Genomic DNA, 144,179 nt, shown 5'->3' on the forward strand with positions numbered 1-144,179 from the left:
AACCCCCACAGAGGACACGTGTATACAGAAGACCGCCGTGCAATTCCCACGGGTGCACACACAGCGCCACACAACGTAGCACGCTCCCCGCCCTACTCCTAGCGGGGCGAGGAATGGGATGGAGGAGGGGACGCTGATTGGTCCCACCCCCTCTCAAGTCCCGGCTGAGGCCGCCGCTGGAGTCACGTGCGGGTTTGTCATCCCCGCCCTGCCTCTAGCTGATTGGCTGAGTGTTTCCTCTATGCTCTCAGCTCATTGGTGAGTGGCGCCCTCAGTCCCCGCCGGGTCCTCCCGGCGTTAGATTTCCGGGGGGAGCGAAGGGGAAGTGTTGATCTTGGAGCGGAAGTCGTCCTCGCTCGCGCCCCGGCCGTTGCGCTCCGTGTCCGTTGCTGCCATGGCCGAGTTCGATCTGTTCGGCGCGCCGCCCGCCCAGCCGCCGGCGGGAGACAGCCCGGGCGTGGGCAACGGGGCGCTGAGCGGCGGCGAGGAGGACCCGGCCGCCGCCTTCCTGGCCCAGCAGGAGAGCGAGATCGCGGGCATCGAGAACGACGAGGGCTTCAGCATCCTGGAGAGCGGCGAGGTGCCGGCGGGGCTGCAGGGCCACGGCGGGCCCTCGCCGGGTAGGGCCCCTCTTCCAGCGCCGCGGGGGGAGGCCGCTCTGCGCTCGGGCCCGCGGGCGATTCCCGCGGGCCAGGGCCTTGCCCTGTGGGCCTCGGTGCTGGGCGGCTCGTGGGGCTCCGGCGAGGCTGGGCCGAGCCCGGCGGCCGGGCCAGGGGCGCCCTGTCTGGCAAGGCGCAGCGGCTCCGCTGCAGTCGGTTTGTTCTCACTCCCCGGCTGTCACTCGGGCCGCTCCCGAGCTGCTCTGTAGCAACGCTTGAGACGTGGCCCGTCCGGAGCCACCGCTGTCGCCCCGGGAGTCGGGACCAACCCACGGGCCAGGTGACCGTGGCGCAGTACATGTGGCTGTGGCTGTGGCTTCTCCTGGGGCCGGGGCTCTGTCTGACCTCGCGAGTCCTTTGGGCCTTTTGATCTCTTCTGTGGTAGCACCCGACTGCCGTTGCGCTTGAGTAGCTGTGTACAGAAGCGGGGGTAACCATTGTTCAGTCTTTCTAGCTCCTGCCTGAGCTTCCTGATTCTCCCTAGAATCCTGTAGATGAACGGATAAAACTGGTTTTGGCCAATAACATCACTCCCCTTATGAGAGTGGCAGCAGTTGCAACACGTCTGGCTTTGGGTCCTGGCTGTACACTACATGAATAGGCATCTTTTCTAAAGCAGAATTCCCCAGGCAGAAGTATTCTGTAGGCAGATGCGCTGTCCTGAAAAGTCTGTTTAGCCCTTCGCTTCAGTGTGTTACACTGTTTAAGCCTCCCATATCAGTGCATGATATTATCATTTCTCCCTCAAGTGTTTGAAAATAGTTCCTTTTAAAAATTACTAAATCAATGAAATCTAGCAATTTCAAATCATAGAATCTCAGGGTTGGAAGGGACCTCAGGAGGTCATCTAGTCCAACCCCCTGCTCAAAGCAGGACCAATCCCCAACTAAATTAAACTTAATATTGTAAATTGTAGAATTTCTGGTTTGCTAGTATTAATATTGCTTTAAAATGAATAGTGAATTCTGTTCAATATTTTAAGAACATCTTACTTTCCTTGCATCTTGCAAAACAGATTCTTCAGTACTATAGACCTATAGCTTAGTAACAGTACTTTCCCCATCTATTTGTGATTGGTTTGAAAGAACCATTATTAGCCTCAGTTTATGGACTTGCAAACCAAAATAGTGCTGCTTAAAACAGCACGATGGTCCTGTACTGAATTTAACACTTCAGTCTTAATTTTGTGAATCTTTAGCTTTACTCTGAACTGGTCAGGATTCCTGAGACAAAAATAGACCAATGTACCATGGATATTGGAACACTGAGCTTAGCTGAAGGATGCTAGAAGCACAGACTTGATGTCACTAAATTAGTACATTCTATAAAGTTGAAAAGATTTAATGGAGGAAGCTTTGATATAGTGACAAGCTCCAGTATTGCCCCGAGTACTGAAGTTGCATCCTCCAGGTTTAGTTGAACATTCTTCTTTAGATGAGAAGTGGAGGCTTGGAACCAGATGTAGAAAAGAGCAGTTCCTATTGAGAATGTTGAGCACTTATGAAAATCTGGCCATTTCATTTAGGTCTACAAACAGAAGCTGATGTTCAGCTTGTCTGAAAAATGTAGATGAGACTGACCCAGTATATACTATAGCTTATATTATTTCCACCAAGGACAAGCTAAGCTCTGAAGCATTTGTGATCGCCTCTTTCAGTATAGTGTTTTTTTAGCCACTGGGCTAATGTTTAATTTATGTAGCCTTCAGTCATTGTTTCTTAGTAACCTTTGTACCTCTTTCTAACTTAGAAAAATTGCCTTTGCATAATACATGCTGCTTTTTCTTCAAAGGAAAGGTGCTCTTTGTATTTCTCAGCAAGCTAAAATTTGTTGACTTATTAGTTATATTGAGTATGTTGGTCTTGCATTCTTCCCCATGTATGTATACAGTGTAGCAATGTCAGAATATTAGAGACACTGGGTGAGGTGATATCTTTTATTGGACTAACATCTGTTGGTGAGAGAGACAAGCTTTTGAGCTACACAGTTCTTCAGGTGACCTCTTTCTCACCAACAGATGTTAGTCCAATAAAAGATATTACCTTATCCACCTTGTGTCTGTTTTTCTCCATTACACTTTTATGGATACTCAAACTATGCTAGACTTGCTACTTGTTTCCATATTTTAAGTTGAATAATGTAATTTTTTTAAGTACGTGATGGATTACAACATCTCAAATATAAAAAATCCTCTTTCTGTATAGCTTTGAAGTTGGAGATTTACTGGATGATTGAGTTTGCTTTTTTCCTATCTCGTATAGTCCCTTAACTGAACACTTCTACTCTGTAGAGTCTAGCTGGGATGACTAGGTGGACCGGAAGAGCATGAGACTTCCAGACGTAAAGCTTCCATGGTGCTTACTATTCCATTAAGGGCTACTTCTAAACTAGTCACGGATGCAGCCCTTCTTTGTCGGTGTTCATAATGGAGCCTAAAACCTTCTGTGCAGCGTATTCTAACAACTTTCTACTAGGGATGTTTACATTAAGTCATTTCCTGAGCTCTGGTGTTTGGTCCTGTTTTCTATTTCCTGCCCCAAGTCCATCCTGCTCTGATAGCAATTAGTGCCTGTATAGATGAGCGACTTCACAGAGCACTCAGACTTCAACCAAGAATGAGCAGCAGATGAATTTATAAGGAGCAAGCACCTTGTTTTTTATCATGAAGTCTTTGGTAACCTAACTGATGTAAGCATAGATTTTAATGTCTTAGAATGAGTAGGTCTCTAAATGACATACAGCTGTAACTTTTTTCCAGCCTAAGTGACTGTTTAAAAAGCAAGAAATAATTTCTTCATTTTCACAGAGAAGTACTCCCCTATGGGGCGCTTCCTCATGTCCCCTGCAATCTTTCCTTTCTCCAGTGGAGCAACTCTGAAATAAATTGGTCTAAAGTCAGCCTTTGCTCCACATCCATAGTGTGGCTATCTCACTGTTATGAATCCTTCTCTAATACAGAGAACCCTGGTGAACCTTCCAAAACTAATTTGGCTTGACATGAAAAACTCTAACTTTTTAGTAAGCTTCTCTTTTAAATGACAGTCACACTTCTGACATCCCTATAGAAAAGACAAAATCCTGTTTCTAATAGATTCTAGAACAAATGAGTAGGAGAGGATTATAAAATAGAACTTGATATTTTAGTTGGGAAAATCGGTCATTCAGTTCCACTTGAATTAAAATTTAATGGGTGTTCTTTCCCTAAAATCCAGTACAGAAGGCTGACTTTCAGTTTGAGCTGCTGTAATTAGTTCTCATGACTCCAAGAATTTGAACCTTCCTACTGATCTGCTTCTCTGGGAGGTGAGGTTACTCAGAATCCTTAGTTCCACCTCTGACTATAAAACTGCATAAAGGTTACAACAAAAGTGTATCAGGACAGCTGTCCAACTCTTCTTGGTGAGATGTAATAGTTTTGCACAATACTAGTAATTGGCTGACTGCAAGCAAACTGCTTTTTGCACCCTGTTAACTTTAAATACTTAAGCGCAGCAGCAGGGGATTTGTGGATTTACTTTTTTTAACTTTAACCATTTAACTGCCTTATTTACAAACAATACCAAATAGGTTGAGTTATATGTAAGGCACTGTATTGCCAGAGTAAAACATGACTTTATACAGTAGTCATGAAATGAGATTATAGGTACCTCCACAGGAAATAACTAATTACAATGTAAAAAATGAAATTATGCAGTGAAAAGTAATCACCAGCTTCAGCTTGGGTGTTTGTGAAAGGGTATGCTGGAGGAGCTTGTATATATGCTTTTTAAATAAAAAAAATAGCGCAGTGTTCAGCTGGCTGCTTGGGCATGTAAAAGAACTTCCACTTGCTCAGTTAAAAATCAAAGGAAAGGTGGAACTTTACAAGATTTCTCAAGACACGGGACAAGTGTAAAAATGGAGCCATATCAAACTTCTGACCAATTTTGATCCTCACTATGTCTCTCGTTAGGCACCCATTCCCCAGTGATGGGCCTGTGCCTATTTTTCTGTGTGGAATCCCACAATCCACACCACTCTCTCCTTGGTTCCCCAGATCACCGCATCCCCATCTACTAGTTGTTCCCACAGCTGAGCCAACTGGGTGTTGGTCCCTGCTTTAGACTTTCTCTGCCATAGGAACATAACACGGAAAGGGTTAAAACAACAAAAGGATTCACTGCTCTCCATTTGAGCACTGGCAGCTGAACTGCAGTAACTGCCTAGTTATCTGGAGCGCTCCAGCTAGAATTAACCTTTAGTTTTCCATAGAGCAAGCTACTATTCAGAAGTAGATATCTCCTGTCTTCCAAGGTTGCAAAGATCTTCTGGTCGAACAAAGCGTAAAGAACTGTTGCGTGTGGTGGGTGTGTGGGGCTTTTTTTTGTGTGTTGCAGTTCAGGTTATGAAAATAAACTGCCTGGGTATTGATTTTAACTTCTATAGCAAGAAAACTGTGTCAGCATGCCTTTTCTTTCCATAAGAAGCACTGTGGAAACCAACACCACACTAAGCTATATTGGTGGCTCACGCATAAGGCTGCGATTTAGTCCTAGAATCCATGACTTCCAAAGCCCTCTGTGACTTCAGCCAGCCTCAGCTGGGAGCTGCAGGGTCCCCTGCTGCCTGTGGAGGCAGGGAGCTGTGGGGTACCCCAGTCACCTCAGGTGGGGGGGCCCCTGCAGCTGGGAGCTGCTGTAGGAGGGGGACCCTGTAGTTCTGGTCCCTCATGTGTGGTGGGGTCCCCTGTAGCTCCCAGCCCATGGCAGATGCCCAGGCTCCACATTCTGTCATGGATATATTTAGTAAAAGTCAGGGCAGGTCACGGGCTTCTGTGAATTTTTCATTATTGCCCATGACCTGTCCATCACTTTTACTAAAAATATTTGTGACAGAATCTTAGCCGTATTCATGTATAGTGTGTTCCAAAACAGTTGCTACTCAATTAATGGGAGAATAGTAAATATAACATGATTACTAGCAGAGATGGGCAAACTGCTTACTGGTGTCCCTACTGTGGATGTCAGTGGTGTCTAAAGAAGACTATGTGGGCACTCTTCGGTTGCTAATTTTCTTTCCAGTCACTTTCCCAGTTTTCACAGGGAGTCTGACTACCTCATTATTGTTCTTTTAGTGTGAAGTGACTATTCTGGGAGTGTTGCATTTTTGGTCTGCAGTTGCTTCTGCAAATGCTTTAGACTGGGTTTTTCTGAACTCAGACCTATCTTTTGCAGTTGTACATGCTGTAGTTTAAGGGCTTGTCTAAACTGGCACTTTACAGCACTGAAACTTACTGCATTCGGGGGGCGGGGGTGTTTTTTCACACCCCGAGCAAGAAAGTTGCAGCACTGTAAAGTGCCAGTGTAGACAGTGCACCAGTGCTGGATGTGGGTTTTTGTTTGGGGGGACACGGTGTGTGGTTTTTTTAAGAGTGCTGGGAGAGCTGTCTCCCAGCACTCTGCCGCGACCACACAAGCCACGTTAAAGCGCTGATGTGACAGCACTTTAGCATTGCCAGCGTAGACTAGCCCTAACTTTAATATACTACTGTAGGAGCCCCCATACATATGTTTTTTTTGGGAGTGTCTGTGTAACCTCGCTCCAAAGCCTCTGCAAACATCTGGAAGAGAAGGGGGGCAGCAGTAGACTTCCAGCTGCCCTCTTATGAGATAGGGATTGTATTGAAAACCTGGTAAGAGTTAATGGGTGCTGAAGGGTAACTCACTGTTCTCTGGGGAGAGAGAGCAGGGTCTGGCATCTACTTTGTAGACCCTCTGCTTGTGGTTCTCTTTAGCAGCAGGACAAAAAGGCATAATAGAAATTGGAGGTTTGTGGGGTTGGAGAAAGCAGAAGGTTTCAGGTGGGCTCCCTCCTAAATAACTGACTGGCTGGGATACTTGAGTCTTCTCTTCGTTACCTCTTCCACAGGAGAGAATCTTGTGGGTATTAAGTTGGATCCTTCCAAGTAATGGAGGAGGTAGTGGAAGCTTTTATGGGGGTAAGGTGGGATAGTCTTGATTGCTCTTCTGCTACTGCACCCCATCAATGCTGACTGAAATGAAGAAAGCTGGGAGAGAGGAGTGGAATAAAACAAAAATCAAGTCTTCCTAAGGGCATATTTTTCAAGTGCATTTACTAATTTTTTTTCCCCTGTGATGATGAAGGTGATGATGATCCCTCATCTGGGGTTAATGCAAAGGTGTCACAGTTAGGATGCAAGATGCTCGGGGTATTTGCTGAGCTGACTTTTTCTAGAATACCTGTTTAAAACTTAGTGTTTGCAGGTTTACTGGGCATTGGGTTACAGCTTAATGTCCATCACACTTGAGTAAGCTTGTATGTTCTATTAACTAGTGTAATTTGCAAGGAAGGAAAAACAGTTCAACCATGTTAATTAGATAATATTTTTAAATGGGACATTGACAAGGTAGAAAGGCCTGTCTCCAAAAGTTCAGTGTTCTGTGTCCTTTGACTAGTCAGCCCTTGCTTTGACTTGCTGTAGTGGGGATAACCTCTTAACTGCAGATCGTTTACCCAGCAATGCGCATTCCTGGGAGCCAGCCAGTTAATAGACAGAGTAGTCTGACAGTATGACTGCAAAGAGAACTAACACAGGGGTCGGCAACCTATGGCATGCGAGCTGATTTTAATGGCACACTGCTGCCTGCCGGGTCCCAGCCACCAGCCCCGGTAGGGGCAGGGTAAAGAAGCTTGGTCCTGGCAGCTGCAGGGTAGGGAAGCTCTGCTGCCTCTTTCCCCCAGTGTGCTGGGTTCCTCTTCTCTTCCCCCCCCCCCCCGCCTCCCCCACCGCCCATCAGCTGGTGGCCCTTGTGAGGAAGGGGAGAAGCAGTGCGCTCTCTGCTCTGGGGAGGAGGCAGAGTCAGAGAAGAGGTGGGGATGGGGCCTTGGGAAAGGGGGGTGGAATCGAGGCATATCCCCTCCAGCCCCCTGCCGTGAGCTACTCTGGGCAGGAGGCTAGGAGCACCCCCACGACCCTAGCCCACACCCCCAGCCCTCTTCCCTGACCCCTGCACCCCCCCCCACAACCCCAGCCCTGACTCTAGCATCCCCCACATATTCCCAGCCCCCCATGCCCTAACTCTTGCACACCCCACGTTCCCACCCTGAGCACACCAAACAGGAGCTCCTGCACCCCCCCCCACATTCCCACCTGCACCCCTCACACCAAATGGGAGCTGCCCAGGTAAGCACTCCACACCCAAATCTCCTGCCCCAACCCTGAGCCCTCTCCCTCATTCTGGCTCCTGGCCAGACCTTACACCCCAGCCTGCACCTTCACCCCCAGTCCTGTGCTCAGTGCACTCCCACCTTCAGCTCAGTGCAGAGAGATAGGAAGAGAATGGGCTAGAACTAGGGAGAAGGTAGGTAGCCATTCTGTGGGCGGGGCCAGAATCCCAGACCGGCAGTGGGCTGGGCAGGACTGCCACCAGGACCTGGGCTGTCAGTCTGGGGCCGGCCTAGGTGAACAGAACCCCAGGCTGGCAGCGGGCTGAGCGGGACGGCAGCATAAGATCAGCATTTTCATTTAAAAAAAAAATTAAGCTGCTTAAACATTTTGAAAACCTTGTTTGTTTTACATACAGCAATAGCTTAGTTATATAATCTGTAGGCTTATAGAGACCTTCTAAAAAACATTAAAATGTATTACTGGCATGTGAAACCTTAAATTAGAGCGAATAAATGAAGACTTGGCACACCACTTCTGAAAGGTTGCTGACCCCGGTCTAATATTAGGTATATGTTCCATTATAGCCCTTTAAAGAAATTCTGGTCCTATAAATAGTGTCAAGTTTCACAATCAAACTAATACATCTCAGAAGGGGAAATATGTTGTCATTAAATGGAGCTTCTTAGCTGGCTATGTAGGGGAGATGAGCTCTAGCTCTCTCATACAGCTTGAGTAGGAAAGCAGGCCTCATGTATTCCTAACACAGTTGCTTATTCTGCCAGTTACACTTAGGGTAACAGGGTGGTGACTTCTCTTTGTTCCACTAGAAAGGAAGGCTCAGGTAACTGTAAAATGTTCTACTCAGAAAAATAGGGTAGAAGACTAACCTGTTTAAAGGACAGGAAACGTGAAGTTGCCGCCTAGTCTCCTCACCTGCCCCTTTCTTGAGTGGGCTGCCTCCATACAGGTGGGGTTTCAAATCCCTAAATTTGTAGAAATCTTGGGTTCTATGCAAATCTTGTGAACACCTGTTAGAAGCCATGGCCATCTACAGAACTACTGTATGTTGTCCTGGGTTCCTGGCTGCACTGTCATGGTCCCTGCAGGGACTGGTTTCCTAAATTGGCAGAAAGCCCGGGGAGGGGGGGAATAGGACAGCTTGCTGATGTAGGTAACCACTGTCCCCTTATTCAGGACTGTGGGTGGCTGTAGTACCCTCCCCTTCCTGAATGTGTAGAGACCTAGTTGAGCAGCTTTCATATGAAAGGCCTTCATCATGCTCTTGCTAGGAGAGTATGCCACAGAATCACTTCCACATGCCATGGGGCTTTTCTGTGTAATGAAGGGGAAAACTTGGTTTAATAGATTGGAATGGGGATTAGAACACACATTCAAAAGAGTAAACCCTCAAGGAAAGGAGTATTCAAGGTGGCTGCAACTAGGAGTAATGGAACAAGTTGGAAAAATGCTGAATCTGAGCTGTATGTGTGAAGTCTTGAGTATAATGTCTGACACATTGGAAAATGAACTGAAAAACCACATTGGACAGTGCTGTGGAAAACCACTCTGATTAGTAAGGGATGGACTAAATTAAGAGCACTGCACTGAACACTTAGTATTTAATCCAATTACTTCCAAATGGTCACTAGGGCATGACAAGGCTGAGTGGGAGTTGATAGCAATAACTGGCATGGCCTTTCATGTTAACAGTATGTGGTTTTGTGTTGGTAACTGAGCAGCATGTCATACTAAAGAGGAACATGATGAAATTGGTTCTGAACTGTTATCCATGAAGAGATCCTTGATCTACCAATTGGGCCTTGCCTTGAGTATCTGGTGCCCTAGATAAAGAGCCTTTGGCTCTTTTAAACTGCTCCATGTGAAGACATAGCCTTAGCTCACAAATCTGATTTGTACATTTGAGTTACCCCAGCCTGGCCTTTGGGGCATCAAACATTAGACACATTTCCTTGCTTTTCTTTTGCTCTTCTAGGTGTCTCTTTATTGCAATCTGAATTAAAATATTTTCTCACTAAGTCCTCTTTCAGGACGTGTTTTTCCTCCCCTCTTTAAGCTAGCCCTATATTTTCCTTTGGCCTTTGTCTCCCTCCTAGCTTATGCTGCAGACCTCTGAAATGTGCAGAGGAAATTCTTCATGGCTCTTAAGACTAATTTTTCCCCCACTCTTTCCCCTCCTTTCTCCCCCCCAACATACACACAGTGGGACATCTAAGAAAGTTCTCTACCTTCCTAACTCCAGCCTCTCAGAGCTTCAGCTTCAAGTGTTTTTCTTCAGGCTTTGCCACTGTCTTCTGCAGCCCAGATCCACTAACATTTAATTGACTCTGGGGTTCATTTGTTACATCTCAAAATGCATTGCATACCAGAGTGTCAGATCTCCTCTCCCTGCAGCTCCAAGCTGAGACTGTTACAGCAAGGCGATTAGGTCCCTCAAAGTGCCAGCATGCACAACAGGATTGGTTGCTGGTGGGACTTCAGGATGCAATGGCACAGGCAGTTCTTGTAGCCTCTGTCTAAATCTGCCACTGGCTCCAAAGCCATGCGGAGCAGCTTTGGTATTGTTGGCTGATGGAAAGGCTCCCAGGCAGGCTATATTTAAGTTTTTCTCCTAAGGAAAGCAGACGGACGCTCCATGTTTCCAGAGCAAAGGCTGGCTGCTGCACAACTCGGCATTATTTGTACTGGGCCCAAGGCCTGCAAGCAGCCGGTTATTCCAGACCGCTGTTACTGAATTATGCAAACACTGTACCTGAATAAAGTTGCAATAAGAGAATGCTTGGCTTCTAGTACTGCTTCTATTTTCGTGCTTTTGTGTTGGCTTGTGGTGAATATTGGTACTGTATACAGAAGAGGTAATGGTGGTATGCCTGGATGAGGTGGGATCAGTATGCTGACTTTGTATTCAGTTGCAAATTTTGAGACACTCAAAGAACTAACATGCAGAAAGGAACTTACCACCATTTTCACTGCTTTCTTCTGTCTTTACTGCTTTCTAATACTAAGAGAACTGCTTTGCATTTTAGTACTACTTCTGTGTTTAGACATTGTAAAGGTGCATGTACATCCTCCTCCTTAGACATCCCATTCATACTTCTAGTCAGCAATATTAACTAATGTATAGTACTGAAATTCATCTGCAGAGGCCATGTCTCTACAGCGGTGTAATTATACAAGAAAACTGAACTTTGCTAGAATTGTGAAGTTGAGCATTCAAAAGTTAAACTCCAGATTTAAGGTTGCTTGCGCAACCTCAATTGGCTCTCTCATGCATATGTAATTACATGATCACATGTTTCATACAACCCTGCCTCGTTAGCTCACTGAATGGTAGCTATTGAGAACAGAAATTCCTTGTGAAACTTGCATAGGATTGTATGAATCACTGCACACATTTCAACACTATACCAAAACTTTAAGCAACTCCTCATCTGCTTTATAATCTCTAAGAACATAAGAGTGGCTGTGCTGGGTCTCCCCCATTGTCCATCTAGCCCAGTATACTGTCTTCAACCAGTGGTTGGTGCCAGATGCTTGAGAAGGAATGGACAGGGCAATTTATCAACTGATCCATTTTCTGTCCTCCAGTTCCAGTGTCTGGCAGTCAGAGGTTTAGGGACAACCAGAGCATGGGGTTGTGTCCCTGACCATCTTGGCTAATGGCCATTGATTGGACCTATCTTCCATGAATTATTTAGTTATATGTTTTGGTTTTCAAACTATCCCCTGGCACAGAGTTCCACAGGTTGACTGTTGTGTGAAGAAATACTTCCTCTTGTTTGTTTTTAAACCTGCCTGTTAATTCCATTGGAATTAATTCCTGGAATTAATTATTGTTCTGTGAAGAGATAAGTAACACTTCCTTATTCAATTTCTCCACACCAGTCATGATTTTATAGACCTCTCTCATATCCCTCTCACTAGTCTTTTCTTCTAAACTGAACAGCCCCAGTCTTTTTAATCTCTCCTCATCTGGAAGCTGTTCCATACCCCTCATCATTTTTGTTTATCCTTGGTACCTTTTCCAATTCTAATATCTTTTTGGAGCTGAGGCTACAAGGACTGCACACCGCATTCAAGGTGTGGATGTACCATAGATTGATCTAGAGGCAATATATTTTTCTGTCTTATCTATCCCTTTCCTGATGGTTCCTAACATTGTTAGCTTTTTCGACTGAGCAGATGTTTACAGGGAACTATCCACAATGACTCCAACATGTCTTTCCTGAGTGACAACCGCTAATTTAGACCGCATCATTTTGTATGTATAGTTGGGAGTACATTTTGCAATGTACATTACTTTGAATTTATCACACTGAATTTCATCTGCCGTTTTGTTGCCATCACCCAGTTTTGTGAGATCCCTTTGTAACTCATAGTGAAGTCCAAAGCTGACTACAATCTCTTGAGTAATTTTGTATTGTCTGCAAATGTTACAATTAATACGCCTAATCATATTAAGGCTTTGGCATTGTGATTTTTAACGTTTTCTCCAAGACCTGTCTAACTACAGTCACCATTACCTTACAGATGCTGTTGATGGGGTGATGAATGGAGAGCTCTATCAGGTAAACTGAAAGGAGATCTCGCTCAAACAATTAAAACCTGTTGGGTGAAATTAACATTTAGGAGGTATTCTAAGTGACTTCTCAAAAGCAGTTTCTAGCCTTAAACTAAAGCTTAAACTAGCTTTCTTAATCTAAATAGAAATGTTCCCCACTGTTTGCCTTTTCATTACACTTAAATCTCCTGACTTATTAATGAAGGGGAAAAAACTAATCCAGTCTCAAATCTTGTAATATTCTGAGATTCCATAGCTGCCGGGCAATTTGAGTACACTCCATCTTCAGGTGGAAGACAAATTACAGCAAAAATCCATGTTGACATCCTATTTGAATTGGTAACGTGCCCTCCTCTGGGAGGACTGCCATGTACTCAGGTCCCACGTTAGGACTCGAGTTGGTACCTAGGGCTGGCACTACATTACTAGAGGTGTTATGCTTTGACTAACAAGTTTAATCACAGTCAGCATTGACTAAGCACAATCTAAAGATTCTGTGGCCTTCCATAAAGAGCAGGGGAGAACTCATTTTGGCAGAACTCAGTGTTTGTTTTATAACTTAAATGCTTAAGCAATCATGTTGAATTTTTATAAATTTTCACAGCTGTGGGGCTTACAGGGGGTGTCATGACAATTTAATGACAGTAGATGTTGAGTTTCAGAGTAGCAGCCGTGTTGGTCTGTATCCTCAAAAAGAAAAGGAGGACTTGTGGGACCTTGGAGACTAGTGCCACAAGTACTCCTTTTCTTTTTTTTAGTAGACGTTGAGATTTAAAATCAAAGGTTTATCACTGTTAAAACACTGACATCACACATCCAAATATGCAAAGTAACTAAGTTCTCAAGTAACATTTTCTTTCTTTGTCCATCTATTAACTTCAGTTATCAATGGAAAAATTTGTCAGTTTGTGTATATCATGCCTGTTTACCAATGTTTGCTTATTAAAAATCCCGTCCTTCTAAGCCTAGAGAGAACACTTGACTAAGACAAGTATCCTAACATTAAACAGTTCCTTTTAACATAAAACCCAGTCTGTATCCTATGCTCACTGCATTATCAGATCCAAACTCACTGTGTTTACTATTCTTTAAAATAGCTTGGGTGAAAGCTGTGATCAGAGTTCTGAACCACTAGCCAAATAGGCCATTACTGTCCAGTATGACAGAATTATAGTGGATACTGCTTTATCAAGTGGCAAAGCAGAACAGATATTGCTAAGACTCTCTCCTAAATAGGGACAGTAGTGTATATGGCTGGCTAAACCACTCCACAGACCCCTTTAAAAAGTCTGTCATAGGTTTGATAAGAATGTTCTAAGTATACTTAAACTTCATTGTAACCTAAAATTGTCTTGGTGGTTATTTCAAATGTCCAAGTTGATGCTGTTACTTCCTGGGGCAAAGGATTCATTAGATGACCCTGTTCAGATGAGTGGTTGGCCTTTGGTCTAGCCACTTCAATTTCTGCTACTTACACCCTAAGTGAACATTTCATTTCTCAATCTCGCTTGAGGCTCCAAAGCGAATGTAGAACTGATCTCTGTGGACTCTTTATTGTGACTGGCAGTGGGAAAGCTAAAATACTAACAGGCCTTTTTGTGCAACGTGGCTGAGATGCAAAATGAGATCTCTTAGTTCTAATTCCAGCACTCTCACTCACTGTACCCTTGGAAGGAACTCCTCCCCCCCCCCCCCCCCCCCCCACAATAGGAACAACACCCACCTATAGAGGATGAATGGTATTTGCAGTGCTTTGAACATGTTAATTAACTCCTCTTAGTGAAATTTCCTGGCTGCTTTTTTCTTTCTAATTGCTCATTTTATCCTCTTTAGTCCCCCCCTGCCCAAACACAACCTCTTGTCCAAACTCCATTTTTATCAAAGCAGTCAGTAGACCTTGTCCACCATAATTTTGCAACTGTCTGTACAAATCTGCTCCCTAGCCTAAGATTCTAGCTGCTTTCTCCAGTAAAGCACTAATCCTACTGCAAGCCTCTCCTTGCTAGTTACCCTTGTTCATAATCCACTATAAGCATCTGTTGCTGGCATGCCCTGTTAACACTTGAGAAGGCTATTGGGCGTTTCTAAGGAACACATTCCATTTGTGTTTAGGGTATTTAAAAGTGTTTGTTCTTGTATGAGACTTTCCAATTGTTTTCCATTTTTAAGGAGAGCAATGGGCCAACAGACTGCTATGCCGCTATTTCACATGTGGATCGACTGCAGTCAGAACCAGAAAGTATCCGTAAATGGAGAGAGGAGCAAAAGGAACGCCTAGAAGTCCTTGGTAAGGAAAAGCATGAAGTTTCTGTCTCTCTTTGTAGGGCTTGCTGTTCAAATTCCATCTTGATTCCTTCATACAAGAGTTGAATTTTTAACTTTCACTTGCCTATCTGCTATCTTAAATTCTTAACCCTCAGTTCTTGCTGACCAACACACTACCCAATCAGACTCCCTGTTAATGGGGAGCTGGCTTGATGCTGCCCACTGGAGGGGGAAATCTCCTAGTTGCTTGAGCATCTGAGATTTCCAGCTTTAAAAAACAGAACTGGAACTCTCAGGCCATTTCAAAATTGCTGCTCCTTAACCAATAGCGACCTTCATATTGGCGTCTGGAGACTTGAACGGTGTCTTGCACACAGCAGCACCCTTCTGCCTGAAACCTGTCATGGAGAGAGCCCTACTAAAAGGAAAATACAAAGCAGAGGGTACCTCTACTCAGCCTCTTTCTGCAGCGTGACTGGAAGGGGTTTTAGCACTGCTATGTGCCAGAACCTCTGGGGTGACAGGATCTGCTTTAAGACTTCAGCCCTGTCCAGCAGCAATGGGAAGACAAAGGCCTCGCCTCTAAATACCGAGTATGGTGTAAGTGTGGCTTATACAAGTTAGCTAAACATGGACCATCCCCTTGCTGTCTCTTCTGGGGTCTGTTGCTACTGGATCAAATTTCATAAGGCATTCAACTGAAGGTAACACATCTGAGTGACCTGCCTCGTGTTTTAATGGGTGTCAAAAGGAAAATAGCCTCCCTTCTGCCAGCAAGAAATGGAGGGGAGCATAGTGCCGGTTCATGTGTAAGCCTGTTGCCTCTCATTACAATTTTACTGCATTTGCACAGTCTTTACTAGGGCATTGAAGTCCTTTATTACCAAAAGGATCTCTTAGCACAGGGGTGGGCAAACTTTTTGGCCCAAGGCCACATCTGGGTATGGAAATCGTATGGCAGGCCATGAATGCTCACGAAATTGGGGGTTGGGGTGTGGGAGGGTGCTCCAGGCTGGGACTGAGGAGTTGGGAGGGAGATCGGGCTGGGCCAGAGGTTTGTGGCACAAGGGAGGGTCAAGGGAGCAGGCTCCAGGCAGCGCTTACCTCAAGCAGCTCCCAGAATCATAGAATATCAGGCTTGGAAGGGACCCCAGAAGGTCATCTAGTCCAACCCCCTGCTCGAAGCAGGACCAATTCCCAGTTAAATCATCCCAGCCAGGGCTTTGTCAAGCCTGACCTTAAAAACCTCTAAGGAAGGAGATTCTACCACCTCCCTAGGTAACGCATTCCAGTGTTTCACCACCCTCTTAGTGAAAAAGTTTTTCCTAATATCCAATCTAAACCTCCCCCACTGCAACTTGAGACCATTACTCCTCGTTCTGTCATCTGCTACCATTGAGAACAGTCTAGAGCCATCCTCTTTGGAACCCCCTTTCAGGTAGTTGAAAGCAGCTATCAAATCCCACCTCATTCTTCTCTTCTGCAGGCTAAACAATCCCAGCTCCCTCAGCCTCTCCTCATAAGTCATGTGTTCCAGACCCGTAATCATTTTTGTTGCCCTTCGCTGGACTCTCTCCAATTTGTCCACATCCTTGAAGTGTGGGGCCCAAAACTGGACACAGTACTCCAGATGAGGCCTCACCAATGTCGAATAGAGGGGAACGATCACGTCCCTCGATCTGCTCGCTATGCCCCTACTTATACATCCCAAAATGCCATTGGCCTTCTTGGCAACAAGGGCACACTGCTGACTCATATCCAGCTTCTCGTCCACTGTCACCCCTAGGTCCTTTTCCGCAGAACTGCTGCCTAGCCATTCGGTCCCTAGTCTGTAGCTGTGCATTGGGTTCTTCCGTCCTAAGTGCAGGACCCTGCACTTATCCTTATTGAACCTCATCAGATTTCTTTTGGCCCAATCCTCCTCCAATTTGTCTAGGTCCTTCTGTATCCTATCCCTCCCCTCCAGCGTATCTACCACTCCTCCCAGTTTAGTATCATCTGCAAATTTGCTGAGTGCAATCCACACCATCCTCCAGATCATTTATGAAGATATTGAACAAAACCGGCCCCAGGACCAACCCTTGGGGCACTCCACTTGATACCGGCTGCCAACTAGACATGGAGCCATTGATCACTACCCGTTGAGCCCGACAATTTAGCCAGCTTTCTACCCACCTTATAGTGCATTCATCCAGCCCATACTTCCTTAACTTGCTGACAAGAATACTGTGGGAGACCGTGTCAAAAGCTTTGCTAAAGTCAAGAAACAATACATCCACTGCTTTCCCTTCATCCACAGAACCAGTAATCTCATCATAAAAGGCGATTAGATTAGTCAGGCATGACCTTCCCTTGGTGAATCCATGCTGGCTGTTCCTGATCACTTTCCTCTCATGCAAGTGCTTCAGGATTGATTCTTTGAGGACCTGCTCCATGATTTTTCCAGGGACTGAGGTGAGGCTGACTGGCCTGTAGTTCCCAGGATCCTCCTCCTTCCCTTTTTTAAAGATTGGCACTACATTAGCCTTTTTCCAGTCATCCGGGACTTCCCCGGTTCGCCACGAGTTTTCAAAGATAATGGCCAAACAAACAGCAGCATGTCCCCTCTCTGGCTTCTATGAGGAGGCACAGCCAGGTGGCTCTGTACGCTGCCCTGTCAGCAGGCGTTGCCCCTGTGGCTCCGGTTGGCTGTGGTTCCTGGCCAATGGGAGCTGCGGGGGAGGTACTTGAGGTGGGGACAGCATGCAGAACCCCCGGCTGTCCCTGCGCATAGGAGCCGGAGAGGGGACATGCTGCTGCTGCTGCTGCTGGGAGCTGTGCGTAGTGGGGCAAGACCCCGACCCCACTCTCTGGCTGGAGCAGGGTAAGCCCCAGACCCTGCTTCCTGGTGGGAGCTTGAGGTCCAGATTAAAATGTCTGGAGGGCCAGATGTGACCCCCGGGCCATAGTTTGCCCACCTCCATCTTAGCGGTTGGTTTAAAACTTTGTTTAAAACTAGTGACCTGTCAATTGACTGAGGAATTCCTTCCAAGCAATGTGAATGCTATCACCTAGAGTCTACCAGCAGGTCAACCTGGCCAGCTTCTCGCTTCAAGCAGGGGAGAATGTGTTGTACTTCAATAGCTCTCCTGGTATATCACGAAATTGCAGTGTTGTAGCAACCCCTGCCTTCAGTGGGATAACATCCTTGCTTTTTCTGCCCTACTTGTTGGAGTGGGTGGAGTTGGCCTTATCTGAAAGATAAGTGTGCATGCCTCTCTTAGGCTTCCTGCAACCAGGCCCCCACAGTTTGCTTCACAAGGCACTGAAGAGGTATTTGACTTAAGGAACGCTGTTAGCAGCACAGAGCTGTCCAAGACAATCACCCCCTTACTGCCTGGCTGGCACTGTTCTCCTCCTTTGCCTTGGTTGCTAGTCCTACTTCTGGCAAGCAGCCAGGTTTTTGAGAACCTAGTTGAGGAAAGCAACAAGTACCATCTTGTTTTGAAAGTGGCCTGCTAATGGGATTGCTCTCCAGTAGACACCGACCAGATGAAAGCTCCTGGCATGTTAACTGAACTTGTTCTCCTAAATTCAAAGTCCCACAAAGATCTGTCTTCCTCTGCTTCACTGGTGCCCAATAAGTACCATTCTGGTGCTGGTACAGCTGCTGTAAGAGAAGTTAGGGAAATACATTAGGCTAAGCAAGACAACTGCATCACTTTATACCCTTTGGGGAAATAAGGGATTAAAAAAAAATAAATGCAGTAATTAGCCAAACTGCATCCAGCTTCAGATTGGCTCTGTAGTAGCTATGTATGAGTAGACTTGTTGGGAGCATGGGGAATAGTTTAGCTAGTCTGCAAATAGGATTAACATAAGGCTATCGCATGTGGCCACTTTTGCAGCAAGCCTTCACCAGCCAGGCTCAGTAGCACATTTAGCCTATCCTCAAAGAAGAGGTAACCTTGAAGTGGCTACATTTTGCCTCTTGTATGAGGAAAACTTCAGCAGGAAATAAATGTCTTCAGCATAAAGCGATAGTTGCTGGTACCCCTTCCTTGAAGGGTTCTGTGGTGTGGAGATGTCAAGGCACCTGCCTAAACTCTTTTTACACTTCCCTTGTCTGATCAGTTTGGGTCACAGTACCGCTTAACTTGTGCATCATTTTAATCATGACATGGGGTTCCTGTCTGAAGTTTCAAACACTGCAAGAGCCCCAAAATGCATGGCGTTGGCTTACAAGCCATGTTACGGTCTCTCTTAAATCTGCAGATGCTAACTCTCGAAAGCAGGAAGCAGAATGGAAAGAGAAGGCTATAAAGGAGTTGGAAGAATGGTATTCAAGGCAAGATGAACAGCTACAGAAAACAAAAGCCAACAACAGGTAAGGATTTTCTGCAGCTCATTGGAATGTTTGGTTGTGGAAGGAATGAAATGTAGCCAGAGTGCCGTTGGCATCTTGTATACTTGTCTCTATCTGTTGTCGGAATAAAGATACACTAGTGCTTTTGGACCTCCAGGGGAACTGTCAGTAAGATTTCAATTGGTGAAGGGGGTTCTTAGTTGTAAATGGGTGTCTTCATCTTATCAGAGATCTTGTGGTCTGTTCCATGAGGATGTTCTTGGCACCTGGAGATGTGACCTTGCTTAATGTGGCCTAGCATGTCAGTGTAGTTAGAGCCAGCACAAAGGTAAGATTTTTAATTTGTGCTGACTGGATGATTTAGTGGGGGATTGGTCCTGCTTTGAGCAGGGGGTTGGACTAGATGACCTCCTGCGGTCCCTTCCAACTCTGATATTCTGTGACTGGCCTGCTCAGCCTAGCTGGCAAGAACATATTTTTTGGCTTTCCCACAATAACCTCTCAATACTTCAGCACCCCCACGGGGTAAGTTTAAATAAATCCTCTTGTTCTGCCAGCTGGGTGGGTAGAGACTTGATTGATTGGAAGGTATCAATACCCCAGCGAGGGGTGACCTCCTATACTAATAAAATTCTAGTGACAGGATGCATGGTGGTGTGGCAGACTTTGACCCAAAGTCTGACTCTCTGATTATAATTCTGACCTCCTTGAATTTGTAGCCGTGTTCTAATGGCTCGAGCAGGGAGATGAGTCTTGGGTTCTGCTCCCAGCTCTAGCACTGGCTTGCTGTAAACCTGGCCAATAATTCTTAACCTCTGTTTCTCTCTGCGTATGCACAGCGTGCCTCAGGTGGCACGTGACCAGGATTCATCACTGAGTCTGGTCCATTGATTGGATCACTAGCTTCCCTGGCTTGGGCCAGGTACTGACAGGGAATGCGACATGAACGCGGATCCATACCTCCTTCTCAGCTGCTGAACAATGCTATATAAAGTCGTTACTATAGTCTTAATTTTTAAAATGGATATAGAAGTCGGGCTCTTAAGAATAAACCCCTCATACCAGTCAATGGTTTGCCCACTAGATAGGAAAACTGAGTTGGAAGTACAGAGATTTGTCAAATGGTCCACTTGATCTCTTTAAACGAGTTTCGTGGGGCAACTCCCTCATTGGAAGGGGGTCAGTCTAACTCCTTATCTCTCCCTCACCTAACCATTGCTCCCAGGTGAGAAGCCTCTGCATGATGGGAGCAAGAGAGGCAGGCCTGGTTCTTTGGTGAGGTGGAAGAGGAGCTGAAGCTCCCATGGGGTTGGAAAGAGTAATATTTTGTAATAATCAAATGGAGGGCTTCCCCTCTGAACTCTAGCACACACCCCTTACTCTTTATTTCTCATGCAAATAAAATTTCCACACTGCTCACATCTTCCTGCTGACGGTCTGAGTAACACATTGCTGGGTAGACTGACAGTGAAGTTCAAAATGTCATCAAAGCCTGTCCTTTAGCTCAGTCCTGGAGTTCAGGTACTGTAAACCCTGAGATAACTGATGTGAACTTGTAACTGGGGGATGAGCTCAGAGTGTAGAAAGAGGGGTTCATTCCCCTCCTCCATTGTGGTAATGGTGAACTTGGAAGAGCATAGGCCCAAATGGGTGTGATTGACCATCTTTACAGCCCTTCGGATGGCTCTTCTGTAAGACTTCCAGATGGAAAAGTGGGATCATCCAAAGTTACTAAATAGGTCTCCAATACAGTGGACATACACGCTGAAGTGTGGAGTGGTTAAAAATCTGATTTAAAATTTTTTTAAATTACAGGTTTATTAAAAATAAATAAACAAACAAAGCATAGACCCTAACATAGATCTCTTTAATTTTTATACAGAAATCTAGAACATTTTTTCCAGGTTTAGAGAGTCAAATCACTGAGCTGGTGGAAGTCACTGGCTGAATCTGTTGAAGTGCTGCATCAGCAGTTGTCCCTTGCAGGTGCAGAGAATGTTTTTGACTAGAATAAACTGAAATGATTCAGTGCAATGACTAGTTCATTCAAAGTTAAGAAACCAAGCTTTCCTGCTTTTTCAACTCTCAACTGTTTTCATCTTCTGATCTATGAATTCAAAACTAGATATGCGAGAATCTACTAGCTCTAAAATCTCAAAGGGCATGGTAACTAGAAATCAGTTAACAAACTACAAATAATACCATGTTGTCCAAAAGTAGGACAAAAAGTAATACGTTTAATCAGCTGCAACGGAGATTTAAGTTAACTATCCTTACAGTTCAAAAGTAGTTAAGTATTGGAATTGGCTCCAAGGGAATTCTCATCCCCATATTGGAGGTTTTAAGAACAGATTGGACAAACATCTGTCAGGAATGGTCAATGTTTACTTGGTCTTTCCTCAGTGCAGGGAGTTAGACTAGATGACCCCTCAAGGTCACTTCCAGCCCTACATTTCTATGATTCTATGAAAATAAATAAAAAGTACAAATGAAAACAAATTCATTTAAATCAAGGTTTCCTCCTTGCTGTAAAATCAGTGATTTTACACAGCTTTGGTTTAAATCAGTATATCCTGATCTGTCTCCCTGAACTAGTCCAGAGTCTCCAGTCTACAGCTAGGTATCTCAAAGTTTGTCGAGCTGTTCCTCCATGGGGAAAACTTGATGCAGAACATGCAACTGAATATTAGTCACTTTCCAGCTCAGCATATTGACTCCAACTACAGATTCACTCTGATTTGGTATCTAGTTTAATACAGTTCTCTTGTTTTACCTAACCTGTCTTCTGCTATATTCTCTGCTTCTCATTCTTCTCTCTTTTCTCCTGCCTGCTTGCCTTCCTCTTGGACTACTTGCTGCCCAGGGTGGCAGATGAAGCTTTCTACAAACAACCCTTCGCTGACGTGATTGGTTATGTGTATGTTGCCTAACTACTAATTATCTGTCTGATCCTCTTCGTTATCCTTCAGAGACAGTTAATATATCTGGTGACTACATTACACTGTGTATTTGGAGTCCAGCATCAGAGGCTGATGGGTGTATATATAGCAGTTCTTCACACAATACAGCATGGTATTTGAGCTGCAATACTGAAGAGTGAAATGTCCCCTTGATCTCTAGAGGGTCATCTGAGACGTACTGGATATCACTTGTACTAACCCATGCAGCACGCGTACCACCAATAATACACTGCTAAATGACAGCAAGACTAAACTCCTGCTTCCAGGCCCATGGAAGCTTGGTTGCACACTAAGGTGTATTATGAGCATGGAGGTAACAAACCTCTCCTGTGTTGGTACTTTCTCACCCAGATGCTGCTTTTTGGCCCTAGCCACCTCTACAGACAAGATCTTCAATAGAAAAGCAACACTTTCCTACAAACAAACACTTGAGGCTGGAGGGCTTGATTTGAGGGAGGTCTAAAAGGATTTAACTTGACTGTCAGAGGTACTGAGCACTTAAAGCTTGTGTTGAAGTCAGTGAGAATGTCCAGTGCTCAGTACCTCTGAAAATCAAGCCAGTTATTTAGCACTTAACTCTGTGCAGTCAATTGTGGGAAAAGTAGGCCTTAATATGCAATCGGGGTGGTGGAGAGGAAGTTAGGATTGTTCGCCCAGTTTCATCTGAGTATTTACCCATATGGGAATGTCTCCCAAAGGATAGAGTGGTGAAAGCACCATTACATGCAGCATATGAAACCAGACAGCCAGAACATTGGAGAACAATGCTGTGTGTGCAGACAGACAAGCCAGCCCATGGGCCTTTCAGTCTAGCTCTACTTTTTTCTAAGTAAAAGCCCTGGTTTCCAACCCCCAAAGAATGATGGGCATTTTCACTAATGGGTTTAAGGATTACAATGTGGCTTTTTTTGGCTTGTTCATATGCTTTAATTTCTTCCCTTACATTTATAGACTTGAATTCAAAGATGACCATTTCAGATACTAAAGCACCTTTTAAAGGTGTACTGGTGAGAACAGTAGTATGGCTTTGTCTGAGTGAATTGAGATTGAAGTTGCACTGTGGAATTGATGGCCTAACTGTAGGTGGATGTAAGCCAAGACTTGTGAAATGCTGGATTTACAGGTGGTGTTTGATCTTGTTCTGAAGTCTCGAAGTTTCCACTGAAAGACGTGGTATTAAAACACTTGTTTCCTGTACCAGTCTCCATGTAGCCAATGCAAAAGGCAATGTGCCGTGTAACGGCTGCAGACTAAAACTGGCAGCATGTTTCCTGAATGTAGACTGAGCTGCTAGTGCATGTCCAGCTAGCTTATCATCTGCATTAAGCTCATTTTCATTTTCTATATCTGACTTAAACTTTCTCTCCTTGTTTCTTTTCTTCTCTTCACCTTTAAGCACAAACATAAACCATCCTTGCTACAGCCTAGAACAGTTAAGTAAAAATCTTCACTGCCCCCCTTAAGTGTCTTGTCACATGAAGTAGCAGTGTTTGTAGTGACCCTTGTCTTCAGTGGTGTTTGTACTCGAATCGTCCCTGTGCCCAGTGCTGCCCCTTCCCTTCCATAGGATGATCACTGTCATTGCTTTCTCTGTACTGCTTGTTGGAGTAGATGGATTTGGTTTGATTTCTCTCAAAGTGCTTACTGCTTTAGCCCTTATGCGGCTACCAGGGCCCCACAATTTGCTTAACCTAGGCACCAAAGGGTTACATGTTCCTTGGAGCAACGCTGCTAGCAGCACGGGGATGCCAAAAGGATAACACTGCTTATTGTTTGCTAACCTACCCGTTGAAAAGACTTCACTGAGTACATCTGGGATAAAAGAAGGGGAAATGTTATCCTTTTAGCTGAACTCAGTGTAACCCTCCCCTTTGCCAAAACATGCCTCGTAAGTCTATAGCAGATGCAAGCATGGGAGCTATGACTTAAATTCCTCTTCAATCCACGCTGCTTCTCTACACCATTGGGAACCATCAGCACACAGTTTTACGGTGGCCTGCACGCCTTGGAGTATCTGTAAACCAAATGGAAGTTATTCCTCAGTCTTGCACTTCAGTAGATGGTAAACTTCCAGTTGGCAAATGTCCAAAGCAAACTGATAAAAGTTGAAGGCTTAAACAATAAATGTACCAAGGCATTGCTTTAAATTGTCTGTCAGTGTCTTAAACTTTGTGTGCATACTTAAGCGAAGATTGCATAACTGCTCTTAAACCAAACACCTGTATTCCAACATTTTACACAGCAATTTTCTGCACTGCTTGTGCATAGCAGATTACTGCAACCTGTTCATCTCCAAGGTTGGGGTCGGGGAGCTTAACAAGCCTTAATGTTCTCAAGCAGCTGTCAGGTTACATTTTTCTTATGACATGTGTAAAACTGAACTGTATTCTATGGAGGGAAAGGAGTGGCTTCCAGGAGGCATACAGATCCACCATTAACATGTAATATTGGATTGCTTCTAGGGCAGCTGAAGAAGCCTTTGTGAATGATGTGGAAGAAACTTCCCCAGGCACCGAGTGGGAACGTGTGGCTCGGCTCTGTGACTTTAATCCCAAGTCTAGTAAGCAGGCAAAAGATGTGTCCCGCATGCGCTCCATCCTTATTTCACTCAAGCAGGCTCCACTGGTTCGCTGAAGGAAAAGCACAATGGAAACACTACAAATGCAATATCTTAACCTTACTCAGAGAAGCTGTGTTTGCAGTAATTGGATTAATTATGTTTAAATGTTTTTTTGGACCAAACCTCATGAAGTATCTAGAGTTGATCATTGTTTGTGATTGCATGTTCTTCCTCATGTTTCCTTCCTCTGTCCCAAATAGGAGGAGAGAACCTCCAGAACTGTAGTCTCTCTGTACTCTTGTGCACTGAGATGTCACTCTCAACTGTACTGGTATTAAAGGTCTGTTAAAGAGTTACATCTCTGTCCTCTTTTTTTTCATAGACAGAGGTAGCTTCCCCATCTCCCCTTCTAAAGGGGAAATGATCAATTCGGATAGTGTCCAGGAGCAAACTTCTAGCCTTGTTATAGTGGCAGTTTAACTTTCCCAAAGAAGATCTAAAGCACTGGCCTCACCCACTGTGTGTGGCATTACAATGAGGTGACAGACCAGTGGGTAGGAGGACATCTACCTTGCTGCATGATGGCAATGACCACACCTTTAAAGCCCCCTGTGGCTCTAATCTCAAGCAGTTAAGCACCTCTCTGCAACAACCAGTTGAAACTGACTTGGGAACATTAGCTCCATCCTGGCTATCTTAGCTAACTAGCATGCCAGATGGAAGCTCTAGGGGAAAGGAGCAGCTATAGAGCCATGCTGCCCACAGCCAATCTGCTGGTCTAATGTATTGAAGGCCCCTGCTTATTTTCCCTTCCTGCTGATTCAGAGACAGCTGCTGGTCAGCAATAGGAAAGGGGCAGGCTGGTAGGCTTGCTCCATGTGCTTCTATGTCCTGTAAGCCCAGCTGGGGTGACTGAGAGGAAAGGGAGTGACATCACAGGGGAGTGGTAGGATAAAGGTATTAAAGTGGTCAGGTACTGTGGGGGTGGGAAGAATAACAATCTATGTGAAAGCACTTTATCAATCTTGAATCTGCCACTTATAAGTTTTGTTGAGTGCCTCTACTTTGTGTGAGAAAGGTAGAGCAAGATCTCATAACTGCATCAAGTCCCCTCTTTGTCTTTTGGAGACAAATTCCCAATATTTTCAATTGCTCCCCAAGAGTGTCCAAATGTAGATCAAATGGGAAACATGTAGATCAAATGGGAAGGGTGAAGAATCTGTCATTCACCTTAAGCATATACACTTCTTTTGCAGCAAGGAGGTATGGATATACTGCAACTGCCAGCCATGTTAGTTGCCTTATGTATGAGCAATTACTGAGAGCTAGTTCTTTCCACTACCTCGTATAATAGCTGGAAGGCAAGGCAAGTGAACTAGGTGGTGGTAGTTGAGTACCCGTGCATTCAACCAACTCTATTATGTTAGGAGAAGGGAAGTTCTTGGGGCAAACAGGAAAAAGTGAGATACAAGAAAGGGATAATACTTAATCTCTTCATTAAGCAATTTAAAAAAACACTGAAGTCCATGTGTTTAAAACTTCATGTTGAATATCCCATCAGTCTGTCTGTTACAAAGTACAGTTCATGCAACATTACAATTAAAATGAGTGAACTATCCAGATAACTGAAAGTTTAACAAATACCCAGAAACCGTAAATAGTAGGAAGATAACTGGTATGAATGAGAGTAAATCCACTCATCTTGCTCAGTATGAGTGAGCAATCCTCCTAAACCATTTTCAACTGACTTTCTATATAGAAACAGTGTAGTAAAAGTACCAAAATCTGCAAGGACAAGTACATGCTCCTACCATTAGATTCTCATTACCAATTAAGTTACAGATGGCTTACCTGTCTAAAACAGCTCTAAATAGACAAGGACCTTGTTTGTCTTCAGTGTTTTCACTGAAGCTTCTAACATTTTTACTACATAATGCTGGTTCTTGCCTAAAAAAGGAACATTCCTCCTATAAGTTCAGTGTAGCATCAATAGTACTACAGAACATTGTTGACCAAGGATTTTTTTCAAGCAGTTGCATGTGTTCCCTGAAGATATGCAATCAATACATGCAGATAGTCTGCCCCTGTCACAAACAATGCACAGACGACTCCACAGCATCCCACACAACAGACAGGACATGCAGCTCTCATGTCACAACAGAACAAAGATCAAATGTCCCCATGTTACTTTCCCAGCATTGTGAACTTTACACCTTTTTTTGTGTTTTTTATTCAAGTGCAACAATGCCCTCTACTTTGCTGTAAGTCAGACACACTAGATTGGCAATTCATTGGAAAGTGCTTTAAGCCCCTTGAAAAGCTGAACCATCTTGTTCTCGCAAAGCCCCACCCAGTTACTTAATTGAAGAGACGCCTTTGTGCACCATCACTGATTTCTAAAGGGGAAATCCCGGGAGAACGGTTGTAGCAGCTGCACTGACATATAGCTCCTGCCCGGTGCTAGGGACCCAATTAACACAGAGTGCGTTTCTAAGTCCCATTTCTGAACATACCCAAGTCACCTGGGGCCAGATTTTTAAAGGTATTTAGGTGCTTAAAGAGCCAGATAGACAGCAGGTGAAATTTTCTAAAGCCCCTAGGCCCCCTCACTAGTATTGAAATCAATGGGATTTGGGCACTTTTGAGATGTTGGGCCTTTACTAGCAGGCCCTGTGTGTATCCCCTAGTGCTGCACCACAGTACCCCTCCCATAAGTTCACCAAAAGAGAAGAAAGTTGCAGGGGCAGGGGTGGTCATAAAATCCCAGGTCTGATCAAACTTTCCCCCAGACCTTATTTCCCCCGCCCATTTATGAAAAGCTGCTACTCCTGGCCCAGCAGCCAGTGGCACTATGGAGCACCACTGGTCTCTTTCCTTCATTCATGGGGATACCAACACTGCAGCCTAGTATATTACAACTGGCCCCAGAACTTACACAAAGGGCCCCACTGAATGCTTAACGCAGCCTTGCAATGCCTACCTTCCACACCCCTGAGAGTCACCAGTTGGACAAGAGGGTACAGTCCTGGCCACTTCCCCATTCCTAAGCATTGAGCAGAGGGTAGGTAAGGCCACTTTGTGCCTTGGACCATGTTTGCAGGGCTGGTTTAAGGATGATAGGGTGGACTGTGCTCCAGGTTAACCTGTATGGCTAGTGCAGGGCCAGTCTTCCATTAAGTGCTGTCTTTCCACCTGCCCAGGTCATAAATCAGCAGCTCCTTCTTGGAGCCATGAGGCCAGACATGGCACTGGTGTGGCTCACTGAGGCCAAACACTGCTCCTCCTGCTGAGGTTTTGGCTGCACTTCTCCCCACCTCTCCTTACCAGTGCACACCATGTTACAGGCACAAGGCCTCCTTGTCACCTTCCTGCCACTGGCCCAGCTGCCCACCCCCCACCGTAGGAAGAGGGAGCTCACTGGGGATGTTCTCTGTGAAGCCAGTCTATCCCATACCTCAGCCCAGTGTCCCCTGGCACTTTGGACTCCTTTGCAGAGTGGTGGGCCTCTACATGGCTCTCTGCTCAGTGTCCCGCACCTATCATCCACCCTCCCTCTCCCCCATTCCCATTTTCTCTTTTTCAGTCCCATACAATCACTCAACTCCGTGGCCTCTTCCTTGGCATTAGTTCTGGTGTGCTCTACTCCCTGCCTTACTCAGGCTTGCTGCACATCTAGCTGGGTAACGGAAGCGAGCAGCAGTGAAACCACCCATTCAGAGGGACCTTACTCTGAACAAGTTCTTCACTGAGGTTCTGATCTGCAACAGCCTGGGCTACCCCTGCTGCAAGGGAAGCCAAGCCCTCTCGCTTGTTTAGTACAGGTGTGTACCTTGGACCACATAGCTCTGAATGCCCATAAAGCTGCAGCCAAGAGGGGACTTTGCTGAAGAGCAGGCAGGATCTCACATGCAGCCATTCCGACCCTGTTCAGACCACCGCTGTGCGTCAAAGGGATGCTCCTAGGGAATTGTTCAGCACATCCCCCATCCTCTGCTATGTGTCCTCTTTCTCTTAAAAAAAAAGGGGGGGGGACAAACCCCATCAGGTTTGGAGGGCACACTGGGCCCTGCAAGTAGAATCTTGATTGTTTCCTTGACAGAGAACAGCGACCATCCCTGGTGCAGTCGGTGTCATTCTGGGATAGATACTGGTGGTCTGAGAGAGAAGAGAATGCAGCACCTCTGCAAAGTACCTGAGCATTGGGGAACGTGGGTTGGAGTCTAAGGTCTCAGTGCTGTATTCTTGCGTTGCTAACTGGAATGTTTAACTGGGCACAGACTGTTCTCTTTGCTCTGGTGTTCAGCGCCCACTTCACATGCCTGGCTCCTAGGGGCCTGACTATGCCCTCTGCCCATGCACGGGGGCAGTGTCCTCTGCTGCAGCAAAGTGCTGGTGGTTCAAATCTGCTACTCCACGCCACACACCTTATTTATAGATTTCCAGGAAGGCTGATTGCACGGCTGGCACCCCAGTAAGTCTGGCTGCCCTTCTCCCCTGTTTGACTGTCCTTCGCAAGAGTGCCTTTCTGACTTCCACTGGCAGGGAAGCCCCACTGGCCCTATTCCCTGCAGGATGAACTCCCAAACGGCCTTGAGGAAGTCTGGGCCATGCGTGCACATCCATTCATGATGCCATCATGTTGGACTGCCTCTTCTGAGGTCTGTCCTCAGCCCTGGTATGGTGTAAGTGAGCACCCTGGAGATGTTTTTCAGACCTCTCCTAGGGATGCAGAGGCTTGGGCTTACATTTATTGTCCAGTTTATACTGAGCACAAGGGGCAGGTTCTCCAAGGGCACCTGAAATAATATTTAACCCCCGTCTGCCAAAGAGCACTCTCCATTTAACATGTTAGCGTGACAAAAGAAAACTAGCCCCTCCACCCTTTCAGGGCCCTGCAGGGCAGCAAAGTCTCAGGGAGCTGGGTAAAGCCAATTCCATAACTGAGGGCCCTGCATGGAGGGCACCGTGGCCCCAACGATCTAGGGCCTAGCTGCTTGAGAGTTCCAGCTCTCAGGATTAAGCACAGAGACGCTGCTCAGAGCCCCAGAGCTCTCTGGTGTGTTTAAGGTTCTGAGCTAGTAGAGTAGGAGGGAAGGGGCCCTGTCACTTCCTTGAATATTTCTTGAGTCCTAGCTAGAGTGTTTCTGGCTTTTTCAATGTCTGGAGAAACAGAAGATTTCAGGAGGGATCAAGGAAGGACACACTGCGAGGTCCCCACAAGGGAAGTTTTCCTGAGGCAAGAGAAGCCTTTGTCTGAGATGATTAAAAACTTCTCATGGGGCTGGGAAATGGGCTAGTTCTTGGTGCTGGCTTTGAGCAACGTCATTCCATTGAGAGCTGCAGCAGCATCCTTGCAGACTAGAATGGAGGAGGGATCCCGTCCATTTGCAGGCAGTTTTGGTGGCTGAAGATAACAGAGAGGACGCAGGATTGCTCATTCAGGAGCAAGCTGGAGGGGAGATTATATGTTATCCTCATAACAGGACAGAACCATACAGGGAGCTGAAAGCTCTCCACCCTGGATGAGGAGCTACAGTCTCGTCAGCTAGCCTGTTCTATATGGGCGCTCAGCTCCATAGTATCTGTGCACCTTCCAGCAGCGCATTAAGCAATGGGACGAACCTCTGTCACATGGCGGTTTGCTCATCCCCCTCGATGCGGAGAAGTGTGTTTTGTTCTGGAAGTTTTATACTAGCATACACACAGATATACTGGAAAGGGGGGGAGGTGCATGTGTATGCTAGAGAAGACATGGTCCAAGAAATACCTCTGATGCTTGGAGCGGAAGGTGGGGAGGTTTGTGATAGTTTCATTTCTTGGAGAGTCTGTTCCAGACTCAGGCCGGCTCATGAGAAGGCTGTCTCTCCTGCTCAGATAAGCTCGACATGTAGGGTAGAAAGTTTCATTGTGCCAGAGGAGCGCAGTTGTCAATCATGATCTTCATACCAGAACTTTAGGCAGTCTTTTAGATACCTTGGGCTCAAGCCACAGAGCACCTTGAAGATAAGAGCCACGACCTTGAACGTGATTGAGTAGTCCATACCGGGAAGCTGGTTTAGGGAGCAGAGGGCAGGTCTGATGTGCTTGTGGTAGCCTGGGTTTCCAAGGAGATGTGCTGCAGTATTCTGTACCAGCTGGAGTTTCCTGAGTGCTGATGGCTTCATGCTCAGGGCTCTTGCACTGCAGTAGTCCAGCCGACAGGCAACGAAGGCGTGAATAATCCTGGCATGTTAACATGGGACAGACTCATGCTGTGGCAGACCAGCAACTCGGAGAAACTGAAATCCTCCCTAACCTACATCCAAATTAGTGGAACAGGTCAAATTCAAAAAACTCACTGCTGGTCATTGCCAATTGCTGAGGAGGCACAGATGACACTCTGCTACCTTGTTCCCACACTCCCCAGTTTGTCTGGCCACATGTTGCATCTTGTAAGCTTATGTGGACAGGGACAGTCTTTCCTTTTTCACAAACAGGGCCCCGATCCCTGACTGGGACCCCTAGGCATCAACAATACAAATAAATAACAACAAAAAGAATCCTTCTCCGAGAGGAGCTCTGGCTGCCACAGTTGCCTCCTGAGAGGCAACCTCTGTGTTCTTTCCACCCAGCGGGATGACGCCCTATGGGTTAGGATTGCAGCACATCCACTTGTGCGTGAGGGCGAGGAAATTCAAAGCTGAGTCAAACCAAACCAGTACTTGTCTGCAGGCTTTTCTAGTTTTACATAGTTACGAGACAGGACCAGGGTCCCCAAGTGTTGTCTAGAACTTGGCACACCTCACCAAATATATCCCGGGAGAACACTGGAATGTGCTTATGGATAAGTCTTTCTAGCATTGCTTAAGCAACACCTGAGCTCCCAAGCTACAGAGGTGAACAACAAAATGGAAATGCACATTACTTCATCTGAACTTGGCTAAAATGTAGAAAAAAATACAAAGAGGTATTACTACAATAAGGAAATACTGAAGTAGTAACTAACTACCTAAAACACTAGTCTGCTTTACTACAGAAGATAAAGCTGATGGTCAGCAGGAAATACTTTGGGCACAGTATTTTTCCCCCTCAGAACAGTTATACAGCTGGACTGTCCATTTCGGTAATTTCCCCAGGTACCTAGTATATTCGGCGTGTACTGTAGTCTAGCACCAGACTAGCAGCTCCAAGCAGAGCAGGGTCCGCCAGATTTGAGACAACCACATCCACTGTCTCAGCAGAGAACAAAGCCTGCCGACGGATCACGTCTTTGACAATGTTAATGTAATGGCCTGCTAAAACTCCCGAAAGGATCACCAGAGAGGGGTTCATGGTGTGCAGGATATTCACCACTCCAAGGCCTAGAGCTGTGCCAGCTGTGAAAACAAAGGAAAGAGACATTACAGCAAAAAGACAATATCACAGAAGAATCTGAACATCAGGGTCTGACCTAATGTCTCTAAACACATTAATTACTTCTGGGAGAATTCCGTGCCACTGCATGCGCACAGCATTCATGTCCCCCACAGATTTCTTTGCTTCCCCGCAGAAAAATGACTTTCTGATAGGGAAGCAAAGGGAAACTGCAGGAACAGTCATGCACCCCTCTCCAGCAGTGCAGGCATGTTGTTTTGGGTGTCTGTGGGGAGGGAGTGGGGGCAGAAGCAGGGCTACGGTAACCTCGGCTGGGGGCTCCTATGCTGGGCCAGTCTCAACTTCTCTTTCTCTGCAAGGACCCACACCCAGAAACCTCCCCAGGCTGCAGGAAGATCCACACCCCCTGCCCCTGCTTCCCGCCCCCATCACTTCTCAGCCACAGTGGGAGGGGTCACTGTATGGGGAGCTGCTCCCTGGTCCACCCAACCCTGGTGCATCCAGAGCCCCCATACCCAGACCTCCCTGATGAGTATCACCCCCTCTGCACCAAGACACGCCCCCATGAGTCCCCTACATAAGGTGACCAGATGTCCCAATTTTATATGGACAGTCCCGGGATTCGGAGCTTTTTCTTATTGGCACCTATTACCCCTCACCCCGTCCCGATTTTTCACACTTGCTATCTGGTCACCCTACCCCTACACCTGAACCCCTATCCCGCCAAGCCTCACCCCCTGCATCAGGACCCCCACCCCTTCACCCAGACCACCCCACACCCTGATGAGTCCTCTGCATCCAAACCCACACCACACTGAGCCCCAAACAGCGGTACCTGGACCCAAATCCCACTAAGCCCTACTCCCCCAGCACCCAACCCCCCCCACTGAGCCCCTTAGACCCAGACCCCACCTTCTGAGCCCCATCCCCCCACACTTAGACCAAACCTGCTGAGTCCCAATCACCTTTACCTGGATCCCACTGCAGAGTCCCACTGCCCCTGCACCCAGGGGGAGGGATAGCTCAGTGGTTTGAGCATTGGCCTGCTAAACCCAGGGTTGTGAGGTCAATCCTCGAGGGGGCCATGTAGGGATCTGGGGCAAAAATTGGGGACTGGTCCTGCTTTGAGCAGGGGGTTGGACTAGATGACCTCCTGAGGTCTCTTCCAAACCTGATATTCTATGAAAGTGAAAGTAACACCCCAATGAGCCCCTGTTCATTGAGATTGGGCCACACAGAAACCTGGATCCCCCCTCCACACTTGGATCCTAGTGTGCCAGGCATGGAGGGGCAGGGCCCCGGGGTGTTTCTGGGCCAGCCCCAGCCCTTGTGCTGTCTCAGAGTCAGGTGCAGTCTCACTGCCAAGTCCATGCCCCAAGGAGGTGGGGGTGGGGGTGGGAGGGCCCTGCAGGGTGATCTCCCACTGCCACGCTGGAGCCTCCACATTTATTTATTGACAAATGAAATTTGAAGAATTTAAAAATATTGTGAGCAGAATTTTTAACTTTTTTCTGTAGAATTCCCTCAGGAGTAATTTATAATTTTTCTATCCAGAACACCAGAATTACAACAGAATGTATTCCTTTTCTTGAGAGAAAGTGTTAGTGTAGAATACTGGGACAGCTAGCTGGGACACTTGTGCTCATCATCCTCTTTTCTTTCAAGAGTAAAAGAAAAATTCAATTGTTTATAGCTGGGTAATGTTATACCATGATATAGATGAGAGAGGAAGTCAACACGTATTGCCGTGCTAGGGAGAACAAAGGAAAGAAAATACCTCCGTCGGCTATATTGGTTACACATAAGGAAACTGGTTACATTTAATGCTTGTTTTGAAAACTCAGAAAAACTGTGCATTGTAAAGTATTGTATAAACTGGAACAACGCTTCATAGAAACGGTTTCATTTTGGTTGCCTAGCATATATATTTATTGGCCCATCACTGAAGTGTCCCATAATTTCCCATACCAATACTGAATGATCAGAACCTGTCCTTTTTTTCCAGTGTGAAGCCAGAGCTATTTTGCTTGCCACAAGAAAAGGAAAAGCATGATGTGTTAATATTCTAATCCCCTGGAGCAGGAAATCCCAAAAGAAATAGCGAAGGGTCCCATGACCATGCAATTTGTAATCTGTTTAACCAAATCTCTAACACTGTCCCAGATAACAGTCTGTTGGAGACAGGACAGGATCACTAGCCCATTCTCTTCACAATTCCCCACTAGCCATTGGTACCACTCCTATCCATGACGCCACGCCTAAAGGGCCAGATCCCTCACTCAAGTGTAATTCTGTAGAAACATCACAGCTGTACTGAGGATTTGGCCTGCTGTGGTGAAATACCAATTCTACAGCTTTGAGAATTTCTCTCTCATTCTAAGCCTTGGACTACACTAGGAGTTGAAGTCGAATTTAGCAGCGTTAAATCAATTTAACCCTGCACCCATCCACACGACAAAGCCCTTTTTTTCGACTTAAAGGGCTCTTAAAATCAATTTCCTTACTCTACCCCCAACAAGGGGATTAGCGCTGAAATCGGCCTTGCTGGGTCGAATTTGGGGTACTGTGGACACAATTAGACGGTATTGGCCTCCGGGAGCTATCCCAGAGTGCTCCATTGTGACCGCTCTGGACAGAACTCTTAACTCAGATGTACTGGCCAGGTAGACAGGAAAAGGCCCGCGATCTTTTGAATTTCAATTTCCTGTTTGGCCAGTGTGGCAAGCTGCAGGTGACCATGCAGAGCTCATCAGCAGAGGTGACCATGATGGAGTCCCAGAATCGCAAAAGAGCTCCAGCATGGACCAAACGGGAGGTACGGGATCTGATCGCTGTATGGGGAGAGGAATCCGTGCTATCAGAAGTACGTTCCAGTTTTCGAAATGCCAAAACATTTGTCAAAATCTCCCAGGGCATGAAGGACAGAGGCCATAACAGGGACCCAAAGCAGTGCCGCGTGAAACTTAAGGAGCTGAGGCAAGCCTACCAGAAAACCAGAGAGGCGAACGGCCGTTCCGGGTCAGAGCCCAAAACATGCCGCTTCTATGATGAGCTGCATGCCATTTTAGGGGGTTCAGCCACCACCACCCCAGCCGTGTTGTTTGACTCCTTCAATGGAGATGGAGGCAACACGGAAGCAGGTTTTGGGGACGAGGAAGATGATGATGATGAGGTTGTAGATAACTCATAGCAAGCAAGCGGAGAAACCGGTTTTCCCAACAGCCAGGAACTGTTTCTCACCCTGGACCTGGAGCCAGTATCCCCTGAACCCACCCAAGGTTGCCTCCCGGACCCGCCAGGCGGAGAAGGGACCTCTGGTGAGTGTACCTTTTAAAATACTATACATGGTTTAAAAGCAAGCATATTTAATGATTAATTTGCCCTGGCATTCGTGGCTCTCCTGGATATACTCCCAAAGCCTTTGCAAAAGGTTTCCGAGGAGGGCAGCCTTATTCCATCCACCATGGTAGGACACTTTACCACTCCAGGCCAGTAGCACATACTTGGGAATCACTGTAGAACAAAGCATTGCTGTGTATGTTTGCTGGCGTTCAAATAACATCCGTTCTTTATCTCTCTGTGTTATCCTCAGGAGAGTGATATCATTCATGGTCAGCTGGTTGAAATAGGGTGCTTTTCTTAAGGGGACACTCAGAAGTGCCCGTTCCTGCTGGGCTGTTTGGCTGTGGCTGAACAGAAATGTTCCCCGCTGTTAGCCACAGGGAGGGGGGAGGGGCTAGCCATGCACTGTGGGGAGGCAAAATGCCACCTTGGAACGAAAGCACATGTGCTATGTATGTAATGTTAACAGCAAGCTTTACCATGAAAGAGTGTACCCCTTGTTCTATAAAATGTGTCTTTTTAAATACCACTGTCCCTTTTTTTTTCTCCACCAGCTGCATGTGTTTCAAGGATCACAGGATTTTCTCCTTCCCAGAGGCTAGCAAAGATTAGAAGGTGAAAAAAAACACACTCGTGATGAAATGTTCTCTGAGTTCATGCTGTCCTCCCACACTGACAGAGCCCAGATGAATGCGTGGAGGCAGATAATGTCAGAGTTCAGGAAAGCACAAAATGACCGGGAGGAGAGGTGGCGGGCTGAAGAGAGTAAGTGGCGGGCTGAAGAGAGGGCTAAAGCTGAAAGGTGGTGGCAGTGTGATGAGAGGAGGCAGGATTCAATGCTGAGGCTGCTGGAGGATCAAACCAGTATGCTCCAGCATATGGTTGAGCTGCAGGAAAGGCAGCAGGAGCACAGACCGCCGCTACAGCCCCAGTGTAACCAACCGCCCTCCTCCCCAAGTTCCATAGCCTCCTCACCCAGACGCCCAAGAACGCAGTGGGGGGGCCTCCGGCCACCCAGCCACTCCACCCCAGAGGATTGGCCAAGCAACAGAAGGCTGGCATTCAATAAGTTTTAAACTTTTAAAGTGCTGTGTGGCCTTGTCTTTCCCTCCTCCACCACCCCTCCTGGGCTACCGTGGTAGTTATCCCCCTATTTGTGTGATGAATTAATAAAGAATGCATGAATGTGAAGCAACAATGACTTTATTACCTCTGCAAGCGGTGATCAAAGGGAAGTGCGGAGGGTGGTTAGCTTACAGGGAAGTAGAGTGAACCAAGGGGCGGGGGGTTTCATCAGGGAGAAACAAACAGAACTTTCACACCGTAGCCTGGCCAGTCATGAAACTGGTTTTCAAAGCTTTTCTGATGTGCACTGCGCCCTCCTGTGCTCTTCTAACCTCCCTGGTGTCCGGCTGTGCGTAACCAGCAGCCAAGCGATTTGCCTCAACCTCCCACCCCACCATAAATGTCTCCCCATTACTCTCACAGATATTGTGTAGTGCACAGCAAGCAGTAATAACAGTAGGAAGATTGGTTTCGCTGAGGTCTAACCGAGTCAGTAAACTGCGCCAGCGCGCCTTTAAACGTCCAAATGCACATTCTACCACCATTCTGCACTTGCTCAGCCTGTAGTTGAACAGCTCCTGACTACTGTCCAGGCTGCCTGTGTACGGCTTCATGAGCCATGGCATTAAGGGGTAGGCTGGGTCCCCAAGGATACATATAGGCATTTCAACATCCCCAAAGGTTATTTTCTGGTCTGGGAATAAAGTCCCTTCCTGCAGCTTTTGAAACAGACCAGAGTTCCTGAAGATGCGAGCGTCATGTACCTTTCCCAGCCATCCCATGTTGATGTTGGCGAAACGTCCCTTGTGATCCACCAGTGCTTGCAGCACTATCGAAAAGTACCCCTTGCGGTTTATGTACTCACCGGCTTGGTGCTGCAGTGCCAAGATAGGGATATGGGTTCCGTCTATGGCCCCACCACAGTTAGGGAATCCCATTGCAGCAAAGCCATCCACTATGACCTGCACATTTCCCAGGGTCACTACCCTTGATATCAGCAGATCTTTGATTGCGTTGGCTACTTGCATCACAGCAACCCCCACAGTAGATCTGCCCACTCCAAATTGATTCCCAACTGACAGGTAGCTGTCTGGCGTTGCAAGCTTCCACAGGGCTATTGCCACTCACTTCTCAACTGTGAAGGCTGCTCTCATCTTGGTATTCTTGCGCCTCAGGGCAGGGGAAAGCAAGTCACAAAGTTCCATGAAAGTGCCTTTACGCATACGAAAGTTTCGCAACCACTAGGAATCGTCCCAGACCTGCAACACTATGCTGTCCTACCAGTCTGTGCTTGTTTCCCGAACCCAGAATTGGTGCTCCACAGCATGAACCTGCCCCATTAGCACCATGATGCCCACATTGCCAGGGCCCGTGCTTTGAGAGAAGTCTGTGTCCACGTCCTCATCACTCACGTCGCCTACTTGCCCAGTATCGCTTTGCCAGGTTCTGGTGCTGCATATACTGCTGGATAATGCATGTGGTGTTTAATGTGCTCCTAATTGCCAAAGTGATCTGAGCGCGCTCCATGCTTGCTGTGGTATGGCGTCTGCACAGAAAAAAGGCGCAGAACGATTGTCTGTCGTTGCCCTGACGGAGGGAGGGGCGACTGACGACATGGCTTACAGGGAATTAAAATCAACAAAGGCGGTGGCTTTGCGAGAAACTGAATGGCCCCCTCAAGGATAGAACTCAAAACTGGGTTTAGCAGGCCATTGATTTCACAGAGGGATGGAGGGAGGAGAAAATGAATACAAAACAAATCTGGTCTATTTCTTGTTTTGAGCCACTTCATCTATATACATCTTGCTGGCAGCAGACTGTGCAGTACGACTGCTAGCCATCGTCAACACCTGGATGCTCGGCAGAAGACAGCGTAGTATGACTACTGGCCATCATCTTCTGCTAGCTGCAGATTAAAAGACAGTGCGGGACTGAATCGCCACGAGACGAAACAAGGGAAATGACCTCGCTGAGTCACTCCCACGTTTACCCAGGCTCCTGGTTAAAAGAGCACCCAGGACTACGTTGATGACGGCTACCAGTCATACTACACTGTCTGCTGCCAAAAGGCAATGAACTGCTGCTGTGTAGCAATGCAGTACCATGTCTGCCAGCACCCAGGAGACATACGGTGACGGTTAGCTGAGCGGGCTCCATGCTTGCCATGGTATGGCGTCTGCACAGGTAACTCAAGAAAAAAGGCGCAAAACAATTGTCTGCCCTTGCTTTCACGGATGGAGGGAGGGAACAGGGACCTGACGATATGTACCCAGAACCACCCGCGACAATGTTTTAGCCCCATCAGGCACTGGGATTTCTACCCAGAATTCAAATGGGCGGTGGAAACTGCAGGAACTGTGGGATAGCCACCCTCAGTGCAACGCTCCAGAAGTCGAGAATTGCCTCGGTATTGTGGACACACTCCGCCGACTACATGCACTTAGAGCATTTGTGTGGGGACACACAAAATCAACTGTATAAAAACGCTTTCTACAAAACCGTCTTCTATACATTCGACCTAATTTCGTAGTGTAGACATACCCTAAGAGGGTTTCCCACCCTAGGTCTAGCTTCTTACCTGTTCTGAGAATGCTCTCAGCCTTTGCATTCCCAAGTTTAGCTGCCTGAATGAGATGCACAGCACTAATGGTCTCTTCCGTCTTCACTGACATTCCGCCCACTAACAACAGGTCCTCTATTTGGGGTGAAGAGAAAGCCCAGAGGGAAACATTAATAACAAATCTGCAGTTGGAATAACAGGGCGTTTGTATCTATGTTATTCATCTGTAAAAAGGAAGGTAACTTTTAGAAAGACAGACCTTATTTACACACTTAGGCCCTGATGCTGCAAACATACATGTGAGTGGTGCCACTGAACTCAGCGGGGCTAGTCAGGTGCCTCGTTATTCATGTGAGTAGCTGTTTGATGGATCAGGGCCTTAATTATGACAGTTCCATTGTGATAGCAAACTGGTTTGTTTTACAAATCAATCACTCCAAATATAGATGTAAAATATAATTAAGAGCAGAAACTGTCCACATTGTATTCAAGACTGGGGAGCTGTTGATGAGAGGTTCCAATTCCACAAGGAACAAACAACTGAGCTCATCAACAGGACATAGCGAAACAGCCAAGTGGCTAGTAAGAAGGTTAACTATTTGCAGTAGTAGAAATAACATGCCACATGCCACTGAGAGATCTAAAATCCAAGATGTACAAAGGTGTGTTAGTCCAGAGAAATATAATTTTCCAAAGCTCACATGTAACATTGCCTTTAAAAGTATCACAATATATTACTTTAGTGCTCTTGCTGCTGTAAGCATTAATTGCTGGGGGGAGGAGGGGAGTTACTAACCCTGAAACTAGGAAAAAAAAAATTCTAAGGAATATTTTGAATTCAACACAATACATATGAGTTAAAGCTAGGTTATGACTTCATTGGGAGCAGAATTAGGCCAGTGCAGCACTTTCCAAAATCCCACCCTACATGCTCTCTCTCTCTACTGAGGTTCACACTTATTAAACCTATGATCCAATTTTACCATCGCTGAAGCTCCTTCAGAAGCAGCATCACAGAAGATTGAACAACTATGTTAAAAAGAGGGTAGAAAATACACCTACCATCATGTAGTTTTTTAGCTTCTCTCTGCAAGGCTATTCCAGAGGCATATGCTTCTATACATCCATGGCTCCCACACAGGCACTCTGGTCCTTCTAAAGACACCACAATGTGTCCAAGTTCAGCAGCACAAAAGGAACTTCCATGGATCAACTCATGTTGATGAATGATTCCACCTCCAATTCCTATAAGCATATACAAATTTCTGACAGTAAAAGAATAGTCATGTAATGGCCTGGATTCAGCAGGGAACTTATATATCCTTATCTTAAAAGGGAAGGGGTTAAATATATGTATCTGTGCATCGCTGTATTAGGACCAAATAAAGGAGTAGTCATTACAAATCTCTTCTCTGCTTAATGCACTTGGTTCAATTAAATACATAAGTCTCCCCTGCCCCTGGATGGCAAGATGAACTTACACCTATAATGCATAGTTCATTGGCCATGTCATGGTATAATTTGTTTATGAGTTATTTAGCCAAAGAGGGTTATTGAGGGGCACATGTAGACATTATGTCACAGCCTGTGAGTTCATAACTCCTGTCATAGTAGTTGTCATAAATATAAAGGTAAGGGTAAACATCTTTACAGGTGAAAGGGTTTTTCCTCTGGCCAGGAGGGATTTAAAGGGTTAAGAAGCTAAGATAACCTCGCTGGCACCTGACCAAAATGACCAATGAGGAGACAAGATATTTTCAAAGCTGGAGTTGGGGGGAACAAAGGGTTCTCTCTGTCTGTGTGATGCTTTTGCCGGGACCAGAGCAGGAATGCAGGTCAGAACTCCTGGAAAAAGTCAGTAACCAATCTAGTTAGATAGGCGTTAGATTCTGTTTTGTTTAAATGGCTGATAAAATAAGTTGTGCTGGATGGAATGTATATTCCTGTTTTTGTGTCTTTTTGTAACTTAAGGTTTTGCCTAGAGGGATTCTCTAGGTTTTGAATCTGATTACTCTGTAAGGTATTTACCATTCTGATTTTACAGAGGTGATTCTTTTACTTTTTCTTTAATTAAAATTCTTCTTTTAAGAACCTGATTGCTTTTCATTGTTCTTAAGATCCAAGGGTTTGGGTCTGTGTTCACCTATGCAAATTGGTGAGGATGTTTATCAAGCCTTCCCCAGGAAGTAATGCTTCAGGGGATTTGGGGGGGGAACATTTCCAAGTGGGCACTTCCCCTGTTCTTTGTGTAACACTCTGGTGGTGGCAGCATTTAACCTAAGCTGGTAAGAATAAACTTAAGGGGTCTTTCATGCAGGTCCCCACATCTGTACCCTAGAGTTCAGAGTGGGGAAGGAACCTTGATAGTAGTCCTAAATTCTTTATGCATGAAACAAATATTTAAATCACCCTTAAGAAGCAAAATCTTATCAAAACTTGTAAATACTAAAGTAGAAGTCAATCACATCCTTCAGATGTGGTGCATCTAGAATTCTTGTCCTAGAGCTAGTATGAAAGTGTGATTTGCATTACAAAGGATTGTTTATTGTTCATTAGCATTCTTCCCTCACTAATTCGGGTGGCAGTGGGCAGGCCTGGGTGGCGCAATGCAGCGGTGGTGATATTGAATGTGCGAAGTCAGGATCCTTAGCTCAAGGTCAGCCCAGATTACATCTGTTAACATCTAGTCTACACTAGTAGAGACATAACTAGCCATGCATATGCAAGACTGGTTTGGGCTGGCTTTTTTGTTTTTTAACAAGTGAGGATTCTTCAGCGGAGGTGACTGACACCCGTGTAAATGGTCCGTATCTTTTTAATCAAATAAGTGTGTCAGACCCACCATCCAAGTGCCACAATGTGCTACTAGGATGATGTGTCAAGCTGAGCTCCTCATTCAGCTACTCCATATGGCTCCAGATCGGACCTACATTTTCTGCAGCTGGAAGGGAATTATATTACAATGTTGGAACTGGAGGAAGGCCCTCACTAATGCAGCTGTTCTGTGACATAAAGACAGCAGGAATTCAGTGCTTTCATTTCCGGGAGTTCACACTTACCTGTACCAGTGATTAGTGTTGCAAAATTTTCCACTCCTTTTCCATGCCCAAATTTCCTCTCTGCCAGAGCAGCACAGTTGCCATCATTGTCCACCCAGACTGGCAAGTGCAGAGCATCAGATATCGGGGTTCTCAGATCAACAGAACTCCACTCCTGAATAAGCTTTGTGGAATGAAGCACAATTCCTTCTCGGGGATTCACCCGTCCACCTGTAGAAATACCTGAGCCCCAAAACACATAAGAGAAAAATCAAGGCTAAGGCTAAATAACTCTGGAACAACTATCTATTTGCTCCTTGGGAGGAAAAGGATTTTTATTTTTAAACACTAAATGATATATTTCTGAATCTAAACAAAAACAGTCCTAAGCCTCACTTGCAATACATTACATCAGTTATGATATGAAACGAGAACTAACGGAATTCTACCATCCTTATCAATATGTGCTCAGCTGGGAGGTGTTATCATTAGCAGCTGAAAATTCAATTTCTTATTTTAGACGGTGTTGGGTAAGTTGCTTAACCCTTCTGTGCCTCTCGTTAGCCACATATAAAAAAACCTGTATAATACCAAGGAGTTGTCCATCTTAAAGAAGTGTCAAGCACCCCAGACTTGTTGAAACTCTCTGGGTAAGGATAAAAGGGGTAAAAAGCAAGGGTGATGTCATTTTAGGGGGCCTACTACAGACCACCAAACCAGGAAGAAGAGGTGGATGAGTCTTTTTTTAAACGACTAACAAAATAATCCAAAGCACAGGACTTGGTGATGACGGGGGACTTCAACTACTCAGACATTTGTTGGAAACACAACAATGCAGGGCACAGATTATCCAACAAGTTCTTGGAATGTATTGTAGACAATTTTTTATGTCAGAAGGTGGAGAAAGCTACTAGGGGAGAGGCTGTTCTAGATTTAATTTTGACAAACAGGAAGGAAATGGCTGAGAATTTGGAAGTGGAAGGCAGCTTAGGTGAAAGACTACGAAATGGAAGAGTTCATGATTCTAACGAATGGTAGGAGGGAAAACAGCAAAATAAAGATAATGGATTTCAAGAAGGCAGACTTTAGCAAACTCAGGGAGTTGGTAGGTAAGATCCCATCGGAAGCATGTCTAGGGGCAAAAACAATTCAAGAGAGTCGGCAGTTTTTCAAAGAGACGTTATTAAGGGCACATGAGGAAACTATCCCACTGCGAAGGAAAGATAGGCAGTATGGCAAGAGATCGCCCTGGCTTAACCAGGAGATCATCAATAATCTGAAACTAAAGAGAGTCCTACAAAAAGTGGAACCGAGGTCAAATTACAAAGGATGAATATCAACAAATAATACAAGTATGCAGAGACAAAATTAGAAAGGCCAAGGCACAAAACAAGATTCAACTAGCTAGAGACATAAAGGTAACAAGAAAACATTCTACAAATACATGAGAAGCAAGAGGAAGACCAAGGAGAGGGAAGACCCTTTACTCAATGATGGGGAGAAACAATAATAGAAAATGTGGAATGGCAGAAGTGCTAAATGATTTTTTTTGTTTCAGTTTTCACCAGAAAGGTTAGTAGCGACTGGACATCTAACGTAGTGAATGCCAGTGAAAATGAGGTAGAATCAGAGACTAAAATAGGGCAAGAACACGTTAAAAATTATTTAGGCTATGTGTATATTACGGACCTTGCAGCAGCACCGCTTTATCGCTACAGCTAGGCCGCTGTTAAGGTCTCCCGTGTGAGAGCTCTCCTGCCAGCATAATTAAATCACCCCCACTGACCGGTGCTAGCTACGTCAGCAGGAAAGCCTCTCCTGCAGACATAACACTGTCCACACCAGCACTTGTGCTGGTGAAACTTATATGAGTCAGGGGTGTGTTTTTTTCACAATCCTGACAGAAGTTTTACCGACAAAAGTGGTAATGTAGACAAAGCCTTAGACAAGTTAGATGTCTTCAAGTCACCAGGGCCTGATGAAATACCTCCTTGAATATTCAAGGAGGTGACTGTGGAGGTATCTGAGCCATTAGCAATTATCTTCGAAAAGTCATGGAAGACAGGAGAGATTCCAGAGGACCGGAAAAGGGCAAACAGAGTGCCAATCTATAAAGAGGGAAATAAGGACAACCCGGGGAATTACAGATCAGTCAGCTTAACTTCAGTACCCACAAGGATAATGAAGCAAATAATTAAGCAATCAATTTGCAAACACCTAGAAGATAATATGGTGATAAGCAACAGTCAGCATGGATTTGTCAAGAACAAATCGTGTCAAACCAACCTGATAGCTTTCTTTGACAGGATAACAAGCCTTGTGGATAGGGGAGAAGTGGTAGCTATGGTATATCTTGACTTTAGTAAGACTTTTGATACGGTCTCACATGAGCTTCTCATAAACAAACTAGAGAAATACAACCTAGATGGAGCTACTATAAGGTGGGTGCAAAACTGGTTGGAAAAACCATTCCCAGAGAGTAGTTATTAGTGGTTCATAGTCAAGCTGGAAAGACATAACAAGTGGGGTCCTGTAAGGATCAGTTCTGGTTCTGTTCAATATCTTCATCAATGATTTAAATAATGGCATAGAGAGTACACTTATAAAGTGTACAGACGATACCAAACTGGGAGGGATTGCAAGTACTTTGGACTATAGGATTAAAATTCAAAATGATGTGGACAAACTGGAGAACTGGTCTGAAGTCAATAGGATGAAATTCAATAAGGACAAATGCAAAGTACTCCATCCAGGAAGGAACAATCAGTTGCACATATACAAAATTGGAAATGACTGCCTAGGAAGGAGTATTGCAGAAAGCGATCTGGGGGTCTTAGTGGATCACAAGCTAAATATGAGTCAAGAGTATAAAACTACTGCAAAAAAAAAGCAAACATCGTTTTGGGATGTATCATCGAGAGTGTTGTAAGCAAGAAATGAGAAAAAATTATTTTACTCTACTCTGTGCTGATTAGGCCTCAACTGGAGTATTAAGTCCAGTTCTGGCCACTACATTTCAGGAAAGATGTGGACAAAATGGAGAAAGTCCAGAGAAGAGCAAAAAAAATTATTAGAAGTCTAGAAAACATGACCTATGAGGGAAGACTGAAAAAATTAGTTTTGTTTAGTCTGGAGACAAGAAGACAGAGAGGATGTGATAACAGTTTTCAAGAATATAAAAGGCTGTTACAAGGAGGAGGGAGAAAAATCGTTCTCCTTAACCTCTGAGGATAGGACCAGAAATAATGGGTTTAAATTGCAGCAAAGATGTTTTAGGGTGGACATTAGGAAAAACTTCCTAACTGTCAGGGTGGTTAAGCACTGGAATAAATTCCCTAGGGAGGTTGTGGTATCTCCATCATAGGAGACTTTTAAGAGCAGGTTTGACAAACCCCTGTCAGGGGTGGTCTAGATAATACTTAGTCCTGCCATGAGTGCAGGGGACTGGACTACATAACCTCTTGAGGTCCTTTCCAGTCCTACGATTCTATGATCAGTAAAATCTGCTGAAATTGGCAACACTTAAATAAACATTTAGGATGAAAGAAAGAGAAACAGTGGAACTTGGATAATAAAGTATCAAAGTAAGCGTCTGAATGGGACTTGTCCTGGAGAACAATACACAAAGTAAAGAGTTATTAGTCAAGTTTATATTGAGAAGACAATGGTTATCATCAGATGAAAACTCCTGAAGTCAGTGGAACGTGAGTGCAAAGCACCTCTAAAAGTGGGACCACTTACTGAGGTGTCTAAATAAATGCTAGGGTGCCTAGCTTAAGATACCCAAGTATAAACATTTTGGTCACTGCTTTTAAACAGAGAACACATGATGGTGTGGCATGATATAAAGGTGTTACCAGCATGAGTTTGGAATAGCTGCATTCCTCATGAGTGGCAATGACAAGAATGAGTTATACAGGTCAGCCTTAACAAGTGCAAATAAACGTTTATACCACTAATCGTGGGTTTGGAATATGCCACGTTAGGAAAAATGATTTTAGAAGTGCTTGAGGCTTAATTTTTTTTAAATTATTCCTCTTATTTCACACCCCTTACCTGTACATTGTACAGACTTTGGATGGACTGGATAATTATAATTAAGACAGAAACCTCTAAAATTACTTAAATTTGCATTTTTACTTCTATAGATCATAGCATCTGGATTTCAACATCTGACATCTTACTGGAAAATGGAGATTTTTAAAAAAAAAATCTTCCTAATGGAATAAAGCTCCCACTGTTCACTCTGATACCTTACAAAGTACTGGATCATGAACCTAACACTGGTGCACAGCTGAATACTTCCTGATGACCCCAGTCCTTAGACTAGTGTAACTGAGGGAAAAATTCAACATTTCTGTCAAGGGAAGGAGGAAACATTTCTCTGCAAAGGTATTCTGTTATACTAAAAAAAAAAAAAGCTGCTTGGAGCTGCTCAAGGTTTGGAAGGTATGGCACCTCGTTCAATGGGGCCCTAACGCTGATCATAGAATCATAGAATATCAGGGTTGGAAGGGACCTTCTAGTCATCTAGTTCAACCCCCTGCTCAAAGCAGGACCAATCCCCAATTAAATCATCCCAGCCAGGGCTTTGTCAAGCCTGACCTTAAAAACTTCTAAGGAAGGAGATTCTACCACCTCCCTAGGTAACGCATTCCAGTGTTTCACCACCCTCCTAGTGAAAAAGTTTTTCCTAATATCCAACCTAAACCTCCCCCACTGCAACTTGAGACCATTACTCCTTGTCCTGTCCTCTTCTACCACTGAGAATAGTCTAGAACCATCCACTCTGGAACCACCTTTCAGGTAGTTGAAAGCAGCTATCAAATCCCCCCTCATTCTTCTCTTCTGCAGGCTAAACAATCCCAGCTCCCTCAGCCTCTCCTCATAAGTCATGTGTTCCAGACCCCTAATCATTTTTGTTGCCCTTCACTGGACGCTCTCCAATTTATCCACATCCTTCTTGTAGTGTGGGGCCCAAAACTGGACACAGTACTCCAGATGAGGCCTCACCAATGTCGAATAGAGGGGGACTGTATTAGGCAGGCTAGTTGGGACTTTAATGTAATTAAATAATAAAATAGTCCTGCCAGGGTTGGAATAGTGGGCAGAGTGCAGGTGATGCAGTCAAAGGGGTAGGGAAAAGAATCATGTATCCATTTATCACATGGTTCCCACCACTATATATATGGTGTGTGAGTTTTTTAAATCAAATCCAACTGGTTGAAACTTGGTCATATGGCCAAATTATAAATGTTCCCCATTATGCATGAAAGAGGGCTTTAGCTGAGAGAAGGCCTACTTTATGGCCAGGATTATTATTGATTTCCAACATATCCAGCAGAGACAGACTGGCGCTGGGTGTTGTAGAAAGCCAACAACAATACTTATTTAAAACTACCACATTAGAGGGAGCATGTCTTGTTACAGCATGCAGATATGCAGAAGATATTGCTTGAAAGCTACATTAATTTTCAAACTACTACTTATATTTTCTTCACCACAGTACAATGCATACAGCAGAATGTGTAATCATACTCCCCAAACAGCCAAGCGTTACATACAATGAATTCAACAGCTAGTAACATTTTAAGTAGCCGCAGTATGCAAACTATTTTTATATTGTTAAATTGTAATGATGTTTAGCACCTGCATTAATTTATGATGTCCTGTTTTGTAAATCCACACTAAGGCTGGTATTTTGGTGGGGTTATGTTAGCCAGTTAATTTGGTTACCCTGGAATATAGCTTCAGAAAACAGATTTGCTTGGCACAGAAAATCCATTTTTTAAATCAGTGCAGAATCCATTCCCACATGTAACATAGCAGGAACTACTGGATAAAAGGATTAAGAGTTAAGTCACGGGTATAAATTCATGCATTGTACAGGAAAGTAACGTTCAGCAGAAAGTCATTAGTCAGATATTGAGCAAAGATAACTCACTATGATAGTTAATTTGTGCAAGGACAATAGGGTCTTTGGTAGATATTATTTAAATCGCCAGTTAAAAGTTTAATGGGCCTGATTTTGATCTCTCACCAATGTAAGTCAGGAGTGACCCAGAGAAACCAATGGAGTTACATCAGAATCAGGTCCAACAGGTTTGTTTAAATAGATCAAAAGATTCTGTTAAACACTGGAGTGCTTACTTTCATCAGGGTCCACACTACCATTTGCAACGGTCCCTCTACTGAGAGTTGTAGGATTAAAGGGGAAAGGACAGCTTTCTATTATTATAAGGGTTCATTTGATTTTGATTAATTAGAACACTCCAAAAATGGTATCGTCCAGAAATCCACAGACCAGAATTACAAATTCCACAAATTAACATGTGGTTTGATTGTTGAGCACCTCTGAAAAATCAGTCCAATAACTATAAAAAAAGTTACAAAAAGCCACATGACAAGTCAACTAAATTCAGCATTACAGCTATGATTCTGGGTCCAATTCAGCAGTGACATAAGCAGCTGTGCAAGTCTCATCACAAAAAAATAGGTGTACACAGTGCAGCTTGCACTGGGTTAATATTCAGTAGTGTGCAAAAATGAGTACAATTTGCACAAGGAGGAGGAAAGGGAAATGTAACAGGAAATGCAACTAACAGGAGGAGATAAAACAAAACAGCCCCTCAGGCACACAGAGTCAAACACAAGTGGAAGAGAAGAATCAGGCCCACAGTCTTTGGGTCTGATTTTCCACTGCCCTGCACCTTGGGTCATCATTTGCACCTGAATGAAGTGAATGTACAATACCACTCTGATCTGGTAGGAGGTGACACACAAACTGCACAGGAGTGCATGGTGACAAGGCGCACAGCACTGGAGAAATTAACCCTTTTATAAGATGTTTCTAACATCTCTCCTCCCTTTCAGCATGTAAGTTACATGGCTCTTGCACACCCACTGAATGCCACACCCATGCAAATCGCACCATTTGGTCACTAACACCTAATATCTGACTACCTTACACTCAACGTCCGAAGTTTGCCACTGTTTAAGTCACTGCTGAATTTGGCCAGGAGACTTGCAGAGGTGCTGGACCAATTTACTCCTGGTCTCTGTTTGTTCTGCTGAAAAAGTACAGAAAACTTTTAGTCCAAGTGAAACATCGGATGTCAAACAGGACCTTTTGTTCACTGACATTATTCTGAAAGATTCTGTTATTTAATGTAAAAAGAAAAGGAGGACTTGTGGCACCTTAGAGACTAACAAATTTATTTGAGCATAAGCTTTCGAGACTTACACGGCTGCTACTCTAAAACCTGTTATTTAATGTAGTAGCATAATAATTTAAGATAGAATTTTCTCAAAAAAGTTCTCTCTGGCAATAAAGAATTTATAAACTGCCTTTTTGTAATCCTTCAGTTCAGGGATTTGGATCACACACGTGTACATTGCTTCTTTTGCTTTTTTGTAGTCACCATTGAAGTTTTTCCAGGCTCATTATGGCAAATACGAATTTTCAAGAGTTGACAGTAATATTTTTATACCATGTGATTTAAATCAGAATTTCAGTTTTAGAGCAAAACTTGTCTTTGGACAAAATGGAATGAGGTTCTAATATTCTGGTTAAACAGAATCCTTTCCACTAAAATAAATGTTTCAGAACAAAGCTTTTAGTCAGTCATTAAGAGGAATAAAGCTTGGATCAGTTACAGTATAAACAAAATAATTTAAAATGGGTTTCTGCTACAGTGAAATTGAAATAGCAAATGAAAAGCTATTTTGCCTTCCAACTCTACAGACATAAGCATCACTTCAGGAATTTGTTTTGGCCTCTTTATGCTGCTCTGGTGAGTCAAGGGGCTTGGCACCCAAGTTATTCGCCACAAGCAACTGTAGGAAGTGTCCATCAGTGATGGCAGTTTCAGGGGCTGCTCTAACTTATGCTCTTCAAATTCTGGTGCTGGGCCCCCCGCGTCAAGGTAGGTTAAAAAACAACCTTTGCCACCCACCACCCTGAGGGCTGTATCTCCTCAGCAACACCAGTCAGGCAGTGCTGTTCAGAATCATGGCCCTAGAATCAAAAGCCACAGAAATCAGCATGAATGAAAAGTTCTTCTTATGAAATGACTAGTTCTGGAAATACTGTGGTGTTGCAGGTTGGGACTGAGGTGCATTGGCATAGCTTTGTGGATAGCTTTCACAGTTCCTACTCAGAGAGAGCTGACTCTAGGCTGTGTTTTCAGCCCCCCATTTTCACACGTATTTAAAAAGCATCCCTTATCATACTCACTAAATAAAGGAATAAAACTGTCAATATAAAAGCTGTGAAAATGCGAGGGATCAAATTTTTAACACAACTGGAACAATCTCATTTAGTGTTTAAAGTCTTGGAAGAAAAATTCAATATTCATTAACTTACCCACTCCCAAAATTCTACAGTTCAGATTTACAGCTTCTGATGCAGCCTCCATACACATCTTGAGAATCAATTTTATTCTGTCCTCATAGGTTTTAGGATTGAGCTGGGTATATTTCTTTACTATTTCACCCTAAGAGGGAAAAACAGTCAGGCTTGTCCACTTATATAAATGCCCTGCAAAATGAATGACTTCTCTTCTGTTTAGACTACAGACCCATCAGCTTTAAAAACAATTTTATATTTTCAAAGGGCCACAGCTCTACTTCCAACTGGGGAGAAAAAAAAGATACAAGTCTTAGGCCCTGACCCTGCAAGATTATCTGTGTGGGGAGGCCCCTTGCACCCATGTGCAATCTGGTTTAGCTCTGTCCCAGCACTGAAAGGGAGGAAGGGACAACTCAAATAGCTTTACGATCAATGGCTGGATTAAAAAGGAAGTGTTTTTTAGTTTTAAATATGATAAAACAAAAGTTTGTTTGGTGTCATAAATATTGCTATTTTACTGGCAACAGGAAACTTAAGTAGACACATACAGATGCAGGGATTGGTCTTATAAAGGGCATTCGTTATAAATATTGTTTCTTATCCAGCAATGCTGACTCTGAATATCAGTCTTTGAAACATTTTTTGCAGTAATGTAATCTCTGATGTGTGTGTGTGTGGGGGGGAGGGGGATGAAGGAGAGGAGGATTTTTATAACTTAACACTCCTAAAACAATGAAAGCATTCATTATGTGTGGGTGCAGGGGGAAAAGTTAAGAAAGTTAATGTAATGGTAAGCTTGCAAGATCAACCACTAAGAAGTGAATACATTTCAAAAGTGAACTGGTGATGTTATCTCTGTCACAAAGCACATCCTGTGTATTTTCTGGTAACAGAATGTTACACTGTGGTTTACAAGGGGAAAAGGAATAGACCATGCTGTATATATACCATGTGACTGCCTTAATGTTACCAAAGCAACTTCAGCTTTGGGAATTTCCTGACATTTGAGTGCTGGTTTGCACTCAAATGTCAGCATTAGATCAATGATGGTGTTGTATTTTCCTTTAATCTTCATTTAGTTTCCTCCACCAGTTTTAGTTTTTTCAGGAACAAATAAAAAAAGTAACTAGAGACAGTTTTTAGAGGTAATCTCTTTGTTCTGGTTTTGCCAGAAGATCTTGAAAGCTCTTTGAAAGCAATGGTTTCCAAACTTTCAGCAACTGAGTCCCACCCTTCAGGGAAATTAAACCAACTGCACCTTCAGCTCTGCCATATGTTGTTAAATGCATGCTCAAAAACAGGGTGTCACTCAGGCCTGGTCTACATTTAGGGCTAGATCAACATAGCTACATCTGCCAGGTGTGCGAAAAACCCCCAAACCAAACCACAGACTCCTGCACACTGTAGTGATGCCAACCTAACTCCAGGGTAAATGTGCTACGACGTAGCCACCATCGCTCAGGGAGGTGGTGTTCCGACACTAATGGAAAAACTCATTCTGTCTGTGTAGGCTGCATCCACAGGATAGGGTTATGCCGCTGTAGCTACGGGGACCTAGCTATGCTAGTGTGGTCTCCTTAGCTTAGACATACCCTTACAGTAGATCAGAGTAGACTGTGTAGATCTTCGCACTATAACACACTCTCGCCTGTGTTAGATGCTTTGAGTGGTGAAATCATTAACAAGTGTGACCAAATTTAAAGGATCATTATTGGTACCTGAGTTGTACCCAGTCAATTGAATGAGGTAGTTAACACTTCCGAGCTCTTGTTTCAGGCTTTTTGCCAACATCTCTTCATTAGTTATGCCTGGATCACATTTTCAAGGTTTTCTTCACAGTCAGAACAGCTAGGCACTTTTTTTTTTTTTTTTTTAAATTAATGCTAAAGTTTCTGGGAAACAACTGAGAGGCCTATTTGTGCTTCCCTGGCTAGTTCTTCATGCCAGCCCCAGAGGCATTCCACCCACTCTGGGAAAAGTCACTTAAATGAGCTAGCTGTGTATAAGCTGTTCAACTCTAGGCCAAAGAAAAATGTTCTACGTTCCATGAATTCTTTGGTGGTGAAAGATGATGGGCTGACAGCCCTGGAGACTGAAGTATTTTATTCACAGAACATCTACCATGCAGGCTGTGATGGTGCACTTTTCCCCACACTGCCCCACAACATGCCCTAACCTGTTCTGGAGCAATCACTTTTAGGAGAGAAAGGGGTAGGTTAGTATCCAGGCTTACGCAGTCCTGGGTTTCTCCGAGAATGCCAGCCTGGGTGCCAATTACTTTCTATTCTGATGATGGTTTAGAGTGCTGGGTTCCTGTTCTCAGGTATCAAATGGAAAACTATCACCTACTGTTGATCCAACAGCCATCAGAAAGTAACAACTTTTGGCCTAGCTGTGTTTTCACTGTTGACAGAGGTGAAAAACTCCCTATCACATGACCTGAACCATCCATTCCTCTTCAGTGAATTATCCTTGGAGTCTAGTTTCTTTTTTTCAGATATTCTGCATGTCCATTACAAAGGCATATGACGGGGTGGTGTGGGAAGTGAGGAAAATGGCACCAGGAGTCTCTCCCCTTGTGTGTGGGCTATATAAAGGCACAAGTTGAACTGCAGTCCCTGTGCTCAGGGAAGTGCAGGAACTGCTCCCTGTCTATTCCCCCGCGAGCGCATCGCTCCTCAGACAGAAGGAGCCAGTGGGATCATGGCTTTGCCTTGCTCCACATTGGCCGGCAGACCTGGCCAGCTGCACAGTCCATAAAGGAACACAGCAGCAGGCACACTTCATCAGCTCACGTGGGATCTCACCCTGGGACAGGGCGGCATTGCATTATCCACAGTGCAGTGCTTTCCCATAGAATACAGTGGTGTTTATAGACATGTATAAAAGCATGGTATAGTACTTACTTTCATACTGACTATCGCTACGCGGAGATTTGTTCCGCCTAGATCCACAGCCAAGGCACTCTGGGTTTCTAGGATATGGTCAATATCTTGTGAGATGTTCTCCTTTACAGGAGGGAAGCAGAACTTCTTCTGCAGTGGCTTTTTGAGGTCGATAGATTTGAGGAACTTCAGAATTCTTGGAACAGCATTACCATCCCCGTATATTTTTGAGCTGTAATATAAAAAAGCACTAATTATAGTATAAGCAAAACAGCAAGTCTGTAAAGCACTTATAAAATAGAAGGCCACAATATTTCACATCTCAAAGGTTACTAATAACTATAACGTTATCTGCCACGACAATAATGCATATCAAGTCTCTGTGAGTGTGCCACAGGATGTGTTGGATGCTTTAACAATCAGGAATGGGTTGAGCGTTATCCAGCTACAGGTAGCACAAGTGTGCAATTACCATCATTTTTTCCCCTGGGCTCTCGTTTAACCATGTTCCATAAGGTTACAGCATTATTTGTTTTTTTTTTGTAAAGAATTCTATATGTTGATACTGAATCCTAAATATCAAGCCATTTGCAGCAGAGCTTTTCTGTATGAGTTCCAAGCTGCCAACGCTGTACGATTCTGAGATTCGCAGACTGCTTTCCTTTGTATGTAGTAAGATATCTAAGATGATTATTTCTTCCTAGAGTGGTGAGCTAACCTTGGATAAATATGGTGAAGTCTATTCTCCACCCCAGTACTAAGGGACTTATCTCTGGTCCCCTGAAGCGCAGTGGGTGGATATAAACACTTACCAAGGATACTGTTTTCCAAACTGGAGATGCAAAGCTTGTAGTATTTTGTCCTGTGTGTCAGCATCACGAACATGAAGAACATTTTCACCTAGATAATCAAAAATGCAATGTCATTCTAGTGCATGCCAGCTACTTGATAAATAATTGGAGGAGGGGGGCTGGGGCAGAAGAGAACAGAATTTGAAATGGACAAGCAATTACTTGTGTGTCCTGGCAAAATGTGTTAAGACCTCACACCTACTCAAAAGGAACATGACCTACGTGCACACAGTGCCCCTACTTCTGTATGTGTCATCTTCGTACATGCAGATGCTACGCTGACATTGCTCTGTTAGGACCTGCTCCCACTGAAGTCAATAGCAAAACTGTCACGGTACAGTATTCTGCCTGCAGAGCACTCAGAGAACAGAATTCTTATTGACTCCAGTGTAATTCCCACATATAAGAACAACAGAGAGAACAGGAGGGTAAACTTGTTTATGTCACTTGTGTGATTGTGAAGAAAAACTATACATTTGCTTTTTATACCTATTGCTGGTTGTGGTGTACGTGTATATTAAAATTTCAGGATCATACCAGAGTACATAGTTTTATGCCTGTCACATGTACGGGCACCCATAAAGAAAACGTGCCGTGGTTTATTCTGGCAGGTGGAAGCCACTTCATATATTTATTTTAGTTGGACTATAGATAAAAAGCTTTACTACAAAAATAATCAGGACAGAAGGAACAGATCAGTGAAGTTAATAAGATAGGTCAAAATTGCCCTGCTGTGATAATGTCCATTAAAAATAAAATTGGCATGCTTGTTAAACTCAGACTTTAGCTTCTGTAATGATGCAACCACATGACCGTACCCAACACCCAGGAAGTTAATTCAGCAGAGAACTTAGCAGCAAACACATACCTGTTTCTCTTCCTATTTGACGTGTTCCCAGATTGATGACAGGGGTTCCAAATGCTCCCACCTCTCGAACACCACAGCTGCTGTTACCAATCACACAACCAGCATGTGCCACTAACTGGATGAATTGCTCAAATGGAACATGCTTTACTGCTCGAAAATTGGGATGATGCTCAATGCCCTTCTTCCTCATCACCCGAACCATCTCTTTGCTTCCTGTAGAAAAAGCCAACAATTGAGAACAAAATGTTAACCGATAGTTGAATTTTCACTGTGGCTACTGAAGGGGCTACTGTATACACTGTAATTACATGTTAGTAGCTGTCATTGGTGTTAACACAGAAGTACTGCGAAAGCAGCAAGGCTGGTATTCCTAGGACTGCCCCCACCCGTTCTGTGTACATGTTCCCAACCACTCTTTGCTCACCAGCCCTCCACAGGACTCTTCACAGCTGTGTCATTGAGCATAGGGTTTCAGCTGTGAGTCCGAGATCCAATGTGGAAACAGTTCATTACTATTACATTTTTAAGCATTTTAGAGCCCGTGGGTTAGCAAAATAGCTTGTCTGTCCCCCAAAATTGCAATGCTTTCCCTTTATCTTCCTCAGAAGATTGAAGGGCGAAGGTGATCCTGCATTCAGCACATGGTTCCAGTGAGTTCAAACGTTATACCTACATCACTAAGCTACCTCCATGTGGGTAGATGAAGTAGCACAAGTGAAGATGCAGAGAGGAAAGAGGAAGTCAGATGGGAGGGCTGCAGTGAACAAGGATGGATGCAGGTGGATTAAGAGGTCTAGGAGTGAGACACAGGGTGAAGTGACTCCATAGAGAGTTCTGAAAACCTGGAGGGCAATTCTTCACCAGTTTAAAACAAAAACAAAAACCAAACCATGTATAAAAAGTACCTGTTTCACTCACCTGCATCAATATTTGGGAACAGAACTAGTGTCCTTTTGTTAAAGGAGATGAGTGCATCCAACGTTAGTTCAAACATCTTTATGGAATGTTTAATATCTGTGGTCACAGGGTGCTGCAGAGCGACTATGTAATCTCTAGGTTTTACATCTTCACCTGTTTAAAGGGAGCCCAAAAGAGACTGTTTTATTAGCAGCATGGTGGTTGTGGTGGGAGAATGATTCTGAAGCCATTGAAACAAAAACCTCCTGAAGTCCTAGACAGCAAAATCTGATTTCTAGTACAATTAGTTCCAATACTACATGAGAACATAAGGGAGCGACAGGAGAATATGGGTTTGAAGTTTATCACTGTAAGAAAGACTCAGAACAATTGTTATTGTCTAAGGCCCCAGCACAGGGTCAACTGCAATACTGGGTCCTAAAACTTTACAAGAGTACTTTGAGCGCAGACCGAGGCCCCTAGTTACACCTGCATAAAACTGGATTAACTCAGTTGAAGCCAATTAATGTATTCTGGATTTACACTATTGTGAATGAGAGCAGAATTTGACCCTGAGGCTGTGGCACAACAACAAACAGGCAGATCTGACAGAGATTTTCATTGTGATCATGTATTCCTTTCAATCCATTTGTCTATTCAGGTTTCCTGATGGTCTTCTGGGCCTCAAGGGATGGATTTTTCACCATTTGCTTAAAAGAAATGAGAGAGTGACTACCATAAATACTTTACTTCACTTGTTATAAAGAGGAGCAGGTTCACTTTACTTTATTCTGAAAATGACTGAACTATTGAACTAACAAGAACCCAGTTCCCAATTGACAGGGGCTGAAGAATTTTTCCTGTCAAACACGAACAAGATATGCTGATTTTTATGGAATGATCTGAAAGTAAATAGATGACATACAACACAAGTCTCTGAAACAGATCATGCTACTGTATTGTACTGCGCAGGAGACAATGTACAGCATGTAAATTCCCTTGATTTTCTTCAAATTAGTTCCATGCACAATCTCTAACATTATTAGGTCAGACCTGCTCCCTGATGTCTGGTTATAAAGGATATGAACAAGATTCTGAACCTCTGTGTATCAAAGAAATAGCTCTGAGTTCTAATTTATTTTTTAACAAAGAACTCAGCAAATTTGACTCTTGTTTTTTGACTCAGCAATAGGGTTTTAGATGTTAAAGACAATCTCTTTTTTTGGTCATGTAGGGTTACTTTCTCCTGACTACAAATACGAGAATGGAAATTGTAGAAATGAAGGAGTTTCTTGAAGAAACCAACACAGTCAAAATATGACATTTGGGTCTCTAGAGAGGAAGGGGCTCCTGAATATTTAAGCATTACATCTGATATTTGATGGGATGTAATTATGTTAAATAATATGTGAGGTTGGGGCTCCTATTTCTCAGTCTTCCAGGCTACAGACCAATTGGCCTTGTTATTAATCTTGCCCTGGAAACAGACTATTTTGGTATGATAACATTTGAAAGTTTTATGTTGTTTTTCCTCCCTTTGATTTACCAAGAGCTTTTGTTCTCAAAATAATATGCACATTTCCTTAAAGTGTGAAAGGCAGAGCATATGGGCATTTTGCTTTAAAAAGAGCAGGGGAAAAGACATAGGGAATAGCATTCTATGAAAACCAGCATACTAAGGTTTTCAGTTACGTCTGTGTTTACTGGGTCTGTATGTTTTTCTATGGTGGGAGACAGAGGATAGAATAGCACTGTCAAAATGTGCTTTTACCCTTCATAAAATCCTGTCTCATCTTCATGGGAATGCCAACAAAAACGCATGTCTGCCTGCTACAGAAATCTTATGAACTTTGAACAGAAGTGCAATACACACCTATCCACATACGTATAACACTCATATAGTCTTTATTTTTGGAGGAGAGAAGCTTGTCATATGAGGGACAGCCAGCCAAGAGGATGCGATCATGATCTTCGCACATGGATATCAAATGCTGCTCTGCACTTCTTGTGCAACACACATGGAAATGAGCCAGTTTGGTTATGGCATGTCTGATTGAGTCATCTATGGTCCCACTGACTTCCCCGCCTTCAATATGAAGAATCCGAATATTCATCAAAGCTGCAGATGTGGCCAGTGCCAGAGCATCAAATCTGTCCCCATGAACGATCACTATGTCAGGTTTCAGACGGTTGAGAACATCTGGTAGCTTTACTAATGCAAGGCCTACCGACTCCACCATGGCTGCCTCATCCTCGCCTCTCACTATGGTGTGCAATCTCGTGTGAATGTCAAAGTCGTCTTGTTCAATCATACGGTAGGTGTTACTGAAGAGAGGAGCGAAAGAAAATAAATGCTGAAACTGCAATACTGCTTGCTTTCACACTGACATATCTTATGACAGAAGAATGGCACACAAGCATTTCATTACCAGTTTGCCCATTAACTAACTCTGAGGAAGCAGCTAGATTCTCTCCCTCTGTGGGAGACACCTTTTCAAATTTGTAATGATCCTTGTTCACGGAGGCCAACATTTTCCATCTAGGGTGCCTAAGATAGTACTTGATGCTATGCTTGTGCAGCAGCATAGATGTGCCTGATTTGCAGTGTGCTTGAGCACCCACAGCTCCCACTGACCTCAGTGGAAACTGTGGCTACTTAGCAGCTCTGAAAACCAGTCCATTTTGATTTAGGTGCCTAACTTTAAGCAGCCTAGTTTGAAAGCAGTGACCTGCTTTCTACACCATGCAATTAAAGTAGCACCTTACAGATTACAAAAGAAAAGAAGTAATCCAAGAAACCAGATTTTTAAAAAGGAGTCACACAAAGGCTGTAAGCACATGGGACTTCTAGGAATCTATTTTTTTAAATACTTACTAGACTTCACATATTTTAAAGCCTGTATTAAATATCACAAGCCCAGAAAAAGTAAAGACTCTTTAACCATAAGCTATTTACTTTAAACTTCACCCCCAGATATTTAGTTAGCACAACTCTACCAAGTTGTTACACAGGCTGGGTAGCAGAGGAAAAGGTTGAGCTTCTTCCACAGAGTAGAGTTCGAGGGTGTGGGGGGCTTAAAAGGAAGTTTAGTTAGCAGACTTCCCCATCACATCTCTGTAGTTTAAATTACATGTGAAAGGCTTCCAGAGGGCTACCACGCATCAGGACCAGTGATAGCTAGCATGCAGACCTGCGTATTGTATATACACTAGGGGGAGCAGCTGTAAGGCTGTTTGCATTTTTCTCCCTTGTACCGTATTTTTCCCATTGCTATTCAGCTGAAGAGCCACTACTATTGATATAAGAATTCCAATTTACTGCCTGACCAAGCAGTTCCTCAGCCTTCTAGAGTATGTTAGGAATTATATTAAAACTAACAGAAAGTGAACTAAGTCCAGGAACAAATGAAGACCGTTATAAGACCTTGAATAGTTGCCGCAGGAGGTGCAGCAATGCCTCAGAGAGAGGGTTCATTTTATGCTGCTGAGATGACAAGTACTAATAGCAGCTTAAACCCACAATGGGAAAGCCGTAGTATTTCTGATATGTTGGAGTCATTATCACCTGCACAAACACACTTGTAATCTATAATAGGAATGAAGGACAAGAGGCAGGAGAATAGGAGAAAAGATGGCTGTTCTGATTACAAGTGTACAGTGATGCACTTGCATACCATATTCATTATACCTGACCGTATAAATGTTCCAGACTCTCTGGTTGGAATGAGAGATGAGAAATCAAAAGGGTTCTAATTCTTTTCCTTAAGAGAACTGATCCATTCACCCTCCTTAGTGGAAAGGAGCAAACTTCCCGGTAGGATTTTGACAGATTTAACGCTTGGTGAATCCACTTGTCCACTTGCATGTTGCAAGTTAAAAATTGTGGCTGGCAAGAGTGGTGGCAGAGCAACGGTTACAAGCACGGCAAGGAGCTCAGCCTCAGCAGGGGAGGAAATCATTCTTCTGTTGAGCTCCAAAGAGCCACTCTTGCCACTCCCAAATTCTTCTTACTGCAAGTGCATGCAGGATAAATCTTGGCCAGAGACCTCCTACATGATTTGTTCAGAGCTGATACTATTCCCAAAAAACTGTCTTTCAACCTCCTCACTTTAAATAGTTTCCTCTGCATTATGTTTTTGGCTCTGTTTACAACTACCCTCCACTCACCACTGCATCCTCATATTCAATAGCTTTAGGACATTCTGTGAGTGCCTTCCTCACTGATACCTAGCAATCAGCAGCAGCAATTGTGGTGGCTGCAGTCTTTTTCATGGTTCAATGCCCAAAGTCCCCCTACACCTTGAGCAATGCAGGAATGATGGTGACCCTGTGAAGGGGAATCTGTTTGAGACTTACTCTGCAGTGGCAGCCTGCTGCTAACTAACTGTCTGCTGCTTCAGATCATGCTCCCATTGAAATCAAAGGCAAGGCTCTCATTTATTTCAATGAGAGTGTAAACAGGTCCACTGACTTTCCTGGGAGTAGATAAAAAAAAATTAAACAAAAGAAATAGTATTTTTCAATTCACTTCATACAAGTCCTCCTTCTTGTTCAGCTAATCTCTGAGATAAACAAGTTTGTTTATATTTATGGGGGATAATGGTGCCTGCTTTTTTACAGTGTCACCTGAAAGTGAGAACAGGCATTCATATGGCACTGTTGTAATTGGTGTTGCAAGGTATTCACATGCCAGATGTGCTAAACATTCATATGCTCCTTCATGCTCTGACTTATAGTTTTACATTGTTTTATTTTTGAGTGCAGTTATGTAAACAAAAATTCTACATTTGTAAGTTGCACTTTCATGATAAAGAGATTTCACTACAGTACTTGCAAGAGGTAAATTGAAAGATACTATTTTTTGTTTATCTTTTATACAGTGCAAATATTTGTAATCAGAAATAATATAAAGTGAACACTGTACACTTTGTATTCTGTGTTGTAACTGAAATCAGTATATTTGAAAATGTAGAAAAACATGCAAAAATATTTAAAATAAATGTAAACTGATATTCTATTATTGTTTAACAGTGTGATTAAAACTGATTAATTACGACTTTTTTTTTTAATTTTATAATGAATTGTGATTTTTTTTAATCGTTTGAGAGCCCTAGTTTTTAGTGTTTCAACCTGCAAGAATGTCTTTGTTTGGAAGAAGCCTTCCTAATTGGTTGTGCAGGAAAGGCCATATACCCTACAGACTCCTCTCGCTCCTCAGTGTGCCCAGTCCATCAGATTAGCTCTTCCTGCCACCAGATGAATACAAGAACATGGGACTGCCATTAGAAATAGATGTGGGCTGTTTGGACAAAGTTAACTTTCTCAGACAAAATTACTGTTTTCTAACAGACTTTGGGTAAAGATTTCCAAAGTACTTAAGTGACTTGGGAGCCAAAGTCCCATTTTCAAATGTGGTTTAGGCACCTGGGAGCCTATGTCAGACTGAAAGTTGATGGAATTTAGTCTCCATCATGCCTAAGTAACTTTTGAAAATGGGATTTAGGACTGATGTGTACTCAAGAGTGTTTGCATGGCTCTAGCTCTATTAGCTTAGAAACTGATAAAAGGGATACAACATGCTCAGAATAAACTGGAAAAGATAGAGAACAATATTACAGCAACCATAACTATTACTTGTTACAACAGAAGGCAAATCACTTCTAGGAAGATGAGTAATTTAAATTAATTTATATTTATTCAGGCTTGGATTTTCATAGCAGCCTAAGGGCTTGGCTACACTTGCAAGTTAGAGCACATTAAATCAGCCCTGGGCACCCTAACTCACGACCCATCCACAATGGCAAGGCACATAGAGCGCCTGGACTCTGCAGCTGTAGCACCCCTGGTAATCCACCTCCACGAGAAGCATAAAGCTTGCTGCACCCCAGCTGAAAAGCCCAGGTGTCAGTGTGGACCACATGTTGCATTGCTGCGCTGTGACTGGCTTCCAGAAACGTCCCATAATCCCCTGAAGTGGCCACTCTTGTCATTGTTTTGAACTCAGCTGTAGGCATGCGGAAATCCCCTTTCAAAGCTCTGTTTCTGACAGCTGGCTGCTTATCTGCTCTGGAACAAAGCAACCATTACTTTGGAACGCTGCTGCTGTGAGTGTGTGAGAGTGAGAGACGAGGGGAAGGGGGTCTGCTGCTGTCTGAACTTACAAGACAGCGCGCTGACAGACACTCTGCCCCCCAAAACACAGTCTCTTCCCCCCCCTCCCACACGTCACACTCCACCCCCCTTCCCCCATTTGAAAAGCACGCTGCAGCCACTTGCACACTGGGATAGCTACCACAATGCACTGCTCTTTGTGGCGTTGCAAGAGCTCCTAAGGTGGCCACGCAAGTGCGCTTGCAGCTGACAGTGTAAACACATGGCAGTGTTTTCCCTGCTGCAGTCTCCAAAGGCTGCTTTAACTCCCAGCGCTCTACACCTGCAAGTGTAGTCAAGCCCTACGACTTTGTCTACACTGCAGGTTACTTCGTTATAACTTCTGTGGAATAATCCACATCCCTGAGTGACATAAGTTGCACCAACCTAAGCACCAGTGTGGACAGCGCTACGCTGGCAGGAAAAGCTCTCCTGCCTCTCGTGGAGGAAGGAGTTATTAAGCCAACAGGAGACCTGTCTCCTGTCGGCTTAGAATGTCACCACCACAAGCTCTACAGCGGTGCAGCCACATCGGTGCAGCGGCACCGGCATCGGTGTAAGTGCTGTAGTGTAGACGTAGCCTGAGAGAGTTGGGCTCAATTCCCAGGGACTTTCAATCACCTTGGAAAAACCTGGCCAAAGTACTCAGATCCTCAGTTAGGAGGCGCTAAGTACGTACTAAGTTTGGTATTATTACATGATTGATTTGAAAGAGCGTTGTGCAGGAGGTCAGACTAGATGATCATAATGGTCCCTTCTGACCTCAAAGTCTATGAGTCTATAAGGAATGATCAGCCTAACAAGGACATTTTCCCCTTTACTGAATGTTAATAGATAACACGGTCTAATGTTTCAGATCTGAAACAATACTTGGTTGAACATATGTGGGTCCCAAAATCCAGTCCTAAGGATGAACATTTCCTGCTTCTCTAAGAGATAACTAACGTACCATTCTTTATATAGGATCTCAAGTTGAAAAGGATTTGCCACTAACAAAATGGTAGAGATGCAAGTTTCCACCTTACCCATAGTCATCAATCAGATGGGAGCCAAGCACCACTACATCAAGCTCAAAGAATTGTGGTTCCGCCTTAATGCCAAACATAATAGGAGCTAATTTTGAATAATCAGCTCGGTTGCAAGTAGCAACGCAAACCCGAAGTTTTCGGTTGTTCCCATTCTTCTCCATGATTTGTTTTTGTTTTGAAAGATTCTTGAAATACAGTTCCTGAAACAACAAAAAGCAAGGATTAGTATTTTTCTGTACAGCCATAAAATTGCATGCTTAAATAATGAAAGACAAGTAATAGAATGCTATGCTATTCCAGTGTGGAAATTTGGACAAGTGCTAACTGATCAAAAGATTACCATTTAGATAACAGGTACCTTGCTGGGAAAAACATGCTTCCAATTATAGGTATAATCTAAGATTGTATGTGTGTAAATGCACGCACATATGTGCTTTCACAAAGAAAATAGTTGTTTAGTGATTGGAATCATAGAATATCAGGGCTGGAAGGGACCTCAGGAGGTCATCTAGTCCAGCCCCCTGCTCAAAGCAGGGCCAATCCCCAATTTTTGCCCCAGATCCCTAAATGACCCCCTCAAGGATTGAACTCACAACCTTGGGTTTAAATAGGCCAATGCTCAAACCACTAAGCTATCCCTCCTCCAGTGGTTTGAGCATTGGCCTGCTAAACCCAGGGTTGTGAGTTCAGTCCTTGAGGGGGCCATATATGGATCTGGGGCAAGAAAAATTGGGGATTGGTCCTGCTTTGAGCAGGGGGTTGGACTAGATGATCTCTTAAGGTCCCTTCCAACTCTGATATTCTATGATTGAAGCAAGGGGCTGAATGTCAGGACTCCTGGGTTCTATTCCTGGCTCTGACACAGACTTCCTGTGTAACCTTAGGAAAGTCACGAAGGCCTAAATTTTCAAAAATATCCACTAATTTTGGATGCCCAATTCGAGCGATGCAAAGTCTGATTTTCAGAGATGTGGAGCTATCCTGACTTAAAATGGGAGCTGTGGATGCTCAGTTTTGTTGAATATCAGGCCCAAAAAGTCTCAGGTTAGGCATTCAAAAATTGAGGCATCCAAAAGTTGTGGACACTTGTGAAAAATGTAAGGTTTAACACCTTTGAGCCTTAGTTTACCTGACTTTAAAATGGAGATAATGATGCAAACACATTGTGAGGTTCAACTGTAATTAAAAGCCTGCAAAATGCTTTGAAATGATCAGATTAAGTGCAAAGTTAACACAATATTCCTGGGTGACAGTCATATCCCAAAACCCCATTATGGGGAGGACTGTTGGGAGATACCAGGGCTACACTAACAAAGACATTATGTGACCACCAGAAGAAAGTAGTTCCTAAAAATTAGGCATCAACTCCTTTATCAGCAATGCAGAAACACTATGTAAGTGACGGGCTGCCACTAAATCAGGCTTGTAACTATAACCCTAATTGTGATCTCATTTGCATTGATGTAAGTTATGAGTAATTCCACTGCAGTCAATGCAATTACACCAGTGTAAAACCAGCTTGGGATCAGAATCAGGCTCTAAAACATCATAATTCTTATCACTCTTCAGCTACTACTAGATACTCAGTTCTCTCCTATTTCCCCTGACACACACGTGCAAGTACAGGACACAGTCCCCTAATTTTAATGTACCCGTATATAATAAACTGGCATTACATCTGATCTTTTTTTAAACAGATGTTCAAGCTTCACGAACAAGACAAAGTAAAAAGAATGATCAGATTATTCCTTATATTGGTGTAATGTTGTAATGGAGTATTTTATGAGTTTAAATGACAAGCTTCACAAAACAAGACAAATTTTGTACCACTCATTTTCCTACTCTGAACCTCCCCTTCAACAGAAAAGGAAGATCAGTTAAGTATCAGCTCATTGACAGGGATTCAGTTCAGAGATCTTCATAGATCAGGGGATGAAAACACAATGAACTTCTGGACTGGGGCAAGGAAACACTTACTCCCCATTCCATGGGATTCTGAGGAACTGGATCTCCACAGGGGGCTTCTACAGATCCATGAGGGTGAGCAAAAGGTGACAGGCATTTTCCTTTCATTCTCCGTTGGAGCTGTACTGCTGTGGAGACTGGAGTGGACCAGAGCCTCCAAAGACAATGTAGAAGTCAGATCTTGGGTCTCTGTTGTGTTTAGGGGCTGAACTTCTTTTCATTCCATGGGAAAGCCATCCACAGGAAACTCAGTGAGGGAAATCTGAGTTTCCAGTTTCACACACAAGTTTGTAAGAGGCTGGTAGGGTTTTCCTAACACCCCTCACCTTGTTAGCAGGTGTTGAGCCTGCTGGGAAAGGGTTCAGTGTATTAGTCAAATCCACTGAAGACTCTTGTTACCCCAATCTGGATATAAAGGAGGCAGGAGTGGCCTCTGGGGAGAGGTAAAGGCTGAGCATCCCGAGGCAGGAAACCTTCAGTGAATGTCTGTAGAACAGGGCTGAGAAAGGTGCCAGCTCACAGTTTGGTGCAGAAGTGCTGACACAGAGGAGAAAAATAAAGGCATAACGCTAGAAGTCAAAAAAGGAGAAATCTACCACAAGATACTTGAATTCACATCACTGCACACAGTGTACCTGGCCTCCTATGCCATGAGTGGTTTAAAGGAGTCAACTTGTAACAGGCATGTACATTTAATTAAATGCTTACCAAGGGCCTGAAAAGTTAACAAGGAGTTAAAGGGCTGTGGGATCAGGGCCTGAATGTTTTCTGCCCCCACCTACACGCCATTAGTCTCTTGTTGTCAAAAGGTCACTTGTCATTTCCAAACAGGTAAGCTACAAAGAACAAATATTGGGAAGTCTGTCATATTGTGCATATTGCACAATAAATATCCTCCTCCCCAGAAACTCTTACATTGTTTCAATCTCCTGCTAACTAATAGTCAAATAAGAAAGTTATATCCTCCTACAGAAGTGACTCAGTTTTTGTGGCTTCATATTAATATATTAGGTAAATGCTTCCTTCTATTATGCCTTCCCGAGGCGTCACAGACCTCTTTTCCTCACTGCTCCATAGCAAATCCCGCCTCTGTTAACTTGAGTCCTGAGATCACTCAACCCTGATAGTTCATGAATACGCACAGTATAACATCAAGCTAATTAGATCAGAACACTCATAGAAACTGAGTTCTTCCTAAGATCAGCAGACTTGCTTCTAGCAAAGCCATGTCTTGATCTGAAGTTGCTGCCTTTTAAAGTTTATCTTCACTGGCAGACCATCCTGTCTTCCTCATTAACTTTTCCCATCTTTAGTTTGAGTCACTACAGTTTCCTAAAATCCTGAATGAAGAGTTTAGATTTCAGTTACTGTGAGGAGGCTCTCTGTAAACGTGGCCAAATACTGTACTGCCAATGCATATCTCTTTATAGGCCAAAATGCATCAAGGTTACAGTAATATTACAACAGTCCGAACACCACATTCTCTTTTTTAATCAGATATTTTTATATCACTTTTTGGAAATGAATCAAAGATTATTTTAAAAAACTATCATGCAGTTCAGTGGAATAATGTGGGCTGTATTTTAAAAGTGAACCTATCAATTTAAAAGCCACACCTCTTTTCAAAACCTTCTGTAGTTACTGTTCTTACAAGTAACACTTACGATTACTATACTTGAAAGATTAGAGAAAAATATTTTTGCACGTCTACACTAGAGCTCTTACAGCAGCACAGCTGTACTGATGCAGCTGCGCTGCTGTAAGATCTCTTGTGTAGTCGCTCTATGCAGATAGGAGTAGGCTCTCCCCTTGACATAATTAAACCACCCCCAACGAGCAGCAGTAGCTTTGTCAGTGGGAAACACTCTGTCACAGATATAGCGCTGACCACACTGGCGCTTCTGTTGGTGTAACTCGTGTCGCTCAAAGAGGTGTTTTTTCACACCTTTGAGCGACATAAGTTATACCAACAAAAGTGGGAGTGCAGACATAGCCTCGGTTTCACTGTTTCCTCATAAGAGTTCATTGGTCAGTTTACCCTGCTGTTTGTGTGGGTATTACACACAGCAACAGAGGAGACATACTTTGTAGAAATAAAAAGAAAAGGAGTACTATGCTCAAATAAATGTGTTAGTCTCTAAGATGCCACAAGTCCTCCTTTTCTTTTTGCGGATACAGACTAACACGGCTGCCACTCTGAAATTTGTAGAAATAGAAACCTGTGGTTGTGAAAACACAAAAATAGGTAGGGGAAACTTGGGAGCAGGTGCACTACCTGAAAGCTACTTTTAACACACTTCTTGAAACAGGACAGCTTTTAAAATTATAATAATGTCCTTTTGACAGGTTATGAAAACTAGGAACTGAAAATCTCCTACAATATTTCTCAGTGTTTCATTTTTGTGTAACAACATGTTAAACAAAAGGTTTCACTTTTCCAGAATGATCCAGAAGCAGGACTGTTCAACTTCAATTGAATCAAATAAACAGAATACATTTTAAAAAACATTTTTGTTCTGTTTTGATAAATAGGTGAACAACTTAGCATGTACAGCTATACAGGTATGTCAATTAACTTCCTTCTGTGGCTTCTCCCACACATACTACTACCCCTATGGTTGGGCCCTTTTAAGAGCCAGGCAGTGAGTTCCCAGGCAGGACAGAGCCTTTAATTACACTGCACCAGAGCAGGACTGATTTCACGCTCACTTTTGAAAGACTGCTTCCTTCTGCCAAACCAAATATCTCTGCTATCTATCTGGGCACAAGCACCAGCCCTTCTCTTAATTATGCAATGGCAGGAATTTCAGACCCTCTAGAGCACTGCTTAGGGGCTGCCATGTCAGTAGCACAAAGCACTACTCACAAGAGTTAAGAATGTTACCACCACTCCCTAATTAACTAAATGAAAGGCCCTGGGATTCAAACTCTGACCCTCCATTTGGCAGCTGGTGCAATAAGCTAGCACTAGGCCATCCTTCAAAGTAGACTTTTACTATCCTTCTGAAATTCTTTAGAGTCTTAAGAATTAGATTTCTTCTTGCCCAATTTCAAGTGCAGCTGGAAAAGTTTTCTGTATTTACGAAGTTTGACCATTCAAAGACACATATGAAAAGCTATCACATTTAAACAAACATGAAGTAGAAAAATAAAAATGAACTGAGCAACTTTTACAACACAGGCTGTCAGTGGTAGACATTATATCATTTACTGGGCAATAAAGGCAGTTCCTTTTATTAAAAGGGTAATGGAAAAAGCTAGAACACAACAGGCTACCAAATCTAGGATTTATTTTTAAACCTATCCTTTTAAGTTTAAGCAAAACACAACAGGCCAGTTCAATTAGCTGACTTTTCTCAATCTGTTTCTCAGAAACATTTCCAGTTTGAGAATTTTATAGAGCAATTGCACCTAGTTTCCCCTGAAAAACCACACATGTGACATGTAGGGGCTCTGGCTATGCGGGCTGCAAGAAACTATCAGTCAGGAACTAGTTTCCTTCAGGCGTTTCAGTGCTTTAAACTCAAGACTTCAAACTAGTTATGGGGTAAGAGACCTGATCTGGTTAATTGAGCCCCAAACCAGAAGCTCTACTTTCCCTCCGTGTCAGGAAGGGATTACCACTGCTATCCATGTAATTATGTCTCCAGCATGACAAATCTATTTTCTCATTTATACAGTTGGAAACCTTACCTTTCGCTTTCCTCTATGCAAACTGCAGTGAAGTAAAAAGGATTAAATATTAATATATATGAAAAGAAGCTATGCTAACTTCCATTGGCGAATTCCACAGACTTTTCACTTCCTCTACACAAACTGCAGTGAAGGTAAAAGAGGATTAAATATTAATGTATAAGCAGCAGCTCTCCTATCTACCACTGGCTAATTCTAACCCCCGCTCTTTTTTTTTTTTTTAAAAAAAGAAACTGTAAATCATGTTTAACTCCTGAATCACTGCACAGACTGGTTTCTAACTCCTCAGCTAAAAAAGCATAATACCTAACAAAACAAAGAGCTAACCTCCAGTACTCTGTGGGCCAAGTTATGTCAAGGGTACAATACACCTCATTACATTACAATGGATTGTCTTTAATGTCTCATCTAACGGGCATACTGCACCAGATTTAATCTCCTGGGGTTTTTTGTTTTAACCTTTATACATTCCCTCTACAACTGAGGTTTGTGGGAAGGCTAATATTGAGATTACTGCTGGAGCTATATTCTGAAGAAGCAGATAATGGCCCTAGCTAAGACTGCATGAGTCAAGAGTAAGTCAGATGAGCCCAAGTGGAGGGGATGGAAAAGTTTGCCCCAAGTTTTGAGCAAGCAAAGCAATACTAAAATGGACCACTTAAAGTCACAGACATTTCCACTTTTTCTAAAGCAGCAGTAGACTATTATCTTCTCAGATGGACATTATTTCTACTTTCTACAGCTGATTAGTTGAGTTTAGTAATCCTACTACTCAGAGAACTCATCACTAACAGCAAGGTTTCTCCCCTAGCCCTGTCACCTGCTCCAGAGTCCCCTTCCCCTCCTATTTCATGACCTCACTCTTAACCCCTCCTTAGCCTCTCTACTACCTCTGGTTCTTTCCTCTCATAATAGAAGTCTGTTCTGATCTTCCCAAAGGCCCCACGTACCTGTAGCAAACTGAATTTAAATTCTGCAGCTGACTGCAAAGTTTGTGGCAACTTCATTACTAAATATTCCCCTTTTTATAACAGGAAGGAAATATAAATATGAATAGACACAGCGAAGTAGTCCCTTTTATAAACCATTATACTAAATTCAATTTAGTTTATGCCATCCCCACATTTTCAATGTGCTGCAGATATTTCTACTGACAATGCATAATTCCATCATAGAAGTTGTCAAAGGAGAATGAATAAGAAATAGCTGGGGCTTTTAGCAACTATAGAGTTGAAAGAGGCCATCTGGGATTGTGATAAGCACATCATCTAGATCTTTGTGCAAAAATGATCAGCAATGAAATAGTGCTAACACTAAATTGTCATTAGGTTTCCGATGAAACGCTGCTCCGCTTAGAGGAATCGAGCAGTCTGTAACTCTCAGATATCGTTCAAGCTATCTGCATGCTTAGACAGGCAACGCTCTATTGACTTAACCTTGAAAACATGATCCAAGTATATCTTTGTAAATATGAGGAAAGGAACATTTCATTTAAATAAAAGTTAAGATTCAGGACCACAACACTATCGCAAGGTGCAGATTTCACAGCAAATCCTGCAATTTGGGAATTTACAGGGTCCTGTAGTGTTCTCATCCTCAAAAAGGCTCTCCCATTGACTCCAACTACTGTTTTATCTCCCTTCAAATCCAAACTCATGGAACCCTCCCCCACACTCCTCCCTCTACAACTTTTGCCTTAAATCCCTCTCCTTCAACTCCATCCTGGATCCCTTCCAGTCTGCTTTCCATCTTCTCCAGGCTACACTATTATCAATACCTCCAATAACCTCAGAAAGAAAAAGGTTGAGAACCTTTGGTCTAACTAATAAATTACAAATACATAGAGCCTTTCAAACAGTGATCTCACAGTGATTTATAAAAGTGAATACGTATTCCCCTATTTACAGTTGCAGAAATTGAGGCACAAAGATGTGAACTGACTTTTCCAAGGATACAGAGAGAAGGAGTGACAAAGTCATGAACAGATCCCAGGTCTCCTTATTCCAAGTCATGTGCGCTAAACATCAGACACCCCAACTCCCTTGAGACAGGATTTTTATCTGTTTATTTATGCAAAATAGGCTTAAAAAGTAGTATTGGTTCAATTAACTATTCTAGCTTTCCATTCAATTAAGTATTCTGTCGTTCCAGGCCCTTCTGGAAAAAACTCTTATTTTAATATCCTAAGGCCATTCAACTAATACCTAGATAAGATCGCCCACCCTAGATGATGAAAGAATTCACCCTGAGGATGCCAGAAGTCAAAGAATCTCTTGAGACACACAATAATGACCAATCTGTAGAAAATTAAGTAGACAGATTGCACATCTGCATAGCAAGACATTTTAAACTTAAATGATCAGCTACTGCCTGCTATAGCAATGGCCTCTTACAACTAGTTTGTAAAGTATCAGCAGAAATCAAAGGCAGATTGTTATGACACCTGCTCTGAGTTGGCTAGAAACAAAAGAAATTTGTACTGTAGAAGAGCATTTCAGTTATATTTAGTACTAATAAGTTTCAATCAACCCGCAGCAGCATTATTTTTAGTTTTGAGTTTAACCTCTGTAATGTTTGGATTCAACAATGAAACAACAATAATAATTAGGACTGATCTGAACAGTTTTTTGTCCTGATATAACTGTTTCAGTTAGGGGTATGATTATTTTAACCCATATACTTTTATCAGTACAAACCCTCGTGTGGGCAGTTATTGGTACAATGATACTAGGTGAGCTGCACCACTTCAGCTGTGTCACTATAGTTAAAGCTGGTCTATACACAAGCCCTCAGTGGTGGCCTTGTACTCGGATTCTGAGTTCTAAAGAAATAGAATCTTTCAATTGGATGACACATTGCAAGAAGCAATTTAAGAGCACAGACAGAAGTTATTCTCCCTTATAGGCTCAAAAGAGATGAGAGTTGAGATCTGATTTCTGTGTGTTTGAACTTCTCCCAAGAAATTTCTACTGTGATGTAGCTAGCCAAAGTGAATACAATAATCCCTACCTGGGTTTGACCTCACCTAGCTCCACCATGGTAAAAGCTTGTCTCTATTAGGATTTTATAGCAAGATAGAGAGCTAAGGCACCTTAGTTCTCTTTCTGTAAAAAACAAACAAACAAACAAACAAAAAAACCGGCACCTTTTTTGGCAGAGAAGATATAGGCAAAACCCTTTTTAGCTGTTTCCTTACATTGTGCTCTGAAGCAGCTTTCCCTACTATTAAATGGGAGCCACCTCTGCCACAGAATGTAGACCCATCTTGGCAGGGGATGCATAGATAAAAACTAGTAAAATTTGTTTATACTTTACATTACATACCTTTAATTTATGCATTAAGTGCCTATTCTGCAGTACTGAAACCAATGGAAAAACGGCCACAAAATTAAATAGGCCTTAAATGCCCAATTCTGAAAAGTCCTCTGTAACCTCAGCTTCCACATAAGCCAAGCAGAGGAGTGGACACTCAGTGCCTTCCGTGTATAACATCTTTCAGAACGAATTAACCACAGTGGAATGTAAGGTGTTGGTTTGGTGCCATGTAGTCTTCAATGGTTGGGGATTTTCATGTCTGAACAACCACTTCTCTCTCCAGGCTGTGACCAGTGGAGCCCTCTCTTTTCAATATAGGGGAGAGCTAGTCAGACAGCATGAGAAATCAGCTCAGCCCACCTTGACCGCAGCCAGTCTGGGCCTGTCGGCCTTCATAAGGAAGTGAAAGAAATATTTAACAAACCCGTAAATGACAGCCCCTGCGCTTTATCCTGGATCCAGGGCACTGGAGACGCAGGTGGCTCTTTAACCCAGGGAGAAAACAAGAAGGAAACTGGGCAATCACACGACGGGCACGGAACTAAGAAGAGACAACCTGAAACTAGGCCCAGGAGAAACAGCAGTCCCTGCCCCCAAATCCTGAGGGTGCCTGTGAGGGGGTCCCCTTGTCTCCCCCTCCCCACTGAGGGCAGGGGCTGAGTCTCCCCCGCCCCGTGTGGGTGGCGGGATCATTCCCTTTACCCTCCCCCACTGCGAGCCGGGGCTGAGTCCCCTCCCTCATCCTGTGTATGTGAGGGGGGGTCATTCCATTTACCCCACCCCCCCCGACAGCAGGGGCTGCGATCCCTCCCCCCACCGCGCATGGGGGTCTCGCCCTGCCCCCGCCCGGGGCTGTGACGCGCTGTGGCAGGGGCGGGGCTATCTCCCGGAGGGGGACGGGCCCTGCCCCCGGGGCGATGGCGCCAGAGCCCCGACACTCCCCGCCCGCGCCTCACCTCCGCTCCGACCCCGCTCGGCCGCGATGGAGGCGCTCGGCACGTTCAGCCACCGGCTCGGGCCGCGCGCGCAGCGAGCGCCGAATCATCGATCCGCCGGGGCTGGGGGGGGGTGGGGGCGGACGGCTCGTCAGAGAGCCCCTCCCCTCACAGCCCCCGGCGTGGGGGAGCTTAGCCCCGCCCACAACCCCTGGGCGCGCGGCCCTTCCCCTCACAGATCCAGATGGGGGGGGGCGCCCTTCGTAGCCCCTCCCGCGCCCTCCCCAGCCTCCCATCCCCTGGTAATCGATGTCCGGCACCGTTCTGCTTTGGGGACAACCCCCATGACAGTCTTTGTGTTGCAGGTATGGAGAAGTGTGGTTGGCTAGGGTTAGTATTTATGACTGTGACTCTTCCTTTGATGGATCACGTACTGGCCAAAGGCCAGCTACTGCACTCGGGAGGCGAGCCGAGAGTCTGCTTTGCTGTGGCAAATCATCTGGTGCTAACGAAATATCAATCCTGTCTAGCCTGTGGGCATCAGGTACTTGCATTCTGGGTTATTTTCTCAAGCAAAATTGCACTGGTGAACACACATCAATATAGCAAGTGGAGAGGCTCTGTGCCCCTACACTTCTGTCTCTTTCCATCACAAGCATATTAGCCCTAATTTCTGCTGCTGCTGCTGCTTGGTGTGTCTGGAAGAGAGTAGACGCATGTGTAAATGGCGAGCATGTGGACTGGAGCACACTTATCTTTTCTTTGGAGGAAAGAGCATACCCTTTCTGAGGTGTAGTTTTTAGCAGCTTTCAGAGTAGCAGCCGCGTTAATGAACATAAAAACTTTAACGGGACAAATATTAAGTGTTTATGTAGTTAAGATCTTTATTTACTTGAAGGGGAGTTTTGCCTGAGTCAGTCTTGAATAACGACTGCAGGGTTTGTCTTCAGAAAAATTCCAGCGTCTCACTTCACTGAGTTTTGTGGAAAGCAAAAGAATTAACTGTAGGACATACAGTAAGTCCCCAAAATGGGCTGTGCTGCAACAGTGAGTCATGGCCTTTTAAAGCGCCAGTGACTTATACATAATTGCAGTATGCCTTCTTCTCAGATTACCATTACAACCGTGAGGATCCTAATTTGAAATGCTGATCGGAGGTAGAAGCAGCAGCTGGGAGGGACCCTGGACTGAATTCCTGGCAGACTTAAGCTGTTTTCATAAATTTCTGCATAACAGTGAATATTTATGTATATTGTGCACATTGCTTAAAACTCTATGCATGTTTAAAAATGTCACTATACATTAGTGCACTGTGTCCTTTGCACATTTCTTTGGTCCCTGATATGATTTCGTGAAAATGCATTCACTGGAATGAAAAGTTTAATGATCTTTCAGAGTTAATTAGCCTTTTTTGAAAAGATATATTTTGAATGTTTCTCATGGCTGCACAAGAAATACACACGTGGATTTAAGTGTGTTGGGGATTAATGATCCTTTATGTATAGAGCCCTGCGTGGATATAACATTTGTATCTACATCCGATCCGCATTCCGCAAAAACAGTCCGCGGAAATCTGCGGAGTTGCACGGGTTTATTTATGCAGAATCCTTAGCCTTTTAATCGACTGTCTACAGAGGTATTATACTATAATGGTGTGTCCAGCAGCCCGCAATTCAATCTTTTCTAAAACAGAAAGAAGAAAGACTCCTATAAGGATGAACACTTGCCCTCTTGCTTTGCCACCCTCCCCGCCCCCCCTCACATCATCAGGTATCAGAGTAACAGCCGTGTTAGTCTGTATTCGCAAAAAGAAAAGGAGTACTTGTGGCACCTTAGAGACTAACCAATTTATTTGAGCATAAGCTTTCGTGAGCTACAGCTCACTTCATCAGATGCATACTGTGGAAACTGCAGAAGACATATACACAGAGACCATGAAACAATACCTCCTCCCACCCCACTCTCCTGCTGGTAATACCTTATCTAAAGTGATCACTCTCCTTACAATATGTATGAAAATCAAGGTGGGCCATTTCCAGCACAAATCCAGGTTTTCTCACCCCCCCACACACAAACTCACTCTCCTGCTGGCAATAGCTCATCCAAACTGACCACTCTCCTTACAATGTGTATGATAATCAAGGTGGGCCATTTCCAGCATAAATCCAAGTTTAACCAGAACGTCTTGGGGGGGGGGGTGTAAGAAAAAACAAGGGGAAATAGGCTACCTTGCATAATACCCCCCCCCCCAGACGTTCTGGTTAAACTTGGATTTATGCTGGAAATGGCACACCTTGATTATCATACACATTGTAAGGAGAGTGGTCAGTTTGGATGAGCTATTGCCAGCAGGAGAGTGAGTTTGTGTGTGTATGGGGGTGGGGGGTGAGAAAACCTGGATTTGTGCTGGAAATGGCCCACCTTGATTATCATGCACATTGTAGGGAGAGTGGTCACTTTGGATAAGCTATTACCAGCAGGAGAGTGAGTTTGTGTGTGTGTTTTTTTTGGGGGGTGGGGGGTGAGAGAACCTGGATTTGTGCTGGAAATGGCCCACCTTGATTTTCATACACATTGTAAAGAGAGTGGTCACTTTGGATGGGCTATTACCAGCAGGAGAGTGAGTTGGGGGGGGGGGGGGCGGAGGGGGAGAAAACCTGGATTTGTGCTGGAAATGGCCCAACTTGATTATCATACACATTGTAAGGAGAGTAATCACTTTAGATAAGGTATTACCAGCAGGAGAGTGGGGTGGGAGGAGGTATTGTTTCATGGTCTCTGTGTATATGATGTCTTCTGCAGTTTCCACAGTATGCATCCGATGAAGTGAGCTGTAGCTCACGAAAGCTCATGCTCAAATAAATTGGTTAGTCTCTAAGGTGCCACAAGTACTCCTTTTCTTTTTGCATCATCAGGTATGTGGACCAAGGCATCCTCTCCTACTTCAAAGACTGAGGGAACTCTCTCCACATCCCTAGAGCATTAGAGAGCAGGCCCCACTATTACCACTGAAGACTAGGCAGTGACAGAGGCAACACTCCACCCTGCCCTGCTTCAGCAAGCCTTGGTCACTCCAAATCTGTAATGATCTCTGTGAAGATGAACCCCTGTGCCCATGCAGAGCCCAATTGACTGCAGTGGGGCCATCACAGGGCTCCCTGCCAGATTGGGGCCTCAGGGATGACAAAGAACAGTTGGACTTCTCCTCCCCTCTCGTACCTGTGCAAAGCTGTAGTAACCCTTGCAGCCCCGGTGTGAGATTGTGGGAAGAGGGACAGATTCTGGACAAGGAATAGCAGAGTGCAGGAGGTGGGGACCTTATTTACACAACACTTCTCTCCAGTTCTTGATTTGCATCCCCCAGTCGCTCAGAGGGGTTTTGATATTACAAAGTGGGCAATCCTCTCTTTAATTTACTGCAGGTCCAATATCCATGACCTGTAGCCCATGGAGGCTGTGGGTAGTGCAGCAGAAAGTATCAGGAGCCCATAGGATATGAGAGAGAGAATCAAGAGGTCTACCAAGGTGGTCTGAAAATAATAAAATTGGCACATGGCAGAACCAACACAACTACAGTATTTTTGCATCATTCAATAAGTTTAATATCCTAAAACGTTGTCCCTGTTACTGATAAAAGGCACTGGCTAATTTCTCCTGAAGAGTGCGCCTGTCCATCTAATGCTAGCTTTGCTAGCCACAATTTTTTTGAAGTGAATACTCTCTCTCTCTGACCTTGTTAATACAAGCAATAGCAGAAGACGACATGAAAAGTATCGTAATGAACCTGCTTGTATCATGTTCAGTGGAACTGGAGTCAAGAGGGCCAGTGTTCCCTGGAGGGACTGTTATGGACAGGACACCAGTGGAACAGGGAACCTGGGAAATTAGGCTGGCAGCAACTCAGCGACATGGACAGGGCTGTCCACAGGTGGGACAGCCACCTGTCCAGGTTGTCCTGGGATCATCCTGTTTGAGGTAGCCATCCTGGGACCTCTGAATGGGTGCTCAGTACACATGACCAGCTGTCCAGTTTTAGGGGTTCAGGATCATCCTGGATGTCCCATTGGTTTGTATCTCAGAGGTGGCAAATCACATCACAGGGCTTAATAAAGTTACACTTCTACTTAACCTACATTCAGCTACCCTCTTTGTGAATGAAATGCTGCTGGCTCCTTACTGGGTACTGCGCTAACCTTCCCATGCAACATCCAGTTAGCAGAAAGCTCCCTCATTGCTCTAGTCTGGGAGAGGGAAGTTAGTGGGATTTAGCACCAGAGGGAGCGGAAGCAGCAGTGACAAAGCCAGTCAGCTTAGGAGCTGGGACTGAAGCGCTCAGAATGGGGTGCAGCCTTTTGCCGTCAAGGGGGCCCATGGTAGCTGCAGCTGGCGGATAACCTAATGGCCTACAAATAGAGATCTGTGTGGATGGGCCCAAATGAGGCTACACATGTGGGATAAAAGGACTAGATTCTGTCCAAGGGAGCTGCAGCTGGTGCATGATTGACTCCAGGGCAAGGGGTGGCCTGGATTGAGCATCCCTAGCACTGGGCTGGCAGACCCCCACCTTCATCCGACTGGACTGGAGTGCTCTTAGGGGCTGGGCTGGGGCCTGTTATGGGTTGTATCATTTTTTGTTGGTAACCCAAAGCAGTGGTACCTGGGGAAGTTGTAGTATTTATTTCCAGCAGTCCTAGAAAAGCCTCCTTTGTTAAACATCAGCATCTGGGAGTAAGTATGGGCACCCACTGAGGGCCAGAGCCCGAAAGGCCTGGCGGCTGGAGTACCTACAATGGCATGTGCCTCTAGGATTGTCATGGAATCTCCAGGAATTAAAGATTAATATGTAATTAAAGATTATGTCCTGTGATGAAACCTTCAGGAATATGTCCCAAAAAAATGGACAACTCTAGTGCTTCAGCACATGTGGTGCACTCAGCATGCTACCAAACATCTAAGGGGGTACCACAACTGACCTGCATACCGTATTACCAGTGTAATAGTCACTAATTCATGGCTATGGAGACCATTGTACTAGCCAAATACCATATTACAAAAGTGATTTTAACATACATTTCATTTACGCTATGGGACTCTGATGCTGCGTTTCTTTGCATGGGAGTTTTGCCTGAGTAAAGCGTCTAGGACTAGCCAGTTGTCAGCATGTACTGCATCTAAGATGGAGCTACTTCGTGTTCCTTTGTATAACTAACTCTTCATTTGCATTAAGTGTATTTATACTGAAATTGAGACCTAACTAATGACAGGGATGTGAAAATTCAGGCCAAGATTTTTAAAAGCAACTCGCAACGTTGGGCACAGCAGAGACGAGGCAGCCAAACTTAAATCACCTTAACAGGGGTCTGAACTTTACAGGACAGCCGCTCAGCATTGTCTAAGAATCAGGCCCCTGCAAGGTATCTAAAGTTGGGCACCCAAATCACTAGTCACTTTTGAAAGTCTTGTCCCTAGGGCACAGTCACTGTGAATTACCTCAGTAATGGATGTACCGCAGGACCGTCCTGCCCAGCCCTTGAGCTCCTGGCCAGGGAGGCTAGCCCCCAGTACCTCCCCTGCTGTCACCCCTCCCCTGCAGCCATGCCGGGAGCACAGCTGGCTCCAGCTGGGTGGCGGGGCTGCGAGCTCCTGCTGCTCTCAGCTGCATGGTAAGGGGGCATGGAGCGGGGGGATTGGATAAAGGGCAGGAGGTCCTGGGGACAGTCAGGGGACAGGGGGTGGTTGGATAGGGGGTGGAGTCCTGGGGGGCCTGTCAGGGGGTGGGGGTGTGCATAGGGGCCGGGGGGGCAGTCAGGGGAGAGGGAGCAGTGGGGGTAGGCTAAGGGGTGAGGTCCCGGGTGGGGGCAGTCAGGGGACAAGGAGCAGGGGGGAGGGTTGGATGGGTCAGGGGCTCTGAGGGGGGCAGTCAGGGGGTGGGAAGTGGGAAGGGGTGGATAGGGGGCAGGGGCCAGGCTGTTTGGGGAGGGCACAGCCTTCCCTGCGCGGCCCTCCATACAGTTTTGCATCCCGATGTGGCCCTCGGGCCAAAAAGTTTGCCCACCCCTGCCCTGTGTGAATTTACTATAACAGTACCAAGCAACAAGTACTACTTGTTATAAGCACCAAAGAAAAATGTTAGAGCAGTCAGGAAGGAGGGAGGGGTTGGATGGGGCGGTGGGGGGCAGTCAGGGGACATGGAGAAGGGGTGGTTGGATGGGGTAGGGGTCCCGGGGAGGCAGTAAGGAAGGAAAGTGGGGGTTGGATAGGGTGGCGGGGGGGGCAGTCAGGGGCAGAAGTTCCGGGGGCGGTCAGGGGACAGAGAGAAGGGGTGGTTGGATGGGGCAGGGGTCCCGGGGGGGCCGTCAGGGAATGGGGTGGGGGTTGTATGGGGCAGGAGTCCCAAGGGGGTGGGGCTGTCAGGGGGCAAGAAGCGGGCGGGACCGATAGGGGGTGGGGGCTGGGCCACGCCCCTCTCCCCTAACCAGCTCTCCATACAATTTTCGAAACCTGATACATCCCTCGGGCCAAAAAGTTTGCCTGCACCTGCTGTAGAGTGACATCTTGATTCGGACGAAAAGAAAAAGCAACCCCCATTGTGGGGATTAACATGGGTGGAAGAGTCAGATAGGGACCTGATCCAAAGTCCATTGAAGCCAATAGGCTCCCATTGCGCTTTGGATCAGGCCTATAATCACAGAAGTGTAGGACTAGAAGGGACCTCCATAGTCATCTAGTTCAGTCCCCCTGCACTTAAGGCATGTAGCTCGGAAGCCCTAGGCTCATTTGGTTACAAGTGAAGATGGATATAATGGTCTTGTCTTGTCCTCATTTGTGCACATCAAAAACCCACCCGGACACAACTGGCAATCTGCTCAAGAGGTGCTGTAGAGCCGCCCTGCCAGTGTGTCGCACGTATTGGGGTGAATTAGCACTGCTGTGTGAGGACGGATGTACAGCACCTGCCTGACCCACACCAATATCTTAGAGCCTCAATTTTCATTAGCTTCAATAAACTTGGTAAACATGAGTCAAAATCCACAACCCTGGCTCAGCCCTGAATGGAACAGCTAACGTAAGTCTGGCTAACAAACCAGGATATACTCCTACAAGAACGTCACCCTGCAGTTGACTTAGGGAAACTTCCTGCTTGTTTAAATTGTTCAAACTATGATTTACGCAGAAAATAAACATACGCAAAATAAATCTTTAGTTGCAGCTACACAGGAATGAACGGAGCTACTTGTCCTTACTCAAATCATGTATGCAATGGACAAAAGCCAAATAAGAGCTCTAGTCTGATACAGCTCAATATGGAGACACTGACATCATTACATCCTAAAACACTGCACAAAACCCATAATGTAGCCTGGACTCTGGCACTAAGATTGCGTCTCCTCCCCCCACTTCCCCCCCGCAAAGAAAACAACCAAACAAGACCTTGTCCATGCAGTAGGGGTAGGATAATCATCTTTACCAAATTCCAAATATCAGACCTCTGTATCTATCAGTGAAGAGAATTATTATCTGTATTGTGACCATTTAGGATGTCATTCTTATTCAACAAAGCACTTAGGCATAGGCTTACGTCCATCTCTATTCAGCAAAGCACACATGCTTAAAATTAAGCATGTGCTTTGCTGACTAGAGATAGATGTAAGCATACACTTTCCTGAATCGGGGCTTCTAGTAGCACCTAGAGGCCCTAACTGGGTTCCTAGCCCCATTGTGCTAGGGGCTGTACACAGAGATAGTCCACGCCCTCAAAAGATTACAGTCTAAATACACAAGACAGACAAATGGTGGAGGGAAGAGATGATGTAAGTGATTTGCCCCAGGTCAACCAGCAGAAGAGCTGGGAATAGAACCCCCGTCTCTTAAATTCCAGTCTAGCATGCTATCTATGCTGTCTCTCTAAGCAAATTAATCTGGTTACTGAAATGGAGCGGGTCGGAACATGCGTGCTAAGGGTGGGTGGGAGATGAGTGCTAGGAGTTGGGGTGCAGGAAGCAGGCTGTGCGGGTGAGGGGGTGGTGGGCGGAACTGGACCATACTGAACATTGGCTGTCACCTCATGGCAGTGGCCATCATCAATCTTTGTTTTCAGATGACTTTTGTGTGAATATGGACCTGAGCAAATTGCTGGATTTGTGTACAGATCAGATCCAAGCAGGGGATTCGTCCCAGCTCTACTTTTTGAGCTCAGCAGTAGGGTTTGACGTTACTTTTGTAAACAGGTGATTAATTCCACTTTGTGCTGAACTGGTTGTCTCTTGCAGGAGTGCTTCAGCCAATACTGAACAGGTTGGAATCTAGTCAGTTTTTTTAAAAAGAGTGGGTTACAGGGAGTGGCTGTATGTAAGGGTCTGTCACACAACAAAGGAAACTGACAGCTCAGGAGAAACAGTGAAACTAACGATACAGAGTGCTGTCAAACGTGGAAAGAGAACTGAAAAACAGAAATATTTTCTTTCATTGCTTTCAGTTGATGTCATCTTGAACACTACACTACATCATACACACTGCCTCTCAAAATGAACGACATTTTATGTTTAAGTGCTCTGCTGCCCACCCTGAAGTCTGACACCAGGGTCCTTGGACTTGGGTTAAAACAACAGCATGTCAAAAACGGAGAAATAAGTGTGATTATTTTTTAAAAAGCATCAAGACTGCAGTCAATGGGCCTAATCTTCCATCCATTGGCGCCACTGCTTTCAGATGGAGCAGGACGTATGGAATTTCTGCCCCAGATTCTGTGGGAACTTGGGGAAAGGCTGCAGGACTTTTTAAAAGGAAATTAACTCAAAAACATATTAAAAACCACTACCTTATGTTTTATAAAGAGCTATTTTTATCCTAAGGCCTTGATCTGGCAAAAACTTAAGAACGAGTAGCTTTATGGATGTGATAGTTCCACTGAGTTAAAAGTTATTCTCTCACATAAGAAGAACATTAAAAAGAAAAGTTATTTCTACTGTGAATTAATAAGAAGCAGTTCAATTTCACTGCTTTTGTTCTGTGCTTGTACAGCACCAGCGTAATGTCCATGATTGCGGCTCTTGATCTGTGCCTAATAAATAATATCCTTTTTGTTGTATCCCATTCCTTACCCTTTATCTGTTTATTTGGACCCCAATCCAGCACACCACTTAAGCATGTGTGTACTCCCATTGAAGTTCAGTTTTTACAAATATAACGTCAAGAACCTTTTTTCAAAAATTAAATCTTATTTTATGTTGAAAACAATAGGAATGCTACAAGACATCACAGACCTTAAATCCACGTTAGAACTTTTTTCTGTGGAACTGTACTTATCTTCTCTGGTGCTCGTGACCTTGGTGTTATCTTTTGAGCACGCTGCCAGCCACGCAGGAATCTAACATCGTGAGCAGCCTAGGTCCAGCTGCAGTATAAAGCATGAAGCAACAGTAATACATTTCTCAATATCAACAAAACAACAGAGGCTGGTGATGCTTCTGGCGGGAAAGACTCGATGTTAAATAAAGTAGGCTCTGAGGACAGATATTACTGCACATATTTGCTTGAGGGGGGAAGAACTGAAACTGATCGTCTACTGATCGTTCTTCATGATTTTTTTCAGTTTAAATTATCAAGTAATATTCAAAAAGAAATTATCTTTTTGTAATACAAGCTGATAATAAGAAATGCAGCATCACACTGTGTCTTGCTGCCCTATTTTATATTTCACATTTTTAACCCAGATCCAAGGACCCTGGTGAACTGTAGTTCAATTCTGAGAGGCAATGTGATCTAGTACATGCAGCACTGGACTGGGACTCAGAAGACCTGTGTTCTATTTCTCACTCTGCCATTGGACTCCCAGGTGACCTTGGGTAAGTCACGTCCCCTCTCTGTGCCTCAGTTTCCCCTCCCACCTTTTGTCTGTTGTGTCTACTTACACCGTATAAGTTCTTCAGGGCAGGGACTGTTTCTCACAGTCCTGGCTCCACTGAAGTCAATGGGACTTTGCCTTCAAAAGGATCAGGACTTCTCTATTTGTTTGTGCAGGACCTGGCACAGTGGACTTGGGGCCTCTTGACACTCTCATATAGAAATAGTAATAATAATAATTTAGTAGACATCAGAGAAGATCAGTCAATAGCAAATTTGACCAGTAAGAAACCAGTTTTAAAGGTAATTTCCCCCCCGCCCCCACTGAACATTTTAAAACCAGTGCTGGTTATTATAAAGTCACTGTTGATAGAGCAGGATTAGGAGTCGACTTGGCTATATTAATTTCTTAAAAGTTATGAGTATTCATTTTCTTTCCCCAGGTCAGTAACTATATTGCCAGTCCTACTCTGGTTATAGGATTTTCTCCAAACATACCGATTAACAAAACAGTGCAATACATGCGTGCCTCTCTTTAATTTGCATGGAAGACACCCTGCTTTTTTAAAGGGCTGTGCACAAAAGCATGAAGATCTTCATTTTGCCCATATGTCTCTTTTGCTTCTGAGTCCCCAGATTTCCTTAGGCAACCTAAAATGGTTGCAAAGAGTAGTGCATGCTGCATGTTTCTAATGGCTGGCTGGGCACAGTGGGAGGCGCCCCCTGCATAGTGCAGAGAGCTCTAGGAGACATTGTGTCTCTCTCTGTGTGCAACATGGGACTCCCTGTGGGGCAGGCTGGCTTCAGATTGCTCCTAACAAGGGCCAGGAATTCACTGCCACAAACTGGCCAGTAGGGTATAATCCAGCTGTGATTGAAATCAATGGGAGTCTCTCCATTGAAGTCCATGGAAGCTGGATTAGGTCCTTAATGGACTGTTAGGGTAGGATGTGTTTTATCCCCTCTCTTAACAAAGTCATGATAATAAACCAATGTTTATTGTTGGAGAACATCATTTACGAAGTGACAGGTTTCAGAGTAACAGCTGTGTTAGTCTGTCTTTGCAAAAAGAAAAGGAGTACTTGTGGGACCTTAGAGACTAACCAATTTATTTGAGCATGAGCTTTCGTGAGCTACATCCGATATGAAGGAAAGCTTATGCTCAAATAAATTGGTTAGTCTCTAAGGTGCCACAAGTACTCCTTATCATTTACGAAGGAAACCAATTTCATTTCACTTTCAAATCCCAAAGGCGTTACTAGATCACACTGGTTTTATAAACTATGACAGCAGTGCTTAATTTGTAATGAAAAGGGGGCCGGGGTTCATGCCATTAGGTGCCACAGTTTAAACAATTTTCTTTTCATTCGTAACTGATGCAGCAAGCCCAGAGGTGCCGGGGCTCTGAACTGCCAATCCTAGAGGTGCTGGCACAAATTAAGCCCTGAATGACAGATACCATGCTGGTTTCAGAGTAACAGCCGTGTTAGTCTGTAGTCACAGAAAGAAAAGGAGTACTTGTGGCACCTTAGTATCTAAGGTGCCACAAGTACTCCTTTTCTTTTTGCAGATACCATGCTGAAGCTCTTTGCATCAAAGCCTGTATCAAGTTAAACAGGCCTTTCTGTTTGTTTGTTTTTTAAAGGAAGATTGGCTTTTGTTTAGATCTTAACTAGAATTATTGTAATGGCAGGTATTTAGCAGATGCCCCCACCTGATTTACTACTGTCCTATGATAAGCCCTGATCCTCCAGTGGGCTAGTGTTAATATAGTGGAAATCCACAGCTGTACAGGCTCTGATGTGGGAGCCTGGGCCGTAGACACATGATTTGTTTATGTTAGAACACTGTCATGTTTCAAGTGGTGGCATTTGTTTCTCATGGAGGGTTGGGAATTCCTGGGCCTCCTCCCTACACCAGGCCTAAAATGCTAAATATTATTGTTGTCCTGCTTGCAGATGAAAAGGGATGAATCTCGCTCTCCCGAGGACCTAAATATTGCTCCAAGCAGTAGCCAGAGGCTGACATATAACACCTAAATCAAATGAGCTGTCTTAGCTTAAATCCCCAATGCTACTGCCAGACACTATAGGAGCTGAAAATGCTCTTAATGCAATGGAGCAGAGGCTAGGCTTGAGTTTCATCCACAGTGGCTACACTGGGGAAGATCATATAAGCTACCACTCGCACTTCATGCTGTTTTCATTGGAATTGTTGTTTAAAAAAAATAAGTGTCACAGAAATAGTTTCACTGACATTAGAAGTCTTTTTCTGCAAACCCTAATTTGGGGTATAAATTAAGGCCTGCATCTTGGAAGTGGTTCTCTGTCTGCTTACATGGATCCAACTGTGGGATCAAGGCGTTTATTGAATACAAAGGCCATTGTTGCTGGAGCTGTGGCACCAAGGTCGGTCTGTCGGGTTCCCTGTGCATTCATGCTAGAAAAAACATCTTCCTCTCCTGAACCTCTAAAACCTCTTTTAGATTGCACTCTCTTCAGACTGGACACCCGGGGTGAATTTGTAGCCATGATCTCCTCCGAGGCTAATCAATGCCAGTGTCACTTGAGGGAGCGGCTGTGAACAAACACCAGTGGAGAAGGAGCCTCCAGAATCTGCATTTTGCGACACAACTGTACATTGCTAACCCAGTGGATGCTAGAGCTGAGGTCAAACCTGGACAGGCTGGCTGGGGAGGGGGGAGGCAGCAAAGCATGTTTCTGCGGGAATCACTGGGGAATGGAGAGGGGTGATTCCAGGTTAAGTGACAAAACATTCAGATTCTGGGAGGACGGGGGGGGGGGGGTGAATGTCAAATCACAGATCCTGAATAATCAGGGTCAGATCCTCAGCTGGTATAAATTGGTGTAGCTTCACTGATGTGTCAGGGAAGCTATGCCAGTTTACACCAGCTGAGGATCTGGCCCACAGACTCTATATGGGTGGAGGGAACGTCATCCTCAGTATGCTGAGCATGGGCCCATCAGTGTCTGTTCAGTAGGACAGTACAGTTCCCAACGTGGCACAGAGCAGTATCCGGGTATTACAGCTAGCATCTCCAACCCAGGGAAGGCACAGCAATGCCTCCTGGAGTCTTGAACAGCCTAGACTCCTGCCCTCTGCTGACTGCCTATTGGCTCCAACTCTTTCCTTCCCCCAGTCTCTTCATCTCAGCCTGACTTCACTCCTGCCTCTCTTACCTTCTTCTCCTCTCCTCTGTCCCCTTCACCCTGCTTCCCTTCCCATTTAACTGATCTCCTCCTAACTAACCCTCCCCCCAAATAAATTGTGGAATTAATATAGCTTACACTATTTGTCTACCCCTTCCCCACCCTGGCTGTCTGGTTGAAATTGATTGTAAACTTTCCAGGCAGGGACCATCTACTATTGTACAACGCCTAGCACAATGGGGTCCCATTCTGCCTCAGGCACTGTCATAACAAACATCATTACTATTTATTATTTATTATTATTAACACCACGCTTGGAATCGGAGTCTCCTAAACTCCAAGTGCTATCAACAGAGCAGCATAACTGAAATCTTTTCCACCCAAGGAGTACAGAGGTGGGGGAGTGGGGGTGGGGAAATAACTTGATAAGAAATAAAACGTCAGCTTTAGGAAGTTGCCAGATGTCCCAACATCTGGCTATAGACGAAAACGGATGGAAATAGATGCTGTATAAAAAGAATACTACTTTGCATATGTACAGTGCCTTTCGTCCAAGAATTTCAATGTGCTTTACAAACCAAACCTCACAGCTGCTAATCACTGTCACCATTTGACAAATGAAGAAACCGAGGCACAAGAAAGCTAAGTGACTTGTCCAAGGTGACACATGAAGTCTGATAGGAACCGGGGCGGGGGTGGGGGCGGCGAGAGAGAGAATCCTGGCCCTATGGAAGTCAATGGGAACACTCACTGAATTCAGCAGGGCTGGTATTTCCTCTGGCTCTCAGGCCTGTGTTTTAAACACAGGACCATCCTTCCTCCTCTAATATTTTCACAAGATTTATCTCCCTGAGTGACAGATCACACAACAGCAACACTGCATTTTTCATGCTTGCGACTTTGTTGTGGTTGCTGCATGGAAATGGCTTGTAACAAAGACAGGCGACTTTCACAAGTCGCCTGCTTTCCACAGGTTATAATAAAACTCATAAAAAAACAAAACAACCGAACCCACAACAACTCCCAGCACAAGGCAGAGCTTCCTCTTTCTGCAGCCTGGGGATTAATTTACTCCAGTGACCTGTGTCAGATTTGCTCAGTTAAAGAAGCAAGGACACCAGGGTCTTAAAGCAGCCACATCACTTAACAAGCAAGTCAAATTAGACTGTATTTTTTTTAAAAGCGACCTCACTACTTTAAGTATCAGAGGGGTAGCCGTGTTAGTCTGCAGCCACGAGGAGTCCGGTGGCACCTTAAAGGCTAACAGATTTATTTGGGCATAAGCTTTCATGGGTAAAAAACCCACTTCTTCAGATGCACTCCTTTAGTATATAGATATATATATTCCTGGCCATTGCTCCTTTGTTTGGAAATAGACCTGCCTCACATGGCCGAGAAGAGGAAAGGGAGGAAGACAAAGCCCGCTCCATTCATGGCTTGCCACTATAGCGGCAAACAGAAGGAAAAAACCACAAACCCTTCATACATTTTCCGCCTCCACTGGAGAAATGCAAATACCAGCCCTTGCTTCCCCGCACCAGCTGAGAAAGGCAGGATGCTCCGCCGCCCATGCAAGCCAGAGAAGCCGCGTTTAAAGCAGACGTTCAGTTATCCTGTGTCCCTCCCTCCCCCCTTCGCCTGAGGGATCGCTCTGCTCCTGCGGGCTCTCACTTACATGCGGCCCTCCGACGCCCCGCTGCCTGCGAGGGTGCAGGTTCGAGCCCATCCTGCCGCGCTGGACGAGCAGAGCCGCTGCGGGCTCCCCGGCGTCAGCTGCCACCGTGGAGCTGGAGCGAGGCACCTGAATTCCATCCCGACCCAGACGCCCCACCCCTCGGCCAGTCAGACCGGGGCTCTGAGTCATGCCCAGATGCCTGCCGGCCAGCGGCTGAATCTCTTCTTCCCCCTTCCAGTCCTGGGGAGGGAGGAAACACACACACACACGCCACGTTTACTTTTCCACTAAAGTCATTGCAGTCTCTTCAGCTGCCTGGATCTGCCAAGGAGCAGAGAATGCCAGGCTGCCTTTTCCTGAGAGCTGGCTGGCTGAGAAAGCCTGGTTTGTAGATTCTCAGCCCCATCTGCCCTCTCGGGGCCAGAGCTTTTCCTTGGCCCGTTGAACCTTCAGCAGTTGTTACACACGCTTCCAGTCGTCTAAAAACCTAGAGAAAACAATACTCTGCTGGGCATCAGGACACCATAATACCACCTAGTTCTTATAGAGCACTTTTTATCCATTGATCTCAAAGCACTTTACAAAGGAGAGGTCACTGTCCCCATTTTACAGATGGGTAACTGAGGCCCAGGGAGGTGAAGTGACTCCCTCAATGTAAGAATGGCCCTACTGGGTCAGACCAAGTTCCATCTAGCCCAGTCTCCTGTCTTCCAACAGTGGCCAGTGCCAGGTGCCCCAAAGGGAATGAACAGAACAGGGAATCAGCAAGTGATCCAAGGTCACACCGTAATGGCTTAGTAACAGAACCCAGGTTTCCCGAGTCTCAGTCCAGTGCACTATCCACTAGGCAACAGTGTCTCCCTTTGAGGCAAGGCTGTCTTAGGAGAGGACAATGAAATCTGAAATGCCCCATTTTCAAAAATGGAGGATGTGTGCCTGCAGGTCTGCAGACAACACTCCACGTGTAGGTACATGACCACACTTGTGCCTTCAGAGCCAGGAACGGTGCGCCAACCAGGCAAATGCAGGAAAGGGGCACCTAGATGTTTAACTGGCCATTTGAATGCACAGCTACCCTGTGTGCACACAGCTATAGGGTGACCATATTTCCCAAAGGGAAAATGGGACACCAGATGTGGCTGGCCCAAATCTGCCCTGTGGCTGGCCTGAGGCCCCCCCCACTCCACACGTGGCTGGGGTGGCTGGAACTCTGCCTGCCCCCCGCAAGAAGCTGTCACTGGAACTCTGCCTCCCCCGCACCAGAGCCCGGCCTCCCCCCTTCAAGGAGTTGGTGTCTCTGCTCGCCCACACCTCACACCACCTTTCTTTTTTTTTTTTTTTTTTACCAAAGTGGGTGTTTGTCCCGTTTGCTCTTGCCAATGGATCAAATCAGCAAGAGCAAAAGGGACAAAGGCCCACTTTTGCCTAAAAAGTCGGGACAGCCGGGGCAGAGCTTAAAAAAGGGACTGCCCAGGCCAAAACGGGATGTAGAGTCACCTGAAGCTACAAACATTGTGCAAACATTTTCAATGAATGCAGAGACCAGCTCACTGGTTCTGGTGTGACAGGAAAAGCTGAAGGAGTTGTGAAGGGAAATCCAGGATGTTTTTGACCACATGCACCTGGCGGAAAATTTTATGAGACATGCCCAGCATTGTTAGCAGTTCAGCTCTACCACGGTTCTCAATAACTGCTGATTAGAGCTGCTCTAGACAGGGCACTATGCTCAGAATGATAGAGACACCCAGGCTCCCAACTCCCATAGAAGCAGACAGGATTGTGAGATCATAACACAGGGCACTAGTCTTGCTTCCTCTTTCCTTTATTAAAAGGAATTCAAATTGCCATTTATCAGGGTGCTAAATGGTATTTTTGGTATCACTGTCTGAGCTGTTTCCTCTTCTTAAGAACTTCTAAGCTGGACAGTTTTGAGATGCTGTATGTGTTCAAACACTTCTTAAATGGGTGGATTGACAGTCATTTTGATAAGTCTGGGCTCAGACCCATTCCCAATCCCATGCCTTGCTATGGTCCCATTTGTGCTACTCAGAGCTTTGAGCGAAGGACCAGGATTTGGATCTGTGCGTTGACAGGAGATAGACAACAATAGTTATTGTTGTGGACTAGAGAGAGCTTTGAACTGGAATTGGATTGGCTGTTCTAGGGCCTTTTGAGCCAGTCCAAGTCTAACGGAACAGTTTGCTGGGACTTTATTACTTCTGTCTCTGGGTTATTTTTATGACTATTAATCACATGGACTTTTTGTTCTGTGTTTGTACAGCGCATAGTACAGGTCCATGGTTACAGCTCCTAGACGCTACAATACATGCCTTCTTCTTTCTTGCCACTTCCCCAGTCGAGGTCAGGGACTTTTATAGCCTTCTTCCAAAACTCATGCTCATATGTCAGGCTGTCGTGCACATTGGATATCCAGTCCATGTACCAAGTCTTTAGTGTCCCCCTGCTCATCTTCTGTTGAGTCATTGCAAGAACCATCCTACTGATAGAACTCTCCGGTCTCCACTGGATATGCTCATACCAGCACAGCCTAGCCTCACTCAACTTGTCTTCAACTGGAGCAAACCAGGTTAGGCCCCTTACAACCTGGTTACATTTCCGGTCACAGAACGTTCAACCATTTGACAATCTCGACATCTTCATTGCCATAGTGCAGAGCATACCGATTTCCTTTCTTGTGGTAAAGAAGAAATAACTTGTACTTATGTGAACTATACGTGTCCTTCCAGCTGTTACCTTGGCAAGCCCTTGTGGCACAGGCTAATGAACAGGAAATCACCTTCCCTCACTATGCACCTGAGTGAGAGTTGGGATCTTGTTAATTACTTTTTAATCTTCTTCCTTTGAGGTATCAATGTACCAGGCCAGGCAGGATCCCAGATTTACTGGTCGAGTGATCTGCTCCAATGTCACAAACCCTGTTCCCCACCTCTCAGAAGGATCTGGATTCATAAGAAGTCTTAGAGAGAAACTTTAACTTAGTTCACTTATTTTTAATGGTCTTAATAAAACACAGACACAATCATTCATACTATACGAACAAATACGTATCATGAAAAGGTCAGTAGTGCAATGAATACTACATACAGTGCACCATTTAAATACTAAAGCCCTCACAAAAAAGGAACTTAAGTGCACATGAATGGGCTCTCTGCCCAGTGAATTTCACCCCATATGAAGAGTACCTACTAATCCACACCTAATTATGTAGATTAAGAAGGCAGATAATATACTGCGTACATTAAAAAATGTACTTTGTTCAGCATCCTTAAACATGTTCCTCAAAAAACAACCACCAACCAACAGGCAATGGGGATCTCTTGCCGACACTCAGTGAAATCCTGGCCCTATTGAAGTCAATGGCAAAACTCCCCTTTATTTCAATGGGGGCCCAAGACTTCTTTCACCTATGAGCGAAAGCTAGTTTGGCCCTGAGTAGAACAGCCTTTGTAAAACTGCACCTAGCAGCCAGGATCTCCAGCATAAAGAGAGAAAGTTTTTGATTTGTAGGAGGATGATTTGGAGGCAGGGGCTCTGGAACAGTTTGTATGGTGGGGGTACTGAGAGCCATTGAATCAAACTGTAAACACTGGATATAATGGAAACCACTTCATGCCAGGGGGTGCAGCAGCACCCCCAGTACCCCTAGTTCCAGAACCAATGTTTGGGGGAGGTTTAGTGGTTCTCAGTTTATTCTATACCACAGACCCCTTTTCTATAACAGGACCCTTTCCTATCTGGATGTAGCCAGGATTGCCCTCCCATTTAGCAATATGGGAAGGGCAGAGGGTTCATGACCCCCGTCACCTGTCTGCAACCCTCCTAGGGGTCACTACCTCCAAGTACAGGACCCCTGTTTTTTTCCTCCCATCACATATACATAGGCACACATGTGTATTTGGATGTTTATGTAGTTTAAAAATGTTTTTTGAATGTAATAGTCTTAGAGCTGCATTTGGACCCAGACTTATAATAAACAGTCTATTAAAAAGTGTGGATTTTTGGCAAAAATTTTCCTTTGCAGTTCGACCATGAGGATGATTTAATCTGTCTAGTAACTGCAGGACTTCTGAAGCTAAGGTTTTCCAGCAGAGAATTACAGGAACAAACAAACCCATTCTCTCTAATTTACCAACATACTTTCCCACTCTGGCTCAGAGTTAAGACTCTTATTCTCCAAAGGCCACTGAGAGTTCATCTGACATAATGGGAACTGCAGTTCCAGCCATTCCAATGATTTGTCTCCTACAGGAGTTTTACGTCAGTCTCAAGTTACTACCTCAATGTAAATTCTTTCATCTGTCTCGAATGCTTGTTTCATGTACACTGCCCTGTAAGTCTGCCAGGGACCCAGCCCTTGATCCTTGGAGTAGTGCCATATTAGCCTGAGCTCACCTGGAGAAGGCCTCCTCCTGTTCTTTGAGTCAGAGGAATGACTGTGCAAAGATCCAAGAAAGGCAGAACTCAAGGGAAGGAAACTCAAAGGGTCATGGTTTGAGTCTCTTTCTCAATGTGCTCAGGTTTACATCGAACAAAAACAATCAAACAGCGTTTCGAACAGGCATAAAAAAATGCTTTTGCAAAACATACTAGGCACAGCCATATGTGTCTATGCACCAGCTTCGTCTTGGTATATGCAGATTGGGTAATCGCACACTTTAATACCTGTTTACACATGCAGTGCCCCCTGTTGTGTACACAAAGATAAGTACCCACAAACGTTGGAGGCACAATTCAGTGACCCAAAGCAAATCTGTGTGTCTGCAGGTGATGCCTACCCGCCACAGCATCTGTTCTGTGTCTTTTCTTGTTTTCAGTGCAACAGCTGGGCTGTTGCTTTTCAGTGTTCCTTTCCTTAGCTTCACACATGCCATAGTTATATCAGTGTTGCTCTTTAAGGGACACACATGGTGTATATTTACTGCCCATGAATGGTGTTAGATGGGTGGGGCTGGAGAATGTAGCCTTCTATTTAGCCAGCAAATGGTGCAGTGTGAGCACCCAGGGCCAGCTTCCCCACACCGTCCCACCCACAGACTCAGAGGTCACCACCTATCACGATGAAAGTTCCTTCTCCCCACACATCCACTTTGTCCCTTCAGCATGACAGCCTGCCGGCCATGGGATGGTAACAGGCTTGGTGTAACAACTGTCCACCAGGGTTTGGACGGGTGACCTCCAGAGCTAGCACCAAGGCTCTGTAACTGGGGCCTGCCTATCTCCATGGAATGGCAGAGGGGGACCTGTCACACATATTCATCAGTGGGCTGCATCCGGGAGCCAGATTTTACTGTCATTTGGGAAAAAATAACTCCCACTTACCAGCAGGATGGTCCATCACACTGGCTCCGTGGAGGGAAATAAAGAAGCAGAAGGCTGCCCTCGTATTTCCCTCCAATTTAAGGGCTAGGCACCCAGTGGCTCCCAGTGCAGGGAAGACAGCAGATTCTATAGGGCTGCTACTCCCCGTCCTGCGCAGGCGGCTGGGGAGTGGATATGCAAGGGGTGGGGAATGGCGGAGCCAGGCATCGGCCAGGCCAGCACGACTGAGGGAGATGGGGAGAAATCAGCTGTTGGTATGGATCAGGCGCAGGATACTTGCCTCCTGGTGCAGGAGGGGAGCCACGGAAGAGAATAGCGAATGCGGGTATGTCTACGCAGCAGCTGGGAGGTGCGATTCCCAGCTTGGGTAGACATACATGCGCTAGCTCGACCAGTACTAGTGCCTAAAAATAGCAACGTGGGTGCAGCGGCATGGGCTAGCTGCTGAGAGCCTGTGGGAGAGCTAACATGACCCACCACCCATGCTGACCGGCTCTAGCTCGATCAGAGCTAGTGGGTACATCTGCCCCTGCTGGGAATCACACCTCCCAGATGAACCCTCAAAGAGCCACCTTCTCTCCCTGCCTTGCTCCTGGAGCGGCACAGCTCTGCCCCTGGCACGGGGCAGATGACATGGGGACAAGCAGCCCGATAGAATTGTTTTAGGAGGGAATGGTCACCTACTTTAAACGAATCCAGATGACCTTGGGGCTCCTGGATCACCTGCTTTGGAGACTCCTTGTCTGGAGCCCAGCTTTGTTTCTGCTCTCCTCCAGTTAACTTCATTTTTGTGGTCCATCCCCTGCATTTTGTCCCCTTTAAGCCTGCGTTGTTTCTCCTGTTTAATCACCCTGTTTGTGTTACTAGAGTCTCAAGTCCCATGGGGGACAATAGGAATTTTAGCACTGAGTTCAATGGGACCTAGATCAGGGCCCTGGCTTTATCAGAAGTTTACTCTTGTGACTAAGTGCTGATACTCACATGAAGGCTCTTCCAACCCACAGCCAGCGGGGCAGGAAGCTAACTGTTAATTTTAACTTTGCGTGACCTTTGCTGCAATATAGATCTCTTTGCTTTGGGGCAAGAAGCACCAGAACCTGCTTTTCCATTGACTCACTATGCATATACATCAGAGGTGAGTGGTTGATAGCACATTTCTTGTAACACCAGTTTGTCCTGTCTGTGATTAACCTTGCTCTCTCTTCCTGTCTTCCTCCCACACTCTGGCCTGTGAGAGCCCAGATCTGGAGGATGGTGTGGATTGCACCATCAGCAAGTTTGCAGACGACACTAAACTGGGAGGAGAGGTAGATATGCTGGAGGGTAGGGATAGGATACAGAGAGACCTCGACAAATTGGAGGATTGGGCCAAAAGAAATCTGATGAGGTTCAACAAGGACAAGTGCAGAGTCCTGCACTTAGGACGGAAGAATCCAATGCACCGCTACAGACTAGGGACCGAATGGCTCTGCAGCAGTTCTGCAGAAAAGGACCTAGGGGTTACAGTGGACGAGAAGCTGGATATGAGTCAAGAGTGTGCCCTTGTTGCCAAGAAGGCCAATGGCATTTTGGGATGTATAAGTAGGGGCATTGCCAGCAGATCGAGGGACATGATCATTCCCCTCTATTCGACATTGGTGAGGCTTCATCTGGAGTACTGTGTCCAGTTTTGGGCCCCACTCTAGAAGAAGGATGTGGAAAAATTGGAGAGAGTCCAGCGGAGGGCAACAAAAATGATTAGGGGACTGGAATACATGACTTATGAGGAGAGGCTGAGGGAACTGGGATTGTTTAGTCTGCAGAAGAGAAGAATGAGGGGGGATTTGATAGCTGCTTTCAACTACCTGAAAGGTGGTTCCAAAGAGGATGGATCTAGACTATTTTCAGTGGTAGAAGAGGACAGGACAAGGAGTAATGGTCTCAAGTTGCAGTGGGGTAGATTTAGGTTGGATATTAGGAAAAACTTTTTCACTAGGAGGGTGGTGAAACACTGGAATGTGTTACCTAGGGAGGTGGTCGAATCTCCTTCCTTAGAAGTTTTTAAGGTCAGGCTTGACAAAGCCCTGGCTGGGATGATTTAATTGGGGATCAGTCCTGCTTTGAGCATGGGGTTGGACTAGATGACCTCCTGAGGTCCCTTCCAACCCTGATATTCTATGATTCTATGATTTCTCTTGGTCCGTGACACTGCATTTTAAAATGACTCAGGCATTTTTAACAAAAGTTTAGTAAGTTCTAAGCTAATATTCACTGCCACTGAAGGACAATTTGTTTAAATTATTTTGACATTTGCCTTTTTCTGATCTATGAGCTGAAGTGCAGTTACATTTGGTCCTTTATGCTTGGAATATATTTTAATAGAGAAAAAAAAAACCCAACGAGTCTATTGAAGAGAACAATTTAGACATTTGTAATAATGACTTTAGTCCGTGAGGACATTAAAAGCCAACATTTGCAATCAGTTCATACAAGGTGGTATGTGGAACGCCATAGGTTTTCCCCTGTGTGTAAAATAGGAGATTCCAAGACCTCTGTGGGGAAAGCTGTTTGTAAATGTTTACCTTTTAATAGTGGCCACTGTACTAATACAACTGAAAAATATCCAAGCACTGGATTCAATCAGATTCTGTTGCTCTGACACTAAGCTGTGGTTGACTCTTGTCGCTCATTTGGATTCTGACCAGCTCCTTCTTTTCAGCTTGGAAAAGAGGAGACTAAGGGGGCGGAGGGGGGATATGATAGAGGTATATAAAATCATGAGTGGTGTGGAGGAAGTGAATAAGGAAAAGTTATTTACTTGTTCCCATAATATAGGAACTAGGGGCCACCAAATGAAATGAATGGGTAGCAGGGTTAAAACAAATAAAAGGAAGTTCTTCTTCACTCAGCACACAGTCAACCTGTGGAACTCGTTGCCTGAGGATGTTGTGAAGGCTAGGACTATAACACGGTTTAAAAGAGAACTGGATAAATTCATGGAGGTTAAGTCCATTAATGGCTATTAGCCAGGATGGGTAAGGAATGGTGTCCCTAGCCTCTGTTTGTCAGAGGGTGGAGCTGGATGGCAGGAGAGAGATCACTTGATCATTACCTGTTAGGTTCACTCCCTCTGGGGCACCTGGCATTGGCCACTGTCGGTAGTCAGAATCCTGGGCTGGATGGACTTTTGGTCTGACCCAGTATGGCCATTCTTATGTTCTTATGTTCTTTTCTCTTTTATACAACTGCAGTAATTTGAATCAGGAGGCCTGTCCATTTACTTCAAGCCATTTGTTAGACCAGCCTGGGTGTAACCCCCCAGAGATGTTCTACAGCAGGGGTGGGGAACTTTTTCTATCAGGGGCCATTGACTCACAGAAAAAAATCAGTCTCGGGCTACACACAGCTCCACACAGGGCAGGGTGGGGGGAGAAGAGGGCATGGAGGCTTGGGGCTTCTCTTTGGCTCTGGGATGGGCCAGAAATGAGGGGTTCAGGGTATGGGAGGGGGCTCCAGGCTGGGGCAGGGGGTTGGGATGCAGGAGGGGGTGAGGGCTCCGGCTGGGGGTGTGGGTTCTGGGGTGGGGCTGGGGATGAGGGGTTTGGAGTGCAGGAGGGGGCTCCGGGCTGGGACCAAGGGGTTTGGAGTATGGGAGTGGGCTCAGGGCTGGGGCCAAGGGGTTTGGAGTGCAGGAGGAGGTTCGGGGGGCGGGCTCCGGGAGGGAGTTTGGGCATGGGCGGGGGCTCAGGGCTGGGGCAGAGGTTTGGGGTGGGGGTGAGGGTGCGGGGTCTGGGAGGGAGTTAGGGTGCAGAAGGGGGTCCGACCTGGGGCAGGGCGTTCAGGGTGCTGGCTCCGGACTGGCGGTGCTTACCTCAGGCGGCTCCCAGTCAGCGGCACAGCGGGGCTAAGGCAGGCTCCCTGCCTGCCCTGGCATCCCTGCAGCTCCCGGAAGCGGCAAACATGTCTGGCCCTTAGGCGGAGGGGCCAGGGGGCTCTGTGCAGTGTGCGCTGCCCACACCCACAGGTGCTGCCCCTGCATCTCCCATTGGCTACAGTTCCTGGCCAATGGGAGCTGTGGAGCTGGCACTGGGGGCAGGGACAGCGTGCAGCGCTTCCCCAATCACTCCTGCTCCTAGGGGCCGCAGAGACATTCCGGTCGCTTCCAGGAGCTGCGCAGAACTGACTGGACTTTTAATGGCCTGGCAACCCTAGTTTCCCCCTGCAGTGGGGCGAGCCAGCACTCATGGCTCCAGCCCCGCAGCGGGTTTGGGTGGGAGGGGAAGCCGAGACTTGGGGCTTTTGGCCTGCAGCGCGCAGAGACTTGCTGCGGGTCAGATGAAACGAAGCAGCGGGCCAGATCTGGCCTGTGGACCGTAGGTTCCCCACCCCTGTTCTACAGCTACGTAAGGAGCGCTTTTAAAATGACCACTCAGGGGAGTTGTGGATGTAGCCTGTGTCCACACTGCAGTGTGCCCAGACAAGTTCTCCCACAATTCACTGAGAAAGAATTAGAGTGGTGCAGCTTAGTGGAACACAAAGAACCGGGGGCTGTACACCTCTGAAGTCTTAGCGCTGCATCTGAGTGAGTGTAGCCCCAGAGTGAACACAGCAGCTTGAGTATTATTTAAAGTGTGACCACTCTCACTTGAGCTAGGCTAACTCAAGAGGAGTAACTTGAGTGAAGATAACTCAAGTTAGCGCTGCAGTGAAGACCGACCCAAGCCATTCTAGTTTTGCCCTGTACTCATTTGAGTAATCCCCCCTACTTAGATTCATAGATACCCAGGCCAGAAGGGACCATTTTGATCTAGTCTGACCTCCTGTATAACACTGGCCAGAGAACTGCCCAAAAACAATTCCTAGGGCAGATCTATTAGATAAAACATCCAATCTTGGTTTTAAAATTGTTGTGGAGGATTCTCCATCACTGACCCTTGGAAAGTTCTGCCAATGGTTATTTCCTATCACTGTTGCAAATTTACACCTTATTTCCAGTCTGAATTTGTCTGAGTTAAACTTCCAGCCATTGTACCATGTTACACCTTTCTCTGCTAGATTGAAGAGCCCATTATTAAATATTTGTTCCCCATGTAGGTGCATACAGACTAATTAAGTCACCCCTTAACCTTCGTTTTGGTAAACTAAATGGATTGAGCTCCTTGAGTCTCTCAATAGGGCAGGTTTTCTAATCCTTTAATCATTCTCTTCTTTGAACCCTCTCCAACTTATCAACATCCATCTTGAATTGTGGGTACCAGAACCAATCAGCAGCGGTCTCACCAGGGCCAAATCCAGAGGTAAAATAACCTCTCCGCTCCTACTCCAGATTCCCCTGTTTGTGCACCCCAGGATTGGTCACAGCCTCACACTGGGAGCTCCTGTTCCACAGATTATCTACCCCCCAAATCTTTTTCCGAGTCACTGCTTCCCAGAGTAGAGTCCTGTAAGTACAGCCCACATTCTGTGGTCCTACTTTGAAAGCTGCTGTGTTTTAGAGGTGTTCTCCCTGGTGCCTACGGCCAGACCTTAGTCACTCAGTGTAAAGGGACTGAAAGGTCTGTGGGGCTCAGTTGTGCCCTGGCTTACACCCGGTTACAACCCCATTTTTGCCTTGTGTTGGCCTCAAACAGCTGAAGAAACGCTAGGATTTTTAGGTCTCAGAATAAATACTTAAGAACCTCTAACAGCTGACAGGACAGATTAGCCTGGCTAACAAACATCTGTGTCAAAATGAGAAATCGCCCTCAGGTTACACCATGAATCAGATTATTTGGGTCGTGGACTAGGTCTTGGGAGACCTGGAGTCTGTTCCCAGCTTTACCACTGGCCTGCTAGGTGACCTTGGCCAAGTCACTGCCCTGCGCCTCAGTTTCCCCATTTGTAAAATGGGGAGAATGACACTGGTCTCCTTTGTAAAGCGCTTTTAGATCTACTGAGAATAGCTAGGCATTCTATAGGCACTGATCCAAAGCCCACAGAAGTTGAATCCTACCACTGACTCACATGGGCTTTGGATCAGGCCCTGGTAATGTGTATACACAATTATTTTTGCCAGAGCGATGTGTACTGCTAGTTTACCACACAAGTTGCGTGGTGCCAGAAAGAGGAGTCGTTAAACTTGTGTGACTAATTTGAAAAGCTTTAGGCCGTATCTGAACTTGCAGGATACCTAGAGGTACCTGAGTAAACCGCGTTCACAAGGGGTTTCCAGGGCTTACACAGCCTGACCTGGACTTCATCGCATATACCAAAGCAGCAAGGACGTGAAAAATGCTGCATTTGTACATATATATTATAGTAAGGAAGCAGCATGGATGAGAGGATGGCACAGGAGTTATCTTCACAGGATTCAATAGAGTTCTGTGCTTTGTTAAAAAAACCCATCATTTGTTTATTGAAAAATAGTACTTTTGAACACAGCATAACTCCAACAGACAGTATCTTACAGCTATGCTGTTTCTTTGATGCTAGATAAAGGCAAACAGGAATGAGAAATATGTGGGTAGAGATAAGTGCTTAGCCCAAAGAAAATAATGCCAGTGGTAAAGCGCTCTCCGAGAGCATGTGACTGCATGCAGCAATCATGAGGTCTGACCAACCCAGTACTGTCAGGCAAGTCAGACAATCAGACACACTTGCAAGTGATCGTTTAAAGAGCCTGCAGAATAGTAAGAGCTCTTATAACTTTCAGCTGCAACCAAGATGGCGCAAGGTAATTTTAACGGGGCCTCAGCTAATTCCAAAATCAGGCCTGGTGCAGGGAAGGAAGGTAACATACAGCAACTTCTGCACCCCATCCCTACATCACCTGTGCTGGATGCTGTTCTGACACAGCAGAGGATCCAACCAAGGTCTTATTGCTCACTCCAGCCACCTCAGATTCGTGATCTTTTCAGTTCTTTAGATGCGACTGCAGAAGTCAGGGCGAAACAGCACAAATTCCTATTGCTCTCAAGTTATCAGCTCCTTTCACCTTAGCTAGGGCCAAAAGGCAATGCCGGAAGTCCTTACCTGACACTGGCAGGACACAGTCTGGCTTTGAAGGTCACTTGTGATACCTGGCTTTGATAAGCTCCAGCAGGAGAAGATTCTATCCTACCGCTTTGATGCCCACATACCAATCCTGCTCTCGCCTCTGTTTTGAGGGGAAGTCTGTGACTGTTTCCACTCCTGAAAATACCTGGCAAGTGGGGGGGAAATTTACATGCCCACGAAAAACTAAAAACTTTGTGCAAGAGTCTTGATATACAGCATAGCAGCTATATTACTACTGCAGCCTGTCACAACGCATGTACACTTGCCATATCACAATAACGCCTTGAACTTCAAGAGGCTCTGTTATCAGGAGGACTCTGAGCTTTCTACAAGGAGTTATTAAACCTCACACACTCCTCAGAGCTAGGTAATCAGTATTATGCATTTTACAGGGTAAATGAAGGCACCGAGGGGATGGTCAGTTACTTCAAAGCCAGCCGCCTGTGCTTTGACTCTGAACTATATGTAGGCATCTGAATAGAAGGGGTGTGATTTTCCAAGAGGTCTGATAACTTCAATGGGATTTGTGGGTTCTCTCAACACTTCTGAAAATCAGACCATTTCTACGTAGGTTGCCAAATTACTGATCGAGGAGCCTAACTTTAGGTGCCCAGGTTTGCAAATGTCAGCCTTATAGGGATTGCTTATGGTCAGAAGGCAAGTCAGCAACAGATCTTGGATTAGGGCCCTGAAGGGAATAGAGCACATGCGATCTAGGTGGATCCCCTTCCACCTGGGGGGGCACATGCTTGCCCAGAACAGAGCCCTTTATAGCTTTCTGGAAGAGCCAGTATTGTTGTAGGATCAGGATTCTTCAGGGGCCATGTGGCAGGCTGCTCAGAGGTGCCAGGTCCCCTCTATTCTTCCAGAAAAAGTGACTGTTTTCTTCTGTTTGCTCTCTTTTCTGAGCCCACGGGCTCTGCAGAGCCAGACCCAGCTTTTCAATCACACTAAGAGTTACGAATGGCATGGCAATGAAGTAAGAGGTGTGTGTTTCACGAGGAGGAAGTGTCTTTGCTGAGGGAGACACAGCTTGTGATGTCTTTTTTTAGGCCCCATCTCCACGGGAGATGCTGGACTGGTGTCACTCTATGGGAGTGAGCTTCCCGGGTATGAAGACTGCCTTACACAGGTGTAACATGTCTGCATTAGGGGTTTGCTGTGGTTGATGTGTGTGATGCTGGCTCTGGTCAAGGCTGCAGGCATTAGCTAAGAACTGACAAACTCATAGCTGGAGAGCAGGCTAGTTCACTTATGTCTTAGTGTTGCTCAAAATAGGTATTACTCTTATAAGAATGTATTTAGTGTTTAGTTTCTAAGGTACGTCTGTAAATTGCTATAGGCACTAATCTTATTTGTCATGTCTGCATTCCAGGCTATAAGGCAATACGTAAGGTTTGTTTTATAACTTTGAAAATGTTTGCTCTGAACTTGTGAACTCAGATGGGAAGAGTGTGTCTCCCCCAGCCCCCATGCAACCATCCAGAAGAACTATCAAAATCAGATGGGCCATCAAAGACCATCACAGTACAAAGAATTGGTGAATGGCCCTGTTAGACCTTGGAAATGCTATGTGCAAGGAAGCTTGTCCTATGGACCTGGAGGCTGAATGAAGGAAATAAAAACAAAGAAACAGGAAAATTTGTCATCTCTTTGCTGTTTGAACTCTCAAAGGGCCAGAGGCACTAAACTGAAGCCAGAGATCCCCAGTGGTTACCCCTGGGTCTGCCCTGAAAGACATTTTGAATTGACAGATCTCTACAACTCTTTCACTCTTAGACTGTAGATTGCAACTCATGTGTATATGTGTTTGCTTGCTTTAATCTGTAAATAACTCTTACGTCTTTTTCCTAGCTAATAAACAGTTTATTACAGGACTGGCTACAGGCGTTGTCCTTGGTGTGAGATCTAGGGTACCAGTTGATCTGGGGTAAGTGACTGGTCTCTTGGGACTGGAAGCAACCTGAATATTGTGATTTTTGGTGTAAGTCACCCTTTGTCACTAAGTCCATCTTATCTGGGTGGCAAGATAGATTGGAGAGTCCAAGGGGACTGTCTGTGATGCCATGGTAAGATGTTACAGTGATCCATGAGTGTGTACTTGTCACTGGCTTGGTGAAATGTAATTACAGAATCAGAGAATCATAGAATATCAGGGTTGGAAGGGACCTCAGGAGGTCATCTAGTCCAACCCCCTGCTCAAAGCAGGACCAATCCCCAATTAAATCATCCCAGCCAGGGCTTTGTCAAGCCTGATCTTAAAAACTTCAAAGGAAGGAGATTCTACCACCTCCCTAGGTAACGCATTCCAGTGCTTCTGTTGTACCAATAAAATAAAAACCAGCAGGATCTTATTAAAGGGAAAAGGGCAAAATACCACATTTATTGTGAATACAGAAAGAATCATAGTAAGCAGTTAGTTATAGCTATAACATTCCATTCAATCTCATATTTATTCACACATTCATTCATACAAACACACACCCACACACATACACACCCACACACACAGGTTCTGCAAGGTTGTTATCATAGTTACCAGCCTTAGAGTTGCTCATGCCAAGCCACTGGCCAGGTGGCCTGGACATGAGGAGGGAGCAGGGCCTTGTCAGATGCTCATCTGATGCTCCTGGAAGTTGGTTTGCAGAATCAGACCCCAAAGTTCTCACTTTTTAGAGTCTATTTTTATAGGAATTTCTTCCTATGCCAGTCTATGGGAATTGCTTCATCATGCTGTTGCTGAATCAATCAGCAGATAGCACATTCCTGACGGCTCCAAGATGTTATCTTGTTCTTTGGTTCTCCCATTCTTGAGGCTGTTGGGTGGATTCCAGTCTGCCCTCCGGGTGGGGTCCTCTGGTTATTTCCACTTGACGCCTTCTTCAGCCGATGGACACTGGATTCTTAGGCTGGCCCCTCCCTGATCATTCAGTTATTATCCACACCAAGCATCCATCCACATACATCCTCTATCTCTATTTTAATCACAATGGTTAATACAACAAAAGGGCGGGGAGTCTCTGGGTGCTGTTTCTGTTGTTAGAGTATTGCTTTGAGTCTCTCTCTCTGTGAATTGCTTTGAGAACAGACTCTGTCTTAGAATGTACTAACACAATTAGCAGCTTGCAAGTTTCACACATAGAGGGAGAGAAACAGCACCAAAAACCAAGAGACCTCTTAATTAGTAATACCCTGGAATTGAAACTCTGGGGAATCAAACTCATTTGTGATTTTAATACAGAACTTCTTTAATATGATCCAACATAATCCCCCTTTTGACACTAAGATTTATAATCGTCAGTGTCACTTTCTATGTAGCCTATTCAAGAGAAAGTACTGTGAGGCAATTTGAATTTGTGATTCCAATTCATGCCACATACATGATCCTAGTGATGTATCTTTACTACAAGGTTCTGGGGCAACAGGCAAGGTGAGGCACACCCACTTTTGAGGAGTCCATTCGGTACAACTTCTAGTGTCCAATAGCTTCCCTCCCTCCCCAGCCCACTGGCTCAAGGTCCAGGGTAGCCAAAAGGATCCCATGTGTAATATGGGGAGTGGGTTAACCTTCAATACCTTTGCCTCCAGGGACTGTTGGTGTGCAATTTTGACAACAATTTCTCCCATTAACAAGTCTGGTTTACAATACTGGAAACATATTGCATCCATTCATATTGATAAGTGTCAAACAATGATCTCTTTCTTTTTTAACAAATGCATCAAACCCTTAATATTTCCCAGTATGACCCAGAACATTTTGTGTTCCAAAGTAGCTAGTGCAAGTATCTGCATTTCAGTGCATCCCATAGCTATGGCTGTGTAGTTTCCTATTTCTAATATTTTTTTTTCTTATGGATAAGCCATGTGGTAGTATTAAGCCATTACTAAAGATTCCATCGGCCTTTTAGGTTACCCAGACCAATTTGGACCAAGTCTACATTGGCATGTACTTGTTTTTGTATCAGGCTGTCCTGTAGCTGGGACAGAAAGCTTAATTTATTTTTAAGTTCCTGCAGGTCTTCAGTATTTTTTTTTAAACACACAACAGTGCTAGCAACAACACAAAACACAAGACAAAACATAGAACACAGAACACAATTTCTATTGTGACAGTAGATTCATGGTATTGGGTTGCTTTTCAGCTGGCAGCTTTTCCTGATTTTCTGAAAGACAAAAAGAACATGTTTCTACCCCTTTTGGGGTGGCAGATTATTGCTTAAAATATTTCTTTTACAAATACCCGTGCTGATTGCAGGCAAAACAGAGAAATTGCCCCCATATTTTCCTGTTTTTGTTCTATAGGCAGGCCAGGTTTCAAAGGCTTTTATCTTTTAAGGGTTATGGGGAAATTATCCCACTGTTTAGTCATTAAATCCCTGAGTTTTCCTTCTTATACAGCAGACCAAGTTTATAATGTTTTTCCTGCTGTGTTAAGCTTTAAGTTTTATTTACAGGTAATAACTGAGAAGCATCATTACCACACGACCTTAAAGGATTTTTCCAAAAATCATACACACTATACGTTGTTACAGGGATACTTATTATCATTAAATTTATTAAAATTATCTTGTTATCCCATGCCTTTTATTTAGATAATTTGTTTGCTGACCAGGTATGTCCTTTATCTGCAGCTCCTTTGTGCTGCTAGTTCTTTCCTTCCTTTATCATTTAGGTAATTTGCATTTTCACAGAAACTTCCTGCTTTTGGATTTAAAGCCATCAGCAGCTCAGAGACTCTGTCTTAGGGACACAATCAACTTTCACCAGAGTTTTGATTACTTTTAACTTCTGCTTCCAAAACACACAGCAATCTGAAAAAGAAAACCCAACCTATTGTGGCTCCCTTTGGAGCCCTAATAGCATTTTAATTAAGTAGCATGGTATGTTTGCATTTCTTTTGCCCCTTCTACAATATACCCTGCACATGTTCTGGGGCAAATGCACATTTCTTCCATAGTTTAACTTCTATAACATTATCCAGATCCATTTTTACATAAGGTGTCACTATTTCTTTTTTTGCTTACAGAGTTTTCATGTACCTTTATCAAAGTGACAGTCTGATTACTCAGAGCCATTTTAAGACTCAGTGTTTCTAACATTGCTTCTTTTTGTTTTGTGCACCTCACCCCTGCTGTTGCTTCAGAGAGGCACTGTCTTTTTTTAATTTTTTTTTTTTTACTACAACTCTCATCTGCTATTTTGTTACAAAAACAAACAAACAAAAAGAATCCAAAATTTTTTTTTTTTATATTCTCCTGATTTTGACTGCCCTGCTGCAGCCACAACTTAAAAACATTTTAAATTTTGTAAAGCATTGAGTTACCTTTTAAGGGTTAAATGCCAAATCCCAAAGCCAAACAACACTAATTACCTGTGTCTAGCAAAAAGGTCTGTCAGTTTTGCAACTTTGAATTAAAGAGTCAAATAGATTTTTAGTGGCATTATTTAAAACAAAACCAAAACTAACTGGTCCTTAGAACTTTACATATTTACACACACACAGACAGATACATACACATTTTCTTTTCCTTAACATCCCTTCCACACTGCTCTGTTTTTTACATCTTTACATTCCCTTTATACATTTGAGGCAGTTAAGTTCCAATAGAACCCTCTTATGTTCTTTTAGCAAATTTGACTAAATTGTCCAGTCAAATTATTTTAATCAGATAGTTTATTTTTGCCTGGCTAATTTACAGACATTCCTTTGGAAAAGGGCCCATTTTTCTTTCAGAATGGCTGCAAAGAAACCAAGAATGCTCTAACACTTTTCCTTTTTAACATTTTCGGTTAAAAGTTGTTTGGGTGAAATACAAAGTTTAACTGCTTAATTCCCTCCAGCCTCTGCAGAGTTAACTTTTTTTTTTTTTTTTTACTCTCTTTTCTCTTTGTAATTATGCCTGGGGGTGCCGTACATAGGACCTTCTCCCCCTTTACCTGCCTCCCTCCAGCCTCTGCAGAGTTAACTTTTTCACTCTTTTTGTATTCCTGGAGTGCCTCTTTCACTATTTTCAGCTGGCTTTGGATATTTGTAGCCAGCACCTTCCAATTGTCTGCTCCCTTTTCCATTTGTGCCTTTTCCTCTTTACATGAAGACAAGCGTAGGGAAGAATCCTTACATGCCTCCCACAACAACCAAATTGCTGCTGCATCTCTTTTGGCAGCACTAGAAGGTTTGTATATGAGGATATACTGAGCCAATCTATCCTCTAGGTCCGAAATACTGCAGACATCAGCTAGGGCTTGTTTAGTCCAAGGACTGTGCCCAAATTTTTGAAGGATTTGTTTAAAAGGTGTAATTTCTTTAACAAAAGGTGAGGTTGGAGTTCCTTCTGACTCCATTCCTCCCTCTAGTACTGGCTTACCCTGTTTTCTTTTAAACATCTTAACATGGATATTTCAATCTCTTTGTCACTGCTGGTATTACTTAGCAAGTGACACAGCCTAGATTCTGAAATCATAGCTTAATCTATGCGTTTTTCCCCTGCTACCTTCCCGGAGGCCAGCAGGTCCCCTGCTACCTTCCCAGAGGCCAGCAGGTCCAGTTAACCTATTTCTCCCTGCTACCTTCTCGGAGGCCAGCAGGTCTGGTTAACCTATTTCTCCCTGCTACCTTCTCGGAGGCCAGCAGGTCCGGTTAACCTGTTCTTCCCTGCTACCTTCTCGGAGGCCAGCAGGTCTGGTTAACCTATTTCTCCCTGCTACCTTCTCGGAGGCCAGCAGGTCCGGTTAACCTGTTTTCCCTGCTACCTTCTCGGAGGCCAGCAGGTCTGGTTTAATCTGTTTTCCCTGCTACCTTCTCGGAGGCCAGCAGGTCTGGTTTAATCTGTTTTCCCTACTACCTTCTCGGAGGCCAGCAGGTCCCCTGCTACCTTCTCAGAGGCCAGCAGGTCTGGTTTAATCTGTTTTTCCTGCTACCTTCTCGGAGGCCAGCAGGTCCCCTGCTACCTTCTCAGAGGCCAGCAGGTCTGGTTTAATCTGTTTTTCCTGCTACCTTCTCGGAGGCCAGCAGGTCTGGTTAACCTAATAGAAATGCCTAGCTCACTAGAGCTGGCGGTGTGCACACCAATATTTACAATAACTGAGGTTTTTTACCAATATTCCCCCTTTCGCAATTCTCCACCAAAATGTTGTACCAATAAAATAAAAACCAGCAGGATCTTATTAAAGGGAAAAGGGCAAAATACCACATTTATTGTGAATACAGAAAGAATCATAGTAAGCAGTTAGTTATAGCTATAACATTCCATTCAATCTCATATTTATTCACACATTCATTCATACAAACACACACCCACACACATACACACCCACACACACAGGTTCTGCAAGGTTGTTATCATAGTTACCAGCCTTAGAGTTGCTCATGCCAAGCCACTGGCCAGGTGGCCTGGACATGAGGAGGGAGCAGGGCCTTGTCAGATGCTCATCTGATGCTCCTGGAAGTTGGTTTGCAGAATCAGACCCCAAAGTTCTCACTTTTTAGAGTCTATTTTTATAGGAATTTCTTCCTATGCCAGTCTATGGGAATTGCTTCATCATGCTGTTGCTGAATCAATCAGCAGATAGCACATTCCTGACGGCTCCAAGATGTTATCTTGTTCTTTGGTTCTCCCATTCTTGAGGCTGTTGGGTGGATTCCAGTCTGCCCTCCGGGTGGGGTCCTCTGGTTATTTCCACTTGACGCCTTCTTCAGCCGATGGACACTGGATTCTTAGGCTGGCCCCTCCCTGATCATTCAGTTATTATCCACACCAAGCATCCATCCACATACATCCTCTATCTCTATTTTAATCACAATGGTTAATACAACAAAAGGGTGGGGAGTCTCTGGGTGCTGTTTCTGTTGTTAGAGTATTGCTTTGAGTCTCTCTCTCTGTGAATTGCTTTGAGAACAGACTCTGTCTTAGAATGTACTAACACAATTAGCAGCTTGCAAGTTTCACACATAGAGGGAGAGAAACAGTACCAAAAACCAAGAGACCTCTTAATTAGTAATGCCCTGGAATTGAAACTCTGGGGAATCAAACTCATTTGTGATTTTAATACAGAACTTCTTTAATATGATCCAACACTTCACCACCCTCCTAGTGAAAAAGTTTTTCCTAATATCCAACCTAAATCTCCCCCACTGCAACTTGAGACCATTACTCCTTGTTCTGTCATCTGCTACCACTGAGAACAGTCTAGATCCATCCTCTTTGGAACCCCCTTTCAGGTAGTTGAAAGCAGCTATCAAATCCCCCCTCATTCTTCTCTTCCACAGACTAAACAATCCCAGTTCCCTCAGCCTCTCCTCATAAGTCATGTGTTCCAGTCCCCAAAAAATTTTTGTTGCCCTCCACTGGACGTTTTCCAATTTTTTCACATCCCTCTTATAGTGTGGGGCCCAGAACTGGACTCAGTACTCCAGGTGAGGCCTCACCAATGTCAAATAGAGGGGAACGATCACATCCCTCGATCTGCTGGCAATGCCCCTACTTATACTTCCCAAAATGCCATTGGCCTTCCTCGCAACAAGGGCACACTGTTGACTCATATCCAGCTTCTCGTCCACTGTAACCCCTAGGTCCTTTTCTGCAGAACTGCTGCCGAGCCATTCGGTCCCTAGTCTGTAGCGGTGCATTGGATTCTTCCATCCTAAGTGCAGGACTCTGCACTTGTCCTTGTTGAACCTCATCAGATTTCTTTTGGCCCAAACCTCTAATTTGTCTAGGGCCCTCTGTATCCTATCCCTACCCTCCAGCGTATCTACCTCTCCTCCCGCTTTAGTGTCATCTGCAAACTTGCTGATGGTGCAATCCACGCCATCCTCCAGATCATTAATGAAGATATTGAAGAAAACCAGCCCCAGAACCAACCCTTGGGGCACTCCACTTGATACCAGCTGCCAACTAGACATGGAGCCATTGATCACTACCTGTTGAGCCCGACAATCTAGCCAGCTTTCTATCCACTTTATAATCCATTCATCCAGCCCATACTTCTTTAACTTGCTGGCAAGAATACTGTGGGAGACTGTACCAAAACGCTGGGTACCTATCTCACTAGGCATCTATTTAGAGGTGCCTAATACTTTGCAAATCCGGTCCTAGATGCCCAATTCCTGGAGGAGCCTTGGACAATCCCAAGAGGTAATTACTTAAACTAATTATTCTGCCCCTTTTGATGAACTAAGTTGACTTTCGAGTCATTCAGAACTGCCTAGGGCTGCCGCTGAAGTAGAGGCAGATGTTCACAAACATCAGTGGTGAACAGGACTGTGGGACCCAGCACCATGGGGGATACCTGCTGAGGCCTCCACTTCCTAAGAGGAATAGGGGAGGGATGCAAACCAAAAGAGCAGCTGCAATGGAGTTTATTTAATTTCTCTTCCCTTGTTTCTTTCTCTTCTCTTCAGCGCATGTTCACAGCATACACAGAGATGTTAGATAAGAACATAAAATGTTCTTGCTGGAAGGTTGCAGCTTGGCGTTACTTTACTTCTTAGAGCTCAGCAGATCAAACAGCAACAAAGCAGGCTGCTCCCTAAGATAGAGAGGCACAGCTGTTGCCACCTGACTGCTCACCCGCTTCTCCGCAGAGCCCCGGAGCCTGCGGGCAGGGCCAGGGTTGCGGAGCATTTGAAGCGATAGTGCTCCAGGTTTAGTACAGACACCCCAGCATGCAGCTGTTTTTATGAAGAGTTAAGGTTCCCATAGCGACCCTAATTCTGCCCACCCTCTTGCGCAAACGGTTACAACACAGTACCTGATTGCATGACATTGAGCAAACAACCAGTGCATGCTATTTGGCCAATACCAGAAGTGGAAAGAAGTGAAAATATTGCTTCTGACCCTTATATGCGACTGTGGTGGCGTGTAGGGACCACATGGGGGCTTGCAAGGCCCGGGGGAAGATTTCCCTTCAGTAAAGAACCACCATAGGGCCAACATAAGCAGGGGTTGAGCTGAGAGCAGGCTGCTGGTGAGAACAGGCAGGTATGTCACCCTGAGTGCTACAGGGGGGTCTCGGTTCTGGTGTCGGTCACGGGCAGCCCTGGAGCAACCCAGCATCTTGTCAGGAACATGCATGATGACAGGGAGCCACCATTTCCACATCCTCTGACTTGGGCTGCACCTCTCAGAGGACACAGCACAGCCTCCAGCCTGACCCCTTCTGCCAGAACCGTGGCTGCAGCATTTTGGATTGTGGCACTGTGTGGTGGGGTAGTGACCGTCTGTCTTGGCTTGCGCGCAAGCCAGGGGGCTGAGCTCATGTCAGGGTGGGATCTTTCATAGCGTGCAATGAAAATACCAACTAACTGCTTAGGCCATTGGCATATACTGCAGTTTTTAGCAAAACACTGCTAGCCTCCCCCTGCCCCCAGTCAAGCAAAATAGACACAGAGCAAACGCAAAGGACCCAACTTAACACACACAAATAACTCTGCCTTAGTACTAGGGCCTGTGTCAGGGGCTTCACTCACTGCTGTGGCTTCTCCTGGTGGCTCATCTGGGGATTAGCTTGCTGCTAATTGGCTGCCTCCTCCTGTGGTTTCTCTGCCCCTTGCCCCAATCTTTCACTTGGTGGCCTCTCTCACACTCCATGAGCTGTGCAGCGCTTCTTCTTTGTGGCTTGGCCCCCCGGCCTCCCTCCCATCAGGGTATCAAACACCCTGCCTCAGGCAGCCTGCTAAGTCCACTGCCCTGTGCGTGCCACTTGCCCGGTGGCTGGAAGGGGAACCCAGGCCTGCCTGCTACACCGGGTTCCAGCCTAGGGACCCTACAATCAGCAGCCAAGGTCCAGGGGGTCTCACCCTGGCTGCTGTTTTGCCTAGGCTTGTTCCTACCCCCATCTCTCAATCCAGGGATGGCCAACACTCTCCCCCTGCAGCAGCCCCCCCTCTGGGTGCCTCTCCCCGGCTTTATACAAGCCCATCTGGGCTTCACATTCAATTAGGGCTGGATAGCCACCTCACCCAGGTGTCACCTATTCGGGCCATTTTAACCCCTGCAGGGGTGGGTTGGGGTGAACATCCCCCTTACACCCTGATTCAACAAGGCACGTAAGCACATGGTTAACTTTAAGCAGGCACTTAAGTCCAGTTGAAATCAATGGGGCTAAAGCATGTGCCTTAATGCTTATGAGCCTAACCTGGGCTATTTCTCAGCCCTGTTCATTCTCCTGTATATTTTTTTATTTTCACAGCAGCATGAGAAAAGGCGGGGGAGGGGGGTAATCCCGGACCTGCATCCTAACTGCCATCTTCTCGGGGTTGCCTAGCACCATAAACATTATCTAATCAGAACCTTTTGATGATTGTCAGAAAGAACACACAGGCACGTGGTACAAAGCGGGAGGTAAATCATTCATCTCCTGTGGTCACAAAGCTTTATCTTTGTATAGAAGAGGACTATAATTCTGTGAAATTGCTAACCTCAGTTTATGGCAGTGTCAGGTACAGAGTATACAATTCTATCTATTTTATAGTTCCAAATTATTTAACTATACAGGGCCCAAACCTGCTGTATTTCAACAGGCTAAACTCCCATTGAAGACATCGGGCCGGAGAAGGGTTCAACCTTCACTGGATTTTTGTGTTTTGGCGTTTGTAAGATTCATCACTCTCTGTTTCAACAGAAGCAGATAATAGAGAAACACATCTTCCGTTTGTTTTTTCCGTCTCCTGATTTCCAGATCCCAAACCTGTGTTAGCTCCACAGGAATTAACAGAGGAAGGCTTAGTTTTCTTCCCCAGCAGAGATCCACTTTTCTCTCACTGTTGTTTTCAGTTAGTAACATTTATTATGACACCTACAATCCTGCTTTGTGTGGGTTTTTTGACTCTTGTCTATTACACTAGCTTGATTGCTACTCCCGCAGCCTTAACGAGGAAACATCCTAATGTTCTGCCCTCTTCTATAGTGTGGGAAGGATTTTCTCTAGAAAAAAACCCCTAAAATTTACCTGTCACAACCCTCCCTACCCTCTGTCGAGAAAAAGAGATAAAATGACTTTCCTCCTCTTATTTCCTTCCCCTTCCTTTCTCTCCCCCTCATTCATAATGTGCCCATCCTATTAATAATAGCTGGACATGTGTTAAAAAAAAGTTTCCCCAAACATAGGGAGCAAATACTCCATAATCTGAGGACCTAGACTGAAAATGTACACAGCAGAATTCCCCATCTAGCCTGTAGCCAAACACCTGGTTAAAGAGATCTATTCTTACAGCATTTCCTGAACTGGGCCAGGCTTTGGATTATTATATTTCTGAGCGAGGGGAGTGAGGGGAGGGAGTGGGAATACCCTGCCATCTGCTCCCAGGAGCTGGGTCACTGAAACTGGTTGGTTTTAGACAAACGGCATGCTGGGTTACAGGGAGAGAGATCGTCTCTGGAGTACCCAGGATCTAGGTCTGTTGTGAGCTTTGTAGACAGCCATGAACACCTGGGATTTCACCGAGAAGGTGACTGGCAGCCAGTGGTGAATTCAGAGCAAAGGTGTAATATGCTATTGCGGGGCCAGCTTGCTAAGAAAGCAGGGAACTGTTCATCAAAGTTCAGGGCAATTGCACCTGTATTTCCCCTCAGTGGTCCAGCAAGGGCACCCAAGGTCAGTCTTCCAGCTCCCCAGCCATTTACTTTCTTGGGTGGAGATTCCCACTCCCCCCTGACTGGGGCATCTCGAGGCTGCACAGCTCCCTGTGTTATTCTCAGCAGACAGGCTGCCCAAGCATACCGGCTTGCTTTCTCTTCAGGGACAGTTAACAGTGCACCTGCCCCCAGTGACAGACACCACACAGCTGTTTTCATGCAAGCCTGTGTTTTTCTTGAGGTAAAAGCACTATAGAAAAAACATATTAAAATAAAAGAACCTACACACGTGCTAATAAGCTTACCAGAGATCACCCCTACCCTAACATAGGCTCTGGCAGGAGCCATCTTTACATACCCCACCATAAGGGTTTCCTTGTGGTTTCAAGTTCTTCACAGCTTCATCTCTGAACTAGCACATAGTCTTATGGGCCCAGTCCTTCCAACCCTTCCCTAACGATTGGGGCCTTCCGTGGACTCAGAGGTCCTGTCAATTTTCTGGATCAGGAAGAAGGCTCTGAGCCTGTTTAAAAACAGGCTATTTATCCAAATATCCTTTCTTTGTCAGTTGGGCCCTGGTGAATCCAATTTCAATTAGTATATGCAAACCTCTCCAGGGGGTGACTTCACAGGACTGATAACTGGATGCATTACATTACCACCCACCTCCCTCTAGAGGGGTTACACACAATTCCACAATAACACACAATCACATTTTAACACAATGGGATCTCACAAAACTGGGTGACTGGGAAACAAAATGGCAGATGAAATTCAGTGTTGATAAATGCAAAGTAATGTACATTGGAAAACATAATCCTAACTATACAGACAAAATGATGGGGGTCTACATTAGCTGTTATCACTCAAGAAAGATCTTCGAATCTTTGTGGATAGTTCTCTTAAAACATCTGCTCGATGTGCAGCAGCGGTCAAAAAAGCAAACAATATGTTAGGAACCATTCGGAAAGGGATACATAAAAGACAGTAAATATCATAATGCCATTATGTAAATCCATAGTATGTCGACAGCTTGAATACTGCATGCAGTTCTGGTCGCCCCATCTCAAAAAAGATAGATTAGAAATGGAAAAGGCACAGAGAAAGGCAACAAAAATGATAAGGGGAATGGAACAGCTTGCATATGAGGAAAGATTAAAATGACTGGGACTTTTCAGTTTGGAAAAGAGATGACTGAGGGGGATTATGAGAGAGGTCTATAAAATCATGACTGGTGTGGAGAAAGTAAATAAGGGAGTGTTATTTACCCTGTCACATAATACACGAATACATGACCTGATGAAATTAGTAGGCAGCAGGTTTCAAATAAACCAAAAGAAGTACTTCTTCACACAACATACAGTCAAGCTGTGGAACTCATTGCCAGGGGATGTTGTGAAGGGCAAAAATATAACTAGGTTCAAAAAGGAATTAGATAAGTTGAGGGAGCATAGGTCCATAATGGCTATTAGCTAAGATGGTCAGGGACGCAACCTCATGTTCTGGATGTCCCTAAACCTCTGACTGCCAGAAGCTGGGAATGGGTGACAGGAGATTGATCACTCAACAATTGCCCTGTTCTGTTCATTTCCTCTGAAGCACCTGTCATTGGCCACTGTTGGAAGACAGGATACTGGGCTAGATGGACCATTGATCTGACCCAGTATGGCCTTTCTTATGGAATGCTGTGATTAAGTGAAACTCTCGGCTTTGATTTTTTAAAATTAAAAGTACATGTTGTGCTCTCACACCAGGAGATAAATTAAGAGCTCCAAAAGCCACTTTAGAACGTTTCACAATTTTTAAACCAATGTCTTAATTTTTGGGAGCCTGACTCATTTTTCGCAAAAAGAAAAGGAGTACTTGTGGCACCTTAGAGACTAACCAATTTATTTGCGCATAAGCTTTCTTGAGCTACAGCTCACTTCACTGTAGCTCATGGAAGCTTATGCTCAAATAAATTGGTTAGTCTCTAAGGTGTCACAAGTACTCCTTTTCTTTTTGCGAATACAGACTAACACGGTTGTTACTCTGAAACCTAACTCATTTTTGAATGCCTGGGGTTGGCAACGCCATCCCTAGGCCAAGCGCCCATCCCCTGGCCAATAAAGCAAGTACTAATGTCCAAGGAGAAGTGGGAGCTATTGAAAAGTGCAAATCACTGGGCCATTTACCTGCACAGCCTTTCCCCTTCAGGGCTCTGAGATAGACATCTCAGCTATGAAAGGAATCCTACAAAACCCAGTCTAGTCCAGAAACCAACAAGAACAGCTCACAGGCCAACTCCAACCTCAGATACCAGGGATTGGTTTCTAGTGTAACAAGAAGCACTGGTTGTCAGGAAGCTATTTAAAACCTGTTTATTAAATTAAACAAAGGTGTGGCTTGCTAAAAATTGACGGAAGGCAGCATTGTTCTGAGACCATTCCCTTTATCTGCCTGCCCAGCGGCTTTCACCCACCTCACGCTGCTACATCTGTACAATAGGAACAGATGCAAGCTAATGGTGTCTTGCAGGGGGCTCTGCTCAGGGGCTAGGGGAGATTCCTGGACGGGCATGGAGTGAATTGTAAATAGGGCTGAAGGGAGCTGCCGAGTCTGGATTGTTTTTCCACAGTATTCCCGCCTCCCCACCCCCGCCCATGGTTTCTACCAGCGCAGTGGCATAGGATCTCCTACGGCAGTGATCGAGCATGCAGCTCCCTCAGGCTGCGCAGGGTTTTGAAGACCAGTGGGCCCCTCAGCTCAGCTCTGACCCATGGTCTGTTAGCTTTTAGAGCACTGTTCTCCCGGAAATAGAGGGCAGCAAGAGGATCTCCTTCCTCCAAGGAGCATCTTCCTCTACCTGTTGTGCAGCGTGAACTAGATGACAGGAACTCCCGCCAGCTGAGTTCTTGCCAGCAGTATTGGGATTCCAGTCAGGACCACAGCCTTGGTGCAAACAGACCATCACAGGCAGGCCCCACCCCAAGATGCTTATAGTCTAAGGCTCCAATTGAAGAAAGCACTTCATTAGGTGTAAATTGGAGTTACGCACGTGCTTGGTTTTAAGAATGTGCTTAAGTGCCATTCAGAATCGGGGCCCTTATTGCTCATCTCTGCACAGAGAAGGACTGCAGCAGGAAGATTACACAGGAAGTCAGTAAAGGGGTGTAACCCTTCTGCCCGTCAGAGTTGGCAGCAACAAGGGCCGGGTTCAATATCTAGGGGATCCATTCCAATAACACAATGCAAACCGGCTCGAGCCCCCACCCAGTGACCTGGGACAAATATATACCACCCCCGCTGGGCGCCTCCAAGAGGCAATACTTCCCCTCTCGCAAGCAGAGAGTCTGAGTTTAGCAAAAGGCCTTTCAATAACAGAGAGAAACAATGTGGCATTATGTTGGGGAAACACCACCAACAGGATTCATAACACAACCCATGAGCAAAAAACCCACCCCAAGCAAATTGGGGCATGTCCTTTCCCTTTGGTTCTTGAGTCCAGCAACCCCAAATCACCCAAAGTTCCAAAAGTCCAATGACCCAAAAGTCTCTGTCCCTGGTCAGGGCAGTCCCAGAGTTCGAAAGTTTATCTGCGGAGCTTTACCTCCTAACCTGGGTGGAGATGGGGGCGGAGGTAAGAGGCACCTTACATGATCTGAAGCTGATCGCCCCACAGCTCCCTCGGCCTTCGCTCTGCTCCGCCAGCCGCCCCACGAACTGCTTTGCTCAGCTCTGTGGCCCACAAGCAGCTCCCGCCGTCTCACGAACTGCTCCACGTCCCACCAGCAGCTCCCACCATCCTATGAACTGTTCCACAGCCTGTCCACAAGGCACTCCATCCTCCCGCAAACTGCTCCACAATATATCTTCAGGCTCCCCCACTACTTAACACAACACTCAGTGATGTCAGCTCTTAGTCAGTTCAGCTCTTTGGTGAATTCAGCTTGTAGTAGGGGAGCCTCAGTGCTGGTGCACTATTAGCCCAAGGTGAGCTCAGCAGCCTGTAATTAGACTTCTAATGAAATCAAAATTAGCTCTGATATTCCATTGTGGAGAGAGGAGGAAGTGCAATTAGCATGCAAGGCCCTCACCAAGGGGCCCATGCCACCAAGTATTAATACTTGTCCCCAGCCTCTCTCCATTCACACAGTTTTGGAACCCATGACCCTTGCCTAGCGAGTGATACTTAGTTGATGGTGAGTCCCTCCAAGTACAGGCCAAGGCCAAGTACAGTTCCCATAATCAGGGTAATAACAATTTATTCTTCCTGCCCCAATAACAGAGACACTGGGGATCCCACAGGAGCCAAAGTGACCATTTGGGCAGCTATGGCTTCATTCTAGGTGGGGTGGGTGTGCCTATGCAAATGAGATCAGCCCCTGAAGTTCTTTTCCACAACTTGCCATACCTCACCACCAGATGTCGGGGTGGAGCTCATCCTGACACTGCTTACAGGGGTAAGGACCACTGTTGGACTGTCTATATGGCCCTAGCCATAGCATTGCCTCTGCAGTCACATTCCTATTTTAGCACTGGGTCTAAATAGTTTTGATTGCTAAGGAGTTCCTCACCCACACATTGTAGTTAGTCCTTCCCTGCAGGTACTCTTCATAGACTTCAAGGAAGCAGTCTTTTAGGGCTCCACCTCGGCTTGAAACTTTTCTTCTCAAGAATCTCATGCAAATGCTGTTTGATTTTCCTAGTATAAATCTGTATTAGTCACATGGAAAAGATTCAATGGCAACAGAATGAGTCATTGCGCTGTTTTGGTAACTTACACAAATTCCAGCCTGAAGTTCCAAATCTCTTAGAACAGGTTAATTTTCAGAACTCAGGGAATTCATGTCTGGAATGACAATACAGCTTCCTTTCACCTCTAGGTCACTGATTGGGTTTGGGTCCGTCATGGCTGAAAATCACTGGCCCATGGAAAATGAATTATTGGTCACAGTCCTGTTCCTAAAGGCCAGATTTCCATATCAGGGAACCCACCTGCATCACAGCTGGTGCATTTGTTCTGCAGGTAGATAAGAGGGTGAAAGTCCTCAAGCTGGCATGTTTCAGGAGTCCAAAATTCACTCCCATATTTTACTGGGAAAGTGGCTTTAATTTCATATTGACTCCCAAGCTAATTTAGTCTGTAGCTAGTAATTCTAAATGCATACCACTTTAGAGCTGGGCAAAGGGTTTGGGCTCTAATTGTATGACAGAAACGTCATCCTACACCCAGGAAAGGGTAATAAATGCACCCTTAAAAGTATCTGAGAAGGAAATGGAAAGGACACAAAATATATGCTCCCCAAAGAGGCTAAATATAGGAAGAAATCTAGCAATGGATCAGGGTAGGCCTAGCAGGCTGCCTGCATGACTGCTACTATTATTCCTCTGCAGATAGTGACAGTAAAAATGGCTTTTTTTATGTAGGAATGAGAATTTGTTTATCTTTAAAGAATGGAACATTTGCATTTAGGCCCAGATCCTGCAAAACACTTAAAATTCAGCACATGCTTACGTATTCAACTATTCTCCTTGAAATCAATGCATCTAGTCACATGTCTGAAATTATGCATGTGCTTAACGGTGTTGCTGGATTGCAGCCTTAATCTTTACCCACTTTACAAAGCTTATTTTTATTACTGCTTTTGTGATAGCGAGTTGTCTGCATTTTTTTCTGCACTGTTTTTTTCCCTGCACTCCATCTCTCGCACAAAGCTAAATGTTTTGTGCATCGTCAGTCCTGGGTATTATTCTTATATATTTGTATTACAGGGGTGCCACTCACTCACTCCGTGTCCTATTGGGCTAGGTGCTCCACTAGCAATAACAAAGATGACAATTCCTGCCCTAGGCAGTTTCCAGTTTCAGTGTCTTTTGCACCTGTTGTGGCCTGTCTGATAGGCAAAGAGGGTGCTGGAAGGTGAGGCAACTGGCAGAAAAATGGACATCTCATCTTATCTGTATAAGACAGTAATGACTTGTAGGCAATTAATTGGGTTAAAATAGCATCCGCAGACCATCAAATGCACTGGGGAAACAGTCCCTGCATCAAAGAGCTTTCAGACTTGCTCAAGGTCACATGCAGCAAGCAGCTGGGAACAGACCTTGGGTCCTCTGAGTCCCAAGCTAGTCACAAGCTCATACCACCACTCTGAGCTGCTGCTGCTAATGACTGTGATTGCTGTTACTAATATGGATTCCTGCTCCCTTAGGCGATGGCACAGACCAGTGTACTATTTAACCCGATGAATTAAAAATAGTGAATGATTCAGAGATAGCTTTTCCTTTCCTGCAATCCCAGAGATGCAAATTTCCTCCTAATGGCCATAAACCTGCTGCTATTCAAAGGTTATTGTCCTTGTGCAAATATTTGTTTAGACGTTAACACAGAGAATGAGAAATTGCCCTGTCCCGGATTGCCAATCCCTGTAAACATAGATGGCGTCTGTTTGCAATGGGTGGGGATGTTTTAAAAACACATCTTTGCTTTTATTTGTCTTGGCCTGATCCAAAGCCCATTGAAGCCAGTTGGGAAAGGCTTGTTGATTTCAAAGGGTTTCAGATCTGGTCCTTGGTGAGATTTTGCCTGGCTTTTCCTGGCTGTCCACGGTGTGGAAGGCCATGGGGCGCCCACCCGGTTACTTGGCCCATGTGAGAGCCCGTCAGAATTCCAGCCCTGCCTTCAGTGGGTTGCAGGGACTGCTCCCTAGCTGCTTCCCCAAAAAGAGACGGGGAGAAGTGGGACCGTGGCTCAGCTTCCACGAGGCACTGGCAGCAAGCTACACTCCATGCTGGTGTGCTGCAGTGGGCTAGAAGCACTGGAGCACCAGGAGGTGCTCCTTCCTGTTAGCAGGTACCAGCTACAGATGTTCCTTGGTTTGGGGTTGGGGGTATGGAAGGCTCTGAATTCCCTGCAAGGCCCATTTGAGACCTTGCCGGCTGCCCCTTTGCTTCTGGGCTGGGCAAGTATTTGCCCATGTCTGATCTCTGCTAAATGTTCATGGGGTAGCTCATGGTCTGGGCTGTGGCCCTATTTGCATATTGCTGCCCCTGTGTCGGCATATTGCTGCCCCTACTGGCATATTGCTGCCCCTGTTTGCCCCTATGTTCTTCATGCCTTCCAGGACCCAATTGCTGCTTGTACCACTCTGCCAGCTGGTCAGCCCCTTGGTAGATGCACGCTTAGATCCCCACCATCCTCACAAACTGCTCTGTATTTAACAGCCTATAGTTTCCCCACAACATTGCTGTGCAGCACCCCCTTTCATTAGCTCTGTGGGTAGAACATCAGACTTTCAATCTGAGGCTCTATGTTTCACTCCTCTGTTCAGGGACCAGTGCTTTCCTGGGAGGTTATAAGCGCTTTGCGATAGGGGCCATCCTGCTGTATGATTATACAGTGCCTAGCACAATGGGGCCTTGGTCTAGCCAGCTTCTAGGCATGACCACAATATAAGTGTTAAATAATAATAAATCCTCACGCTTTCTACCGTTTGTGCAGAGGAAACGCCATGAGCCCTTTTCAGGGATGGTGACTAAAATGCTGTGACCGAATGCCCCCCGTATTCACACCCTACACACCATTGTAATAATCTTTGTGCATAATACGCATTGTGAGGAGTCATCTGAAAACTAATAACTTGCTGGTCAATAATATCGGGGGTGGGGAGGGGAGAGGAAATATTTGTAGCAACATTATATGCAAAGTTATAAACTTATATATTCCCCAAATGATGTTGGTGGCACATGTTCAAACCCATGTAGCCCCAGTTAGGCAGAACTGGTGAAGAAGGTCTTAAACAAAGGAATCTGTGCTTATTTCAATTTGCATATACGTTGTAAACAGAGTCCTCAGATAGCGAGAGGGGGCAGATAGGAGCCAAGGAAAATCTGCATGTCAGCAAACAGCAGTGAGAAGAAACAGCATGCAGCCTCTTTCATGACTAGACACCACATGGCCATCTTTACTGTTTGAATAAACTTGCTTTGAGGGGCAACCTTCAGGGAAAATGCATCTCAAAAGGGGACTGGACTAAAAAAGTGAGGGGCAAAAACACCCCAGGTTCTCTCTCCCCTACCCATCTCTCTCTTTTCACCCATGAAGAAAAAGGAAACAGCTGTTGGACTTTGGGAGCAGATCCTGGCTTGAGAGTTTGGTCAGCAATGTTACTGGAAACATGTGGTAAGGAACTTTACAGTGAACTCAGTCTAGCTTGTTAAATTTAGAAAGCCATTTATTTTTATTTTTCTTGTAAACATTTCTGACTTTAATGCCACATTATTTCTACTCAACATCTATCTCTTTGTAAGTAAATACACTTATTTTATTCTTTAATTAAAACTAATCCAGTGTTATGAATTGTTTGGGCAATTCTATTTAAGGTAGCAGGCTGTTGTATATTGATCCCCTTAGATGTGCAACAGACCTAATATAGCTGGACAGTTGAGGCATGGGCTGGACAGTGCAGAACATCTGTTTGTTTGGGGAAATCTGGGATGGGGAGTGTGTTGAGGTCACCCTGCAAGTGAGAACCAAGGCTGGAGGAAGCCAGAGGATGGCTGGTGTGCTGCTGACAGGCTGCTGGGATCCCAGGACTGTAGTTACACCCAGACACTCAGGGTGTCACCTGCATGCTGTTTCTAAGGAGCCCAGGCTAGGAGCTACAGCAGCAAAGCATCGTGAGGCACCTCAGGTTACAGTCCAAGTGGCATTGTCCACGTGGCCCAGTGCTTCAAAAGCAGGGGAGGGGGGAACACCAATAATGCACCAGTCCAATTATGCATGGGGGAAAAAAGTCCTTCCTGACCCCTGTAGCAACTGGGTAAAACCCCAGAGGATGAGAGTAATTCTCCTTGCTGTCTTACCAACACAGCTATATAAATCCCTACCAATAGTTTCTGGCTGGGGAAGCCTGGCCATTGCTGGGAAAGGGGCTTCTCTATGGTGTGAAAAATACTGAGTTGCCCTTGGCCACCCATTTCTTTGCCATGCTCTGATACTGAGTGGCTGGGATTGGTCGTGGAGAGATGAGGTCATCAGCATTATGACACCCCATTGATGACTCCACCCACTCAGCACGGCTGCTGGTCAATGAGATCACACCATCTCACAACCAGAATCCCAGGTTCTCCCTCCCCACCGACTGCAGCTCCTCCTGGGGCTCTCCTCCTTAGACTTCATGGGGAAGGGTGAGGGCCCCTTTCTGACACAAGTCAGGGTACCTCAGTCGGGTGCCAGACCTCAGCGTGGGAAAGGGCTGCTCCATGGTCACTGCTCCCCATGGGGCTCTCCTTCAAGGGGCCAGAGGGCATCCCATTGTTCAGCTGCAGCTCCTTCCAGTGCTCCTTTCCCTGGACTTGCAAGGGGGAAAGGACCAAAGATCCTCCCTGCTCAGTGGCTCCCTGTGGTTCTGCAGAGTGTCTCTCCTCTGGCCCTTTAGGGTGACACAATAGCAAGTATGAAAAAACAGGACAGAGGGGTGGGGGTGGGGGAATTGGAGCCTATAAAAGAAAAAGCCCTGAATATCGGGACTGTCCCTATAAAATTGGGACATCTGGTCACCCTACCGAATAGACTCTGAGTCTGTCCTTGGCTCCCCCTTCGTACCAGGGACAGTGCCCCTCCCTGAGCTACCTGCACACAGAGCCCCAGGGACCTAGCCCCAGGGACCATGGGGGTTACACACATGCGGTGAAGCAAAAGCGGCATCTATTTAAAAATAATTGCATGCAAAATGTGATCTATGTTGAAAGTTTGTTCATGGACTTTCCGACACTCGTGGGACCCACTTTTGGGTCGTACCCCTGGGTGGAAAAAAATGCTGCTCTGGAGCCCGTCCTCCCCACTCCAGAAAGGGCCACCCAAGACACACGGTGTCTGCTTCCCTTCACAGTCACAGATGCTGTGCCCGCAGTGCTCCTTGTCTTTGCCCAAACCTCCCCTTGAAGTAGCTTGATGAGGCTCTTGAGGGGTGAATCCTCTGGCTAACTGGTCATATCACCAGGAGGCCACGGTGGTTAAAATGACCCTGGAAGGTGACAGTTAAAGGGAGCAGTGGTGTGATCCCATCCTGTTCTATGTGGGGTCAGGCTTGTGCATGGGATTTGTCCCAGCCCCACTGATGGTACACTTAGAGCTTGCTGTACTATGCTGGCTAGTCTTTAACGTCTATGCTGTAATCTTCCAGAGGCCCTGGGAAGTCCAGTTCTCCTCCCCACCCACTCTTGCAGCAGGACTTACCTGCTTTGCTCTTCTTTGCAATTTCACCCCAGGGGCCCTGTGGTTCTAATCTCTGGGCTGCTCTTTGCCAGCCCACTGCTGAGGCATCTTCCTCCTTCCCCCAGCTGCAGCCTTTCAGCCCAACTTTTTGCTGGTCAGTTGACCGGCGCAGGTCGGGGAGAGTGTCTCTGTTTATTAATCTCTTAGGGAGTGTTACCATGTAGGGTTTATACATCCCCAACACCAGGCTGAGTGGGCCCCAGCAGACATGTCAGCCCAGGGTTACTGTAGCTGTATCGCACTCGATGGCTAAAATAAATCATGAGAGACTTACTGCCGATAAACCGGGGAGCTGTTTCTGAGCAAAGAGGAGCATGATAAGCAACACACAGTTATTGCAATAAAAATATACATGATGGATTAATCACTGGGCTGATACTAGAGGGGACAAATGTTCAGTTCTGCTCATCTGGGAGTTTAAAGGCAATGGATGTGGTCCTTGAGATGTGTTTGTAGGATGCTGGTGAAGGGTTGTATGGAAATTGCTATGTGCTATCTCCATGCCTGGCTGGATATGACTGGGACCAGAAAGAGGCCATCCACAGGACCCCAGCCCACCAAAACCAATGCTCTGGCCATAAGAAGTAAAGAGGGTGGAGCTACAGTCACCCATATCCGACTAAAAGGTCTGGCAAAGGGACGTCAGGCCCAGGAGAAAAAGGAAGCAGATACTCCTGCACGGCACCAAACCAATGATTTCTCAGTGTGCTGCTGGCCTTCTGTGTGCAGCATGAATGGATGCCCAAGTGCAAGCTTAACCCAATTAGCCCAGGCCTGTGTTCCACATACAGAGGAAAGGAGGGGGGCCATGGGGAGGACAGGAGTACACAGAGCTGCCATGGAGGTGCTTATGTATAAGAGGAGCCATGGAACCAGAGACTTCAAGAACCAGGGGAAAATGTTGAATGTTTTATAAGAGCTCTGCATACATCGGCTGAAAACTGATTTTGGGAAGCAAAACAGGAAAATATCAGAGACAGTCTGGTTATTGGATTAACAGCAGCTACCACGGATGAGAGATTTAACCCTAGCCACCGTTATGCAGAGCGCAAAGCAATCAGCATTCATCAAATGACAGAACAAAAGGTAGGGACAAGTCGAAAAACCTGAAACTAGCTTTGAAGCTATAACCAATGTTAAAAATCAATATCGTAAAACCCCCGAGGTGAGAAGAGAGAACTCCCAAACTCAGAGAGAAATTCCAACCTACATGCTCAAGGTGTGGAAAAAGTCACATCCCAAGATAGGACACATGTCCAGCCAGAGGCACATGTGTAATACATGCATGAAATCTGGACATTTTGCAGCTGTTTGCCATGCCAAAGCAGTCAACTCATATTACAGACAACCAAGAGCTACTGTTTCTGGGATCTCTCACTTGTGATGACACAGAGCCTGCCTGGGAGAGTGAAATTGAATATTTCTTGCAAGACTATTGACTTTAAAATTGACTCAGGAGCTGATGACACAGTCATCTCAGAAGGGATTTACAAATCACCATCACTCCTCCCAAAGCTGAAGTCACATGACACACCTGTGACTAGCACTGGAGGGATTCTGCACTGCATGGGCCAGTTCACCACAGAAACCACTTACAAAGGCAAAAGCTTTGCATTCAGAGTGCATGCAATCAAAGGATCAAAGACCACCAACCCTGTTTGCCACATTGTGGCAAGGGTGATGGGCCGAGTGAGAAAGGTGGAAGAACTCGATGGACTTTTGAAGGGAAACCCAGTACAAATAACCTTAAGAGACAATGCTGAACCATATAGTGTATATACACATTGCAGGATTCATAGGTGCCAACTCTGTGGGTGCTTTGGCACTGGAGAACCCAGGGGGAAAAAATCCCACCGGCAGACCCGTGCCTCCCCATCAGCTTCTGCCACCTCCCGGATGCCTCCTGCCCGTCAATGGCCCTGTGGATCAGCGCCTCCTGCCTGCCGCGAACAGCTGTTTTGTGGCATACAGGGAGGCTGGGAGGGAGAGGGAGAAGCGGAGACACCGTGCTCAAGGGAGGGGGCGGAACTGGGCAGGAAGAGGCGGGGCAGGGGTGGGGCCTTGGGGTGGAGTGGGGGTGGGGCCTGGGGCAGAGCCAGGGGTCGAGTCCCCCCGGCAGTCTGAAAAGTCGGTGCCTGTGGTGGGATTCCTATCAGTTTCTTCATAAAGTGGAAAAGGAATTAAAGGGAATGGAATGGCTTGGCATCATCAAGAAAATCTGTGTGGATCTTAAAAGACTCAGTGAAGCAGTTGGGAGAGAAAAATCTATCCTCCCAACACTGGATGACTTCCTCCACAAAGTGAAAGGAGTGACAATTTTGCCCAAACTGGATGCCTCAGGTGGATTCTGGCAAATTCCTTTAGCCAAAGGAAGTGCTAAACTGACTACACTGATCACACCCTTTGGGAGATTTTGCTTTTGAAGGTTACCTTTTGGGATTACCAGTGCACCTGAAATTTTCCAAAGAAAGATGGCAAACTTTTAACTGATGGCAAACTTTTAACTTAAAACTGTTGACAAACACAAATGGAGTTATACTTGTCATGAATGATATTCTGATATATGAATCTTCGATGGAAGAACGCATCAAAACTTTCAGTGAAGTCCTAAGCCGAGTCCATCAGTCTGGTCTGAAGCTAAACATGGAAAAATGCATTTTCTGCCTCCCCCAAATTGAATTTTTCTGACAGACAAACAAAGTTGGAGTCAGTCCTAGCCTTGAGAAAGTAAAGGCAATTAGATAATTGAAGGCACCAATTAGTGTACCAGAACTGAGACAGAGTGGGGAATGGTAAATTACCTTGGTCGACACCTAAAACATCTTTCTACAGTGACAAAACCACTGAATTAGGGCCACATCAAGAAATTGCCTTTAAAAAAGATAAAATAAATGATCGCAACAGCTCCAGTTCTCAAGAATCAGGATGTGAACAAACCCACAATGATCAGTGCACATGCAAGCAGCTATGGCCTCGGTGGTGCATCGTCGCAACAACATGGCTCTGAGTGGAAGCCAGTTGCATTTTGTTCTCACACACTCGCAGAAGCAGACAAATGATTTGCACAGATTGAAAAGGAGTGCCTGGTAAGTGCATGGGCGTGTGAGAACTTTTAGAGATGTCTGAGTCAACTGGATTTGTTTACACTGTTAACAGGCTATAAGCCACTTGAAAACTTGGATCAAGCACCTCTGAGATGCCAACATTTATGGCTATGCTTAGTGCAATTTAACACAATTGCTAAATATGATCCTGGGAAAAATCTGGTAGTAGCAGACACTCTGTCATGGAGCCCAGCATCACATTCAATTTCCTGAAAGCTCAAAAATGTACTTGAAAGACATAACACGTCAGAGTGTTGCGAGAAACTGAAATGCGCTTTTGCTCAGTTTGGTGTTCTAGAACAACTAGTGATGGACAACGGACCACAATTCACTGCTGCAGAATTTAAGTCCTTCTGAACGAAATATGATTTTGATCATATTACTAGCAGCCCACATTACCCACAAACAAATGAAGAGGCTGAGGGAGCTGTACAGAATGCCAAGAAAATCCTACAGCAGGAAGATCCATTCTTTGCTCTTCTGAGTTACAGATCAACACCAATAGCAGCTACTGGATATAGTCCAGTACAACTCCTGATGAGAAGACAACTCAGAACTACTGTTCCAGCTTTGGAAAATAACCTATTTCCAATGTGGCCAGACATGAAGAAAGTAGCCAACTCAGATAACAAGGCTAAAATAGCTTATGAACACTTTTGCAACAGATGTAAGAGAACTGCCAGGTCTAGAACCTGGTGACCGTGTTCACATCCAATTAGATGGAGAAAACAGATGGACAACTCCAGCTGTCAAAGAAAAAGAATTCTGTGCCCAGATTGTAAGTGATTGAGACAGACAGTGAAGAAGATCAACATAAAACCATCAGCATCTACAGATTGTTCCTCAGAAAGAGGATTCAAGAGGGCAAACTCTACTGATGGCAGATTGAGATACAGGTGGCAGTGTATAAAATACCCTATTTACGATATCCTTAGCCATACCTGGCAGAGTGTTAAGAGACGTTCTGATGAACACAGCAAGCTCTGTGAGCAGTCCATGTCTGGTACAGAGGAACATGGCAGAAGAGACCCAGCCATGTTCTACTGGTATCTGCTGAGAGTAGAGGTGGATGGGCTGATGATTCACGAGCAAGTCAGAGGTGGTGAAACTAAATCTCAACACTGGAGCTGGCTGAGAAATCCAACTTTATTGCTGCGGCAAATTTTAATTAAAATTTTTCATTTAACTTTTTTTTTTAAACTAAAAATTCAAAATGAAACTTTTGTCTCGTTTTGGTTTTTGAAGACCAAGCTGAAGGAGAAACTCCAGTTTAAAAAGGGAACAAAGTATTGTTTTGATTTTTTTTGGGGGGGGGATGTGGGGCAGGTTGGTCAGGGTGTTGATTTTTGATAAACCTGCAGATGTCAAGAAACCCCTGCCCCCCACCTTTTGGTTAAAATCACGTTGAGCACTTCTGCTCTAAACAAGCTTCCCCACAGACTTGTTTGGCTGGCTAATGATTCATTATAAACTTTATTACTGTTCTGCTCTATTGAAGTTACCCAATCTATTAATTTGGAGGGCTTTGCAATTTTCCCCCCTAGTGTATGTTACACAGTTGTCCGTAACGTGCATTTGCCCTAGTTAATGAACTGGCCTTACACCCACAGGGTCGTGCTCACTAGTTGGACGGAGAGAATGGCAGCCCCACTGGGGATGCTGCTGATCTGCCTTGGTTAGATCATGTGAGTTGCATTGTTTTCAGCATCCATGCAATCTGTGCCACGATATGTTCCCATTAACTCTAACCTCTCACAGTCCCCTGGGAGAAGATGCAGGGCATTCATCCCACTGCTGATTACTGTGTTTGGGGTGGTATGGTGCAGGACTGCATGTGTTGGGTGGAAACATTTTGCAAAAGGTCGGATTCAGGAGGTACCATATTTTATTTAAAGGAAGGTGACAAGAGATTGTTGAATAATACTATGGTGCCCATGATAAGAAACAATGAACCGAGGAAACAAACACACAGAGTGATGGCTTTTTACTAATAATGACAGAATGAACTAACAATAGAAGACACTTAAGTCTACCTTGTTAAAGCTGAACAACGACAATCGTTATGGCCGCATGGTCTAGTGACTAGGGCACTGTGCTAGCACTCAGGACACCGGGATGCTATTCCTGGCTCTGACACTGACCTGCCAGATGTGTCCTTGGACAAGTCACTTCCCTCTGTCTTGTTCATTTAGACTGTAAGCTGCTTGGGGCAGGGACCATTATCAGTGTGTTTGTACAGCGCCAAGCACAGTGCAGCCTCCATTGAAAACCCTCTAATTCTGCTAGCTGCAGAAGCGTATGTTTGCTGCCCTAATATTCCAAACTACCCACCGTGAGCCTTCAACCTTTAAATGACCTTATTTACAGCCAGATTAATGTGCTGGTACCTAGTTCTGTGGAGCAGCACTGACCCCCAATGGCCTTTAGTGGAAGTACAGCATCTATATCCTAATATCCAACAAGGGTATGATCCCTGAGCTGCCGGAGTCTCATGTTGTTTTTTTCCTTTTGGTTTATACAATTGACCCATCCCTTTCTCTTGGCATGTTTACTACAGTATTTCAAAAACACTGACGTACCAAACACCGCATTCAAAGTATCCCCAAACCACACTGAGCAATAACTCAATCTTTCCCTAGCTGGCGCCCTCCAAAGATAAAATTTTGAGAATACAGGCTTGGCAGTGAGCCTTGGTGGTCACCAGGCAGAGAGGCAAACAAACACCGGAGCCCCCGCCCAGCATGTCACTGTACCAAAAAACCCCCAAAACCAAACACAAAAAAAGAGCTAGTCTGGGGGATGTGACCTGAGGATGTGACCAGGGCACGTATCTAGGAAATGGCTCTATTAAGATAAGCCAAGCCAAATTTAGAGTCCCGAGCATGAGACAGGATGCTAAAGCAGCTGCAGTTTGTAATGATGCAGTCAGAGCTGTAAATCATGGTTGCTTTGCAAACCTCCACGGGGAAAGTGGTCCAAGGCAAGTGCTTATTGCTGCCATAACATAGTTCAGTTTGTCCGGGCTGTGGCAGAGTGACCATTAACCATGTAGTTAGTAGTGGCAGCTGCAGATAGTGTTCTGTTTATTTCTCTGTGAGACACGTGCATGTCCCACGCAGGCAGCATGGGACTAGACCTCTCTCTAGGTTCTCAAATCCAAGCTACGTCTAAGTCTTTCCAATTCTTTCTGCACCATGTCTGAGATATGGCCTTTCCTCTCCGTCCACATAGCTAAAACTCTTGTCCCGGCTCTTGTAATTTCATATCTCAACTACTGCAGCATCCTTCTTTCTAGCCTTGACTAATGCAACCCTGCCCCCATTCAGATCATTTCCCTAGCCCCTTGCTTTGACCACGGACACACCTCTCTTTGCGTCCCTTCATGAGGTCCCCCTCCTCTATTGCAAACACATCTTCACCTGCAAGGCCCTACACAGTCAAACCCCACCCTTCCTCTCATCCCATTCACCACCGAGATGTCAGCTCCAGCCTCCAATCAGCCCACGATGTCAGGCCTCCATCGCCTGCTTGTTATGTTTTCAAACAAATGCCTTTGTGCTTTCTCCTGGGCTAGCTCCCGCACTTGAGAGGTTCCCCATCAACAGCTGCAAAATGAACACATTCTCCTTCAAACTCTTCCCTGCTATTGTCACCCACACTAACTAGATGAAAGCTTGCAGAGTGTGCCTACCTGTGCTACAGTCACCCTGCATTCATGGTGTAGACATCGCCACAATGTTATAAGGGCCAAACTCTGCTCAGGGAAGCAAGGCAAGCAGGGTTTTGTGCCAGGACGCATACGCGCCGACGCCGTGGGTACTCCAGGGGAAAAAATGGTGGGCGTTGAGCACCCACCTGCAACCCCCATTATCAGCTCTTCCCTCTCCCTCCCAGCGCCTCCCGCCCCCGGCGATCAGCTGTTCCACAGTGTGCAGGAGGCGCTGAGGGGAAGGGGGAAGAATGGGGAGGGAAGAGGTGGGGCAGAGATGCAGTCTTGGGGGAAGGAGTAGAGTGGGGGCAGGGCCCGGGCGGAGCCGGGGGCAGGGAGCACCTCCCTGGCACATTAGAAAGTCGGCTCCTCTGCTAGGATTGGCTGATACATTTCCAGGATGGGGCCAACTTCTGCTCTCCTCAGTATCAGCACTCCCACTGGCTGTTAATGGGGCAGGATCCGGTTTGTTGATACTGCCGGCTATAGGCACGTCCCACCTGTGAGCTGAAAAGTCTGACCGTGAAGCAGCCATGGGCTAAGTGACTGAGACTCTCTCACAAAACACTTTTCAGCAATTAGGACACACTTTATTCTCTCTTTTGCAAAATCTTTTCTGAGCAGCTCAGATTTTAAAATTCCAAAATGTCCATGAAAAATGTCATTGAAATATTGACTTTAAATGAAAAAAAAGAAAAGAAAAGAATTGACATTTTCGTGATGTATTGTGTTTTTTTAGGGTCCAGCCATAGAGCTGGGTGAACGTTGTCAAATGGGGCTGAAGTTTTTCATTAAAATTTCAAATTGTGATGAAAAATGACAACAAAAAAGTTGACAAAAATATTCACCACTTTTCCAGTTCCAACTCTCTCTAACTGTCCATTTTCCTCCATCCTCTCCACCACCTGGACACCTTCCAGGAGTCTCTAACCATTAACAGCTGTATTTCTGCTGTTAGACTAGAGTTAGTTGAGAAATTTTCAACCAAATGTTTTTTTGTTGGTGTGGACAGGTGTCATCCCAGGGTGCCCCCATCATGGCCTGACATGGCCCTGCAGTCACCCTGCCTTAGCTTTCCTCAGAGGCTCCAAAAATAATGCACACTCAGAGTCCTTAAAACAATGCTTCCCTGCTCTCATGGCTAGTTTATTAAATATCCTTCAGCCGCCATAGACTCTCCCCTCAGGTTGTGGGCTGCATGTCACACCCTGGGGCTCTGGGCTCTCAGTTGCTCCCTCAGTAGCAGCTCCCTTTCGCTGGCCTGGCCTTGGAGCCTCCTTCTGACTCACACAACTAGCCACCAGTCAGTCAATCTCTTGATCTTCTCACGGTGACTCTAATAACCCTAAACATGTGCCTACACTGGCTGGGAAAGAGGAGAGCCCTGCCGTGCCCACCCTACAAGGCTCCTGGCCTCAGGCCCTTGAAAGAGCAATGGTCTGTACCATGCCTGTCCCAGGCACCGACTGCTCCCGGTCATCAAATTCCTCCTCCCAGTGACAGGGCCCACTGCTTTTATCCGCTTCCCTTGAACCCATGGAACAGGGTACCTACCTTCTCTGGTCTTAAAGGGCCAGGACCCCCTTATACAGTTGGAAAAAACCCCAACTTGTTGAAAGGAAACTTTTTGCAGGAAGTATTAGTTTAGTCAAAACTTCCCCCAGGAAGCTCTCTGAGCGTGGACTTTCTGTCAGGACACCAGAGGGGGGGGGGGGGGGGGGGAACGGATAGCTCAGTGGTTTGAGCATTGGCCTGCTAAACCTAGGGTTGTGAGTTCAATCCTTGAAGGGGCCATTTGGGATCAGGGCAAAAATTGGGGATTGGTCCTGCTCTGAGCAGGGGGTTGGACTAGATGACCTCCTGAGGTCCCTTCCAACCCTGGTATTCTATGATTCTATTCTATGATTCTATGAGAGAGATTGACCCTGGAACAGCCTTGGGCTTAGGGGGATGTGGGAGACCCAAGTCCCTGATTCAGAGCCAGGGCTTGACTCTGGGCCTCTCACATCGCTGCCTGAACCAAGCTCCAATGACTAATTATGAATACTAAGTGGAACAGGAGAGATTAAAGAGATCATCATCACACCCCCATAGTCTATGGAGGATTACTGCATCAGCCAGAGTGACCACAGGTGCTGGCCTTGCAGTTCCCAGATCTGGCTCAATCCTGCGAACCCACGAATCTCTATGGTGGTGCCTGGGAGGGTCAGGGCATGCACCATCTTACGTGTCCATGGAGCGTTTGAGAGCACCGGGTGCTGGGTGATTTTGTCCAGGGTGGTGACATGGCTGGAGAGACTGCAACTCTGCTTTGGAACGCAATGAGCGATTGACGGGAGACCAGAGCTGTGTGAGAGTGTGACATTTCACACGGTCAAATCACATATGGAGTGCCTCTAGCCACTCCATGTCTGCCCGTGGGAGGGTTCAGGATTCTGACCCATAGAGCAATACAGGAAGTCCACAGCGCTGAGAGATCCTGAACTTTGTCTCAGTGCAAAGATGTTTTTTTGCCCATAAGCGAGACACGGACTTCACGCGCGAGGCGGTGAGACCTCAGAGGACACCTGGTTCGCTTTGACTGTTTGAACGCTGCTTGCGGCCTAGGCAGGAGAACGCACCAGCGCTCTCCATGGTACTCAACCCCACCTGCACTGTGGGTTCTGGTGGTCCAGCTCCAAGGTTCTAGACCTTGGTCTTCAGCCAAGAGATGTTCCACCCCACAGTGCAGGCAACATCTTGGAGTGTGGGGCTGAAATTCTCTGACTTCAGAGAATTGAGAGAGCCCCACTCCTGAACGGGCAATAGGCTGGCAGTTGGGGCACTCCCCTCAGAGGCTGGAGAATGGCAGGGTAGAGGCTTGAACCTGGGTTTCTTTTTACAAGAAGGCTGCCCCCCCCCCCCCCCAAGGTCAGTGAGAGAAAAATAAGCATCTCATGGCCCTGAAGCTGGTGTGTTTTGGGAAAGTTGAGGAAGCCATGGCCGGCCTGTTTGAACTGGTACACAGAGCCTGGGGTAAACATAGCATGACAGAGAACCGGAGAGAGGTTTAGCATTCCTCTCTCCACCCCAGTCACTGGAGGAAGGGTGCAGGTGGGCCTCCAGCCATAGAAGTACCAGGTAATCGGAGGAGGGCTTAGAGACCCTTGCTCCAAGCAGAAGGAATAATCCTCGGTGCCTACGCTCTCAGTCGTAGTATGACTGAGCATAGGAGGAGAACTTAGGGTTTCTCGCTCTGCCAGGGATGGGGCTTTGGATTTGGTGTATGGACCCTTGGTGGTAGAGGACCGAGTAATACGGAGGGAGGCTTAGTGTCTCTCCCTCCGGCCCAGGAGGGGGTGAGCATTGTAAGCCCCGGTGCCAGTGTGGGCAGCGTGAAATCTCAAGTGATGAAAAGACCTTCAGAGTGGTACTAACGGTTTGTGACAATAGGTTCAGGAAACAGAAGAGTACAGCTGCGGACTCAGGAGTCCCTCAGTCGTGGGTGATGGCATCAATGGTGGGGTCCCGGGAGGCTGGGGGACTGGATGCACGTGCCATGGGGGAGGCAGCAAAAAGGGACAGGACCCTGTTGCCTCTTTCAAAGTGTGGTGAGGACCTCTCCCGGTTGGAGAGGCCTCTCACCAAAGTGGGATACAATCCCTGGGGTTCTGTGGCGGAGCTCCAGAGAAGCATGCATACTTGGCAGGATTTGTTAGACCTGTATGCTGAGTATGAGAAGCAGAAGGGTAAAAATCTCGGGCCAGCTATGGGATTGATATGGACTGCGGTGGCCATGTGGTATCATATGTTGTCGGGGCAGAAAGAGGAATTAGGGAGAAGGGAAGAGGTGTGTACCGACAGCTAGTGGAAATTGAGCAACTGAAAGTGCAAATTACTAACCAGGTGGCAACCCAAGCCTATGCCCAGGATAAGTTGCAGGTGTTGAGACAAGACTTCCAGGCGGAAAAGGCGGAATGCACCCACCTGGAAACACTGGCTAAGCAAGTACCAGTCCTTCAGGGACTCAAAGATTTGACCATTTGTACCCAGAATAAGTCCCAACTGCAGTGTGTCCACCATGAAAAGGAAATTAAACAGTTAAAACACTAATTGGCCGTGCATTCTGCCCAGGTGGCAAGCCTCATGGGGGACGACTCGGGTGACCCTTGTGAGTGATATTGTTTAAATAAAGGGATCAGGAGGGGCGGGGGCTAATTAAGGAGCCCACCTTCCTTGCTAAATTGGTAGTGGAACAAAGCCTGTATCCATGGAAAGGGACGGTGCAGTGAGAAAAAAAGGACTGGGCCCAGACAAGCAGGCAGGCAACAGATAAAGAAATTGGAAAACAGGTTGGAAGCCCTGAGGGCATAGTGGCAGGAGTAAGTGCAAACATGGGGAATTCAGACCCCTGAAATAGTATTTGGAATGGTAAAATCTGAGTTGATTAAGGTGTGATTTGGAAAGATAAGCAAGTGATTTAAGGAAAGAGTGAGAAGTTAACTCTGCAGAGGCTGGAGGAAATTAAGCAGTTGAACGTTGTAAAAGTGTTAAAAAGGAAAAGTGTTATAAAAAGAGAATCCTTGGTTTCTGTGCAGTCATTCTGAAGGAAAAATGGGCCCTTTTCCCAAAGGAATGTCTGTAAATAATCCAGGCAAAGAGACTATCTAAATGAAACCATTTGACTATGAAGTCAGTCAAATTTGCTAAAAGAACACTCCTGGTGTGTATAATCTTTGTTTTGTAGGTTTAAGATGAATTGGTGTTGTTTTAAATAATACCACTAAAAGCCATTTGAATCTTCCATTCAAAGTTGCAAGACTGAGAAACACTTTTTGCCAGACACAGGTAACTAGTGTTGTTTAACTGTGGTATTTAGCATTTAACCCTTCAGGTAACTCAATGCTTTACAAAATTTAAAATATTTTTAAATAAAGACCAAAGTCGTGGCTGCAGCAGGGGAGTCAAAGCCAGGAGAATGGGAAAAGATTTTGAATTTGTTTTTTGGTGACAAAATAGCAGATAAGAGCTCTAGGAAAAGAGAGAAAGACATTGCCCCACACTGAGCCTGAAGGTGGCTCTGTGTAATCAGACTGTCACTTTGCTAAGGGTACATAAAAATTCTGTGAGCACAGAAGAAACAGTTACTCCTTACATAAAAATTGATATGGCTAATGTTATAGAAATTAAATTATGGAAGGAATGTGTATTTCCCCCAGTGTATATTGTAAAAGGGGTAAAAGAAATGCAAAAACATACCATACTACTTAATTAAAATCCTATTAGGGCTCCAAAGGGAGCCACAATAGGCTGTGTTTTCTTTTAGATCACTGTGTGTTTTGGAAGCAGGAGTTAAAAGTTAAAAGTAATCAAAACTCTAGTGAAAGTTGATTGTGTCTCTTTTAAGACAGAGTCTCTGAGCTACTGATGGCTTTGGATCCCAAAAGCAAGCTAGAAAGCATTTGTGTTAATGCAAATTACCTAACTGATAAAGGTAGAAGCCATTGAAATCTGGCCTGCCTATAGAACAAACACAGGAAAATATGGGGCAATGCCTCTGTTTTGCCTGCAATCAGCAAGGATATTTGTAAAAGAAAGGAATATTGTAAGCAATAATCTGCCACCCCCAAAGGGGTAGAAACATGGTCTTTTCATTTTTCAGAAAAACAGGAAAAGCTAATACCAGCTGAAAAGCAACCCAGAATACCATGAATCTACTGTTACAATAGAAATTGTGTTCTGTGTTCTATGTTTTGTCTTGATTTGTTTGTCTTGTTGCTAGCACTATTGTGTATCAAATGCTGCAGAGAAACCTCCTCAGGTAGCAGACACCATATTAAGAGAAATTGGTTTTGGAGCAGGGATGATAAATACTGTAGACCTGGAGGTGACTAAGAATAAATTACACTCTCTGTCCCAGCTACAGGACAGCCAAATACAAAAACAAATGGAAATGAAAAATCATACTGCTATTGCACATGGGATGTACTGAAATGCAGACACTTGCTTTGTCCACCTTGGAACACAAAATGTTTTGGGTAATATCAGGAAACACTAAGGTTTTGGATGCACTTGCTAAAGCAAAGCAAAAGATCACTGTTTGATACTTATCAATACGAATGGATGCAGTATGCTTCTGGCATAATAAGGCCAGACTTTTTAATTGGGGAAATTGTTGTTAAAAACGCACACCAACAAGCTCTGGAAGCAAGGATATGGAAAGTTAGCCCACTCCTCATATGGCACATGGAATCCTTCTGGCTACCCCAGACCTTGAGCCAGTGGGCTGGGAAGGAAGGGAAGCTATTAAACAGCAGAGGTTGTACCAAGGGACTTCTCAAAAGTGGGTGTGCTTGTCCTTGCCTGTTGCTCCAGATCCCTGTAGTAAAGACATTTCACTAGGATCCTGTATGTGGGATGAATTGGATAATGAGACCAAAGTACTGTATAATGGGCAATGTGTATGTGTTAATTCCTGGGAAGAAGCGTTTTGGGAGGATGGAAGTGTTAGCAACCCGCTAGTAGACAAATGTAAATGTAATGTAAGTACTGTGTTTACCAATAATCACATTTACTGTTTGCCACAACCAAAAAAGTCTCAGCTTTGTCCAGATGAGGGAGGAGTTATGTGAAACCCGCAAAGCCATAGAGGCTGCTTTAGATAAGGAAAAGGCCAAGTGTAAGGGAATCGTTGTTAAAGACATCCAGGGATGGCAAATTGAAGATACGATAATGTTGCAAAAGCTGGAGAAGGTGGCCCACACTCTAGACATCAAGTGGGTGGGTCCGTACCCCATTGGGAATCACATCTCCCCGGTAGTGCAGCAGCTTCAGCTACCCGGTACACTAAAATTGGCACATGCCAATCAGCTCAAAACATATGTTTCTCCCTAGATTTCTGGTCATGGCATCGTGGGCCTCAGTTGTGGACCAGCCACCTGCCTGGACCATCCGGGTTTCCAGCTGTCCATGGGATTATCTGGATGATTATAATGCTGAGGATGGAAAATACCTCCAAAGGCTCTCCCTGGCTCGAGCTGCTGATGGGGCCCGAGCCGTAGTGTGACGGAAGGTTAAAGGGAAAGTGCCTTGAAAACAGTGCATAGTCCGAATAGACACAGCAATATATGTGTGCAATATATGTGTGCACAGCAATATATTACAATGTGCAGGCCCACAGCAAAATACCTGGTGGGTTGCCCCGAACCTCCCATGGATCCCATGGGGATGAACCCTGTTCCTCCTGTGGTGGCCTGGAGTGGAAGTGGAATAGGAAGCTCTTTGGCAAGCAATAGCAATTACTGATCTTGGGTCGTAATATTGTTGTTGTAACCTCCTAAACGAGGCAAACAACATCCATGACAAAAGCCAGGGAGGGCTGTAATGGGACAACTAATAATTTAGGGAGTTTTTCATCCATGCCTCAGTTTCCCCAATAGGCGCATTTGTGTTGTTCTCTTTCTTTCCCTCTTGCTTTGTTAACAGGACAAGGCAGTAATAGCGAGAGCCCAGGGACACCCTGAACAGGAGTGGTGGGACCGCTCTTGCTGCTTTGGGCCTGCAGAATTTGTTAGTGTGATACAATGTATGTATGGTGGCACATATCTATGGGAATCCTTGGGTGTCCGATGCTTTTGTCCTCCTTTGTTAATTTTACCGCTGTTTAGAATTGGCCATGGTGGAAGAAAAGGTCAATTATCCATTGGCAGGGGCGGCAATTCTGGCTTAGCATCCTAGGAATGTGGCATCACATATTATCTGGGATTGGGTGGTCCATCGCAACATGTGGGAGGTGGCTCCCCCCAATGACATGGCTAAGCGGTATGTGCTGACTACATCTTCTGACTATCAGCATATATGGATTGCAGAGGGCAACACCTGGCAATTACGATCTATGGAGCCCCCTCAAATGATATGTAAAGAAAAGGCAATGCCAGGCCGATTTTACGAGGTGGGTCAATGCATCTGCTGGGAAGGGGAGGCATCGGGATATGCCTCCACTAAGGCCCATGTGTTTACCAATACCGCTGCATGTGTTTGGAGGACCACCTACCCCAGGGTGCCCCTTAATTTGCTGTTACACTCTCAGGCACAAGATTTTTCAGTGCATTGGCCCGCAGTTATGAAAAGTATGGTGAATATCTCTAACTATGTTGTGTTTAATTTTTCACGGATTGCACCCAATGTTTTCCTGCCCTTGACGCATACCCGGGAACAACTGACTGTATTCCAGACAGATGCCTCCTCCTTTACCATGTTGCAGCACACATTTAATCTGGAGAAAGCTGCCTTTGCCACAGCCATCCGGATGGGGTATCTATGCCAACAGGGGGACGACTTATGTGATGTTACTAATGAAGCCAGAAGCCACTACTGGCTAGGGTATGCGATTGTTCTCGCCCTAACAATTCTGTTTGTGCTATATTGCTGCTTGTGTAGAAGGGCAATGGTGACACTAGCCACCGTGCCAGAGGCAGGGTGGAAACCTAAATGGTGACCCCCCCATAATAAAGTGTTGATTCGGGGTCAAAGGGGGGGACTGTCACAAGATGGCTTCCCCCCCCCCGCGGGGGGTCCCCTGAGTAAACACCAGCCTCATATATTGCTAATGCTGTTGTATGTATTAGAAAGAATTTTGGGAAGGGTTAAAGGTATGAATGCGGAACAAAAGGTTTCTTTACAGGCGGCGAAAGGCTGAAGGGGGAGGAAAGGAGAAAGAAACGGGTTAACTTGATGTTCCAGCTAAACCCCAAGGGTGGAATGGGAAATCTCAAACACTTTTGCAAGGTGGGAAAACCATTTAGCACCCAGCTCTGATTAGAACCCCCAGAATAAACCTCAGCAGAGCAACTGACTTAAACTAAGGGCCAGCACAACTGACTTCAAGGGAGCTACAATTGATTAACATCAGTTGGGGAACTGGCCCTGGCATCTAATCTTTGCACATTCACTCCAAGCTAATGGGCGATATTAAGAAAGGTCATTGTTCATGTGAACTCCCATTTAGTGAGTAATTGTATCTGGGCCGGTTGTAATTGCGCTGATCAGATTTGTATTAGAATTTTGACCAACTGCAATCTTTCTGAACTGTGTGTACAGGATTTTGGCATTCAACAGTTACAACAAATCAGTAATAAAGCGTGAATTTGCTCCTGCATTATTTGTTACCAACGGGCACTCCTCTGTTATTTATAAAATTCAACTTGGCCTTAATTATGGAGTCACAGCCAATGCTTCTGTAATAACTTGTGTTTAATTATAGCCAAATATAGATGTTTAGCATGCAGAAAAGAGGAAGCAAACACATCTATCATTCCCTTCTTTAAATGCATGTTCTCTAATTGTGGGGGGCAGGAAACCAATGTGCCTTTGAGTCTCAACTTTAGCATCTCAAGAACATTTTCTTGTAGAGATCTAGCTTAGTTCATGGCTTTTCTATTAGCAGATGCAGGAAAGGTTCTGTACATACAGATCTCAAAGAATCCCTGGAGTGGGCTTAAACACATTGGGGAACTGAGGCACAGAGGGCTGGAGGCCTACATTTCCAAAGCATCTAGTGATTTTGAGTACCTGGGTTTTGTGCACCCGGCTTGGTACATCTTAAAGGGACCCGATTTTCAGAAAGCACTGAGCACCTATTCTCTGGAAATTGGGCCTCTTCAAACTTAAGTTGGACACCCAAAATCACTAGTTACTTTTGAAACCTCAGCGCTAAGTACCTAGCCCAAGGTCATGCCAGAAATCTGTGGTAGAGCCAGGAGCTGAACGTCAGTCACTTGGGCCACGAGCGAATCTCTTAGCCACTAGACCAGCCCTTGCCCAGTCTAATTGCAGATCGGCCCTGTAACAGGGTAGACACCTGCTCCTGCCCTGAGGGGCTTAGAACAGCCCAGAGGAGGGCTGGGGCTGGGGCAAGCAGCCCAGGCTGAGAAGGGAAGTAGGCTCAGCTGGGGCCACGCCCCAGTTAGGGCTCAGCTGGCCTTAGAAGTAGGCAGTGAGCCAGGAGCTGACACTCACTTGCTTTTGGAGAGGGAGGGACCTGACTGCAGAGAGTACCTAGATTGGAGCAGGGCTGGGGAAAGGCTAAGGGAGCTGGGCAGCTCCGGCCTGGAAAATCCCAGGCTTGCGGCCTAGAAGAAGGCCAGGCGGGTACTGGGGTTGCAAAGGGGGCAGCCCATGGGTAGGCTGAGGCAGCAGGTCCAAACCCCTCCTTGCCAGTGATGAGTGGCTTTTACACTGCAGTCTGTCCCAATACAAGGGGCTAGTGGGTGACTGCCAGTAGCCTTACACTGAGGTAAGGTGGGGATAGTGGGTGGGGGTTCCCCTGGGTGTGTGTGTGTGGGGACACTGGGTGTACTGCCAGGGTGCAGCCATCCAGGAAACAAGGGGTACCGGGTCCGGGAGGAACGCGGGGCCAGTGGAAAGGCAGATCATTGACCTGCAGAGGGCGCTCTGGAGCCTGGTGAGCTAATTCCTGACTAAGACCAGCAGGAGGTGCCACAGGGGTGAGTCTGCTCCCTTACAGGCCCCAAGAACCTTTCACTGCAATGATTTAGAAATATAGACAAGTTTTTCCCCTCTCACACAGATTCAGGAAAGCACTTAAATGTATGCTCAAGTCTCATGGAGTTCAATGAAGACATGCTTAAACCAAAGCATCTGCTGAATTGCTGGAGTGAACAGAGAGGTTTTCCTGAACAGAAGCCTCTCTGTAAGTAGCCCCCTTGAAATCAAGGGGAGTGCTTGTAGGCTAAGGAGAGCAGGTGGAAAATGGGCCTTTGTCCTGCGAGAAGTTTTATGGAAAAAATTCCCAACCACTTTTTTTTTTTTTTTTGATGAAGAACTCCCCCGGCCCCATTTTCATACTTTCTTACTATTTCACAACTTCTCCAGTCGCCGAGCAGGTGAAAAGCAGGAGAAAGTGGGGGACTGCGCCAGTATTTTGAAACTTCTTTTTTCAAAAAAGAATTTACTTCCTACTGCCTCCCCCTCCCCCCCATTGTTCAGTTTGAAATATTTCAGAAAAACGTAGTCCAAAAATTTGTTTTCAACTAAACCATGTGTTCTGACGAAAAAAACCTTTCACCTGAAATGTCTTGGTAAGAGGAAGGTACTACACCTGAGTGGAACTGGCAGAATCTGCGTCCCTAAATTCAATAAAACGGTAAGTGGCTCAGAGAAAATTTGCAAACAGAGAAAGAAGCTAGATCCATCCTCTTTATTATTATTTGCTGTGAATTATTCACTCAGCTCTACAGAGGGAGCTGCCTTCCTTCCTAAAGTACTTTAACATCTGCCTGCTGGCTCTCCCTGCTTGAGTTATGGCTTCTGGGCTGAGTAAATAATTTGCAATGAATAATTTATTTAACAAAATTCACCTTGTTTGCTCCTGGTTCGTGAACTGTGTGTGGAAAAGGTAATGAGACCCTCACGTTTACTAGGAAACATTTGTGAATTTCTTCAGCTGGTGATTTCACTGAAGGTATTCAACAACTCGTGTTGGTTAGTTACATAAGTCCCATGGGACTTTTTTCTGTTTCCTGAGTGGGTGACTTATGTAACTAAGCAACATAGCAAGAATTTCCAGTGGTATAGCGTACTTGACTTCAAAAGTGAGGAATGCAGTAAAAAGGGACGCTTTAAAGTCTAAAGGGAGAAAATTAAAATAGAATCATAGGACTGGAAGGGAGCTTGAGAGGTCATGTAGTCCAGTCCCCGGAACTCATGGCAGGACTAAGTATTATCTAGACCATCCCTGACAGGGGTTTGTCTAACCTGCTCTTAAAAATCTCCATTGATGGAGACTCCACAACCTCCCTAAGCAACTTATTCCAGAGCTTAACCACCCTGACAGGAATTTTTTTAATATCCAACCTAAAACACCCTTGCTGCAATTTAAGCCCATTGCTTCTTGTCCTGTCCTCAGAGGTTAAGGAGAACAATTTTTCTCCTTCCTTCTTGTAACAACTTTTTATGTACTTAAGAACTGTTATCCTGTCCCCTGTCTTTTTTCCAGGCTAAACAAACCCAATTTTTTTTTTCAATCTTCGCTCATAGGTCATGTTTTCTAGACCTTTAATCATTTCTGTTCTTTGGACTTTCTCCAATTTGTCCACATGTTTCCAGTTCCGAGTGCCACATTTCGGGAAAGAATACTTCAGTTAAGGCCTAATCAGCGCAGAGTAGAGCAGAATTACTTCTCGTGTCTTGCTTACAGCACTCCTGCTAATACATCCCAGAATGATATTTGCTTTTTTTGCGCCCGTGTTACACAGTTGACTCATATTTAGCTTGTGGTCCACTATGACCCCTAATCCTTTTCTGCAGTACTCCTTCCTAGGCAGTCATTCCCATTCTGTATGTGTGCAACTGCGTGTTCCTTCCTAAGTGGAGTACTTTGCATGTGTCCTTACCGAATTTCATCCTATTTACTTCAAATCATTTCTCCAGTTTGTCCAGATCATTTTGAATTATAATCCTATCCTCCAAAGCACTTGCAACCCCTCCCAGCTTGGTATCGGCCACAAAATCCTTACACTCAGTACAGAGTGCTTAAGTATGTTCTAACAGTCACAGAAGGCATGCTCATTCAAAACTCAGAAGGAATTAGGGAACCAAGAAACAATAAGTTTAGTTGAATGGCAGGTTCAAAGACATATCAGCCATGCCCAGATCCTTCAGAAACATGGAGATACAGCCCAACTGAAGTTAATAGTAAGAAGTATAAATTATGGCAGGTGAAACATGTGCTGGAGATTAGGAGAGCTACGAATGAATCTGATGAGCAACTAGCTCCTTTTTCCTAATACAAGACAGCCAATAAAATTGAAAGGCAATACATTTAAAAGCAATGAAAAGAAATAGGTTATTGAACAATGCATAGCTAATCTGGGGAACTCATTGCTGCAGGACATCACCCAGGCCAAAAATTTAGTGAGATTCAAAAAAGGATCAGACGAGGATCAGGATAATGTGAATGTCACACAACTCACTGATTCTACAGTTTTTACAACTGTGTTTGGATAGTGCCATTAATCTTGGCTCTTGCTTTCTGGTTGAGAAGATCCCAAACAAAAACCTCAGGGCTGAACACCCTTGAACTTAGGAGGGTGTTTGAATTTCAAACAGAGACTCAAGACGCCTGATTCACCCCCACCCTGAATCATGAGGTGTTTGAAATTTGCATCTGAACTTCTTGACTTAGGACCGTCTCTTCCTTTGATGCACCCACCACAAAGGCTGGTGCTCTATTTTGCCTGCTGTGTGATATTCAGCATTTTCCTTACACTGAGCAAAGATGCTGAGACTTATATTAAATTTTCACTCCAAACTTCCACAGGATTTTTGCCCAGTACAAAGTTTTTTAATCTTGCTGACCTTTTGGCCTCTGCAATATCTTGACGGTGAGTTCCGCAGGCTATGAGGTACCTTTATGCTTTGGCTTGCTGTCTTCTAGAAGATGCCCCCTTCACAAATCTGACTTCATCTGAGTGCACTAGCTTGTTAGCCTTATTTTGTAACGTGAAGGCTAGAATTTTGGCCCTTTGCTTACAATTGCAATTTATAACTGACACTCAGCAGCAGATACCCTGTATTAGGCTGTTCCACGGTGCTGCATGTGAAAAGGATTAGAGTGAATAGCACTGTGAATAGCAGTCTACATAGTTAGCTCTTGACAATGGTCCCAACTTGGGCCAGATCCCATGGAGAGGTTAGCCTGGGGAAGGTCTGATCCAGGAAGATGCTCCATGCCTGACACTGTATCAGGAAACATGCCTGTTTCCTACAGGCAATTCAGAGCTTTACAAGGGGATTCGTGCTGACCATAGCTCTTCTCCTGTTTCAGAGTAGCAGCCGTGTTAGTCTGTATTCGCAAAAAGAAAGAGTACTTGTGGCACCTTTAGAGACTAACCAATTTATCTGAGCATAAGCTTGACAGCCTGGGTTAAACACCCATCAGCTTCAAAATAGGAACAGAGTTAGGCCAATGCTGAGCACTTCTGCAATGCCCCCCCATCACCAGCAGAAGGCTCACACGCTCCAATGAGAGCTGCTGGGTGCTTTTGAAAATCAGGCCACTTACTTAGGAACCTAAATGTGAACTTAGGAGCCTCACTTTCAGGCTGAAAACCTCAGCTGCTATTTAATACTTCAGGGGCCTTGGTTATTCTTCTGGGTTAGGGTTAATTCCTGCTCTGGCTCTCTTCCACCTCTTAGCCTTGCTTAACATAACATGGCCCCTCTTCATGGGGCAGTAACCTTGGGGGGGGTTTCCTGGAGCACGCTCTCCATGCCCACACTTCCTCTCCCCTCTCCTGCGTCACTTTGCATGGCAGTGCGGAGCCATGTCTCGCCAGGAGACACCCACAGGTGGTGAATGCGAGATATGTGTCAGCCGTTTTGTTTGACCGGTCCAGAACCCTGGTGCCATCCTCAAACACACTCCTGATTTTCAGCCTGCTATTCCCCGGCCTCCATCCTTCATCCTCTCTGACTGTTTTGGGCCTTGCTCCTTCTGCTCCAGATCTACAACTCCTTCCAAAAAAAGGTGTCTCCTTCTTACTCCCTTCCTAATCCGGAGTCACAGAAGCTGGAAAGGACCAGCCGAAAGGCAGGCCCCCAGGTTCAGCCAGCCAGTCCCAGCTAACAGCTCTGTCCTGCTCACTAATGTCATCTTG

The 144,179-nt window shown here is 45.2% G+C and overlaps 2 protein-coding genes and 1 long non-coding RNA gene across 16 annotated transcripts; 2 read left to right on the plus strand and 1 right to left on the minus strand.

Annotated features, from left to right (window-relative positions):
- Window positions 1-301: 301 nt before the first annotated feature.
- CLTA (clathrin light chain A) lies at window positions 302-24,892 on the plus strand. 3 transcript variants are annotated; one of them, XM_073345778.1, is made up of 7 exons: window positions 302-620; window positions 12,376-12,413; window positions 14,576-14,693; window positions 18,926-19,037; window positions 21,880-21,933; window positions 23,373-23,408; window positions 24,439-24,892. In XM_073345778.1, exons 1-7 carry the CDS (start codon window positions 395-397, stop codon window positions 24,608-24,610), a joined length of 756 nt encoding a protein of 251 aa, XP_073201879.1. In that variant the 5' UTR covers window positions 302-394; the 3' UTR covers window positions 24,611-24,892. The 3 variants fall into 3 exon arrangements, with proteins under 3 accessions (XP_073201879.1, XP_073201877.1, XP_073201878.1); XM_073345776.2 differs by lacking the exon at window positions 23,373-23,408 and having other exon boundaries at window positions 309-620; XM_073345777.1 differs by lacking the exons at window positions 21,880-21,933; window positions 23,373-23,408 and having other exon boundaries at window positions 310-620.
- GNE (glucosamine (UDP-N-acetyl)-2-epimerase/N-acetylmannosamine kinase) lies at window positions 17,438-87,723 on the minus strand. 12 transcript variants are annotated; one of them, XM_073345770.2, is made up of 14 exons: window positions 72,853-72,892; window positions 68,582-68,603; window positions 65,215-65,425; window positions 62,921-63,123; window positions 57,619-58,070; window positions 55,767-55,919; window positions 54,849-55,061; window positions 53,942-54,029; window positions 53,151-53,361; window positions 50,260-50,389; window positions 41,916-42,137; window positions 39,919-40,101; window positions 38,875-38,991; window positions 21,849-31,891 (listed from the first exon to the last, which is right to left on the minus strand). In XM_073345770.2, exons 4-14 carry the CDS (start codon window positions 63,082-63,084, stop codon window positions 31,656-31,658), a joined length of 2,169 nt encoding a protein of 722 aa, XP_073201871.1. In that variant the 5' UTR covers window positions 63,085-63,123; window positions 65,215-65,425; window positions 68,582-68,603; window positions 72,853-72,892; the 3' UTR covers window positions 21,849-31,655. The 12 variants fall into 12 exon arrangements, with proteins under 12 accessions (XP_073201864.1, XP_073201871.1, XP_073201874.1 ...); XM_073345763.2 differs by lacking the exons at window positions 65,215-65,425; window positions 68,582-68,603; window positions 72,853-72,892 and adding exons at window positions 17,438-18,320; window positions 64,901-65,024 and having other exon boundaries at window positions 31,656-31,891; XM_073345773.2 differs by lacking the exons at window positions 65,215-65,425; window positions 68,582-68,603; window positions 72,853-72,892 and adding exons at window positions 82,095-82,225; window positions 87,520-87,604.
- LOC140911841 (uncharacterized) lies at window positions 72,774-74,626 on the plus strand. The gene is made up of 2 exons (XR_012159154.2): window positions 72,774-73,375; window positions 73,942-74,626. It is a non-coding gene; the product is annotated as an uncharacterized LOC140911841 (long non-coding RNA).
- Window positions 87,724-144,179: the final 56,456 nt, after the last annotated feature.

This window comes from Lepidochelys kempii, chromosome 5 (assembly GCF_965140285.1).
Source record: "Lepidochelys kempii isolate rLepKem1 chromosome 5, rLepKem1.hap1, whole genome shotgun sequence".
NCBI classification, from domain to species: Eukaryota; Metazoa; Chordata; order Testudines; family Cheloniidae; genus Lepidochelys; species Lepidochelys kempii.

Bases quoted from the DNA above. Each gene is read 5' to 3' on its own strand.
- CLTA (XM_073345778.1), top strand. From the start codon at position 395: ATGGCCGAGTTCGATCTGTTCGGCGCGCCGCCCGCCCAGCCGCCGGCG. The intron at 12,414-14,575 runs GTAAACTGAAAG...TCCATTTTTAAG, and splicing joins TGAATGGAGAGCTCTATCAG to GAGAGCAATGGGCCAACAGA. The intron at 23,409-24,438 runs GTTAAGTAAAAA...GATTGCTTCTAG, and splicing joins CCTTGCTACAGCCTAGAACA to GGCAGCTGAAGAAGCCTTTG.
- GNE (XM_073345764.2), bottom strand. From the start codon at position 87,708: ATGACTCAGAGCCCCGGTCTGACTGGCCGAGGGGTGGGGCGTCTGGGT. The intron at 55,920-57,618 runs GTGTGTATTGCA...CCCTTTAAACAG, and splicing joins TGTTATACGTATGTGGATAG to GTGAAGATGTAAAACCTAGA. The intron at 54,030-54,848 runs GTATGTGTTTGC...TTGATTATCTAG, and splicing joins TCAAATAGGAAGAGAAACAG to GTGAAAATGTTCTTCATGTT.